The following is a 139710-nucleotide window of genomic DNA, read 5'->3' as shown; positions in this document are numbered from 1 at the left end:
ATGCAGAAGGAAGTCTATCCCGCCGATCGCCATAAGGTGCCTTGCCTTGTCAAGTTTTTCAGGCATGTCTTCAGCTGAATCCAGAGCCTTGTCTATTATTGGCAAAGTTAACTTCACATCAAACCCAGCGCTTTCGGATACCAGATGTTTGCAATGTTCAGATTTCCAGCTATCGATCAAGCGTTTGAGCACACGGTTCGTGTCTGGAACCATCATGCTCGAGAGCTCTTGGCCTGTAACCGGGCACATCCTGAAGCTTCTGTCTAGCCACTGAACTATAGCGTGCCGCTCGAACGTCTGGCCTGTCTCGATCGTCACGGGATTGTTGAAGACCTGGCGCGTCAGTGGACACAGGAAGTCGCTGGGAACCGTGGCGAAAATGGATAGCTCATTGCCATCTGTGTCACTCTGGAGTGGCACTTCACTGAGGAACTTACAAGAAATCACAGCGATCAGTACAGATTGGAGGGTAGTCGAAGGGAAGGGAAGGGAATGGTGCTCGTACCAGAACTCGAGTGTAAGAAGGTGAATAGCAGAGTTGTCCGAAATCGTCGGGTAACTTGCTGATGCATCTGATTCCTTGTTGGGTTCTTCTTCGACCTATGAATATGATTGTGAGATGTAATTTGTCATAAACTTTGGTGTATTTCGTGTGAATAAGCATGCTGGAATATTTCCGGGGAAAATGCTTACATGTGGTTCGAACGTCTCTCTGTCTAAACTGTCAGGCACGGGCACGGGCACGTTTTCTTCTGCCAACAGAGCGGGAATGTAGCTCCTTTCCTCACCTCCAGCTCCATCGCTCCCCTGGTCCGGGAGCATGGTCACCGCGTCTGCGGCGGCGTCGGAGTACACCGCTTCTTCCTCCTCGATTTCCTCGGATGGCCGCATTGTGTCGTCGTACGCGAACTTCGTCGGACTCGAACTCCCGGAGCCGAACATGACTTCCGAGCTGATGTCGTACGACGTCGACGCTGAGCACCTCACCGCGCTGACATGGACCGTGCTCGGAGGAGCAGGAACGTCCGGGAGAGCCATGGCATCTGTCCGCCCCAGCAGCCAGTCCCTGTAGTAGCACGCGAGAGCGCGCGTCCCCTCGTCCAGTACGTCCACGAACACCTTCTCCACCTCCTTCACCCTTTCGTCCGCGCTCGCCGCCGCCGACTCGCGGTCGCGCCACGTCCTGAGGTGCGAGAGGCCCGACCGGAAGAGCCTGTCCCAGAGCGCGGGCAGCAGGACAGTCCGCGCCTCGCGCGGCGCCAGGCAGAAGGTCTCCAGGGCGTGCACCGCGGCGGAGTGGTCCCGCTTCTGCAGCTTGGAGACGGCGGCCATGTAGAGGTGCGCGCACGCGGCGAGGCCCGCGTAGGGAACGCCCGCCGCCGCGGTCACCGCGTCCGCGTCCTTGCCCTGGAGCGACGCCATCTCGTGGAGCTTGAGCGACGCGCGCTTCAGGTCGCGCGGGTCCAGGCCCTCTGTCGCGGCCCGCTCGACGGTCTGCGCGTGCACGCGGAGGTCCAGCACGGCGCGGTGGTTGGAGTCTCCGAGGCACGAGGCGCAGCCGGCGCGCAGCGAGGCGCGGAACGCCTCGTCCTTGGCGAACCGCTTCAGGGGCCCCGCGGCCAGGGAGATGAGCGCGGTGAGCGCGGACTCGTCGAGCGCCGGCACCGCGGAAGGGTCAGACGCAGAGCCTCTCCTGGCACCGGCGCCCGAGCCGCTGTTGTCGCCGTCTCCCTTGTTGCTGTGCCTCCTCGCGCTCGTCAGCGACGCCGACGACCCTCGCGTCTCGGTCGCGGCACGCCGCCGCTCGGCACCGGTGGCCCTGCTGCCATCGTCCGCGTCGGCGTTCATCTGCCTCAGGCGGCTGCGGGTGAGCACATCGGACTGTGACCGCGACGGCGGCTTGCCCGGGCGCCGGTGCTGGAGTGGCATGCTCGCGGCTCTCGAGGCCGCCGGGGCGGAGCTGTCGGGCGGCTTGTGACGGTTCTTGAAGCCGTCAGCTGCGAGGAGCTCTCGGAGCAAGGACGACGGAGGCGGCGCCATTGTCGTGGACGCAGCGGGTGACGTGACCGAATCAACCAGGAGCTGGCTCTGCTACGCGGTACGCCTCGTGGTGGCAGTGGGGTAGCGGCAGAATCCTCGGTTGTTCTCATCATACGTGACAGGGCGACGTGGTGAAATGCGAGAAGGGGGCAGCGGGAAACGGTCTCGCGGGACAGAGTGTGCCAAATGGGGGGTTTTGGCGGGCAGCGCGTCGCCCCGGCTGGCCGGCAGAGTTTTACGATTTTCTGGTTCGGCTGGTGCGTAGGCTATTGGTTGAGTTTTTCTGACCCTGTCAAGGTTGCTGCGTCAAAGTGTGTGTGCGTCAGTGGCCGTCAGTCTGTCACGTCTAGGATCAAATTGTGATGTGATCACCGTCCCTATCCCAATGGCGTTCACAGACAGGAGTATTGTGTAGTTTGCTTATTTTTCAGGCAACGCTAGTGTGGTCTTATGGAAGGTATCTTGTGAAAGATGATGTCGAATATTGGAGACTTCGGTGATTGGATAATGTCCGTCGAATAATCCAAGGGATGGAATGATCCAAGCAAGGGATGATTATATGCATTCAGAATTTATGATGCAGGTTTGGACTATCGAGTTTGACAAACTGCACTCCCTTTCCGTATTTACTGCAACAGCGGTCATGCTGAGCTCCATGCTCACGTATGGGTCTCTGCCGCCCCGGACATTTCGCATTGTGGACCAATTGGCGCGAACCTGTGTTTTTTTCTCTGTTATACAGAATGTCACGGAGTATATAGGGCGTGATTGGTTGCAAGCCTCGAGCCAGGATGGCCAGGCTGTGTAGGACCGAAGAAGTCGGGTTGAGCTCGTGCAGATGGTCGTGTTTGGTTGTCTTTGTTGTTGGTTCAGTACGAGATGGGGTTGTGTTTGGTTGCATGCATGCATCAGTTTTTTTTTTAGTGTCTGACGCATGGGTCCCTACATCCTGGGTGAATCAAGTCATCCTACACCATGAGGGAAGGAGAAATCCAAAAGACGAAGTTGTGCAGGGTGGAGGAGGGCAGATGAATAAAAGGATATAGGCGAAAGGTGCGAGCAGGGCAACAAAACATGCCGCATGAATGAGATCAGACAACTAAACGGTGCGAGGACAACCCAGTTCGGCCTACCAATCACGCCCATACTGACGCCGGTTCACCGGTGTCCAAAGATTTTGATGTTGGCAGGAGTAGCAGCAGTGATATCTGCACTAGTACCATTTACCGAATTAGAATTCGGTAACGAGAACCTGTTTGAATGGGAGTTTTTTAAGACATTATCAGAGTGGCGAGAGCTCCACCTAAACATTTTTCATTGATATCGACAAGTCGGGGGATGAAGGGTGCCTATAAATTGTTCGGGACTAGGTCCCTAAGAAGTAACAAATGTGGAGGGTAGGAAGAGTTAGGCTATTACAAACATGTCGCACCATTTATCGATAATCCATCTATCGTGCACCCTTAGGTAGTGTTTGGTTGGGAGTCAAAGTGGAGCGAAACAGTTCCGTCTCTGATTTCTAGGACGGGACGACTATTTTCTGTTTGACTGACAAGGGACGGGATCGACCCATTTTTATGTTTTAGTTGAAAGGATAAATAAAATAGGATGGACGATGGATAGACACCGCAAAAAACCAGGTAATCGTGGGTCTCACTTTATTTTAGATGGCCCCACCTGTCATCCTCAGTTTTTTCCTTTTTTTTGTCTTCCTTATCTTCTCCTGACGCTGTGGTGCCCTCTCTGGCCACGCCTCTCTTAGCGCTTCTAGCCGGAGATGGCCCGATTCCGCATGCGCACCTGGTTGCCATGCCTGGAGCCATGGCCAAGCTCGCACGAAGGCTGGTCGGCTGGGGCCGCTCACCTGCCCGGCTACCACGCTTAGTTGCCAGCCCGCTCGGCTGTCGCACCTTGCCGCCCGCCCGCCGTTGTAGTAGGTGACCACAGCCAAGCTCGTGGCAGGGGCTGGGGCCGGTCACGCCATGGCCTAGCTCACGACGAGGGTCCTGCGACAGGGCTGCCACCGAGCTCGTGTAGGGGAAGGAGGGCCCTTGCTAGGGTCATGGGGGCGAGGAGGCCGCCGCCGTGAAGGAAGGACCAGGCGACGCATGAAACGAGGAAGTAATGCCGCTCGCGCATCCCTGCTCGTCCCACTCCGTCCCACCGATTTCAGGGGACGGGGGCGTCCCTGCATCTCGAGGAATATTCCTCTCCGGAGTCATCCCTGTCTCTGATATCTCGAAACCAAACACCGGATGAAATGGGATATACCACCTGGTCCTCGTCCTGCCCCTAAACCAAACACTACCTTAATCGATAGCTCCAAAGACGTTAGGGCTCCTTGCAGGTGGCCAAAAGCCTGGCCAGACTTGGGTGCAATTGGTGAAAGAGCACATCTGACATCGTGCATATGGTTCCAGATGTGTCGGTAACATAGCAGGAGCATTGTTGATAGCAGTTTTAAGGGGACCTTCTCAGGTCGGGGCATCTCCTAGAGGCGAGCTAGTGTTAGGCGTTGTCTGCCAGATGCATCTTGACCATAGACATATAAAATCAAACGGAGGTATAGTTCAGATACATTTGGGCTCGTTCGGTTGCTCACAAAACCAGCCGGATTTCACTGTGCGCGGGATGAAAAACATTGTTCACTTTCTCACAAAATTCCTCCAGATTCATCGAGATTCCTCTAAATTCCTCCCAGTGAACGGGGCCTTTGTTTGACTCACAACTAATGACTTATTTGAAATAAAGGAATTTCACAGAAATTGTGTGAATTTTTTGTAAAATCCATTTTATTTTTATAGAAAAATGCAGAAAATAGGAAAAAAATTCCGCATTCCAAAGGGGACTTTGCTTCTGGTAAGTGGGTCCCTGGCCTCTCATACTCTCATCATGTGGGTTGTGAGCTAGGTTAGCATTAAGCCCGATCTGCCGAGGACTTTTTGACTAGATGGCCTGATTGGCCCACTTGTAGAAAGAAGTCCACGTTCCGGCCTTGCAGCGTGTTATAACGGCCCACTCATTCGCATACCGGTCTCTTCGTGTTGGTATGACCGTATCAGTTTCAAGTCATTTGCCATCCCTTTACTCCAATAACCTTTGCCGACCAAAATAATTCTCTCTGTAATTATCAGCTAGGAACTTGATTCATATCTCACCAGAGCAGGCCCAACTCCGGCTATGGATTTCCGAGAGAATGTTCTGAAAACTTGGTTTGTGGGAGGTTTCAATGGGCTGCTTGAGTTGGGTTCATAATCCCACCGAGTTGAGCCTGTTCGCTTGCTCGTAAACGATCGTAAATTTCCAGCTGGGAACAGTGTTTTTCTCTCACACCAAACCAGCCAGCAGTAAATAATCCACGATACGATACGGCCTCCCGAACAGGCGGATATTGTCAAAATTAATGGTACCTTCAGAATGATCAGTTCCCCTCTTAACAACCATACTGACGGATAGACGGGATTATAAAAATTTGTATCTAGTTAAACTTTTTGATTATTTTAAAATTTTATTTACTTTACAAAAAAAATTATTGTTGAAAAATCATAAATAAAAACTATATAATTAATTAATTAATTTTGTAAATATAAATAGAGAAATCTTTGTAGATTACTTTGACAGGGGCCGCGCGAACGCGTACCCCCTCTGCCATAAATTATGACGTCCACTCTCCCAGTTAGGGAGATGGTAAGCTAGTGCTCCTCCAAAGTGCAATAGAGGCCACCAGCCTAGGCCATGACTCTTCATGATCAGCCATAGACCCCGTCCAGGTAAGTATGTTTCAAGGTTGCCGCTCCATCTACCTTTATTGCTTCCCCGCTAAGTTCCTCAGGCTTGATTAGCCGATGTGGCACTATTCAACTGCTAATCAGGTGATTTGCACCTGGCGCAGTGGATGGGCTTGGTTGCGGTTAGGAATCCAATACAGGCTTGCCCCGGCCCACCTAAGCCAGCCGGCAACGCGCGGCCCTTCCAAGGTTCAAAGATCGGAGTGCTCAACCCTTTTCCTTCTTTTTTTATTCTTTTTATTATATTATATAAAAAATAAAATCCTCGCTTTATTATCTTCCTCCTCCACAGATCAACCTCTGCCGATTGGTATTACAGTTACAGGTGCTTCCCTCCTGCGAAACAACGTACGCAACGTGAAAAGCCTACGGGAGGCTGGTGATGTCTGAATCAACTCACCTCCCCTTTTGCAACGTGAAAAGCTCTATCGGACTCGGACATCACTGATCGCACTTACTGTGCGTATTACTTATTACTGAGGTGGAAAAAAAATGGAGTGCCGGTTTCGAGCTCCATCCACACTATTATCAGGATGCAATGTCATTCACATGAGTGGCGGGGCATGCAGCTCTCCGTCGCCAGTCGACACTCGAGAATTTTTTTTTAATTTTAACCATTTTTAAATATAATTTTAAATCTAACATTGTCGGGTTTTTTTAAAACTAACATTTTTTGCCGCGGCCAAATGCCTGTGCCGCGCCATGCATGGTGACACGGCACAGGGCTGACGTGGCGTGGGCCGGCCGCGGGGGGGGGGGGGGGGGCGTTGACGTGGCGGGTCTTGCCGCGCCACCGACCCTGGCGCGGCAGGACCAGATATATACCGCGTGCGAGCCCGCCCGCCCGCACACACCCCTGCCCTGCCCGCCCGCCCGACGCCCAAACGCCACCGCCGCCGCCGCCGCCGCCAGCGCCCTGCCTGCTGCCGCACGCGCCCGTGCCCGCCCGGCCACACCGCGCATGCGCCCGTCCGGCCTCGCCTCCCGGCCTCGGCCGCTCGCCCACGCCGCGCCTGGCCACTCCCGCCGCGCAGCGCCCTAGCCGGCCGCACCACGAACGCCGACGCGTCAAGGCCGTCCGCTCCTAAGGTACCTCCCTCTCAATTTCATATTTGTTTATTATTATCTAGTATAGTTAGTATTTTTGTATCTACTATTAGTGTCTTTGACCAAATTTATATAATAGCGTACTAATATTTATGATACATAATAGGTACTATTACATTAAGCATGGAGTATACTTTCGTAATAAACTTATTAGGAGATAGAAATATTGATACCATTTTTTTAGTTTTGATCAAACTTAAACATATTTGACTACTCGAGAAGCAAGAAGTGTATTCATTTTGAGACGGAGAGATTACTTGTAATTTTAGAACCAAAGTTTTATATGGATTGATTATATATTTATTATCTAGTATAGTTAGGATTTTGGGTGTAGAGATTTTGGCTAGTTAGGTTAATGAATTTATTTGTGAACTTATTAATGTTAACTTGAATTTTGTTAATTTTAATACTCTAACGTTTTGTTTATTAATTTGTAATAGGATGGCCCCTTCCACGCAGCACCCGTTGTACCTCATTCTAGAGGTGGAGTACGACGACCAGCACCAAGCACACATCTTGAGTGACAACGACGTAGGGGTGTCCTTACCTCCTTTGAGGTCCCGCACTTACACTAGGGCGCATCAGTAGGACGAGCGTTATAGGCCGTACATACGGTGTGCCGACTTCCTCGAGCTTGTCCGTGTTGTCAACCACGGTCTTCCACCCCTTGACCCAGCGCTACTTACTGTAGTTGTAGACAGGTGCGAGTGCATTCTTTGTACGTAAACTTTTTTTGTAACAAATTAGAGGTAACTAACAGTCGTTCTATTCTTATAACAGGTGGAGGCCTGAGACCCACACATTTCACTTACCTTGTGGCGAGATGACATTGACGTTGTAGGACGTAAAGGCTATTTTAGGCCTTCAGTTGGAGGGACTTTTAGTGACAGGGATAGTTGACAACGATCACTGGAGAAAGCTGGTGGCTCAGTTTACTGGTTTTCTTCCATCGGACGACGATGCTTCCAAGAAAAATAAGTGAGTAATTCAAGCCTATTTAATACTTGCATTGCTTTACAGCTAACATCGGGTCTTATTTTCTTTGATCAATTATAGAAAAAATTCTGATGTTTCGTCGTCCTAGATCACAGAGTGCTTTGAGTACTTGGACCCACAAGCTGAGGAGGCACGGATTGACAGGTTCGCTCGAGTGTGGCTCTGGCACTTTCTTGGTGCTTTCCTCTTCCTAGACGCCTCGGGCAGCACCATCAGCTGAATCTGCCTTGACATACTTCGCTAGCCGTGGGAGAACATAGCGGGGTATAGCTAGGGCAACGCAGTCCTGACATGGATGTATTGACAGCTATGTGTTGCCTGCCGTCCACCTCAGGACATGCGAACCTTGGGGGTTGCTCCTACCTACTCCAGGTTTGGTGTTGGGAACGATTATCCGTTGGGAGATCCCTTAATAATGGTTTATCGGTAAGTACTTTGGTTCATTATATTCTTTCAGGCAGCTAGATATGATGAGATTATTTGTTGCTAATTTATTATCATGTTCAATGCTGCAATGGAACGGTCATGATACACTCCCTACAGCTCTGTATATCTGGACGGAAGCACAGTTAGTTAGAGGGAATGCGTGGCGCAAGTACACGGAGTATACGAACGGTCTCGACGTCCTGACACAGCACCAGGTTACGCTCTCTATACTATCGTAGCAGCGTGTTCTTCGATGTACACTATATCACAACCTAACATAATTACAAAATTTCAGATGTTTTGGTGTCCTTGGAATTCTCCGGAGCTCCAGGACTATCTGAGTCCTATCACTAGGGACGAGTCACACGAGTATCGCTGCGACGTCCCTCTTATTTTCTTCCATGTGGTCGAGATTCACTTGCCCATCCGGGTCTGCAGACAGTTTGGAAGAATGACAGGCTACCCACCACCGCTTTACTCCACCAATCAAGTATTGCACAGGTGCGTTATCGATTAATAACAATGCTACAATTCAGAGGTGTGTTTGGTACAACTAATATCGTTTTGTTGCTGGTTTAACCGCAGGAAGAGGTACAAGACCAATGATTGGCGCGTGACACACAGCTCCTACATCTATTTGTGGCAGACCCGGGTACCACATGCGGTCCTTGCGGGTCCTCCACACGACCAGCACACCTTCGACGAGTACCTGCGATGGCTTCATAGGTCTACGAGGACACATATCAAGCCTCCGTACATTGACGTGGCGATTGACGAGGACTTGGAGGAAGATATCATCGAAGATGTGTACGACGTTACCACTAGGGAGGACACACAGCTATAGAAAGCTCTGCTTCAAAGATACATGGTAAGATACTTGAATGGTACAATTTGTTATCTTTTTGATATTAAGTATGTGTACTAAAACTGTTCAACCGCGTTTCTGTATCCAGGCGACATAATTGTCAAGGCTGTCCAACGAAGCAACGTTTCGGCTTCACGAGTCTAGAGGGCAGGGGCCAGGCGTTCTCGCGGCTTTTGTGGAGGTAAACATAAACTTGTCCGTTTCGAAAATATTTCTTTATTGTATATGCGTTTGGCTAATGAACTAACTTTAACGTCTATTTATGCAGAAGGTGAAGAAAAGCTGCAGGAAGCTAGCTCAGAAGTTGAGCTGCATGGACACTACTTATGAGGAACCATCACTCCCCGCGCGGTCGGGTGGCATGTCTTCAGTCTCTTTGAGGACACCAGCCGGCTCTTCTCAACCAATGACGTAGGGTGCCACTTTCGTGGTGCGTATACCACCACATCATAGCGCTGGGAAGGATCCTGTAACCGAGGACGAGGAGGACGATGACGACGACGACGAACCACCGGGCTTCCGCGAACAGCATGGCCAGTGGGACGAATGGCCGCAGGACGAGGTCGACATGTCTTAGCTAGGTGGTGCCTCGTTTGGCACCCAAGGAGCCTCGTAGGTACTAACAAAGATAGTTTGTTTCAATACGTAGGCTCCATAAACTAACGATCATAAAGAATTATAAATAATCGTGCGTATCATATACCTACAGGGTATGAGCCGTACACACTATCGACGCGACCATACCGATGTTGGCTACACTTCCAATGCGTTGCCAACAAAACCAAAGAGACAGAGGCGTCCGAGGGATCCTTACACTCCTGGATCTTAGTTTGTTTAGGTCAAACGAATATTGGCATCCGAAACTTGCAGGGTTATTTGGTTATGTTATGTCAAACTTATATCAAAACAATGAAAATGTTATGTGACAGCTTGTCAACTTGCTTCTTATTCGTTTCTTTGAGTCGCGACAGCACTGCCGGCGAGATTAAGTACCCTACATTTGGGAACCGACAGTCCCGACGTATCTGGACACCGGTGGCAATTTTTCGTAATTGATTAGTTAAAATGGTGCATAACCGTATTATGAAAGACAAAAAACTAATCATTGGCTTATCAAATTCTCTATTCGGCCGTGAAAAAACTCAACAAAATACGGGCGCGACGCGTTTCGATTCTACCATCCAGGTAGCCCGGGCCGACGACAGGCGCAGCGGCCAGGTGGTGTGACTGCTCGTGCGGTATGTTTGGTCCAGCCGCGCCACGCAACAGGGCACGTCACTGGCGCGCCAGGGTTGGTGGTGCAGCAAGACCCGCCACGTCAGCGGCCCCCCCCAGCCAGCCCACGCCACGTCAGCCCTGTGCCGCGCCACCATGCATGGCGCGGCACAGGCATTTGGCCGCGCCAGGGCAATAGGCGCGGCCAAAAGTGTTAGTTTAAAAAAAACCGACAGTGTTTGATTTAAAATTATATTCAAAAAGGGGTTAAAATTTAAAAAATATTCACACTCGACAGGGAAAAGGCAGCAATCCTCACCTAAAAAGAGGGCGCGCATGGCTTGTCTGCACGCAGCCATCCACCGATCTCATCTCATCTGGGGACCGGAACAAACGAGTCAAGCTAGGGCGGCTGGCTGGCTGACAGGGTGTGGTGTTGACCTACACAGATGTAATTGACTCGATCGCACGAGCGAGCAAATGGGGGCGGGAAATTGATCGGATCCATGCTCCATGTGGTGGCGTTGCCAGTTGCCACGGCGCGCAAGTCCTCCTCGACGTCGTCCAGGCCTCTGCAGTGCATACAAGTGGCATGCAGCAGGCGTAAGCGCTCATGACTCGTGAGCATGGATGTCGGCCAGCTCAATCCAGATAAAAAATCATTGTACTGCCTCAGGCGACTACTCCGGCCGTCGTCGCTGTGACTCTCTAGCGAGCGGTGGCGGCGGCCCCCGGCGGAGCTCAAAAACGTGCTTCCGTCTACAGTCTCGCCCTCCTTCCTCCCCCTCCCCCTCCCACCCTTTCTCTTCTCCTGCTACTCTAGCGGATGACGTGGCCGACGGGGTGGATCTGGGCCCTCCGTGGCCGGATCTTGCGCCTCCTCCTCCATATCTGAAGTTGCTACCGCGACGGGGGCCTAGAGGCGACCCGCGTGGCTGGCGGCGCGCCCTAGGTCCGTTCCTCTACAGGGCTGCTCCGGCAGCACGGATGGATGGCACGGCAGAATCCCGCGCCTGAGGCAGGGTGGCTGGCATGCGCCCAGGCCCGACCTCATCTCCTCAGCCCCGCGCGGTCCCTCTTCACGCGCGTGCGGGCTATGGACGTCATGCTCCCGGTGTCCGGGACGCCGCAGCCACAGCCGCACCCAGGTCTATGCAGGTGTCGGGCATATCCCCTTCCGTCTGCGATCGAATAGCTTCTGGGTGAAAATCCTGCCTGACTTCTTGCTTTGGGCTGACGGTGATGGCGCAGTCTGCGTCATCTACCTTCTTGAAGGCGTCGCCGAAGTCTCTGTTCCTTGTGTCGATCGATGGGGCAGGTTTTGGACGAAAGTCCAGGTGCGCTTCTCCCAACATCGTTGGCATCTGCGGATGTCTTTCCCTTCTTTCCCTGTCAGAGTGCATCCTTGCTGTGCTGTGCCCGATTGTGCTTCATGCTACTCTTCGCTTTGGTTTGTCCAATAGTTGGTTGGTGTTGCCGTAATCGATTGCTTCTCTGTAGCAGATGCTTTGCCACTATCTCCTCTTGGACAGATGCTTCGCCGTCATGTTGCTTGGGCGGTTGGCTAGCCGCTGGTGTCGCCCCCGTCTCCGCTCTCAGGCAGATGCTTGGCTGATGTGAGCGTGATGGCCCCTCATCCGCGGATGCTTTGCCATGCTAATGGTCGTCGTTTCTGGCGGATGCTTTGCCGCCTTGATCTCTTCTCTAGCGGATGCTTTGCCGTCCGTCAAGGTTGATTGGTCCTTCCCCGGGCGGATCTCTGCCGCCTTGGCTGTTGGAAGCTTGATCCGTCGACGCTGCGGTCTCACTACACTACTAGCTACCAATGTGTTGTATTCTTGTATTAGGCTAAGTCGTTTGGGGTTCTGTGGTGGAGCTCCCCCTCATGTTTTTCTTGCTGTCCGTGTGTACTTGTGGGATTTCATTAGTAATCCAGGGATTACTTGTGAGTCCTTTGTATCGTCTTTGCAACATTTGGTTACCTCCTCTTAATAAAAAAAAAAGGGCTGAACACCCTATCGAGAAAAAAAAGGATCAAAAATCACACTCATCATCTGCTGGCGCGACGACTGAGAAGTTCGTTCATTCGTCAGGTGTTGCTGCTAGCTCCTCTGCTGTCTGCACCACGTATACTGTATACATACCCATCGTCGCAACGGCGTGGTGACTGTAAACATCAGCGAGGCTGGAAGGCACGCATTAAAGGACAAAGGCGATGGGTGGATGGGTGAGCTCCGGCCGGCCATGCAATCGGCGAGGAAAAGCCCGGGAGCGATGGATCGGGCGCACCGCGCACGGCGTGGTGTCACAGGTTCCCAGTGACGCGAACTGTTTGACTCATCTTTCAGAGGTCCCGCTGCCTTTTCTTTTTCTTCTCTCCCAGCGCTTGCTTCTTTTTTTCATCTATAAAGCGGGAGACGCTATCCATCGCCCGACGCTCTTATCGTGATGCATCCGCGCGCGTAGCACCGCGGTGGCGCTGCGTTCTTGGTCTGCAAATCCTCTTGTTTATTTACGAGCTGATTGCCTCAAAGCGTTTTTCTTTTTCTTGATCCAATCCAAGGGTCAGTGTTCCTGTCAGGCCCAAGCTTTTCTCCTGGCCCTAGGCATGTTTTGGAGCTGCAATCGATTGCTTTTACTTTACATCGCCTGCAGCAGCTGTACAGGAGTGGAATCACCTGACCTTCCGTCAAAGGATTTTGCAAAGGAAAGAGACCGGCTCCCATGGTTTTTATTCAAGGCATGCCTTTATTCAAAGAGACGGAGACCCGTGTCTGTGATAAGGCCTTTGGCGTTGCATTTCACAGCGCCTGAAACTGAAAGGCCCGTTTCATCAATCAACCAAGAAAAGAGAGAGAGAGAGAGAGAGAGAGAGAGAGAGAATAACACTACTATTTCATTTCATATAAGTGGGGAAAGAAAGGGGAGGATAAGCGAGGTCAAAGGCTCCTCCCGCGCTTTACCTGCTTTTTCTATCCACTTTTGCGCTTTTCTGCTCGCTTCACAAGCCTGTCTCGTACGCAAATACCTGCAAACCCAGGGCGGTTTCTGCCAAACGCTTGTATAAATTCGGTACAGGCCCCCCGTAATGCATACTCTGCGCCTCTGCGGAGGGTACGAGCGCCGCCTCTCCCACCGCTCCATCAAGAACAACAGCCCGTTCCTTCCCAGTTCCCACCTCCAGCCTCGCGAATCGCGCGATCCGACCACCGGTCGTCCGGTCCTCAAGACGTCTCCGGTGGGTTTGGTATGCCCGGAGAATCCGGCGGTGCTTCCTGCTACCAGCAGGGGCGGCGCCTCTTGGGGCTTCTTGGTGGTGATTGCCCTCCCGTTTCTCCCGTGCAAATTGCGCTTGTTTAGGTGCGCCAAGACTCACAGGACAAGAGGAGGCAATTTTGTTGCGTCTACCGTACGGTTTCTTCCGCATTGCTGTATCTAAGCAAACAAAAGTCAAATATTTTTGGGTGCTTTGCAGGTGGGAATTGGGTGATTCTTGGTGTGCAGTAGTAGGCAAGACAACCACATCCTCGCGCTCGCGCACGGCTCGGGCCATTTTGGAGGGAGTGGGGGGCGGCGAGAGGACGAATCACGGGAGCAAGCCCCGGAGGGAGATGAAGGATGTGGCCGTGGCTGGAGAGGATTGCATCCGCGTGCTGGGACCGGGTCCGGAGGTACACGCCTACGAGGAAGGGTGAGGACGACGGCGACGAGCTGTTGTGGTCGCGGGACCTCGCGCGGCACGCGGCGGGCGAGTTCTCCTTCGCCGTCGTGCAGGCCAACGACGTGCTGGAGGACCACAGCCAGGTGGAGACGGCCGCCGCTGCCACCTTCGTCGGCGTCTACGACGGCCACGGGGGCGCCGAGGCGTCCCGCTTCATCTCTAACCACCTTTCTGCGCATATCGTCCGTACGTGCCCCCCCCCCCCCCCCCCCCCTTCTCCATATGAATCCAACAAATTTTACTCTCTTGGGCTTCGTGAAATGCTGCTCGCTAGCTTTTAGGGGGAGTTTGGTTCCCGTGGACTAAAGCGTTTTGGATTAAAATCTACGCTTTAGTTGGACTAAACAGCCAAACACTTGGACTAAAAGTGGACTAAAATCCTTAGTCCATTAGTCTACAAAACTGAACTAAAATGGATTAAAAGGTGTTGGGGACACCCATGCCTCTCATTTATTGCCCTCTCTCTTTACTTTAGTTTATTTTAGTTCAAGGAACCAAATACCACTTTAGTCCACTTTTATTTCATAAACTAAAGTGGACTAAAACTTTTAGTCCATGAACTAGAGAACCAAACAGGGCCTTAGAATGGTTGTTTGGTTCGATCGTACTGTATTAGCGTTGAATTGCTTGGGTCGGTTATATTGATGCCTTTATTCCTCTTATTTTTTAAGAGCTGCATGTGGAATCTCATTGATAAACTGTATGTTTTTTTTTAAGAATCTTGATTTTTTTTAGAAACCAAAAACAAAAAAAAAAGAATCTTGATGCAGGTATCAAATAGTGGAACGACTATTTCGTCCGCGGGCCACGTCTTTAGTGACTTGCTTTGCCCATCTAATTGGGGGAATGAAATGGGCTCTTAGTATTCTTTTTTCCTTTTTGGGATACCATGACTGCGAAGTGCGAACAGTATTGATTCGGTCGCAGTATAGGAAGTGTTATCGTTCATGTCTCCAGTTCCATGCTTGTGTCATCTCTGTGAACTTATTAGCGTCAATAATTGTTTATCGATGAGATCACCACGTCACACATAAGCCCACTTACAATTGTTATTACGATTTAGGACAGTCCACTTGTTCTGTTTATAGTTGAAAGAAAAATGTTCTGATGCTAACATGTAGTATTAACTTTACAGGTCTTGCACAGGAACATGGAACAATGTCTGAGGATGTTGTTCGGAAGGCCTTTTCTGCTACAGAGGAAGGCTTCCTGTCGCTTGTGCGCAGAACACATTTGATAAAACCTGCTATGGCTACTATTGGATCTTGCTGTCTGGTTGGTATCATATGGAGAGGGACACTCTACCTGGCCAATCTTGGTGATTCTCGGGCGGTGGTTGGTTCTTTGAATGGATCAAACAGGATTGTTGCTGAGCAGTTAACAAGAGACCATAATGCTAGCATGGAAGAAATTAGGCAGGAGCTTAGGACTCTTCATCCTGATGATTCGCAAATCGTTGTTCTTAAAAATGGTGTTTGGCGCATCAAAGGCATCATACAGGTAGGCAGCATTTCTTTTTTGTGACAAGTGCTGTATTTATGATGCTTGTGGGCATGCTTGATAAAATAGTGGAACCGAAGTAAATGGTAATGGTAACTCTGTTATTGTAGTGGCTGCAAAGAACTAATGTCACTCTTTTGGCAACAGAAAAGCAATAAATAAAATTGCTAAATATTACAACAAAAAAGCAATGGTAATCTTCAGAATTATAGCACTGTGTTCGATAGTATGATGCCATCTAACACTTCTTCGAACATTTTCTTTCTTTCTGATCTACTTAGGTTTCAAGGTCTATAGGTGACGCATACTTGAAGAAGCGAGAATTCACTGCTGATCCATCCACAGCCCGTTTCCACCTCTCCGAACCTCTCCGCCGGCCTGTTCTGACGTCAGAGCCATCTGTATGTTCAAGAGTTCTTAGTTCACAAGACCGTTTTTTGATCTTTGCATCGGATGGATTATGGGAGCACCTCTCAAACCAGCAAGCTGTTGAAATTGTCCACAATAATCCACGAGAAGTATGCCTCACTTCTTTCTCACTGCATTTGTCTTGAACTGGCAACTCTTTTCATATTGCTCTTGCTGATGGTAGTACTCCTTTTGTGGTGATGCTGAAATGCGCTTTCCTTGTTTTTGTAGGGTGTTGCAAGGAGATTGGTACAAGCAGCTCTAAAAGAAGCTGCAAGGAAGAGGGAAATGAGGTATGGTGATATTAAGAAGCTCGATAAAGGAGTCCGGCGCTACATCCACGACGACATAACAGTTGTTGTTGTCTTCATCGATCATGAACTGCAGTCGGAGGATTCTGCTTCAACCTCTGTTCCTGAACTCTCAGTTCGTGGGTTTGTTGATGCAGGGGGGCGCTCCAGCTTTTCAGGGTTGAATGACATTACTTGATACAGTAACCTTATGTTGTCTAAATACCTGTCGTTTTGATGTAACATTAGACCAAACTGTCCTTCTGTAGTTTTCTTATTCTGTTGCTGCATAGCACATAGCACTAACTCTGCTTCTATTAACATTTGGCCACATCGGAATCACAATTCGTTTGGGCAATGTCTGGCTACACTATTTCTCTTTTTCTCCTACTCTCTTGAAGAATAAGTTTCAGATCGGTAAAATATATATAGGATATTGCCAACTAATATTTTGGTGAGATGCTGATTAGCTGAAGCTGGGACTCGCAGATGAATTTATATGGGAGGTAAAACACGACTAGCATGTCTGTTTGTTTGCTCGCCCGTCCATTTGTCACTGGGATAAATCCTTATGTCTGTCTAGTCTTCAGACTTCCTCGTACCACCCATCAGCTGGTTGATGGTTACTGCACTTTTATTGTTGCAACGCGTTCTGGTTGCTTTGGTAAGCACTTGCTCATTTTCCTTCCTGTGTAAGTAGCCACATTTGCCACAAACCTAGGTAAGCAGCTCTAAATCCTTTGTTTAGCGAGCTGTTGTCTAAACCAATGGAACAATTCTTGGTTGGTCAGAAATTCACCATATTTTTATAAACTTAATACGAGCCACTGTAAATGGAATATTTTCACGTCAGTGTTCATGTTCTGCTGGTTTCTTACTTTATTGAGCATGAGCGCATGACGAGTATTTTCAGAACAATAGAACACTAAAGTAAGCAGTGAGCTGCACTTCAGTGGCGATTTTACATAACCCTGTCCGTGATTTCCCTGCTTGGATTGGATACAGACTCACAGCTAGCATGTCAATCTTCGGAAGCCTTGGCGAACAACGGCAGAAGCCCGCCCGCACCCATTTCCATCCTCACGAACTCGATCCCCTGCTCGTTGAGAAGTTCCTCCAGCTGCTGGGACTCCGGAACCGGAGCCTCCGGCCACGTAGCCGCGTTTGCCACGGGCCCACGGCGGCCTGCTCCTTGTCGAGGGCGGCGTACTCGTCCCTCAGCGGCATGTCCGGCACGACGCAGCCGACGTGCCCGCCGACGCCGCACTCCCTGCACGGGTAGAACCACCTCACCGTGCTGTAGCCCTTGCGGCACAGCGCGCAGAAATCGAACGAGCCCATGCCCCTCCTCGGGTCCTCGTACGTGAGCGTGAGCCGCTGCCGGTGCCGGTGCGCGGGCGCGGTGGCCGCTGCCGGCAGCGCCGCGCAGGGAAGGTGCAGGTCGAACGCGCACGGGTCGCAGCGGAAGCTGGAAGGACCAGGAGTAGCCGATGTGACGGCACGCCCGGCATAGGTGGCAGCCGTAATCTCCCGCCGGCGTGAGCCGGAGGCTGAGGTCGTGCTCCGGGTGCGACGGGTGGCGGATGGTAAGGACGAACCGGGCGCACGACGGGTGCAGGACGTATCGGCACGGCACGCACTGGTAGATGGAACCAGTGCACGGGAAGCGGCAAGCATGGCAGTACGGCGGCGCCGTGTCGCCGCCGGGGATGTCGGTGAGGTGGAGCGGGTGGCGGTGGCTGATATGGATCAAGGTATCATCCTCTTTATTTAGCTTCTCATTTCTCCCAGTGTTCTCACTTTCACGATTCCTTTGGTTTGCTCGCTCCTTTACCTTGCTTCAACAAAGCTTGGAGATAATATGCACGTCCTTGTGCAAGCTGCCGGCTCAGAGTTGAGTCAAGTCAACTGTTACCAAGTTGCCATGTGAGCATATGCAAACTAACGTGTTAGTCAACTATTACCAAGTTGCCATGTGAGCATATACAAACAGCTCCCTCCGTTCACGATAGAATGCAAATATGGATTACGTGCAGATCAAACTAGTTTAACTTTGATTGAGATTATAGTGAATAGTATTAACATTTATGTCTCTATCTAAGTTTATTATAAAAAATATATTTTATAATCAATTTAATGGTACGCACTTTGTATCATAAATGTTACTATACTTTTATATAATTTTGATCAAACTCTAAATCGTTTGATTTCTCGGAAAGTAAAATTTGGCATTTTGTGCAATGTATTGTGGTAAGTCGTTTAATTGGATTGTACACATAAGTTTATATTCAACTTGTGTATATAGCAATTGAATTGGATTCTTAAAGTCATGAAAACGTAATACTCCCTCCATTACATATTATAAGACCTTTTGGCGTTTTAAAATATACACTGTGTTTAGGTACAGAATAAAACAACGTATCTAGAAAAAAACCAAAATGTCTTATACTTTGGAATGGAGGGAGTAGTTAGTAGTAGTCAATACTAAGAAGAGAAATAGTAATTTTCTCCTACAGCATGGATTTGGCAGTGTTGCAAAGAACTTGCCCAATAACGAATTCCTTTCACCCCAAAGATAATGCAATTGTAGATTTGAGAATAGTCAAATTTTTCCAAGTTTGACCATTTTTTTAGAAAATAATATTAGTATTTATATTTCTAAACAACTTTACTATGAAAAAATATTTACAATTAATTTGATGATACATATTTGCATCATAAATATTGGTACTACTTTGTATAAATTTGGTCAAGTTTAAATTTGTTGGACTTGAGAATTGCATTCATTTTGGACGGAAGCGGTACTATTGAACGAGTATAATCCCATTCACATTATACCATAGTTCACGAAAATAACTCCCCCACCCACCCACCAACGATTTAAATGGTTGGAAGGACCCTATAGACATGGTTTAAATGGCAAGAAGAGAAGTTGAGACCGGCAATGTATAAATAACATTTTATACATATATAGTAAAAACTACAATCCTGTGACAAATTAAGTTAAAGTGTATCAAAATGTACCTATTTTACACTATGTTCACCTATGTTACTAACCATACATTGCTATTTTCCAAACTATGCTAAGCCTCACTCTCCCTAATAAAACTAAATATACTCCGTCCATCTTATAAAAATATAAGGTATCCAACTAATTTTAGAAAGGCATGCATATATGTTATTGATTTTGCCCATCAATTATAAGCCATTTTAGTGTTTCAAAGGCATTAATGGGATTTAAAAGTCAGGCACACATGGATGTGGTTGAGCATTTCAGAATACCTTATAATGAGATAAATTTTGAACCTTCGATACCTTTATTTTCGAGTACAAACCTAAGAATATATGGCCAAGCTTCTTTCAGCGGTTTCACGAGCCTTTTGAAGTCGTTTAGTTGGCCCTTTATGCGTTGTCTCGCTGTAAACATCCTCTGATGTGACGCCTCTTGATTTGTTTTCTTTATTCTACGATGGAAATGGAGAATCGTCGGTTCAAAAAAAAAAAAAAATCAGCCATCTATGGTCCACGCAATCAGCGGCAAACGCTACGCGCACATCAACAGCAAATTCTTTTTTTTTTTAAGAAATCAACAGCAAATTCTACATGCACATGAGGTGTTGTGCACCAGTATACTTATCGGTTCTTGAATTGAGTATTCGAGTCCGCATCAAATAGTCCTACGTGGATGGCATAGTCCTATGTGAGTGCGACACATGGTATACATGGCATGACCTATCGGTCAGGAATACCGATCGGTCCTCGAGGAAGCCGAAATCACGTCGTTTTTGCAATTTTCATATAACAGTACCTACTTTTGCGATTATCTATTAAAATAATACTGTTTTTTTAATGTTCATTAGCGGTGGCCGGTGGGGAAATCGGCTATCAGCCAGTTTTTTTTTAATGGCTGTCAGCCAGTTATTAGAGTTGAATATGAAATAAGGCACAAATTCAAGAGAGAGGAAAACGAGCTTGACACGACAACAAAACTGTGAGACCTGCGCTTATTGCCGTGACAAACAGAGTGTTCCAAAAGATACATTCAGATTTGCTTACTGGAGTGATGACAAACAAAAAAAATAATACAGATCATAGTGCGCAAAAAAAATAATACAGATCATAGTGTGCATTGTGCAATGTTCGGTCAGTAAAATAAGAAGGGACACAGCGGGTAACAAAAAAAAAGTTGATGATGCAAGTCCGCCCAATTTTGTTCTGATAACTACAGTGATTTGATTGCTTGCCGTTGACAGTGATAATTCTTTCCACTTCAGCTGGGACCCCGAGCAGCAGTTCTAGTTTAAAGATATGAATTTTTTTCTCTGTAGAGGAACAAAAAATATTGAAATCATTCATGTGAACAAGAATGTTAAACATACACTCAATAGAATGAGAAGATAAGGACTTATTCTTTGATCATGATCAAAACATAAAAGGTATTTTGCAAAATCTTTTCTAGGCTTGTTACTAACCCTTTTGCCCACAACAGACTTGTTAGTACGTACGAGCAAGATGCGACCATGCCTAATAATCATAAATGAAAACAAACATACTCCGTCTATTCTAAAATATAAAACACAATTTTACTTGATGCAACATCACCCTTTAACCGTTAGCTTTTCTAGATATAATAGTTTTTACTACGTGCTTAGAATATTAAGTACATATTAAAAACCAATGTATCTAAAGAAAAGTCAAAATGTCCTATAATTGAAATAGAGGAAACATATAATTTATGGTAATAAGAATTTGATCATTAGAAAGTAGTATATAAAAATAAAAATTCGATATAATGAATTTTATAGTATGGCTTTTTATATGATTATTAATCTAATTGTTGACTAAAGATAATAAAGTTCAAAATTTTAAAATATGTTCATGTCTTATATTTCGAGACAAAGATGGAGACATGGAGTAGTACTCTGTAAAGATGCAAGAGATGAACTAAGCCGACAAGATCAGTTCTCACTATTGCATAAATGATTTACATTACCTGCCTGTAATATTCCTCCCTCTTCCTGATCTGGTCCCCCGTCCCTGACTTGTTGAAGTTGATTGCCAAGTTATCATCCGACATACGCGCGCCCAGTTTCAGGCCCTCCAGGGTGACGCCCAGCATGGACGCGGCGTTGCTCGCGAACATGCTCGACTGCGCGCTGCTGAGCACCGACATCTGCTGGTACTGCTGCAGCAGCGCCGCCGTCTGGCTCGCCTCCTGTTCCGCTCGCACCCTCTGCATGTCGATCCTCGGGTACACACGCTTTATCTGCGCGTCCGGCACGGCGCAGCCGACGTGGGCGGCGAAGTCGTCGCGCCGGTGGCACCCGTAGAGCCACTGCTCCGGGATGATGCCCTGCCTGCACACGGTGCAGATGACGACCACGCCCTGCCCGCCCCTGTGCAGGTTGTCGTACGCGAGCCTGAGCGGGTGCGCGCGCGACGCGACCACCTCTGCAGGCAGCGCCGCGCACGGGAGGTGCAGGTCGAACTGGCAGTGCTGGCAGTGGAGCACGAACTCGTGGCCACCGGTGCGGCACGCGTCGCAGGTGTAGATGCCGGACTGGTACGGCGTCGCGAGCCGGAGGGAGAGCGGGTGCTCGGGGTGCGCCGGGTGGCGCACCGTGCGGCGCACGCGAGCGCACGCCGGGTGCAGGGCGTACCTGCACGGCGCGCACTGGTAGGCGGACCGCGTGCAGTCGAGGCCGTAGGTAGTCGGGCGCGCACTGGTAGGCTCAGATGGGGCACCAAATTAAATCACCTTGAAATGGCGCAATCATTTATGGGACCATGGAAACCGAATATGGTCCTATGTCCATCTAATATATTAACCACAGATGCCAAGTGATCTTGGTAGTGGAGGGTTGTCGCCCTACAGGTATGAGTCTACCTAGATAGAGTTACAATGAGGCAGGGGAGAGGTTATATTCGGAACACGTTATACCACTCAGTTATCTATTACATACTCCCTCCATACTCATAAAACAAGTCGTTTAGAACAGGATTGTGCATATCAAGGAGAAATTAATTAGGGGTTAATTTTCCATCCTTACCCTTATTAAATAGGCCTGCCCGTGCTGCTTATCCAGCAAACTTTCGTAGCTCAAGTGGCCAAGGCTCTGCGGCCTGAGGACGGACGTCCACCGTTCGAGTGCTGGCAGCCGTGGTATTTTTTTTGTATTCGCCAGATTATTTGCATGCCACTGTGCTTCGTTGCATGGCGCTGTGCTGCTTGAGTTTGGGCGCGTGAGGTCGGGGTTTGGCCGTTCGCGTGCGCGCAGGAGCGTTTTGGCACAGGTGACGCACGCGTGTAGGAGTGTTTTTAGCGTTTGCTCCCGTTTTGCTTTCTCACGCGTGTGTTGGCGCGTTTACAGGTTCGCTTGCTTTCAAATTTTCGGCGTTCAGACGCATTTTCGGCGTTCTCTCGCGCGTGTGTTGGCGCGTCTACACACGCTGCTCCCAGTACTATAAAACGTTCAGATGCTGCTCCCAGTACATGCAGCGTGCGGCGAGCAGCAAGGCTACGCGAAGAGGATGTAAGGCGAGGAGGCGTGCGGTGAGGAACGAAGTGCGAGGCAGTGCGAGCGCTTATTGGATCGGCCAGCGGCAAGCCAAACGGGTGGCGTGAGTAACGAACAGGCGCGATCAATGCGGACGGCGTGCACGCGCACGATTAAGGGAGGGGTAATTGCGTCCAAACTTGCCCTCGGGTGCAGAGAACGACATGATTTGTGAAAACTAGCCAAGTGCCCAGAACGACTTGAAATCTGGGTATGGAGGGAGTATCTCTGTGAGACTAGCAGTTTACACTTCTAAGCTGGTGCCAGATTCGGTTACAAGTTTTTAAGGGCTTGTTTGGCAGGGTTCCTCCTCAAGTGCTCCTTCAGATGAGCCGGAACATTTGAGGAGGAGTCACTTTTTTGAGCTCCGCCTCTTGGCCTAAAAACGGCTCTGGTTCCTCTACCTCTACTGTTCATCAGAAAACGACTCCACCTAAAGTGTTTGGTAGGACTCTTTCAGCTCTTTTGGAGAAGCTGATGCCAAAGCCAGAGTCAGGGCCACAGTGGTTCCAAACACATCCTAAAGATGACCTTGTTGGGGTGCTTTGAGAGCTCCTAGCAGGAGCGGGAAGGTGGACGTTGGCGCAGTGACAATTGACGGCAAGGTTGAAGCCTAGAGCTCATTATTGGTAATTGTATGATTAGAGCGTCCGGATGCCAAGAGTACCTCCAAACGCTATGTGGCTGTCGATGCGGGACCCACAGGATACCCCGCAAGGGAGAGAGAAGATCTAGTCCAACCAGGATTCTTCCCATATAATCGTAGTAGTAGAACTATTAGGTAAATCCTATTAGAAAATCTCATTGTAAACCGACTAGGACTCTGGCCTCCTGACTATATAAAGGAGGGCAGGGCTCCTGAAAGAAGGACAATGGTACAATACAACATATCACAATCAATCCAACGCAAAGGCTAACGCCGACTGGACGTAAGGCTATTACTCGATCTACGATCGAGGGCCTGAACCAGGATAAATCGACTGTCTCTTGCGTTAACCATCGAGTTCAGCATACGCCGAAGCCCGAACATACTGCCCCGGGGACCCCCGTGGCAGGCTATCGGTGGTCAAACATCGACAGCTGGCGCGCCAGGTATGGGCTTTCGGCGACTTTGCTTCCGAGAGCTCGATGGACCTCGACAACATGATTTTCCCGACGGGATCAACTTTTATCTTCGGCTCATGGATCTGCGAGGCAGACAACAACGGCAAGCTTCAAAGCCATCTCCTCGAAGATCCAGATCATCTAAAAGAAGTTCCTATTTCAACAACTACAACGGATCAGCTCACCAGAAGATTCGCGCAGCTAATAGTATCCGAGTCAAATCGGATTTCACGACCACTCGTATCCGATTCAAATTCAAGCTCCAAGGTGAAGTTTTATCCGAGTGCTTTCAAGAAACCAAGTTCTTTTTTGGCAAGATTCCAGAGCACAACCCAAAACAACTCGGATTACCCCCAGAATTCTCTCAAGAAGTCGAGTTCTTTTCCATTTGGGCTCGACAACATGGCAAAATCCTATCAGGGACAGGTCGAAAGATTTTTCAATCCAAGATTCGGGATACCACTGACAGGAGCTCAGGAGGGTCTCGTGCTAACGATAACATCGTAGGACTGTATCATCCACTGGCCGGATTCCGTTCCTGAAGGTAGCGGAACCCAACTAGTCGGCACAACAACAACAGCTATTTTACCTTACCAAGAAGGAGACTCGATCTACGACACCGAGGCATCCACTAAAATTATCAGCGACTCTGACAGCATGAAAACTAACGCCAATAACAGAACGACTCATGCGCGAGAAGTGCTCATGGTTCGACGACCGCGGTCACCATTAAATCCCCCAGAAACACCCGACGTCAGATCATCAGATGAATCAGAATCCAACATATCACCCTTTGCCTAGGGCTACGATGGAGAAACAGATAGTCAGAAACAAGCTAGAGAAAGAAAAAACAAGTTGAAGCAAGGGCGCCAACACCGTGCTAGGCAGCGCAGAGAAGCTTAGATCAGATACGAGTCAGAATTGGCTGAGTACGACAAAAGAAAATTGCAACGAGAAGTTGAAGGAAGACGCACGGCGAATACACCTTACGATAAGATTCGAGAAGCATTAGAAGAACTCGGAGCAACTTCGCATCCTGGTGAGAAGTATGAACAGCTCTAGGACTTGCTCCGATCGACAATCCCGAGAACGCATGAAGAGAAAGCTCGATCAAGACTACCCACCAGATCAACAACCCACCGGCAAGAGGATCAAAATCAAAGGAAATCCGCTTTCGAAAGACTTGGGCCGGGTGGAAGCCACGACGGAGGAAGTAGGAAGGAACATAATCAAGGCCACCGATTTGAACAAAGGAAGACTAGGAGCAGGGTTCCTACCCAGACAACTTTGCAAGATTGTTCCCATCAGAACGACAGTTAGCCAGAGGAAGGCGCCGAATCTGAATTCAAAGAAACCAAGGCACACGACAGGTTCCCCTGCTTTGCGAATAGGCTCACATTGGTGCGATTACCTCACAAATTCAAACCATCTAATCACTCCAAGTATGATGGCAAAACTGAACCAAAGCAATGGCTCAGAATATATTCACAATCGATTGAACTAGCCGGAGGAGACGATGATATCAAAGCCCTTTTCTTCCCCATGGCACTGGAGGCCATGCCCCTCCAATGGTTTGATAAACTAAATCCAGGATCTATCAGAAATTGGGAGGATTTGCAGAGAGTTTTTTGTGAGAATTTCGCAGGAATCATTACACACCTAATCACTCATGCAGAACTAAAAGGACTCAAGCAAAGGGGGGGTGAAAGTCTCAGGAACTACTATCGACGATTCAGCGAACTACGAGCTCAAGTGCATGACATAACCGAACGAGAAGTAATTGAAGCTTTCTCTCACGGAATCATGGCTAGATGGCAATTTCAAGACTTCTGTAAAGAAAATCTGAGAAACAATGAAGAATTCAGACGTTACAGTAGAAAAGATGATTACTGCAGAAGAAAAAACACGAGAGAGGTTCCCGGACAGAAGCAACCAAGACAACCCGGGCAAGCAAAGTCACTGAAATAGCAGACATCAAGAAAGAAAACATAGACCAGACAATACTGTGGCAATGGCCGACAAATCAAAGAAGTTTTCCAAACCCAGAAGATATGATGACATTGAAAACATACGTTGCCCATTGCACCCTAGTGGGAGGCACATCATCGGAAATTGCTACACTTTCAATGATCGATACACAAGAAAAGATAGTAAGGAAAACACCAAAGAGGACAATCAGAAAAGAGAAGAAGACAACCACGAGGACAAAGGATTCCAAAAACCTAGGGGAATAGTAGCAGTGATTTTCTCAGGGGCTCTGGATTGCAGAAGCAAACATCAAGAAAAACTGCGGACCATTATGACTACAGAACCGGCTACACCAAGATATCTCAATTGGTCACAGTATCCTATCCAATTTACCAGAGAAGACCAATGGACTAGCGTGGAAACGCAGGCCATTATCCATTGGTTCTGGATCCGACTATTGCTGGTATGACAGTCACCAAAGTACTAATCGATGGAGGAGCTGGACTTAACATCATCTTTTCAGAAACTCAAAGGAAAATGGGACTACAACTCGCCGGAATGATTACGCCAACAAGCACACCTTTTTACGGAATAGTACCCGGCAAAGCAGCCATGCCACTCGGACAAATTACTTTACCTGTTACCTTTGGAACTCCTTCAAACTACCGAACAGAGTTTATCAAATTTGAAGTCGCCGACTTCGATTCATCATATCATGCAATCCTCGGACGTCCAGCACTGGCCAAATTCATGGCAATACCACATTACCCGTACTTACTACTTAAGATGCCAGGACCCCAACTGGTATCCTTTCCCTTCGAAGCAATTTAAAGCGCGCTTTTGACTGCGACGTTCAGGCGATCCAAATTGCAGCTAAAGCGCAAGCCGACAATGGAAGAAAAGAAATAGCCGCAATCGCTGCAGAAACAAGCCAAGAAGAATTAGAAATACCGGCTAAAAAGCCCAGCATCATCGCACCACCAAAAGAAGCCGACGTCAAGCAAATCGACTTAGGCACAGGCGATACCTTCCAAGACAGCAACTATCAGTGCTCACCTCTTGGCAAAATAGGAACTCGCGCTCACCAACTTTCTTCGGGACAACAAAGATATCTTCGCTTGGAAGCCAGCCGACATGCCAGGAGTCCCAAGGGAGTTGGCTGAGCACAGAATTGATGTTAACAAAAGCTCCAAACCTGTAAAACAACGGCTACGACGATTCTCACCCGACAAGAAGGCAGCAATTAAAAAGGAAATAACAAAACTGATGGCAGCCGGATTCATCAAGGAGATCCTACATCCAGATTGGCTAGCAAACCCGGTCCTTATACAGAAGAAAAACACGGACGAGTGGCGTATGTGCGTCGATTACACAGATCTCAACAAACATTGCCCAAAAGATCCGTTCGGGCTACCACTGCATTGACCAGATAGTTGACTCGACAGCAGGATCTGCGTTATTATCTTTTCTCGATTGCTATTCAGGATATCACCAGATCGCACTAAAAGAAGAAGACCAGAGCAAGACATCTTTCATCACCCCGTTTGGTGCCTACTGCTACAAGACCATGTCGTTTGGACTAAAGAACGCTGGCGCCACGTACCAAAGAGCTATCCAGACTTGCCTTGGGAATCAAATCGGTGAAAATGTGGAGGCATACGTGGACGATGTGGTGGTGAAAACAAAGAACCCAGACACTCTAATTGAAGATTTAAAGCAAACCTTCGAAAACTTGAAGAAATGGAGATGGAAATTGAACCCAAATAAATGTGTATTTGGAGTTCCCTCAGGACAACTACTCGGATTTTTGGTCAGTCAGCGCGGGATCGAAGCCAGCACCAAGCAAATTCGAGCTATAACAGAAATGGGCCCACCTAGAAGTGTCAAAGATGTGCAGAAAACTAACAGGATGTATGGCGGCCCTCAACCGTTTCATATCAAGACTCGGCGAAAAGGGGTTACCTTTCTTTAAACTACTAAAGAAGACAGACAAGTTCGAATGGACAATAGAGGCCGACGAAGCTTTCAAAAAACTTAAAGAATACCTCACTTCATCACCTATCCTGACACCTCCAAAGAAAGATGAAGATATGATGCTATATATCGCGGCAACTCCTACCGTAATCAGCACAGCAATAGTCATAGAAAGAGAAGAACAAGGGCGCGTGTATAAAGTGCAACGTCCAGTATACTACATCAGCGAAGTACTGTCAGAATCCAAAATCCGGTACCCGCATGTACAAAAACTACTCTACGCTCTACTCATTACCTCACGGAAGCTTCGCCACTATTTCGAAAGCCACAAGATTACCGTAGTGACAGATTTTCCACTCGGAGACATCCTACACAATAAAGATGCCACGGGGCGCATATCCAAATGGGCAGTTGAAATTGGAGCTCTTGACATCAATTTCACCCCACGGAAAGCAATCAAATCTCAAGCCCTCGCCGATTTCGTGGCCGAATGGACAGAGATTCAACAGCCTTTATCAGATACAATCCTCGACCACTGGAAGATGTACTTTGACGGATCACTCAAACTAGGCGGGGCCGGTGCAGGCGTTCTCCTCATTTCTCCAGAAGGAAAACAACTCAAGTACGTCCTTCAGATATTATGGCAAGCTACAAATAACGAAGCAGAATATGAAGCCCTCATCCACGGGCTACGAGTGGCGATTACCCTCGGAATAAAAAGATTACTCGTATACGGCGATTCAGCAGTGGTCATCAACCAAGTCAACAAAGATTGGGACTGCACCAAAGAAAACATGGGTGCTTATTGTGCTGAAATACGGAAACTTGAAAAACATTTCCAAGGATTAGAAATTTTACACGTCCTACGCGATTCCAACATTGCAGCAGATGTCCTTGCCAAGCTCGGATCAGACAGAGCAAAGGTTCCACCCGGCGTATTCATAGAAGAGCTATCAGTTCCCTCTATCAAACAACCCGGTGAAACAACACATGAAATGCAGGCTAAAGGCGTTCAGATCTTGATAATCAACACTTCATGGACCCAAGTTTTCATTGACTATATCAAAGAAAATAAACTGCCAGCAGATAAAGCAGAGGCCACACAAGTTGTTCGCAGAAGCAAAAACTACGTTCTAGTAGGGGATAAACTCTACAGAAGAGCAGCATCATCAGGAGTACTACTAAAATGTGTCTCATTTGAAAAAGGCAAAGAAATCCTAGATGAAATACACTCAGGTTGCTGTGGAAATCATGCCGCTTCAAGGACACTGGTTGGCAAAGCATTTCGCACCGGATTCTACTGGCCAACCGCTTTGAAAGACGCAGAAGAGCTTGTCAAAAAATGCAAAGGTTGCCAAATGTTTGCAAGACAAGCCCACGTACCAGCTCACAATCTTATCTGCATCCCACCCGCTTGGCCTTTTTCCTGCTGGGGGCTAGATCAAGTAGGACCCCTGAAAAAAGCGAAAGGCGGCTTCGAGTACATCTTCGTAGCAATCGACAAATTCACCAAGTGGATTGAGTACAAACCACTCGCGAAGTACAGCGCAACCAAAGCAGTCGAGTTCATCCAAGACATTATGCACCGCTTCGGCATGCCCAATCGAATCATCACAGATCTAGGCTCCCCTTTCACAGCTACAGAATTCAAGGGCTGGGCACAAGACTGTGGTTTCAGTATAGACTATGCGTCTGTTGCACATCCAGAAGCCAACGGACAAGTAGAAAGGGCTAATGGACTCATACTAGCCGGATTAAAGCCAAGATTATACGAAGAACTAGTGGACTATGGGTCCAAATGGATCGAAGAATTACCGAAAGTAGTGTGGGGACTACGAACTCAAATAAGCAGAGCAACAGGCTACTCACCTTTCTTCCTAGTTTACTGGGTCAGAGGCCGTACTGCCCGCCGACTTGATCTGGACATCCCCAAAGATAGAGCAATACGATGAAGGAGAAGCGGAACACACAAGAAGATTAGAACTCGACAGCTCAGAAGAAATCAGAGTAAACGCTACCCTCCAATCAGCCAGATACCTACAAGGTTTAAGACGGCATTACAACAAGAGTACCCAACCTCGATCACTACAAGTCGGAGACTTAGTACTAAGAAGGATACAGAAGACTGACGGACGACATAAGCTACTCAGTCCATGGGAAGGTCCCTTCATTATCACAAAAGTCACCGGACCAGGCACATACAAGTTAATAACCGAAGATGGAAAAGAAGTCAGCAATACATGGCACATCAGCCAGCTAAGAAGATTCTACGCGTAGAAACAACTCAAGAAAAAACAGATATGCAAGCCACGAAGGACCAACGTTCACAATCGACGAAAAGCAATACTCTTCAACAACATATGTAGTAGTTTATACTCATGATCAATAAAGATGGCATTCATCCACAGCATGTCTTGTCATGACTTTCAACGAGTTGTTTTCACGAAACAAAATGGCTGAAAACATGCCTGAGCATCCCGGCCGAGAGCAAAATAGCTGAAAAAACGCTTGAGCCCGCCGATGAGGGTAGCTAAAAGCTAACACCCGAAACAAAAAAGCAAAATGGCTGAAAACATGCCTGAGCATCCCGGCCGAGAGCAAAATAGCTGAAAAAACGCTTGAGCCCGCCGATGAGGGTAGCTAAAAGCTAACACCCGAAACAAAAAAGCAAAATGGCTGAAAACACGCCTGAGCATCCCGGCCGAGAGCAAAATAGCTGAAAAAACGCTTGAGCCCGTCGATGAGGGTAGCTAAAAGCTAACACCCGAAACAAAAAAGCAAAATGGCTGAAAACACTGCCTGAGCATCCCGGCCGAGAGCAAAATAGCTGAAAAAAACGCTTGAGCCCGCCGATGAGGGTAGCTAAAAGCTAACACCCGAAACAAAAAAGCAAAATGGCTGAAAACATGCCTGAGCATCCCGGCCGAGAGCAAAATAGCTGAAAAAACGCTTGAGCTCGCCGATGAAGGTAGCTAAAAGCTAACAAAAAGCAAAATGGCTAAGTCGACCGAAATTTAACTTCAAAAGACCCTCCAGCACTTCGTTCCGAAAAGCAAGAGGCTTGGGGGCTACATCCAGATAGAAATACTTTTTCCTCAGAAAAGCACAAGCGCCACTCAAGAAAGCACCCGGATGCCGAAGTTTGTCGAGGCAACATTCTATACCGAGTCGTTTTACATAGCGCAGGCGAAAGGTTGTTAACGCAAAGATCTACATCTAACAAGTCATAGCACGGACAAAGCACTCGACGGATCACAAAGGAGGAAGAAAAGAAAAGTACTCGACAAATCGAGGGGCCTCGTCAGAATAACGCACAGAGTTGTTTTACTGAAGCAGAGACGGGAACAAGACAAGGTACTCAGCAAGTCAAGTAACTTCAACCGCACCCAGGCAAAGAATACATCAACAAAAATAAAGAATCTTCATTTAAAAAGGAGTGTAATATTACAAGGGGATGCTCAATCGAGTCAGGCGTTGTCATCAGAAAGGGAAATGTCAATATTTAGACTATCTACAACCCTACTGGCTAGATCTTCGACCTCAGGCTCCATCCTTTCAACGGCGTCAAGATATTCTTGGCTTTCAGCTTCTTCTGCTATCTTAGAGAGAGGCGCCTCTGGAGCAAGGACCCGGACCTGGGCCAGCACATTCTTGGTACATACTTGGGCACACCTCTTCGCGAACTCTTGGAAACGAGTCGGAATCCGGGGAATGAACTGCGCCCAAGATTGCCCGTCATCCGCTGGAGTCCGGAGGACATCGGCTACTGAACGAAAAGATTTCCACAAAGCATTCCAATTCTCAGTAGCCGTCGCCAGCTTCCCGGACAAGCCTTCAATAGTTTTTTGGGCCTGCACAAGATCTCTATCAGCTCCGCGCCTAATCAGCTTAGCAAGGGCGAGTTCTTCCTCAGCATGAGTAATTACCTCCTCAGCTCTATTATGACTAGAACGGACAAGGGCCCTCATTTCATCAATACTCTCCGAGAGCTTCTGCTTCTCAGCTCGGAGAGCTAGACAGGACACCCAAGAACAAGTCAGCGGAAAAAGAAGTAAAAATACAAGAAAAAACAGGCAGAACCCGCGGCACCTTTGCATTCATTCTTCGCAGAATCCACCGCAGCATCTCTCTGTTTCTCCGTCTCTACTACCCGGGCGCGAAGGGCTTTCTCCTCCTTTTGGTGCATTTGACGCTCCAGTCTCCAACTCAGCCCGGAGGAGGTCAAGATCGGCTTTCAGAGCGTCCACCTCCGAAGACAACTTCCTCTCATTTTCAGATGAGAAAAAGAAGCCAGAATGATCACGAGAAAAAGACTGAGCAAAAAGAGGCAAAGAGAAACAAGGCGTAAGGATAGAAGAAAAACAAGCATGAAAAAGAGGAGTGGCAGTAAAACCTACCTGGAGCTTTTCACCAAAAGAAGTCGCGAGGGTCGACAAGCTCCCCCAGGCTGCGGTCAGCTCCGATAACCGATGAGTGGCATCGAACTGTTGCACCACGTCACCGGAAAAGGAGGGGCCGCCGGAGACAAGAGAAGGGGAAGGAGAGGCCGGCTGGGGCGAAGGAGGAACGACCAAAGCAACCTCCAGGGAAGCCGGAGCCAAACCCTCAGAAGAACCCGGCGCGACGGCCACAGTTACCTCCGGAGCGACCAAGTCCGCAACTCCGCCAGGTAGCTCTGAAGCCCCCGCGGCGACTTCATCAACATAATGTTGTGAGTCTCGAGGCTCGGAACTCGTCGGCACGGCGGGAGGCAGAGAAGAAGTCGATGAAGAAATTAGAGAAGACGAAACACTAAAAAGTGATAAAAGGAAGCACCAATAAGAACCAGAGGAAGGAAGATAAAAGCCAAAAAGATAAAGCTAGAATCTATTCACCCGACTACTTTTTTCTTCGCAAAGCCAAGAGAAGGCCTCGCAGGGGGAACCACGACGGCGAAGACGTCTCCGCCACCCGGCGACGGGAACGGGACAGCCGACAACAGAGCCGCGGAAGAAGCCGGGGCTGGAGCCGTGGAAAAAGCTGGGGCTGGAGCCGTGGAAGAAGCCGGGGCTGGAGCCGTGGAAGAACTCCGCACCGGAGAAGCGGTATAGCTCGGGACAGAGGCAACCAAAGAACTCGACACCAGAGCTTCAGAAGAAGTCGGCGCGGGAGCCTCAGAAGAACTCACACCCGACCTCCGATTACTTCAAAAAGTTCAAGACTAAAATTCAAAACAAAAAGGAGAAATTCAATGCAACAAGAATATGAAAAACAACTCACCGCCGCATGATGAGGGGGACTTCATCATCCTCTTCTCCCTCAGCCAACGAAACCAGAGCACCTGCTGAAAAGGAGATGAAAAGAACTCGGTTCAAGAGAGAAACATGAAAATAAAAGAACAAAGAGTATTAAATGTGCTCACCTAAGAGCATGCTAGCAACAACTGGAGTATCCTGAAGGAGTACTTAGGTTTGCGAGGCTTCTTGGAGACAGGCAAGCCAGATGAAGACCCGTCCATTCGCCCCCTCTTCGGGACACTGCGAGGACCGCGAGGGACTAGACGAGGAACATACTCTTCATATACATCAACAAATCTGAAAGAAACCCTAGGAAGGGCTGTAAAGGTTTGAGACTTACTAATTGCAGAAGTACCAGCTAGATGATCCCCAGTCTCCGCCACTGGTAGGGAGAACATCAAGGGGGATCGGATCGAACAAAGTTCCACCCAAGCTCCTGCGAAAAAAGATAAAACACCGAGACAAGGAAAAGCTAAGCAAGAACGGATGCAGCAAGAGTACATAAAGAACTCAAACAAAAAAAAGAGATAGACAACTCACAGCTGGGGGCGGGTTGATGGCCGAGAACTCAGAGACGGCAGGAGGAATGACGCTCACTCCTTTCAGCATCTTCTGGAGGCGCTCGAGTACCTCCTCACCGATTAGCTCAAGAGCTGGGACCATGCGTGAAGGATCCTTGGCCCCAGAATACTCAAAGCCGAGATGTTCCCGCTCTTTCAAGAGCTGAACCCGGCGACGAAGGAAGCTTGAAACAATACCAAAGCCGGTCAAACCCTGCTGTTTTAGCATGCTAATCCTATCAAGGAGTGGCTGGATCGCTTGAATCTCAGCAGGTGACTCAAGCTTCTTGTCCCATCGGTCATTCACCACAGGACCGGATCCGGAGTGAACGACAAGAGAAGGGATCAAATTGGCAGCGTAAAACCACTCGGCACGCCAATCTTTGACAGAATCGACCAGGTCATAATCAAAAAACTTAATTTTGAGACCCTGGCGAAACTGAATCCCTGCAACCGCCGAGGGCGCTGGTTTCTTCACGGCGGGGTTGAGGTTTCAGACGAAAGAAAAAGCGAAAAAGAGATAGAGAAGGAGGGATCCTAAGGAAGGCTTCACAAAGGTGAACAAAAACAGAAAGATGAAGAACGGCATTGGGGGTTAGATGGTTCAGACTAACCCCGAAATAACCAAGAAATTGATGAAGGAAGGCAGAAGCAGGAAGACAAAGTCCAGCGCGGACAAAGGAAACAAAAAGGACAATCTCACCAGGACCCGGAGCCGGAACCCGATGCTCGCCCGGAACTCTCCATTCAGCGATGACTTTGCTTTGGATCAAGCCGTCACTAACGAGCTCGCGCAGCTGGTCTTCGCTTGTTGTTGGAGCCGACCAAACCTTCTAAGCTGCCCTCATGGCCACGAACTCCTAGGTTTTCAATCAAAGACAGGGATGACTCCTCGTCCACGAAGGTCGCCTGAGACTTGCTTGCAGTTTTCTTCTTTCCCATGAACTGGCGGAAGCAAAAAAGGCGCTAAGGAAGATGAAGCTAGAATGATGGTGCTCGGGTGATGGCGACAATGACGGCGGCGGATTTCTAAGAACTAGGGTTTAAAGGCAAGAGCTGGGCGACAAGGGAAAGGAAGATAAAAGGTCTTTAAATAGATTTCTCAATGATACAAACGGCCCACAAGGCCCGTTAAAGCACAGTGTGAGAACGCAACGGTCCATTTACCGGCGCAGCTAAAACAACGGAGGGCACGAATCCTCACAACGGTACAAACCAACGGGCAGATTTCAGACTTATCCGTCCAATGCCACGGCAGGATTATCAGATTGATACAAGAACAACCCGTCAAACCAAGAAGAAAGAAAGAAGAAAGAAAGGGCTACCTCACGAGGAACAAAAGAACCCGGTTATGTAAGAAAGAACTCGGTAGTCTCATGAACGATAGGGATCACAACAGAAAAGTCAAAGACAACTCAGAAGACAAGATTCGTTACATTACAAGCGACTTCAAAAATAGAAGATTACAAATCTTACAAGACCCAACGAACTCGGTACCATGAAAAGCAAAGTAGCAAAGAGGAACACGGACACGACTAGGCTCTGGAACGACTACGTGTCCCAAGTTGCTACTCGAAAGGACAAACCGCCATCAGTTACACTATTTTCTTCAAAGGACGGACGCAGTGCATCCAAGGCGGAAATCGATAGCACGGCAGGGCAATGTGGAGCATAGAAGGCCGGCAGGCATCTGTCTACCCAAGACCGATGTGATGCTGGATATGGTGTTGATTTGCACCGGACGGTCTCAAGACAGGCGACAAGGATCAATCCAGAACTGCCGGATGAAGGAACGAAGCCCAAATCACAAGACTTCCTCCAACCTACCACCACGTACATCCTGGCACAATGCTATCGCGGGATTAGCCTACCTCTAATCCCTATCACAAGACTTCCTCCAGCTACGACAAGACACACAGAAACTACAAAACATGCCAGGGGGCTGCTCTACTTCACAAACTACCATATTCATGACCACCAAGGTTTCAACAGAATATCCAATGAATGAAAACAAGCACTCTAGGACAGTATTTATAGACCAAAGGATCGGCGCACATGGACTAGGAGTACCAACGAAATAAGCCTAACAAAGGACACAGTGAAAAGACAGGACACAATAATGGACGACTCAGGCGAGAGGAAGCAGTACTCGAAGACGGGCATATTCGGAAGAATATACCAGCACAGTACAACCCGTGAACAAAAGGCATTTACACTCAACCACCACCATACAACTACATCTGACAACAGCAGACTATCAAAGAATACGCCAAAACCACACATCCGAGTTCTTCCTGAACAAATCAACACGGATATACGCTCGGGGGCTCGGCCAACATCATAGCTTAATCAACACTGAGCTAGGGAGCTCGACCTTCATTTTCAACTACTCTCGGAGGCTCGGAACCAAAGACAAAGGATCAAGAATACAAGAAACTCAAGACTACAACGACGACACATCAAGACTCTTCATCCGACTTCTCTAAAGAGAAGAACTCGGAGAAAGCACGGGGCTGCGGGATACATAGCCCCAGAATTTTTGCACCCACCCAAAAAGAACCCAGACATAAGCTCGGAGGCTGCTTGCCGCGAAACTACTCGGAGGATGGTTTAATCCAAGACTAAAGGGCCGCTTCGGAAAGGTGCCGCAAAACTACTCGGATGATGACATAATCCAAGTCTCGGGGACTACTTCAGAACACAAATTTTCAAACAACATAAAGGATCAAGACCCTCCAACTTTTTGTTCTAAATAGCAAGAGGCTCGGGGGCTACACTCCTCAACGCGGACCACTTCAAGACATTACGACAAAAAGAACCCGGAACAAGCCATGTTCGAGTTCTTTTTGATAAAATTTCAACGAACAATTAGAGCAACTTCAAAACAAGATCCTCCAGCTCCTTGTTCCAAATAGCAAGAGGCTCGGGGGCTACAACCAGATGGATGTATTTTTTCTTCAAAAAGCACTCACCACCCAAAGATCCCAAGAAGCGCTACAAGGTTTCACTCCAGAAAACACTCGGATGACATTTTATTCCTACTCAACAAAATTTGAAGGAGCAAAGCGAGATTTTCAGAGCTCAACCATGAAGTGCTCGGGGGCTTGTCGATGCGGGACCCACAGGATACCCCGCAAGGGAGAGAGAAGATCTAGTCCAACCAGGATTCTTCCCTTATAATCGTAGTAGTAGAACTATTAGGTAAATCCTATTAGGAAATCTCATTGTAAACCGACTAGGACTTTGGCCTCCTGACTATATAAAGGAGGGTATGGCTCCTGAAAGAAGGACAATGGTACAATACAACATATCACAATCAATCCAACGCAAAGGCTAACGCCGACTGGACGTAAGGCTATTACTCGATCTACGATCGAGGGCCTGAACCAGGATAAATCGACTGTCTCTTGCGTTAACCATCGAGTTTAGCATACGCCGAAGCCCGAACATACTGCCCCGGGGACCCCCGTGGCAGGCTATCGGTGGTCAAACATCGACAGTGGCCTCACGTTGTCCACGTATTGTATCCACCACATTCGATACCTCCCCCTCAAGTAGCCACTCAGAACTATCTTCTCCCGTTCCATCTCGTATCTCCCGATCCTCCATGTCTCCGAGAAATCACAGTGCGCCATCGCTGCCTCCTTCCTCCATCCAAGTCGACCACGCCGCCTCCTCCCTCAGCTTGCGCAGCGCCTCCACCGCCTCTTCCCCAACCCCAGCGCCGCCGGGATGCCTCACCGTCATGGAGCCGCCGCGCGCTGCCCCTGCTGATGGCCGTTGGGCGCACGTGCCGGGGCGCCTCAGGTCGTCCCCGACCAAGCCAAGGGCAACCACGAGCGCGCTCGGTGCAAGTGTTTTATAATGGTTTTAAGTATTTTTGAGGCGTCTCTGCAAGTGTTTTAGACTCATGTTTCAAGTGTTTCATCTGTCTTTAGACGTATGTTGTAATTGTTGCATCTAGATGTTTTAAAAGTGGATTGAATGTTGCATCTCTTTCTTCGTTTTCTGCTGCCTCGCCTCGGTGTCTCTTTTTGCACCCGGTGCCGGCAGGTGATGTTCAGGGCTGGTGACGTCCGGGGCGTTCGGAGCTGCGCGGGCCCGTGTGAGGGGCGCAAAACTGAGTGTAGCCGTGGATGTCGTCCAGACACTATCAGTACCGTTAACTGAAGGGCCACTCCTCCCAAACATGGTTCCAGAAGGCCGCAGCAAATGGGCAGAGACCAGAGAGCAACCAAACAACCCATATAAATCAGCCCGGAGCGATCTAACTTGTTGGACCATGGCTAAATCTTAGCCGGGCTCGGGAATTAGCGACACAACAATCTATCACTGGCGAAGTGTAGAGGTTGGCGGAAGGACCGGACCGGCGGGTGGACGCGTCACGTGCGGGCTTGGATGTGGATTGGGAAAAAGACCTGCGTGCATGACTAGGCCGGTCCTCTGAACAAGCCGAAAAAGGCCGGATACATGGGCTGGGAGTTTTCGCTTGGCCTACTTCCTGCCCAGCCCAGAACACAGCCAACATATAAGATGGGGGTCAAATGGTCAAACCAGCGACCACTACAAGCTACAGCAGCTACGAATAGATGGGGTAAAATGGTCACGCTGAAGCACGTGCACGTAGGTTGGTTCCAGCTCCATATAAGACCATAATCGATGGCTCTTATGCTATGGTACTGTTGCGGTGTTGCCTCAGCCCTCAGGTAAAGGCAACGCATTGTGTTGACTAGCGACCTCAAACGTTTGGCCAGAAGCAACTCTTTCTTGCCGCCGGTCAGCAGATGCAGCGAGACCCATTAACTGCCAAGAAGAACACTTAAACAAAAATACATACACAATCCAACGCATGCATCGCTGATGATGGGACGACTCGTACTCCTCCGAGTTTTATCAGCAGGCACTACCAAGCTAAAAAAAGCTAGCGCCGTCTCTTCTCGACCACTGGTTTTTGCAGGCCCTAATAAAAGCGAACGGTGAGATCGGTTAGCTTTTTTTTTTGCTAAACTTTGTTCCAAAGCCACAAGCTTCCAGATTAGTGATTGCGCAGAGGCATTTTATTAGGTCTGATCTTCCACTTTGTAGCGGCGCGCGCTGATCTGTCGACTCTGTACTGATATATGGCCAAGAAAGCACAGGATAACCGCCAGAGCAGCTTCATCCAATCACCGGCATGCATATAATCGGGGGCATCATCAGTCTTCTCCGTCTGAAACCTAAAGACGGCAGGATAAGTGACGCGCGCTCCAACTGTTCGGTCGTGTACTTGCAATTACTAAAAGGAGAACGACACGTCACGCAGAAGCAGTCGAACCGCCCGAACTATTGTTTAGCTTATAATTCGTATTTTTTTTATCAACACATAGTATTTTTCTCTCACAATAAATTAGTCAATAGTATTTTCAACCATGACTTATCAGTCAAGCGAATGGGACAGTAGTATTTGCTTCTATACTCTTTCGTGACATCGTTGTGGCTGCTAAACTGGTTATAGTACGTTCATGATGAAATCAAGCAAACGCGTTTGGTAAAGCTAGCGAGCCAGCAGCCTAGCACCCGTTTGAGCATCTGAAGCAGCCTGTCAACTGACGGTGGATCCAGCTGATTCAAATTCTGATGGACTGACTCACGCCCTGTTTGGTTCCATGGGTTAGAGCTAGTTTGGGTTAGTTGGAGCTCAACTAGTCCTAAAGTAGCTAAACAGAAGGACTAAAGTGGGTTATTTACAACTAGCCCACCCTAAAAAAACTATCCCCCAAAGAGGTGATTTATTTGAGCTAGTTGGGGCTATTTGAGGTGAGGTCCACTGTTTTCTCTCTACTTTCACCCGCACCAATAATTTGGAAAACATATTTATTATCATTTTAACCCTTATATCTAAACATCTCTTAGGCTAGAGTTAGTTCAGGGCTAGTCCTGAGCTACAAACTAACTCTAACCTCTAGCTGTGCTAGAGTATCCAAACAGGGCCTCAGTCTAATAAATAAACTAAATAAAAGTTGTACTACTACTACTTGTATCAAGTGGAATATCCATGGCGATTTCTGGAGTGTTCGGCTGAGCTACAAGTCTGTTTATTTGGCTTTTTTTTTTAGCTAAAACAATATTTTTATCTCATAGCATCTCAGCATAAACAGTATTTTCCGACGAAAATTCGTACCAGCATGGACAGTCGTGGATTTTTAGACACAGCACACAGGACACGTACTGCTGGTAGAATAAATTCAAGTCGCGGTCAGTCTCCAAAATCCCAGCCAGATCTTAAAACTTGTGCGCGGCTGGCACGAGCACGTGATGCCGCCAACGACAAGCCACGATGTCAAACGCCTGGACGGGGGCCACGCTGGGCCGCCGTGACCGTACCCATACCTCGCTGGGCTGCAGCGTCGATCGATGCCCCTGCAAGGAACCCAAGCGCCGCGCCGCGCCAGCTACCGGCAGCATGTTCGGCTGGCTTTATACGAAATCAGTAGTAAATAATTCATGATCTTTTACGATGAAATGAACGTGTCTTTGATAGGCGGGGCCCCCACGAAGTCACGAGTCACATCGCCAAAAGCCCAAAACTCTTTTTCTTTTTTGGAAAACCAAAGCCCAAAAACTCTCACAAGCGGAGAAGAAAACAATGCACGAAGGCGTGCCTGCAAAAACATGTGGGCGAGGATTTCCCACTGACTTCTAGTGCAGCCCATGGAGGCACGGAGGCCGGAGCTCGTGGCCAGGGATCAAAGACCCGTTGCTCTCACTCTCCAGAGCAAAGAGAAGAGAGCAATACAAGACGGTTTCCCTGCTGTGTGCTTGTCTAGTAGGGAGTCACGTAGTCCGGCGGTGAGGCGAAAGGACCGGTGTTTCGGCCTGGGGCCTCGGCATCGTGGTGGTGGCTTTGACGTGTCAAAAAGCGAAGTGGCGGCGGGCCAGCCGACAGCGCCAGTCCCCCGCCTCCCTGCGCTTTTCTACTCTTATCCATCCGACCATTCGAGCCGAGCAGGCGCGACGGCGGACGGCCCGGCGCGTCCTGGCGACCCAATTTTAGAAGCCAAGCAAAGTCAAAGCACCAAAGCGGAAGTGGATAGGATAAGATTTCGGAGGAAAATCTAAGGCCCCAGATATTTCTGTCGAGATATTTCTGCCATGGCTGCTCCGGCGAGGCCGCGCTCGGAGAAGCCGCCATGGCCGCCCGCCGCGCCATCCGTGGCCCCGAGCCGAGGAGCACCGGCCGCAGCGCGAGGAGCCCTACGCCGGGGCCACGCCGAGGAGCACCGACCGCCACGCGAGGAGCCCTATGCCGGGGAGTAAAGCACCGCCCCTGCTCGCACGCCCCTCCTCCGTCTTTTCTTCTCCCCTGCGAAGCCTCCACGCGACCGGCGGCGCTCCGCTGCGCCCGCCCGCGGCTCTCCGACGAGCTCTTCGCTGCGGCCACCCCCGCGCGCCCCTCCCCTGCGAGGCCACGCGACCGTCGCCGGCGAGCCGCCTCGGCCACCGCGCGCCCGCCCAACGCCCCGCAGAACCGGCAGGAGGAGGAAGAAGACTGGGAATTTTTTTTTCCGACACTGACAAGTGGACCTATCCCAAGGGCAAAACAGGCAATTCCAACTAAAATGTCGTTGCGTGAATCTGAAGCTAATGTTACCCAAACGGTTTTCTGTTGGATCCGACATCCACGAGTGGAGCTTAGTGAATCCTAATCCAGATCCAGTTTTCGAGAGGTGTTATATACTACTATATATAGTTTGCAAGATATTTTTGCCAATCTAATATCCAAGATATTTGAAGCGTGTGTGCATATAAATAGGGGAAGTTTGGCCTTCGCTTTTGCCGAGCTTTATCGTCGATCAAACAGCCAAACCGCGTCTCTAGTCTCGACACGATGACACATATCCACGAGCCACCGCAGGCGCGGCACACCAAAGGCGACGACGGGAAGGCAAGCCAGCCGACCGGCCGGGCCGGACCGATAGGAACACCGAGCACCCCCACCCCTGTCGTGCGACCCCACGACAGCGCATGGGAGCTGCGGTGGTGGACGAGCAGCTGCAGCTGGAGGCGACGCAACCCGACCGGCGGAGCAGCGACGGCCACAAGAATCGAGCGGCGCCCGGGCGTCCTCCGCTCCGGGCCCCACGAAGCCTGTAAAGGCGGATAGATTATTCATCCGGTCCCATTGGCGGCGTGAGGACGGACGGAAAAGCGCGCACGGAAAAGAGACACCAGCGGAAAAATCCTGTCCGACGTGGCGCCCTGGCCTGTGGCCTCGACCCTTTTTCTCCCCCGTCTCCCCCCTCTCGCTGCACCATCCAGCCTCCATTTCGTTTCTTGCCTCATTGCCTGCCTCCTCTCTTCTCCTCCCCTCCCGCTTCATGACCGGCAGCTCTCGGAAGGGTGTTCAGCAGCCGGTGGCTTGGTCTCGGTGGTACATGCTCTCGCCTTCTTCTGCTTCCTGCTGCTGCTACTTGATTCGTGCTCGTGGTGAAGAGCCGGGGGTTGAGGTGCTGTCAGACTCGGCGATTCAGAAATCTGGAGATGGCTCGTTTTCAGGTAACTAACTACTACTTTCTTCATCTGTCGTCATTCTTCCCGATCGTTTTGGTTTGTTTGGGGTAAAGCATGTTCTTGGAAATCTGTTACTTTCCTGGCATATGTATGCTCCCAAAAGTAAGGCTGCTGAGTTTTTTTGCTGAGAAAATCCTGAATTCCTGTCTGTTCCTGAAGGCGATGAACGATCAAAGGCCTGCTGCAGATCACGTTGGCCATGGAAACTTCATGGATCATCTGAAGAACACTCTGAACTCCGGTGACATGGACTTGCCAGGAGGAGCGCGAGCCCCTAAGGTACACCTAAAACTTCTCTTGCGATCTGCAGAGCAGCTTTAGCACCGAATTCCAAATCTAATGAAGCTGGAGATGTCTTCCTCTCACCAAGGTCACACTTTTGGCACTTGCCGTTTAGGCACGCAAGCCATACACGATATCCAAGCAGAGGGAGAAATGGACCGAGGACGAGCACAAGCTCTTCTTGGAGGCTCTGCAGCAGCACGGCCGTGCCTGGCGCCGTATACAAGGTGAGAAGAGTTCCTCTGCGCCTGTCACCCTTCTTTATTTATGGTCATGTGCTACAAACTTTGTTACCAGAACTGCACAGAACCTGGCTGATGACCTGTACAATCTGCAGAGCACATAGGCAGCAAGACTGCCGTGCAAATCAGGAGCCACGCGCAGAAGTTCTTCTCCAAGGTCTCGTTGCCTCTTGCATAGAAAAAAAAAACCCCCATCAAATCCCCTCTGCCTGAAAATTCCATGGATTGTGTTGCTTGCAAGGTGATGTAAGTCAGCTCAATCATGGACAGCAGATGCTATCCATGCTGTGCCATCCAAGATGTGCTTCTGATTGCTTTTTGCTTTGCACGCTGCAGGTCATCCGAGAATCCTCTGGGGATAGCAACAGCGTAGCTGCTCCACCGCAAATTCAGATTCCGCCGCCACGGCCAAAGAGGAGGCCAACACACCCATACCCGCGCAAGCTGGGTAATTCAGTCGGCAAGGATGCCTCTGCAATCAAACAGCTTCAGAAGCCCCCGTTGCAGACACAGTCCCTGTCTGAGCAGGAGAATTGCTCACCGAAATCTGTGTTATCCACAGCACAGATTGACTCCGAGACCCTGCAAACTGAAGGTAGTGGATCACCAGCTTCCTCGGTTTACATGGAGGACAAATGCCTCACACCAAGCACATCAGTAGCACTTTCCAAGGTACTGAACATTGTTACAGCCATAATATACCTTGCAAAGCATATGTTCTTTCATTCCTAAGAATATTAGGCATCCAACTAAAGTCCATAATTCCTCACCATATATATCAGCACACTAGAGGTTCCCGAATTATAGGTGGTACGGAATTGCAAATTCGTTTCCTTTGAGAACTGCATCTAGTGGCACAGTTGGTAACACCTAAATTCTGAGTTCTAACAAACGCCTTAAATATGCTGCAGGATGCCACCACTTCCAATGATGCGGCATGTGAAATACCTGAAGGTCCAATTCTTAGGCTATTTGGCAAGAGGGTTGTGGTTAATAATTTAGATCAGCAGCCAAGCTCCAATACTGGGAGCCTACAACATGTGGCAGACATGGAACTGGATGCTTCAGATGAGACACCAACTAGTGGAACTGGGAAGTTGTCTTCCCAAGTTACAGAAGAAGCAAAGACATGGTGCCCATGGCTGACCGGTACACAGCAGTTTATGTACTATCTTCCTCAAGGGGAGGTGTTCTCTATGCACTCTGCTTGCCAATTCCTCAACTACGGTAATGGAAGCATATCTTACACAGTGTTGAACGCACAGACAGTTACCTCAAATAAGCAGCAGAACCAACCATCTCAAGCTGTAGACTGCAAGGTCACGAGGGCAGAAGGATCATGGACGGAGTCGAACACAACCTCCAGCAGTGTGGCTGAAACAACTAAGAATTCAGATTCTATAGAATGCACGAAAGTAAACAACGATGAAGGCAAAGTGATACCTGTTCCAGGTTCAAGGAAATGTGCGAGCACAGTTCCACCCTGCCTTCGAGGTTTTGTACCATACAAGAAGTGCACAGCTCAAAGCAAGATGCTGCAGTCAGAGGAAACTGGGGAGGAGGCAGATAGAGACATGACAAGGCTGTGCCTGTAAAATTTTGGGCCCTCGCCACCGCTACTCTGGATATTTTTGCTGATATTCAATACGTATGACTAGTACAGTACATCAGTACTGATGTTTTGTAGGATGACCATTCTGGCGTTCTGCTGTTACTTATGAGAGGCAGATCGAAACTGGTGAAGCAGCCTTCCACAAATGGAGGTGACTGACTGACTGTGGTTCCTGTCTGCCATTGTATAGTTCAAGACTAATGTTTCCATTTTCCTCTCGGAGTGTTTGTAATTTTCCCCCCGGCGGTGGAGGTTATGGTTGTCATGCAGCAAGTAATATAATAGTTGTAGTAGGAGACCATATTTGTATGGCCTGTATATGTAAATTACAAATGTTGTTTTGTGAAACAATGAAATGGCAGCTACACGACCGAATGCTGCTAAGGTTTCTTCAGTTACTCTATTGACATATGAACTTCACGCGAGCTTTGCCTGCATCAGTGTGTCTCATCAGGGACTTTGCCAAAACCTACAATCAAGTTTTTGAACAATGTTCAGTACCTTAAAAGTTGTAACACTGGTGGTGCAGTACAATCTAGTTTTTGAACAATGATCAGTACCTTAAAAATCGTAACACTGGTGATGCAGTACGGCCGTGCTACAGAAATCTGCAATGAATGAATTTAGTTTACACACAGAGTTTAAGTAATATAGAAAGACTTGTCAGGTTCATCGAACAAGCGTCAAGGAAACTGGATGACATTTCGCTTGGCACCTGGCCACGATCCTTCAGGGTCCATGCCTTTGTTTCGCAACCTCAACAAAGATTACTCTGCCATCCAGGAACTGCAGAACATAGAGTGTGAGCTACAAACAAAGCCTACAAGTTATCTGAACATCTGACGATCAACAGATTATCACACAAGCATCTGACGATCTGAACATCTTTCACCTTCCCGTGCATTCCTTCCATGGCGCCCCTGGCTTCCTCCTCCTCGGTGTAAGAAAGCAAAGCGAAACCTCTCGGTCGCTTTGCTACTCTATCCATCACGAGACAAACTGGAGTAGCAAGCATGAAGCAAATCTGAATAATTCTGAATCAAAACGGGTGCAGTTTCTCATCACATTACTCATCTCGGACTGTCACCTTCCGTAAGGTCACCAAACTTCTCGAACGCGTCCCGGAGGCTCTGTTCAGTGGTGCGGAACGAAAGACCTGTTCGAGGAAGGGAACCGTCAGAACGTGTGCTTTAAGATTTCGGCCTTGGAGATTTCGAATTTCGTCAGGAAATCGTTGGCTGAAAGACCTAAAATGCACGGAATAGGATTACCAAATCTAGGAGCCATGTGAGTGCGCTTAGATCGGGGCGCCTAACATAGGATTACCAAATCTAGGAGCGAAGTGAGTGCGCTGAGATCGGGGCGCCTACCGCTGACGTACAGCCTGGTGGCGGCGTCATGGGAGGCACTCGGCTGCTGGAGGCAGGCCGTGGCAGTGGACGCGCGCTGCTGGTTGCGGACCCCAACGGAGGCGGCGGCTGGACGATGCGTGGGCGAGGGCGAGGGGCATGCCACGATAGTGAAGCTGAAGCTTCTGGAAGCAGCGATCGTGAGGGCAAAGCCGGCGTGAGCGCTCGCCATTGTCGGTGGTGTGGAGTCTCGGAAGGATAAGCCTTGCCTTCTATTCGGGCGGAGAGAGTTTGAACTGTTTTCAGTTGGATGCTTTCTCCGTCAGAATATGAACCCTGACAACTATTAGCCTTATGTCTGAAACCATTGTTACAACTTTAGTTGCCCTGAAGAATCAAGGGAAACAACTAACACTGAACAAATTCTACTTTCTACCAGGAAATTACAACTGATACTAGTTCAATTCAGCACTGCATTTTTTTTAGGAAACATTCAGCAATGCATTGTTCATCAGACTAGATCATGGTAACTGAATCAGGAGGAAATGGAGAAGACAGGGGGCATCCAGCCGTCATTCACTGAATCTTATCTGTACAATCGTATCTACAGTAAGTTAAACTGCCTATTTTCATTGGAAAAAAGGATGGTCAGTTATCTGTTCCGCTAATATCATCTTATCTGCTCCATGTCATTTGTCTTCCTGCTCAACAGTAGACACCCCAATCTGACCTTGTGGTTACTCTTGTACACTCTTGATTGTGACCTCTAGCTGATGTTGTATTTTTTCAGTACTGTACTTTGCGTAGACGCTGCCCTTATTCTCTTCCCACCAGTGCTGAGCTTCCTTCTCGCCAAAATGCTTCCGACTACACCAAGAATGCCTGGTTAGGTTATTGCAAATGTGAAAAGTAAAATCAAGCACCAGTAAGTCATCATAGGACCCACCTGAATCGTACACGTTTTATGTCTTTCTTTCCACTAGGTGATACAGCAAATGTGACATACACCCCACGCTCGATTTGCTCAATCACACCATTGGAGGTGACTCGAGCAACAAGGGAATCCGCTTCTGTAATACAGCCATTACCGTCAAATGTTCTTGAACCATTCAAATGACTGCATGATCCTTCTATCTGCACATCAGAATTCGAAGAAGGTGTATAGTCATCTCCTTGGCTGCTGGTCTGGTGATTTTTGGTGATGTTGAGTTGTCCGAATTTGCCTGTGGCGAGCTTTTCGCTGGAATAATGTTGCAAATCTGCTGACAATGTTTGTCCTTGGCTGATATTAGATTTTGTCTCAAGGTTCTCATATTGTTGACCAACCAAAAGTTTCTCTGACAAGGCCTTACACTGCACAGTTCACAACAGGCAAACATGCCAATCAAGGCAAAGTGATGCATGGCACTTTCTTACTGAAAATAAAACTGCAACTGAAACAGTGTACTGACAATACTTTGGAATCAGAGTATGTATCATGCCCATACCTGATCAGTTAGAACCTTAATGATGTCTTTGGCAGCTTTGCATTTTGCAGCCTCATCCCTAACAATTAGCCATGTCTCATCAAGTTTTTGTTTATACAGTTCAACCTGAAGAGTTTTTTGATGGTATTGCTCCACGAGAAGTGTCACCTATTGAAACACCAGAAATAGTATCATCTCGTATTTCTGGAAAGGGAAACAAAATTATTTGCTTATCAGTGACATAACAGCATAAAGTTACCTGTGAACGAAGCTGCTTTACTTCTTCTGTGAGCAAGGTTTCTGTGCTGTTCAGATCTTTCCTCTGGTCATCATTAGGCTGTTGCAAAGATCTGCCAGACTTCAGCACTATGGGGTCATGCATTCTCTCGGAAACAGAGGCACTACACATATGATTCTTCGATATAGATTGATACCGAAAACTGTCTTCTCCAGGTAGAAATTGAGCTGGGCACTCAACTTGCCCCCATCTCTGAGATTTTGCTTGGACTGGAGTGGCCGGGACCTCATTTCTCTGATTGGGGCATTGTACTAAAGCCACCTTTTCTACAGGTAAGTTTGCATCCCTGAATATACGGGACAACTTTGGTGTGTATGACCTTATAATTTCAGCTCCTTTGCTGGTCTTTAGTTCAGACTTTACCTTAGCAGAATCCACAACTTTCAGTAGCTGACTGAAACACCCATCACATACACGATACCTTCTGCTCTTGTCTGGTGCAAGTGCTGCCTTGGCAACCTTGTTACTACTACAGGAATTGCAGAACATGGAACCACAATGGTAACAGTTGTGCTTCTTTCTAGTGAGACCAAAAGCCATCTTGCAACCACTACATACAGAGAGGTCCTTCCTTGAGATTATCTTATGCAAACATACTGCTGCAGTATAATTGTAACCACAAGATATGCTTTCCACTTGCCTACCTTCCAATGCATCTACTAAAGTTGGAGTGCTCCTATGAAGGTAGTCACCTAAACCAAGCTGCCCTTCCTTGCCTTTACCCCATGTAAACACTTTCCCATTTGTAGTCAGTACTGCTACATGGGAAGAACCTGATGATATATGTCTGACAAACTCGGTCTTAAGTAGTCCTTCAACAGCACAAACAGTTTTACCATCTGCATGGGGGTTCCCCAATTGCCCATGCATGGAACTGCCAATAGTAAAGACCACACCAGTAATAGAAAGAACGACAGTGAGTGCCATCCCGCAGGACACCTGAATAAAATCATAGTCTGTGAGTGAATCAACGCATGTTGGTATAAGCTTCATCTTTTTGTCAGCATGACCCAGCTTCCCCCGATCCGCATCGCCCCATGTGAACAGCTTGCTTCTTGGTGAATTGCTCTTAAAATCACTGATTACTTCCACAATGGCAGCTGTGTGCCATGGCCCACATGCCACACATTTCACTCTTGAGCCTTTCAAATACTCTACTTCTTTTGGTCGAGTAGTTCCTTGTGTATCTCCATGACCAAGAACACCAAATGTTCCATCCCCATATGTGTATAACTGACCAGACGATGTTATTATTGCTGTATGCCAAGGACCACAAGCAATCTTCACAACCGATATGCCATCCAGTGGACTAAACAATTTATGAGGAAACCATTGATTCTTTGCATAGCAGTCCAACTGACCCATATGGGTTCCTTCGCCCCATTCAAAAAGTTCACCAGAAACAGTTACTGCACAAGCGTGCTTTGATCCATATGCCACAGCCTTCACATGTAAAGAGGCAAGAGACTCAACAAGCTTGGGTCGGGAGACTTTGATATTTACTTGATTTCCAATTCTACCACTGCTCTCATTGCCCCAGGAGTAGACCTCCCCTTGCTTAGTGATTATAGCTGCATGAGTCTCTCCGCAAGCAATGCTTTGTACATCAAGCATGTTGGTTGAGTCCACTAACATTGGAAGGGATTTTGGGGTATCATCATAGTCTAAAATACTTCCAAAAGCATCACCCCAGAAAAAAACATCCTTCAGAGAATCTAATCTACATGCTGCACGGGGTCCTTCAAAGGTTTTCAGTTTAGGTGTTTGGGTAATTTCCTGCTCCTTTTCTTTGTTACCAACCATAATATCCTTCAAACCATGTATTTCTGGATTTGAAATCTTGCGTGTAAGCTTTTCCAGGTAAGTCTCTATGTCAGAGAATGTTCGCTGCCTTGGGTAAAATAATGCTTCTGAACAATCAGCACTACCACCCAAAAATGTTCCGTGTGTCTTCTTGGGGTTCCTGTGTGATGAATATACCTAAACATGAAACGCGTTAGATGAATCGTTAGACCCAAACAGAAGACTGTAATTTAACCAAGAGCACTAGGTGTGTAGAAACAAAAAAAGCGTATCAGTAAGGCATGTCTACTTACATATGGTGATATGGACAAGATTAAAACAATACGAATTTTTGGGTTCATAAAGTCAAAATCATTTCAATGCGGATTTCATTTAATACCCTCGCAGTCATAACTCATAGGTGTGTGGTTTGTTGAGATTGATATAAGTTGGTACAACCTAAGAATATTGTGTTTGTCAATTGGCCTCCTGAATTTCAAATTCAGACAGTCCATTGCCCTGTAGTTGCCACGTGAAAGCCCCTTTCCCAACAAAAACAAACATTGGAGTACCAGAGAAAAATGTCAAAGCAAGCGATATAAGTGTTACCATTCAGATGCTACAATGTAACTTCTTGAACTAACCTGTATGTGCCTTGGTGTGCCATGCGCACTTGGCAACCTACTCTTAAGCTGAATATAGCTGCTGGGAGTATTTGTACAACTGTCCATCTGTCTACTACTCCTTGATCCAATCGATGAACATGGGCTACAAGGAATTGGTAATAAGGCCCTCAAGCCCAGATACCAGTATTCAGCTTGATCTCTGTCGCTGCAGATCTGGTCATTGTTTTTGAAAGACATGGTGCTGGTGAGAAAAAAAAATGGACACTACAGACTTACAAACCAAAATGACTTGGACATTGCAATGCACATACCAAGTCAAGTGAGCGCTCTCCGTTTTTGTATATAAGTGAAAAGGAATGGGATTCCTTCTCTGGACAACGCTGTCGCAGAAATTTTATCTGCAAAATTCTGAAATCTTTAGAAATAGTTGTATCATAATATGAATAACGAATACCATGACTTTTCTGCGGCACAAAATGAATTGTGTACCGTCTTCTGGCCAAGAACCACAGCTGACACGGAGCTTAAGCTCAAGTGTTTTTCCCTCCCTTTTGAGTACCATATTAATGTTGTCTCATCCTGAAAATAGAAGAAAAATTATTTCCCCATGACTGGAAGGTGGATTTTGATACAACTAGTTAACTACATATACATAACATAACAAGCTGCAATTCAACTATAATACAATAGTGGACAGAAAACTGGCCAAGACCTCATAGTTCAATTGGACAAAACTTTATGACTTTCCCCTCCAAAATGGTGCTGTTTTGGATATATTCATGTCCAAATATAAACATTTGACTTCTACTTCTTCTGTCGCCCTGTTCGCTCGAACTGCTTATCAGCCATGGTACAGTGTTTTCCTCTCACAACAAAACAGCATCAGCCAGCTTATCTACGTAGAAATTATGAAATAAAAACTGGAGGCACTTCTAAATTTCTGATCACCAATATACTAGTATCATTTGTCATGTGACAAACCTAAATACTTGTATGACTATTAGTGGTCACGTTTCAAAAATTGGGCTGCTCTAGAACGAAAGCTTGGAATGGTGGCCCTAGCTTCAAAAGTTTGAACTCTATTATAGAATCGTACGATATCGACAGGGGTATTTGCAGTTCTGTGACATTTCAGAAAATGGAACTGTATAAAGTCAGTCAAAGGAATCTGCTTTAATTTATTGGCTGAGACTAATAATATTGCTTACTATCCAATCTATTCAAACCTCATGCCAGTCTCTCTTTGGCAGGGATTATAAGCAGTTTCAGAAGGGCACGAACAATAAACATCTAGTTCAACACTTCTAGCAGAATGAACTGGGGTAGGAAAAAAGTATTGAAATAGGTAGGTAGAAATCCAGTGTACACAATATTTTTTTGGTTACCATTAGGTCTCTATAAATTCAGAATTACCACCCCAGGTATTAAAGCTCCCCTTAATAATCTAGGAGTCGTGTGTAAATAAAAAGGAAATAAATGAGAAGAAACTGAAATCATGGACAACAAGGGAGTGCCCCTATCAAAGGAGACAGGTTCTAGGATTTGTTGAAGGGAAATCGCAGGCACTAGATTACTCACAGATGATAGCCTGAAGGCACAGAATTTGGGCTTCCCCCTCTTGCCACATTTCAGGAGATGTGCGCCTTTCTTCAGAGCAACGATGGCCTGAACAAAGCAACAAGTTGAAGCAATCAGATGGCTCAGTCGGTGCATTCCAACCCTCTGCATTTCATTTCCCCCAAAAATGCAGGTATAGGATCCCCCAAAAATGGTTAGGAAAAGAGAAAGCATCAAGTCCTCCCGCTCCAGCCTACTAAAAGCGACCGTGAAATCCTCCAAGAAATGGACTGGAGATGGGTAGGGGGGTGGCTATTTTGACTCGCCTGCTCAACGCCTCTGGTTGGCGTCCTCCCGTCGAAGCTCCCCGCCATTGTAGGCCAATTGGAGAAACAAGCAGGTGGCCGAAACTACCTGGATCAGCTCTCTCCCTCTCTTTCCACCCTCCTCCAGTCCTTTGTTCACAGAATCACAGGTGCCACAAAGCCAAAGCTCGATGCTGTGGAGTGAAGCGACTGAAAGAAAAGGAAGCAAAAGGAGCAAGAAAAGGAGAGAGGTGTCCGTGTCTTGCAAATGAGCTGCAGCTGCAAGCCTGCCGGCTGCGGGCAGTTCAGGGCTTCAGGCAGGCCGCAGGGGTCAGGTCAGGGCGCTGCAAAAGGTGAACAGGTGGCCGTGTCACCTGTGCCTGGTTGAAGACGGAACAGTGGCGCCGTGGCGGAGAGCAGAGCAGGCCTCGCTCCTGCGCTCGCTCGCGCGTATGTTTTCGGTGAACCAACGGAACAACTCGCTGCGCTGGGTGCTCCGGGCTTTGCGCCTTCGTGGCATCTGGCCATCCTCTAGCTACCAAACAACCATACTCCTAGGCCAGTCCTGCGCTCTTCGGTGAGCGTGTGTGAACAGTAGCAGTAGCGGTACGTGTGCCAGCGAGGAGAGGTTTGAAAATGTTTGTGGGTGCTCGTGTCCAGTGTCCTCTCCTCTAAAAATCTTGGATTTCATCCGTGTCACGGTGTCAGCCTCTAGGTGTGGCAAGTAGAGGCTACGGCAATAATGGTGTCCAAGAACCCGATATGGAGCTCAACATTGTTTTAGGTCTCCAATGTCTCACGAGTTGGGGTAGGGGTACGGCGAGCGCATCGGACACCGAAGCACGCATGTGTCCGCCGTTGTTTTTGTGGCGAAAACGAGCGTCGAGGAACGAAGATGTTGGCTTATTTAACGGTTACTTGCTTGCCTTTTTCTATTTTAAATAAGCGAGGAAGGTTACATGCTTACCACTCTAGGCTCTACAGGATCGTTTTTAGGTGTGTTCGTTTCTGTGTGTTGGGCACCAAGATTCTTAAGGCCATCTTTCGTTGCTTGCCTTTGTGTTTCTCGCTTGAGCCCTTGAGGTGGAATACTGTACAGAGGCAGAGCGAACGGATCGCAGATCCGGCACGGAAAAGCGCTTTTCGTGAGGATCTCACGTACGATTCGCGAGCAGCAATTGAAGGCCGCCGTAGGTGGATGGATAGGCCGGCGCGCGGCGGTGGCGCGTCGTGTCATGTGTCGAGCGTAAAGCCGTCTGGTTGGCGGCGGCGGCGGGCGGCGGGGCACGCAGACGCAGCAATCTCTCACACGCACTTGTTGCTGACTTCGCGAGGTGCAGTTGCTCAAAGCCGGGGCGCAGCATGATGCCCATGGGCCATGCTAAGCATCGGAAAAGGTCCGGGTCGCCGGAGCACTGACCAAGCTTCTCCGTGTGAGAGCCAGCCATCACCGTCGCTGCTAGCTTTGCGTAAGTTGCCTGCGCTGGCTGCCGCGAGCAATTAACGTATTCATGCTCTCGGGCACGTATCGGTGTACGCATGCTGTCTGCCTGCCTCAAATCGGGCCTGTTCGCTTGAACTTATCGGCCGGCTTATCAGTTAGAATCTACAGTATTTTTCTTTCCCAATAAAACAACTTCAACCGGCTTATCAGCCGACTTTAATACTAGCCGAACACGCCCGAAGCAACGGGTGAGAGTTGAGTGTTGGAGTCAGACGACAAACGCAAGGATGAAGCAAGCGCGACGCGTCCATGTGAGGCCGGCCGAATCCAGAGCTGGTGAAGAGACGAGCACAATATATTCCCATTTGCGTCTGATGTGGAAAGGCCCGGATTATCTATCACTAATTCATTTAAATAACGGAGGAGGCCATGCATCCGGCGCACGTAGTAGACGTATAGGGGCCGAAGGCTCGGGTCTGAGTCTGACCATGCCGGTTTGGTTAGGCATGTTCTGTAACCTGCTAGCCATGTGCACCGAGTCTAGCCTGAAACTGTACGTACACATAATCCACCGCGTTCTGGCCTTCTACCAGGCGTGTTGTACTGTGTTCTGTGTACATACTCGATCAGAGATTCAGAGCACTTCGTTTCTCAGTCACTTGAGCAGTTGAGCTTGGTGTCGTCTGGGTTGCACTGACTTTGGTTCTGCCGCCAGTCCTGGACGGACAGTGTGCTAAGAAGTCAGCGCTCTCCGTGTCCGTGGTAGAGTGCGTACATAGTCCAACCATTCTTCGCCGGCCCGGGGCGCGGCTGGCGCCCATCCATCTGCTGCCGCGGCTGCTGATTATCCGCCGCACAGGCAATCAGGCGCACATCCGTGGTGGAATGGAGGTGGAGCGGACTAGAAGCAATATGACGCAAGTGCGCGTCTCAGCTGAGCCGAACACGGAACACCGAACACCACCGGATTACTCACACACAGTCACACACTCCCGCCGCCAGCTGCGGCGAGTGCTGCAGGGTGTAGACCACACCAGCCGCGCGCACCTTTCACGCGCACGGAGCAGGTTTTTTGCTCCCCCCTACGCCCTAGCCCACCATACGCCAGTGACTCCACTAGTCCGCTACTGTACTGCATAGTAGGTGCTTCCTACTCCTCGAGCGCGGATTCGTGGGTGCCAATGCAAGCGCGGCCACTCGTGCACGCGGTTGGTTACAATGTAATGTAATACAGGTTTGGTGGCCACATGGGACGTGATCGTGGGACGGAGTTTTTTGGGCGCTTTCTCATGTGTCCTGTAGACCTGTACATACTTTGCACCGCTGTTGGTGCGTGCGCGCACGCACAGCCACGGCTCCAAGTTCATGCACTCATGTTGTGCAGGGGGGGTGGACGACGGGTGGTTCCCAAGTTCGAGCATTCCCACCCTGTATGGTATAGGAGGCCACTAGGCCAATGTGCTAGACCGCACCCGCTTACATGATGGAAATGGGAGGCCAAGTTCCCATTTGGACGTGCCGCTCGGTCTTAGACAGCGAGGGTTGCCCGTATCTCACATCCGGATGGCACCGAAATAATATACTCCGTGTTCAGGATCAATTGCATTTTTTTAGACGGAGGGACTAGCCTTCAATAAATGGGCCCAACCTGCTGACATATCTCAACCCAAACATGTTTGTCAAATCAAATACCCTATGATCCAAAAACTAAGTCCGTTAAAGTATCGATGTAGTCTGTATACTGTACTTTGACAAACACTTCCCACCATTTTCCAAAAAAAAAACCCTTCCTAGTTACTTCAGCTTTATCATATGGTATGATTTGATCATTGGTGTGACACATTTTGAACTATATCTAAAAATCATTTATGGAAAAAATTTATCGGGTATCAGTATTAGGGATACCTGGAAGAAGGAAGCTGATGACCGCGAACGCTAACTCGCCCGGATGGTCAAGAGCGTATTTTGGTCTCGCCCGAACCCGCGGGCGCGGGCTCCGTCACGTCTGACCCCGAGGGTGCGGGCTCCATCTCGTCCGACCCCTCGGGCGCAGACTTCGCCTCGCCAGACCCCTCGAAGGGGGATTCCGCCTCGCCCGACGGGGGTTCGTACGGCCTCCAACCACTACGGGTCTAAGAGTATGAACCCAGGGTCAAACTTCTGACACCAGAAAGGGAGTAGGCGCGTCTTGACGTGACCCGCGGCCATGACGGGCCATGCCTGAAGACTCACGTCACCAACAGTGTTGGGCGTGCCAGCGCTATGCTACCTAATCCCCGTACGACTTCCGACGGGGGTATCTACTAACCATGCCGACCGCCGGGACGGAATGGAGCGCCACGACCGGCTGACGACGCCCACGTATAGCGCCAGTGATGAACAGGGTCGCAACGTGGAGCCATCCTCGTCATCATCTACAAGACCAACGGAACCCGCATAAAGGAGATGAAGGGCGTTGCGACCGCGAAGGCCTTCTTCTCTCCCTCACTCTCTTTCTCTCGTGTAACCTACGCCTTCCACTTCAACTATAAAAGGGGAAGCAGACACCCCACAAATGGCACGGCTCAACTAAAAGTGCATCTAGCCCTTTAGTGGGTTTTGGATGATTGAATGACAACGTGATTAAAGGACTAACCCGTTTGCTAAGTGTGGATAGGTAATAGGTTATCTCACAGGTACTTAATGAAAGCCAAAATGATGTGTTGTTGTATAAACAATCTAGTTCAAGCACAAGACAACAATGCAAATGGAATTCATGCAAATGCTTATTTATTGTGGGATTTCTGTGTACTATGTGAAAGCAAGCTTGTAAGAATTAATTAATGAGACATAAGGGATTGCATATGGAATGGTCTCATATTTGAAGCTTGCTAAATTGAAATGAAGAAGATAACGATACATGAATGGATGATTCAACACAAGATGTGACTTGATGGCTTGAGATGGTGAAGATAGCAACGAAAGGCTTCGAGGTACTAAGCAAGGGTGAAGGGCAAGCGATGGCTTGGCGGCCGAAGAACCTAGCTAGGGTGAAGAAGAAAGTACTTGCATTTAGTTGAGGTACTAATCAAGCTAAGATGGTCATATTGATGTGAAGGGTCAAATCTATAATGAAGTATTTGATGGAAGTGACTTGATACATTTGGGATTATTCAAATTTGATGAATGGAATCAAGTCACGTGCTCAAGATGGCTATGCTCAAGTGAAAAATATCAATATCAATATGTTGGCACCCTCACTTGGTGAAGATTGGAATACACGGCCTCGGATTGAAAAAGATCAACTCAAAAGGTTTAATTTCGTTATAGTTTTAAATTTGAGTTAATAGGAATGACATACTATTAAGAGGGATGCATCATGTTGATAGATAATGTTTCATAAGTGCTTAAACCAACTCATGTGAGTTTTGAGTATTTGAGAGACAAAAGAGCTAACTGATTTCTTGCTGGTCTGGCAATACCGGACGTGTCCGGTATTCATACCGGACGTGTCCGGTATTTGTCCAGCAGCTGTAAAATTATTGTTCTCGGGTTGGTTCGTCGGGAGTCCCGGCAAGAGTCGGGAGTTTCGACGTCTCACACTTTAACTGACTTGGGGGGTTCACTGTCCTGGTCATACCGGACGTGTCCGGTATGCCTGACCAGAAGCCAACGGCTAGTTTTCAAAAGCCTTGAGGGTCGGGAGTTTCGATGTGAGTCGGGAGTTCCGACGGTCGGGAGTTCCGACATGCGTCGAGAGTTCTGACACCTCACTAACTTTAACTCAGTTATATGTTTTCCAAATTTGCTGAGGGTCGGGAGTTTCGACGTGAGTCGGGAGTTTCGACGGTCGGGAGTCCCGGCATTCATCGGGAGTTCCGACGCCTCACAACTTTACTATAACTTAGTTACCGTTGGGGCAGTGTAAGTTGGCAACGGCTATAAAATGGCTAGTTTTTCAAGGAGGCTATAAATACCCCCAAGCCTCCACCTTTGGAGGCTGCTGATTCTGCTGACATACACACACGTTTTTTAGCCTTGCCAACTCTCCTAAACCCTCTCTTAGTGAGTGTGTGATACAAATTGCAAAATCCATTTGTGGGTTAAGAGAGAATTTGAAAAAGAGAGCAAGCCACCACTTGAGCACTTGTGCATATTGTCAATCTTGTGATTCACATTTGTTACTCTTGGACTCTTCGGTCCTAGACGGTTAGGCGTCGCCGGAGAGCACCCGAGAGATTATGGTGTGCCTCGGAAAGTTTGTAACGGTCGATTCCGCCGCCTTGGAATCATCTAGTGGAAGGAGGAAAAGGAGTTGGAAAAGACTCCGGCTAGAGTGACCTTCGTGGTACCCTCTAGGGCTGACCTTCGCTGGGTCGCCCGCAGCCCCCTCAACGGAGAGTCGGACTCGAACGAGTCCGAACTTCGGTAAAACAAATATCGTGTCTCAATTTGCATTTCATTCGATATTTGTGTTGCTCTAGCTCTTGTGCAGGTTCTCTATGTATATTGATATCTCTAGTAGGTACCTGCAGTTTGGTTTGAAGATAGAAATCGAAATGAGCAAGTTCGGGGCTGTTCTGCAGAAACCGTGCATACCGGACACGTCCGGTATTAGAGCTCTGTGCTGAAAATATTTATTTTCAGTTCTAACTTTGTGTTGTAGGGTTATAGCTTATAGATACATTATTTATACCTTGTATACTCTGTGGCTAACTTGTGAGGGGTGGTACTACTCTTTATTTGGAGTTTCCATTTTGGAAACTTCCTTTTCTAATCATTTCCGCATTTAAAAGTGTTAATTTTCAGAAATGCCTATTCACCCCCCCTGTAGGTGGCATCCTAGGTCCTTTCAATTGGTATCAGAGTGAGGTTCTCACCTAAAGCTTCACCGCTGTGAGAAAAGGATGTCGACGCCTATCGAGTTGGAGCCGGTGCTTCTCCAAAATGATGGTTCAAACTTTCTAACTTGGTCAATACATGTACTCAATGCTTTTAGAGATATTAGCCCTCTTGTTGAGTATATTGTGGATGCAAGCATACCTCTTTCTATAGTTGATTGAAGCAACTACAAAAATTTGTCAAAAGAGGAAGAGATATGCGTGCAACTCAATGCTCAAGCTATGAATATTATTTTGAGTACATTGAGTGTAGAGGTTCAAGATGAGGCAATCTTCAATGGACAACCACCTTCGGAGAGTGCTTATCTCATTTGGACTAGACTTTTTTATTTATATGGAAAATCCAAATGTGATAATGCACTTGAGATCGAGTCAATGGAAAGTATGTCCATTGTGTCTTCATACAGCAAAGAAGCCTCACAAGACCTCAAGAGCACTGAGCCAGAGCAAGAAGTGCAAGCAGCGCATGACCTGATGTCTGGCTGCACATATCGGACGTGTCCGGTATGCCTACCGAACATGTCCGGTATGGCCGAGGCAGCAGACCAGCAAGCAGCTGTTTGCAACGATGCTCAAGCCCAGTGGCGACCAAGTGATGAGTCAACCTCAGTATCTCATGATACTCATCACTTGTGTCTCATGGCGCCAAGAAAAGCAAGAAAAAGAGTAACAAGAAAGATCAAGAAAAGGAGAAAGCACAAGTAGATGATCAAGATGAGAGTGATGTTGAAGTTGAAGACAACTACAACCTTGATCATCTCAACCGTAAAGACAAGTTCATCATCATGAAGATAGTTGAAAAGAATGATGAGCTTGAAGAAAAGATTGAGAAGCAAGAGCAATCACTTCAAAAGCAAGAATTGTTTCTCATCTCCAAGATGGAAGAACTAAAGGCTCTAAGTAAAAGGTATGAAAAATTATCAATTGAGCATGCTTTAGTTACTAAATCCTCTTCTAGTGTTTCACAACTAGAGAAGGAAAACTTAGAGCTCAAAGCAAGGCTAGATGAACTATCAAGCAAGTATAATGTGCTACAAGCAAACTATGTTCATCTAAAGTGCTCTCATGATGAAGTAGTAGAATCAAGCATCATGCTTGAGGTAGCTCATGAGGTTGTGATCACATCGGTAAAATTCTCTCAACCTCTCACACATTCACTCACTAGTACACCATCTCAATTAAATATTTCTTATAATAATGAGTGTGCTCCTCGAGCAAGCCAATCTTCAATTGAGCTAAATCTCATAGAAAACATAGAGCTCAAAGAAGAGGTGAAAAGATTAAAGAAAGATGTGATTCGGTTGAAGAGTAAGGAGAAAGCACAACCTTCTCAAGATAACCATGATAACATGGTGAAGAAGCTTGAGAAGGGTTCAAACTTTGCTTCCTCCAAAGCCCAACAAAAGAATCACATCTCAAGCAAGGCCAACCCAACCAAGAGCAAGAAACATGGAAAAAAGATGTGCTAGGGTTGTGGATTGTATGGACATGAGTGGGCTATGTGTCCACACAAGAGTTGGGCTGACAAGGTTGAAGCCGCAAATCAAAAGGCTTCTACCAAGAAATGCCCAATATACAAAGAGGCAAGAAAGGAAGCCCAAGTTGCAACAAGAAGATGCTATGGATGCAATGAGATGGGCCATAAGGTTGATAGATGTCCATACAAGCAAAACAAGCATAGAGCAAACAAAGACCGCATATGCTATGCTTGTAGAACAAAGGGGCATCTAAGCTATGAATGCCCAAATGGTAACACTCCTAAGCCAAACACATATGTTTATAATGATAAGCTTAGGAAGACCACAAATGGGGTTAGCACTAGCAAGGTGATGTGTTCACCACAAACTAGTGCTAAAGCCATTTGGGTGTCTAAGCACTTGTTGACTAACTCAAAAGGACCCAACAAGAGTTGGGTACCAAAGTGTGCTTAGGTTAATGATGTAGGTACTTGGTGATGAGATGAAGGCTTTGGGGTGGTTGAACAAGCAATTTGACAATATTCACTCAATCTATCAACCAATTTTTATCATAATCCCTTATATGGTTGACCCAAAGATAATTCAATGAACATATCATATATTTTATCCTCACCATTGGTAACAAGTACCTAAACCTTTTAGGATAGTCACTTTGTTCGTTTTGTGTTCTATAGTTCACAAATAGGTACATTTGTGAAATAATGAAAGTGACTAATTAGATTCAATTAAAAAGAATTTTACTTTGCCATATGATGCTTTTAATGGCTCTCTAGTAAACCAATTCATTTGTTGAGATGCAAGTTTATAATAAATACTAGAGCTAAACGAAGAATCACAAGCAGTGAATTAATTGGTTCTGTCCTGCACCTATCGGACGTGTTCGGTATTACTATCGGACGTGTTCGGTATGACCAGGGACAGAAAGAAAGTGTTTCTGTTATGTGTATTCCGGACGTGTCTGGTATAACTACCGGACGTGTCCGGTATTGTAGGAACCAGAACACTAATTGAATAAGCAACTGAGTTTCTGATCGATATATTTTCATATATCCTCAATTTACTCAGAAGCTTGTGGTTTACCAAATCTAAGTGGATTATGAGCATCTCTTATACTCAAATTTACTTATGGCAAATTATTTGGTTGTGGTTCAAAATAGAAAATTGACTCCCAAATTCTTTATAGAATAAAAGTGCTTGTGGAAGGTCATTTAAGTTACTTGAAGCACTTATTTAGGGGGAGCTAAATTTCTGTTTTGCATCTTGTGGACTAACAAATTTATCTAGCATTCTCTGTAGTCCTTTGGATGAAAAGTTGAATTCGTAACTAGCATGATTATTTGATAATTAAGGTCAACATAAAGACTATCATACTATATATCTTCTTAGTGGAATTCTTGTGGGCTCAAGGCAAAGGTATGTGTTTACATACATGCATTGTAAGTGCATCTAAGGCCCTTTATATGTTAGAATATGCATTTGTGTGACATAGGAGAGATGTTTTTCAAAACCCATAACTAGCATGTGTAGGTGGTGTGAATTTGAAAAACTATTTGAATCTTAGTCTTTGTGACCTAGCCTTGCCATGTGATGATTATAGCTCTCCTTGATTGTTTGATTGGCTAATCACACATGACATGGCTTTCTTAAGTCCACAATCTACTATGTCTCACTCTATCTCTCTCAAGTAAGTGAAATCTTGTATATGCCAAATATTTGGAAAAGAGAAAATCAATTTATGGCATTGGATAAGGAAAGTGATGATACTCGGTTTGGATCAAGATTATATATACCCTTTTGGACTGAGAAATAACTGAAAAGGGGTTTGGAAGACAGAAAACACATTTTGGAATAACTTGGGCCAGCCCGCGTATACCGGACGTGTCCGGTATGCTACCGAACGTGTCCGGTATGAGCGGGGCTATAAAACCAAGCGTACCCCATTGGCCCAGACAGGCTTGTCTCCTTCCAACCAACCCAGCCGACGCCCTTCTTCCTCATCTAGGGTGACCGAGGATTTCACCAAGGAAAGGGAGAGAAGGAGATCGCATTGGAGAAGGCTTGCATCAAGATTGAAGGCCCAGGGATTTGGATTTCTCGCATTCTCATCTCTCCTCTCAAGGTATCCTAATCACGGACCTTGTCCGATCTACATGGTCAATGCATGATTTTGAAATTCCTTCAGTCAATATGCTACATTGGTGATATAGAAGTAATGCCCAAAGTTTGGAATTGATCCGTGATGGTTTGAATTAAGGAGAGGGTTGCTGGGCGCCCATATCGGACGTGTCTGGTATGCTACTGGACGTGTTCGGTATGCTACTGAACGTGTCCAGTATGGCCTAGCAGAGCAGCTCCTCTGCTTCCTTTTGATTCAATCCAATATTAGAATTGTATGTTAGGCTTAGCTTCTTTTGTATCTTTGTTTTGCAAACATATTGATAGTTGTGTGTCAAAGATGGATGTAAAACCATGGATCAAAGATTCTATGTCTAAATTGCAATTTGAGATTAAAATTTTGAGCATGTATCTGAAATTACTTGAAAATCTTTAGATACAGGACAACAGCCATGAGTGGACGATAGGAGCCGAGGTCCAAGCACAGGCATGATCCTGCACTTGAAAAGTACAAGAAGGCGAGACAAGAAATGCATCCTAGTTTCAAGCCAACCAACAGGAGGTCTACTAGGGCTGCCTCTAGTGCAGCAACTCAGTATGCAGAGGGGTCAGGGAGCTCTTCTTCTAATACTGACACTGATGAGTTTAGAGTGGAGTCTAGAGAAGAAAGAAAGAGGAAGAGCACTGATAGAGGATCAGATGGTGATAGCTCAGATGAGGAGCAGGAGATTGAGGAGGAGCCAGTTCCTCTAGTTCAGCACCAGCCTGGTCAGGGTATGCATTATGGTCTCCTTGAGACACGTTTGCCCAATGTGCCCTCTTATGTTCCCAGAGTTGACTACAGGGGAAAGGGTATGACCAGGAGAGCTAGAGACAAGTGAAGGGTTGATCCAAGGGGTTTACCTAAGGTTCAGTATGATCACCGCTTCCAGATAGCCTTTCATCTGGACTACTACTCCAGTGTGATTCTCACTAGGAACCCAGTGATTGCCAGGTCTCAGTGGATTGACTGGCAGTACATTAGAGAGTTGTAGAAGGCCTTAGTTGATCATGCCATTGCTATTTGCCAGCGCACTAGGGTTTATGAGATCATGGAGTTCCATCATGACTAGAACATAGAGGTAGTAGCTCAGTTTTATGCTACTCTATTCGTTGAGGAGGATGAGAGGCGGATGCACTGGATGCTTGAGGGCCAGTGGTACAGTGTTGACTATGATATATTTGCCGCCCAACTTGGCTTCTCAGAGGATGATCTCTAGAGGGATAGGATCCACACCGAGCAGGTGTTACCTCCTGAGTAGCTCGCCTACATGTACCCTCTAGGTGGTGAGAGAGGAGTAGTGGGCAAGGTTCTAGGTCTTCACCCTACTTACAGATACCTGGATAGGATGTTCAGGAAGACTATTGACTGCAAGGGTAGAGACAAGGGCAACATTGCAGATTACTCTAGGAACCTACTCCATAGGATGGCACCTGATGCACGGCCTTTCAGCGTATTTGACTTCATTTGTTCAGAGATTAGGAGTGTGGGAGAGAGGCCACTTAAGGGATGTGGATTTGCTCCCTATATCATGTATATGAGTGAGTAGGTGACAGGGCACACATTCGAGTTTGACAAGATTCACAAGGCCCTGAAGATTGTTGTAGATCTGCCTGAGACAGGGTTACCTCCAGTAGGACTAGGAGGAGGAGCAGCAGCACCAGAGGTAGATGCACCTAAGAGTGGTGCACCAGCAGGAGCTTCACCTCCACCACGTGCTCCTTCATGTTCTACTTCACGCCGTGGCAGTCCTCCCTCGTATATCCGTAGGCTTTTTAGCTCCATATTTGGGATGTGTCGGGACATCCACACCCGCCAGCAGAAGGTGAGGGAGGCTAGGAGGAAGGATACTTGAACTTTGAAGCAAATTGCTTCTAGGCTTGAGCTTGAGCCTCCTAGGTCTCCAGTATTAGATGAGACAGCTAGTGAGCCTGAGACTGAGGAGCAGTAGCAGGCCAGATACGACAGAGAGTATGCTGAGTTCCTTCAGAGACAGCAACAGTAGGCACCTGAGCACCCTAACACTCTACCACTTCAGGCTCATGTGCCTACTCACTCTCAGCCATGTCCCAGCACTGCAGACGACTATGCTTCAGACTGGTGGAGTGACCTCACTGGTGGTGGTGGCTACTACGACTCTGGTGGCTATGACCCATCTGGTGCGGGTGGTTCTCGTCCAGCCGGTGTTTCATGCTCAGATGATGAGGATGCTGGTAGAGATGATGATGATGATGATGATGAGTGATCTCAGGTTTCAGTGACAGCTTGTAGCCCCTTTGTCCTTAGTATGTCATTGTTGGACCTTTGTGGTGATAGATGACAAAGGGGGAGAGAGAGACTAATTAAAGCTTCAGGATAGTTTCATTTACTTATCTTTGTACCTGAAGATATGTACTGCAGGCTGTAGTTTCTTGTTTTTGAGCTTCATTGATGTATCTTGGATTTGAGATAGATTGTATCATATGAGAGATGAGACTCACTTATGCTTTTATCTATGTATCTCTTGAGACATGATCTTTATTTATATATCAGTGGTTTCTGGACTTGAGAAATTGTGTAATGAGTGCTATGTGTGAATTATATGTGTTATATTTATTTTCATAAGAACTATGCATGCTAGAATGAAAATATTTGATGTGATGCCTTTCTATTTATTCTTGTGTGATATATCTTGTCATATGCATCATGGTTTCACTTTGTCACAAACACATGCACCCCACGGATGCAATGATTTAGGGGGAGTCTCCTATATGTTTTAGTATGTGCAATTGACATTTGAGGTCATTTTGTGAAGTCTAATCATAAGCACATATTAAGGGGGAGCCTCTCATAAATCATTGAACCCAAAAGTTTAAATGTTTATATCCTTGTGCAAGCTTTAATCAAGTTGTCATCAATCACCAAAAAGGGGGAGATTGAAAGTGCATCTAGCCCTTTAGTGGGTTTTGGATGATTGAATGACAACGTGATTAAAGGACTAACCCGTTTGTTAAGTGTGGACAGGTAATAGGTTATCTCATAGGTACTTAATGAAAGCCAAAATGATGTATTGTTGTATAAACAATCTAGTTCAAGCACAAGACAACAATGCAAATGGAATTCATGCAAAGGCTTATTTATTGTGGGATTTCCGTGTATTATATGAAAGCAAGCTTGTAAGAATTAATTAATGAGACATAAGGGATTGCATATGGAATGGTCTCATATTTGAAGCTTGCTAAATTGAAATGAAGAAGATAACGATACATGAATGGATGATTCAACACAAGATGTGACTTGATGGCTTGAGATGGTGAAGATAGCAGCGAAAGGCTTCGAGGTACTAAGCAAGGGTGAAGGGCAAGCGATGGCTTGGCGGCCGAAGAACCTAGCTAGGGTGAAGAAGAAAGTATTTGCATTTAGTTGAGGTACTAATCAAGCTAAGATGGTCATATTGATGTGAAGGATCAAATCTATAATGAAGTATTTGATGGAAGTGACTTGATACATTTGGGATTATTCAAATTTGATGAATGGAATCAAGTCACGTGCTCAAGATGGCTATGCTCAAGTGAAAATATCAATATCAATATGTTGGCACCCTCACTTGGTGAAGATTGGAATACACGGCCTCAGATTGAAAGAGATCAACTCAAAAGGTTTAATTTCGTTATACTTTTAAATTTGAGTTAATAGGAATGCCGTACTATTAAGAGGGATGCATCATGTTGATAGATAATGTTTCATAAGTGCTTAAGCCAACCCATGTGAGTTTTGAGTATTTGAGAGATAAAAGAGCTAACTGATTTTTTGCTGGTCTGGCAATACCAGACGTGTCCGGTATTCATACCGGACATGTCCGGTATTTGTCCAGCAGCTGTAAAATTATTGTTCTCGGGTTGGTTCATCGGGAGTTCCGATGGTCGGGAGTCCCGACAAGGGTCAGGAGTTCCGACGTCTCGCACTTTAACTGACTTGGGGGGTTCACTGTCCTGGTCATACCGAACGTGTTCGGTATGCCTGACTAGAAGCCAACGGCTAGTTTTCAAAAGCCTTGAGGGTCGAGAGTTCCGACATGCGTCAGGAGTTCCGATGGTCGGGAGTTCCGACACCTCACTAACTTTAACTCAGTTACATGTTTTTCAAATTTGCTGAGGGTCGGGAGTTCTGACGGTCGGGAGTCCCAGCATTCATCGGGAGTTCCGACGCCTCACAACTTCACTGTAACTTAGTTACCGTTGGGGCAGTGTAAGTCATACTGGACGTGTCCGGTATGGCAACGGCTATAAAACGGCTAGTTTTTCAAGGGGGCTATAAATACCCTCAAGCCTCCACCTTTGAAGGCTGCTGATTCTACTGATATACACACACGTTTTTGAGCCTTGCCAACTCTCCTAAACCCTCTCTTAGTGAGTGTGTGATACAAATTGCAAAATCCATTTGTGGGTTAAGAGAGAATTTGAAAAAGAGAGCAAGCCACCACTTGAGCACTTGTGCATATTGTCAATCTTGTGATTCACATTTGTTACTCTTGGACTCTTCGGTCCTAGACGGTTAGGCGTCGCCGGAGAGCACCCGAGAGATTATGGTGTGCCTCGGAAAGTTTGTAACGGTCGATTCCGCCGCCTCGGAATCATCTAGTGGAAGGAGGAAAAGGAGTTGGAAAAGACTCCGGCTAGAGTGACCTTCGTGGTACCCTCTAGGGCTGACCTTCGCTGGGTCGCCCGCAGCCCCCTCAACGTGAGTCGGGAGTTTCGACGGTCGGGAGTCCCGGCATTCATCGGGAGTTCCGATGCCTCACAACTTTACTATAACTTAGTTACCGTTGGGGCAGTGTAAGTTGGCAACGGCTATAAAATGGCTAGTTTTTCAAGGAGGCTATAAATACCCCCAAGCCTCCACCTTTGGAGGCTGCTGATTCTGCTGACATACACACACGTTTTTTAGCCTTGCCAACTCTCCTAAACCCTCTCTTAGTGAGTGTGTGATACAAATTGCAAAATCCATTTGTGGGTTAAGAGAGAATTTGAAAAAGAGAGCAAGCCACCACTTGAGCACTTGTGCATATTATCAATCTTATGATTCGTATTTGTTACTCTTGGACTCTTCGGTCCTAGACGGTTAGGCGTCGCCGAAGAGCACCCGAGAGATTGTGGTGTGCCTCGGAAAGTTTGTAACGATCGATTCCGCCGCCTCGGAATCATCTAGTGGAAGGAGGAAAAGGAGTTGGAAAAGACTCCTGCAGTTTGGTTTGAAGATAGAAATCAAAAGGAGCAAGTTCGGGGCTGTTCTGCAGAAACCGTGCATACCGGACACGTCCGGTATTCATACCGGACACGTCCGGTATTAGAGCTCTGTGCTGAAAATATTTATTTTTAGTTCTAACTTTGTGTTGCAGGGTTATAGCTTCTAGATACATTATTTATACCTTGTATACTCTGTGGCTAACTTATGAGGGGTGATACTACTCTTTATTTGAAGTTCTTTTCTAATTATTTTTGCATTTAAAGGTGTTAATTTTTAGAAATGCCTATTCACCCCCCCTCTAGGCGGCATCCTAGGTCCTTTCATCAACGCTGAACGGTTCAACGAGTTCAACTAGACTCAACCCCATTCGACCCTTCTATTAGAGACTTGGGACCTTCTTCCTCTCTCGCCCGTTTGTAACCCCTACTACAAACAAGTGTTGGTAACACGAGCAACCTCAAACTGGACGTAGGGATATTTCACCCGAACCAGTATAAACCCTTGTGTCCTCCGAGCACACTATCTGGGCCAGACACGCAAACACAAATTTACTAGTCAGCGGTTCGAAACACCGACAAAAATTGTCATAGTTGCTATAGTAAAATGTTGGGCCCTATTTGTTTCGTTGAAATTTGACTTATGCTAATTTATTGTGAGAGAAAAACATTGCTCGCTCGCTGAAAAGTACTGCTGAAGTAGTTCAACAGAATAGGGCCTTGGTGACAACTGACGAGTAAATGAAAACATAGGGAAGTAAGAGTAACTCCACGGATCTCTTTCCCCTTTTCTTTTAAATTTAGTATAGGGATTGAGAAGACTTAATTGTATAGTATAAGGTGGTGTTTGAGAAATGGAAAATGGAGGTTGGGATAGGAAAAGGGGAATGGATTGGGATAAAAGGAAGGTTTGTGGGATGGGAATGCTAGTCTTTATTTCCCCATGCCTATCTTTATTTCCCATTATCCAAACATGGGATCAAATCTTTCGCTGTCTAAATGTGTCATAAGGGATGTGTGCTAGAGAAGTTCCATCTCGTTTATATGCAGGACCCATACGTTAGTGGGTAAGGAAATCTCCTTTATGCTCTCTTCTTGTTATTCTCTATGTTAGCTCAACACATAGTGCAACAAGCTTGCTCACCCGCCTCCTTTCTTCTCATTTCTCTCCCTCTCTTTTGGTAAGAGGGACAACAAGCCTGCTTGGCCGGTTGTAAGGATGAAAATGCATCGGATCATAATGGGTAATGTCTCTTCCATATCCTAATATGTTTTTCTTTGTCGAATTTGGATCGGAGTGGATAATACACTAATGCATATGCGAAAGCGGATTTTTCTGAATGTCGGAATTGGTATGCACATGGAGCGGAAACAAACCGGGTTCAGATTTAAATAGTTGAGTAATACGTGCACAAGTAGAGAATTATATGATTTTAAGAATTAATTTTGTAGTTAGCCAATAACAAGTAGTAGTACACAATAATCCTGTATTGCTTTCCATGTTGTGGCAATCACACGGGCACAATTAACACTTATGAGTTATCTTCACTCACAAATAATAAGTTATTAGACAATATGTGATAACACCAAGCAAGATCTCATTTCAAAAATTACAACGTCAAACAACAGCATCACAAAATAAGAGTTCTCAACTAACAATTTTTTTTTAAAATTCTCTTTCTGAAGGTGATTGAGAAATAATTTTCTCAAATGATGCAAAAAGTTTAGGGTAATGGGATCGTTTTTCTCAATATGGTAGAGATTGGCTTTTACCCATATATCTCCTACTCCGTATATGGCACATTTGAGGGAAAATGGGTTTTCAATCTGGTGATAGTTACCCTAATATCTTTAAGAATATACTATGTTGCACCAAAATAATCGCATATTTTGTAATTATGTTTCATGTTGAATCTAGTAACATCAAGTTTAGGCTATCAATTTTTTATATAGTTTCTGATGGTCAATGGTAAAATATTTTGCCTCAGGGCAAAACTTAATTGACATATATTCATTCTATTTCAAATTATAAGACATTTTACCCTTTCTATATACATAGTTTTTTTTGTATGCGTTTAGCTAGATACATAGTAAAAAGTTTGTACCTAAAAAAATCAAAATGTCTCGTAATTTGAAACGGAGGGAATATTTGAAATCTGAGTACCAATTAGAAGTATAGTTCACCCCTTTCAACTTTAGCTATAACTATCCGAAAGTGTTGAGCTTTGCTATAGTACTCACAAATAACCGTGGACCGTCGATCTAGGAGACTAAATAACATATTACCTCTATTAGATCTCTATTAGCCAAATTATCGAATCACCTGATCCTTGCGTGATGACCACATACATACATTGTCGTAGCGTTCAGGTCAGTGGCAGATCTAGGATGAAAGTTCAAGGGGGGGGGGGGGTGTTGAAGTTGCGAGTTCATCGTCATCTCCTCTCCAAAGCAGACACGACAACACTACAAGAAACTTGTTAATACATGACGATTCAATTCCGTCACAAATCACTAAAAAACCATCAGTAAATAGAATCTATGATGGTTTTGGATGTCTTCATGGATTGAGCATCATGGATTGACTTGCGTGACGGTTGTTTGAAAACCGTCACGGATTAATGCAATCCATGACTATTTAAGATCATCGTAGATCAGCCCGAAGCCCACTTAGTCCAACCCAAACCCAATGTTCATGACAAAAAATAACCGTCATGGATTGAATAACCATATCATCATTGATGCTTACATGGATGCCAACGAGGATGGTTACATGGATGCCAACAAGGATGATGGTGTGGTTGTTTTTCCTTATTGGCAGCTCATTTGCATGTTATATCACATACTGCTTTTTTTTATAAATCAATTTTGTAACTCGGGTAGTGGGCAAACCCACTTGCATGTTATATCACACAGCCAGGTCATCAATAGCCAAGCCCATTTAAACACCAAAATCCCTACTATTATTATAGAGTGGCATAGCCAATCCAAACGATTATACATGCATACACAGTACATGTCATAAAAAATAACAGTATATTTATGGATTGTAGCATTTCACTAACACCCATACATCAAGAGACTTCCCACCGGTCACCAACAAGTCCTCTTGCCCTCCAAATCTTCAGCCAATCACGGGTGAGACATCATCTTACAAGGTTTCTTGTAGTGCAAAAAAATCTTAGAGAGGCCCTAGGGGCTCCATGGGATTAGCGATGATAGGGGGGCTTGAGCCCCCTCCCCCTCCGTCCCACCGCTAGATCCACCCTAGTTCAGGTCAACAACTTTGAACAAAGGCATTTATGTGACATTGTATATGTGACAATCTTTTCTATGATCTAACTACTATAAGTAATTTAACTTCCGTACCTAACGTAAAATGACACTAGTGTAACATTATTTTTGTAACTAATAAAAACATAAAATGTGACCCAACAAGATTTTGTAATATTTTTTATTTATTGGAACGTGACGAATGAATGGGAAATAGAAACTTGTTTCATTTTTCAGCATGAAGAAAATAAAGCTGATTCAATTGATAGTGTGATTGTATTGTAACTTTTTTTTGTTGTAACGTGATCGTGCCCAGTTAAGAAACATAAGAGCAACTCCAAGAGATTGTGTAAAATAAGAGCCTAAAATCCATGATTTAGCCATTCTCTAAAATAGAACATCCTCCAAAAGAGTAGAGTAATGCAAGAGTCTTTCTAAATTTCTCATTATCTATTTTATAAAGCTGACATGTCCAGCTAAGATTGGTTCGCTTCCCCATTTTCTGTACTCCTGCCATTTGCTTGAACACCACTAGGCAGATGGCGAGCCTTCACGGCATGCTATTTTTACCCATTGAGAAGTGCGGGATGGATGACTTTTATTTTGGAAAACATGATAGAAAGGCTGTTGGAGCCATGATTCTTCAAAAAATACCTAAAATAGCATTTCACAACACAAATGGCTAACATAGCATGTCTAAAATTATCTCTTGCCCTGATGGCCTTCTAGTAGCCGTTGGTTGCAACCAAAAGGAAACAAATTGCATGTACACATGCAGATAAATGGATGCAATTGGTTATTTATTTTCTTGTTATTAATTATTTTGTCTCTCCTAATATTCAAGGGCTTGGATTTATTTGAACTCTTACCTCTTGCTAGGTAAAAAGATCTCCAAGAGTCTTTAAAAAATTCACTCTCTAAATCTTCATTTGAAGAATCATTTGCATAAAATCGCTTTTTTTTACGTCTTTCCACTCTCCAACGGATTTTCTATATCTCGTGCATACTCTTGAGAGCCATTTTCGCTATCTCTCTTTTGCCACCAAGAAATCCGAAATAGAGAATGACAATATTTGGATAACCACTTAAAGAAACCATTGGAGGGTATTTTTCATCAAAATCTCTATTCATAACAATTAAAATAACAATTAAAAAGGATATAGAGTATTTTGGAGTTGTTTTGCTCTAACAGGAGTACCAGTAGCAAAGCCCAAAGCGTTTAGTAGTCAGCCAACCCTAAGTTCATGATAATTTCGTGATTTCTTTATGCTTTCTCAATAAACTCATATTTGTTTGGTCATATCCGGAACCGAATCAAATAAACTGAAAAAAAAATCGATTTTCGATATAATTTAGGAACCGTTTTGTCTCTAGCAATGCACCGGACATGTTGCCCACTTCGCCGAATTCTACTCCTCCAGTCGGCTGGCCCAGTTCTGTCGGTCCACGAGCTTGTCTTGTTTACATTCATTTGGTCCAGTCCAGCCCAAGTTGCAGTAGAACCAGCTCAAAATCCTCGGCTCTCTTCTGCGATCCCCAACCTCCCAACATGTCCCCGCGGCCCGCGCTCTCCGCCACGTCACCGATCCGTGCCAACACCCCCTGCCGCATCCCTCCCCTCCGTTTCCGATCCAACGCGCCAGCCCCACAGTCCCACGGATCGACCCGAAACCACCCACCTCCCGCTCCTCACTCCTCAAAACTTTCGCGTTCCCTCCCAAACCCCACCGATAAATACCCCTCCCACCCCAAATCCGCTACCAATCACACAAATCCTCTCCCTCGCTTCCTCCTGATCCGCACTCCAAGTTCCAGCAGCGAAGCTCTCCGTTTCGGCGATGTCGGGGCGCGGCAAGGGCGGCAAGGGGCTGGGCAAGGGCGGCGCCAAGCGCCACCGCAAGGTGCTGCGCGACAACATCCAGGGCATCACGAAGCCGGCGATCCGGAGGCTGGCGAGGAGGGGCGGCGTCAAGCGCATCTCCGGGCTCATCTACGAGGAGACCCGCGGCGTGCTCAAGATCTTCCTCGAGAACGTCATCCGCGACGCCGTCACCTACACCGAGCACGCCCGCCGCAAGACCGTCACAGCCATGGATGTCGTCTACGCGCTCAAGCGCCAGGGCCGCACCCTCTACGGCTTTGGCGGCTAGGTCGGTTCCTTCCGGTGGCGAACTCTATGCGGTGGGCGGTGGCGGCTGTGGTCGTGTTGTGTGCCTAGTCTAGTGTAGTCTGCTCTCCGTATCGGTGTTGTGTTTTGTTGTTGTTGTGTTCTATCTACGCTTTGTGTGTTTGCTGTAATATCTAGGTGCCATTATCAATGGAAAACCGTCGGTTCGTGTTTCCTAGTTCTTGCGTTTTGTTCTGGTTCAAGATTCTTCCACTGAGATGGATGCAGTTCTGCACATGCTTCTATTATTCTATTATGTGTTGAATTGCCATTTTTATTTTGTTGAGAAAGCTGCAAGGGTTCAGCTTCATTGGTTGGATCTCTTTGCTTGCGTTTGTTGATGATTGATGAATGTTTGCTTCAAATCTCTGCTTGTGGTCTCACTGTCTCAGGCTCAGCTTCAGTTTGGGGCTTTGGGCCATTTGCTTCTTTGCTTTACAATTTGCCTGTTTCAGGCTTTTGTTTTTAACTTTACATTCTCAGTTAATTGATAATGGGTGCATCCCTGTAATGGAACCATGAAGTCAATCTGAAAAAAAAATGGGTATGGTGGTCGGCGGCAAACTGAGAACTCATAATGGAAGAATGGATCATTTTTTTTCAGATCTCTGCTTGTTTGAGGCTCGGATTTTCAGTTTGGGCCAGTTGTCACGTATTTTCCCCTTGATCATTTCAGACTTTTGAATTGAACATATCACCTCAACACAATGTTCTGCTCTCAAGTAGTAATACACTAATACTTCTCTCTTCATGATTCCATCTGCAAGGTCGTTAACTCCTGAATAAAATGAGTGCCTGGATTTGGTAATATGTTTCATCTTCATGTATTTCTACTACATTCTGCAACTGCAGACCAGCGTCAGAGTTTGGCATAAGCTGACATTGTGACTGCCTGACTGCTAAATAAACAAAAAGAAACAGAGAAACAAGAGTTGCAGTTGCTGCCCTTGTTGCAAGCACAGAAATGCAGAGACACTTTATCATTGCTTGCCAGGTAAAATATTGTAATACTCCGGAGACATCCTTCTATTTTGAATGATACATCAAGCCTCTTTAGAACAACTATGAGGGGTACATGAAAAAGCATTTATGAGCCAGAGTAACTATCTGAGGCCTTGCACTGAGTAATTTTCTCCTAATAATGATATTGCTTGTTCTGCAGAGGAATATACACCACATCCCAACTCGTAGGATCAGAACAAAAATGAGAAACTGTAAGCTGATCTTGTGGCACTCATTCTCTACAGAAGAAACTGCTTCCCCGTGTATGTCTTGCCATACTCCCAATCCTTGGGCACGACGTTGAAACTGGTTAGCGTCTTGCCATCGCTTGAGCTGAGCTCAAACGACAGAGGTTGTCCCCTCATGTCACAGTTGATGTGCCACACCTGGCCCCAATTGCGGCCCATTGAGAGCCATCCTAACTCTGTTCCTTTGATCTTCACAGATGTAACATCACCCGCACCACCAACATTGCTGATTAGGACTGTAAAGAAGAAGTGTCGACCATTGACAGAGAATCTGACACCACCTTCACGGAGGCACTTAACACTGCAAACAAGCAAGGAAACATGGTCAATGTAAGCTCAGTCTGACATCGGTCGCTATTGCTTTGTTTTTAACATGTTATTATACAGCTCTGGTTAGCTGTATCGTATAGTAACATATGTTTCAGGGTAACATATGTTTCAGGGTAAAAGAACAGTTGTCTATAAGTGTATATTCGTATGGAAACACTGATAGTGATAAATGAGCTAGTATGTAACAAGTTCTGGGAATAAAAGTCTGAAACAGCGTAAAGACTAAAGACACGACAGTGTGGATGATTTCAGCCAAATATCCTCAGGCCTATTGTCCTCTGAAATATTGATCAATCAGGAAATAAATTCGATAGAAGCACATTTTATCAACCAGCCGTGTAGGAAATTATAGCAACATGTACCTTACACTGCAGAGTGTCAACTTATATTCACATAATGATGATTGAACATTAGTAGAATATTTGTACAGGTATTGGACAGCCCTTATTTGTTTGCTTTAGTGATGGATGAGGTCACAAGGGACATACAAGGGGACATCCCTTGGTGTATGCTTTTCGCGGACGATGTAGTGCTAGTTGATGAAAGCCGGACAGGAGTGAATCAGAAACTGGAGTTATGGCGGGAGACTTTGGAGTCCAAAGGTTTTAGACTTAGTAGAACTAAAACTGAGTATATGAGATGTGACTTCGGCACTACTACTCGGGAGGAGGAAGATGTTAGTTTGGAAGGTCAAGTAGTGCCTAGGAAGGATACCTTTCGATATTTAGGATCAATGCTACAGAGGGACGGGGATATTGATGAAGATGTTAGCCATAGAATCAAAGCAGGGTGGATGAAGTGGCGGCAAGCGTCTGGTGTCCTATGTGACAAAAGGGTACCACAGAAGCTAAAAGGTAAGTTTTATAGGACGGCGATTAGACCTGCTATGTTGTATGGTGCAGAATGTTGGCCTACGAAAAGACGACATATTCAACAGCTAAGTGTCGCAGAAATGCGTATGTTGCGTTGGATTTGCGGTCATACAAGAAGGGATCGAGTTCGGAACGATGATATACGTGAGAGATTAGGGGTAGCGCCAATTGAAGAAAAGCTTGTCCAACACCGGTTGAGATGGTTTGGACATGTGCAACGGAGACCTCCAGATGCACCGGTGCGTAGTGGAATCCTAAGTCAGGATAGTAACGTGAAGAGAGGCAGAGGAAGACCGAAGTTGACTTGGGTAGAGGCAATAAAAGGAGACTTGAAAGGATGGAATATACCCAAAGACTTAGCCTTAGATAGGAGTGCTTGGAAGACAGCTATTCACGTGCCTGAACCTTGATTGCTTCTGTTGGGTTTCAACTCTAGCCTACCCCAACTTGTTTGGGACTTAAAGGCTTTGTTGTTGTTGTTGTTGTTGTTGTTGTATTGGACAGCACATATAAGTAAATTCATTTTTTTTTGAAACAATATAAAATTATCTTTCCAATGGCACTGAAAATGTCAGATTAGTACTTGACTAATTTATGAATGCATGCAAGTACATTTGTAATCTGTTTGGCTCTGGCACTGGAAATGTCAGATTAGTCACTACCTGAAGTTGTCTAATACGAACAGTCATATTTTAGATAGATTGTGTTTGTTGGACTGAATTACTGAAACAGACGTACCAAGTACCAATCATCATAAAATGTTACCAGAAAACACAGAAAGCAAGGTTAAGATCAACTACAAGTAACATAACAGTATAATTTACATTGTGGCTTTGGAATTACTTAGCACTAAAGGACATCTCATGTAGCCATGTTCCCCAGGAAGTAAATGAACTGTGCGTTGTTAAATGCCTGTGCAAAGGTGCAGATGTTCTTGACACATTTCTTTCTGGCTACCATGATAGTTATGCCACTCCTCAGAGGCAACCAATGGAAAATAACACATAATGCTGCCCGGAATTATCAGAACTCTGAAGTTTTGATTTAGACTTGGCAAAATCCATAGACTAGCTCAGCTATGAGCATTTTTTTTTTACGTTTTTGAATTCGGTGTGTTGGTGCAATTCATCCTACTGATTCTTGGTTCTAATGATCACTCAGCTGGTCAAGAAACATAGCATGAAAAAGTGAATTAGTATTTAGGATGGCAACCACCATTTACAACAAATGTTATCACCGGTGACATATAAGTCAGCTCTATTTTAACCTAACCCAAAAATTTTACAGAAGTAGAGCAATTAAATAGATCTCTAATTCTCATGCACACTACCATGCATTTTTTGTTTTGTTTTGAGGGACCATGTAATTTTGTTGATAGCCAAAACCCAGAGTCGTGACTACTGATGAAACTAGTATCTGGTTGAAACGCTCACACAAGTTGACAACACAAAGAGGGTCCACTTCCTCCTCCTCTACACTTTCTTCACCAACGGACACTTGCAATTCAGCTTTTCTTGGGTTCCACATTGCGCTAACCAACACAATTCTAGGTCAGCAAGCGCTTTCACAATTTCACACAAAAGTGGATTACGGGGTGGGGTGGGGAATCTCAGATCTAGCAGCAGCAAAAGAAGCAGTGGCACGTACCGGCGGTACTGGATGGGCATGATGCCGGCCTTCCAGAGCGCAATCTTCTCAAACGACTGGATGGGGAGGAGGAAATGGTGGTTGGGCGGGTTGCAGTGGCCGCCGGCGTCGGCGGGAAGGCCGTAGTTTGGGGCGCAGAAGTTGGTGGCCGTGACGACGATGGAGGTGCCGGGGAGGCAGTACTTGAGATCCTCGACGCACTTGACCTCATAGCAGCCGCCGCACGCCGCGCCGCGCTCGAACAGCGCCGTGCTCAGCCCCACCGTCGCCATCCCGTACCCGTGCTTCCCCAGATCCCCGAACCCGCACGCCCCACCTGCACGCCGCATAGCAGAGCAAGAGTTAGGAACAAAGCTTCTACGGGTAGCACCATGCGGCCGGAATCAATCAAGAACCGTACGGACGCACAATTCCGGTAACCGAACGTGCGGTTCGGGGGAAAATTTCGTTACAGGGGCACCCTTAAAAGAGAAATCATTATGCGTGCTTGCAACATTGATACGACGAATTAAAGATGCCCAAGGTCGGCTGGCAGAATTGCGGTTGATGGGATGAGCAATGAATGAGGCAGGCAAGTCTGGAAGCGTACCGATGGCGTCTTCGGGGTCGGCGGCGTAGTAGGATGCCTTGGCGGGGCGCCACTCGGAGAGCGCGGAGGAGCCGTAGGAGGACGGGTGCTGGTGTCCGGCGGCGAGGGCCGGGAGGAGGAGGAGGAAGAGCAGGAGCGGCGGAGCCATGGCTCCCGACTGCTCGCTGCCGGTGCCGGTATGGTACTCTGCAAGTGTGGACAGAGGAGGAAGCTGGGGAGTGGGGTGGACTGAGGAGGAACTCTGCAAGTGTGGTGCTTTCAGCTTGGGTACTTTTGCAGGTTTCTGGGTCCTTCCAGCTTTTTATAGATGTTTTTAAAGGGTATTTTAAGTGTGGAGTGTTTTTTTGAAGTGGCCTTTGCATGTTTGTTTTCTGTGGATAATAATAGACTGAGAATAGTGAGTGGAAAGGAGTTGACGTAGAAAGGAATCAAAAGGCTGGATGGGAGGGAAGAATGCAATGCAGCAATGGTGTTTAACTAATAAACCTAGATTGTACTATGCTTTTTGATGGGAGTGAAACATCAATTGTCCGTAGACACGTATAGATGTACTACAAGTGCTCTTGTTGAGTTCCACAGATTAGCTCTTGTCGAGTTCTTAATTTCAGATGGTTGATGCTATGTACAAGTAAAATTCAAAAGATTTCATAACACCAGCATTTGTTTGTATCCTTTTATTCATTTATTCACCTTTTGTTGTCAACTTTGCTGTGCGGCGCAACTCCGTTTCAATTTTTATTTTTTATATTTGCTTTTTTCTTTTTGAACGTATGTCCTTAAGACAGTGGCATTCGCATTTGAGCATAAAGTACAGAGGTAAGTAGCATCGTAGATTGGACACAATACAAGTCATGAACTTATTACAGCTTTACGGAGCGTACTACAGTTGTCGAATTTATTTGCTCTTAATGTCATCATCTAATATCTGAGAAAAAAACACTGTTCGTTCGCTGAAAAAATACGGCTCATAAGACAAACGAACAGAGCCAGAAAAGTCTGAGTTTATGTCAACGGGAATTATATAGCTAGTAGACAAATATAGTTTCTCTTGCGTGACTGCACGGCGTGGGAGTGTGACGCTGTAAATGACAGGTGGACCTCATGCCTAGCGTGTTTCCCCCCCTTTTTGTACTCCGTATGTCGGTGACAAGTCACGGTGAAATTACGGCAGAGGATCTTGTTCCACACGAGACAAATCACACAACCTTCAACTTCCCCAATGCTCACCGGTACTGGTAGGAACCAGAGGAGGTAGTACGTATCAACCAGGCGCTCACCGGGGAAGGAAGGCCCGGAACTGGAACAAGGGTGCGCTAGCGCTTCCCTGTCCCAGCGACCCACCGGGAACATTTTGATTCCACGGGCCTGCCGCCTGCCTTCTTTCAGGTAGCTTCTGGCTGGACCACCGATCGATAATGGCGGGGACACACACAGAGGTTGGACTTCCACGGACGGGCGCCAGGGCGCCACGGACGCCACGGCACTCGTACGCATGTGAGGTGGTGTGAGCCCTCTCGTTTCTGTCCCCTTGCGACCCTGGGGATTCTCCGTGACACGCGCATCCAGGCCCTGATTAGGCCCAGGCACGCGGCCATTGGATGGTGCTGCTAAATCTCATGGAGATGGAGCCGCCCGGCGCGAGCCACTTCGATCTCGATCTCGATCGACGGATCCGAGTCGCCTGCTGCGGTCCACTACGGCCATGGCGGTGGCGCGGCAGCAAGATCCGCTTCTGTAGGCGAGCAGCAGTGGGTCGTGGTATTATCGACGTATCGTGGACAAGATGCGCCTGTAGATCGGTCAACGTGCCCGCTCGCTCGCTCCCCGTATATATTTCTGCATGTGGATATGGGGGCGTCGAATGACAGAGTGGACTGGGATTTTTATCCCATGTTTAGCCACCGCGCGCGAGGACTAGCTCGGTGTTACATGTGCATGTGTTGGCGTCGGGCGTCGTACAGGCGCGCGGTGGCTACGGCATGTCGATCAGTCATGGAACAGTTGGACATGAAGGAGCAAGGAACAGTCATGGAACGAAGGAAACCTGTGCCGTGATCTCATCATCACGTGTCCTACGCCACTCATGGCCCTAGAGAGGCACCAGCGTGAATCGAGCGGCGCGCGCGGGGAGAGATCAGCAAGCAAATGCAGGAGGTGGTGAGCTGAGCTCCACGGATCGAGACGTGCCCGGCGGTGCTCCCGTGCCTGCCGGCGACGCGTACGTACGTGCATGCTCCGCCGCGATCTGGCATTCACCGGCTCGGCCGGCGTGCGCTATGCCGGCAGAGCGTTGTCATGGCATGGCAGCAGCCAAAGCGAAACGAACGATACAGTGGAGAAGGAGCGAGAGCGAGCCGTGCCCGTGCGTCGGAGGGCTCCTCAGGCCGGGACCAGCCCGTTTGTTTTCGGAATTTCTAAATATCTGCCAGCATATTTTTTGTGCGCTTTTTCCCCACTTTTGTATGGTCTAGATGAATGTTAAGATTCGTGCTTTTCTACTTGTACAGACTCACTGTTTTCTCTTTCGTGGGCCCATCTAATTCGTTGTTCTGGGAGGCGTTGTCCGCTAGTTTCGTTGGCCGCGGCGTTGTCTGCAGCGGCGGCCCGCCGCGTTGTCAACTGTGTCCGCGGCGGTGTTGTCCGAGGCTATTTGCGCTAGTATGAAATCACTGTGCTCTGTACTGCTGCTTCTTACTTCCAAATGCCTATAATTTACTGCAGCTATTTGTCCCACGTTTCAGATTAGAAACAAGCGGTATCTCTTTGCAGGGGTGGATCTACAGAGTATGCTAGGTATGTACCGGTATACCTGCAGTTTCAGACAGTAGAGGACGTATACATGTATTTTTAAAAAAAGAAAACAAGAAAAACATACCGGAGAAGATGATAACGTAGTGGCCGCTGCTACGGCCTTGCCGAGACGACCTTTTCAGGCCTGCACAGCCACACGACGGGAGGTCCAGTAGTCACGCCTTGGAGGATCTTGATACGTACATCTTTGATTCTAGGCTCCACCGCTCCAGGCTCCATCCATCATTCATTATCCACCCAAACTGCTCTTTTGCTACTTTTTTTTTGAGGGGATGCTGTTTTGCTACCTGCTGGCTCTACGTGCACGCAAAACCTAACTGTCTGCAAATTACAATGATTAAAGGGTATTTTCTACTATGCTTTCTGTTTAGTAAAAATAAATTTAAAAAATAAGATGTGTAATCTTTTAAATGATTGTCTAGTCGATAAGCGACACATTTTCTTTGTAGTGGATTAAAATGATATAATCGAGACATTTATTGTAAGATAAATAGTATTGTAAGCCTCTTACTCTCTTTTTATACCTATTTTACATTTTGAATTATTAGTTTGGCATTTGAACTATTTATATTATAATTTGTAAATGTTTTCAATTTACTCTTCACATTTAAGATTTATCGTGTTATGTAGTTGACAATGTTTTCATTTGAATTCGTTTAGGAACCTAAATATTTATTTTGAATCAAAGTGATATAAAATGAGGAGGACAAATATCCCAAATGTACACAAGTGTCTTACAGGTCGAGTGGTTAGGTGATGAGCATGCGAAGCAGTAGGTTTGGGGTTCTAGCGCCCCGCGTGTGTTTTTCGTGCGAAAAATTGCATGACTGTGTGGCTGCCAGGTGGGGTCTCTCTTGGTATTTTTAAAAAATAATTCCCTATTTTCAGCCCATTTTTTCAGGTTTTCTGGAAACCACATCACTGTCGGTTTTTTTAGAACCGGCACCGATGAGCGCCATCATCACTGCCGCTTTAGTTGTGCCGGTTTAAAAACCGACACTGATGGCCTTTTTGAACCGACAATGATTTCGAAATATGTACTAGTGTTCTAGCTTAATCGCTGAATTTAAGGCTAATCATGTTATTAATGCATGTCGTTTTACCGAACTGGAATATGGCTTACCGATGTGAAAATGGTTTTACCAAATTGCATAAGAATTTTTTTGGTGCGGCATACCCTGTACTAAAATCCTAGATCCGCCACTGTCTCTTTGTGCTGATGCTTGATAAGAGAAGCCTACAAATTATTTTGGATTGCAGGCTTCATTGGTTCAGGTCTTTGGAGAAGGCAGAGAGTTTTAGGTGAACTGTTCTGGCTGTATGTTGGTTTGGATAGAAGATGCTTGAAGTGAAATAGTAGATGAGGATACAAGTAAATCAAAATTCTCTTTGCTGCTACTAGTTCCCAAATTACCTTTTTGCAGACTTGCAGATAACACAAGGAGGTGCATGTTTGCATAGATTGATTGGATCGTTATGCAGACTACGTTCCAGTCTTCTTCTAGTTGTATGGCATGTAAATTGGGATGTTTTTTTTTTGGTTGATATAGGGCTGAGCTAGGATTTTGATTTACCTTCTTATCATGATGCAGGGTGTTCTTTTGAGCTACAACTCACACCCTGTTCGCTTGATCGCTTCTGTGGTATATAAGCCGGCTGATGCTGTTTTGTTGTGAGAGAAAAACACTGTATCATGACTGATACGATCAAGCGAACATGGTGTGTGGCCGGAGCTGCAGCCCATGAACTGACATCTACCATAGCGATAACTACTGCAGCCACAGCGGCCGTTAAGCAGAAGCGAAAGAGAAATGGATGCACATGGCACACACAACTAATGAGCATGTCCTTGTAGTTTGCTCTAGCCACGCTAAGGACTATAGACCTACTCTTATCAATAGCAATTTGCTCTGCTCGGCTATGATTTTTTACAGCTGTCTAGGCTGCAGCTGCTGGACTGGCTGTAGTAGTTTTGGTACCCTTGCAGCAGCAGCACAACTACATTCCTGTTTTTGGTGTGTTTCTTTTAGTAATTCGTAGCAAAAGGCAGGTGCAAATTTATGGAGATTTTTTTCTGAGATGAAGGTCCTTGGGGGTTGATTGGGTTACCTCTGATGCATTGGTCATTTTCTTCTTCTGATGTTGGTGTTGCTTTGATGTTTGGTCTTGCTCTTCCTTTGGTATTCATCGTTTTCCTCCGTGTTCTACGCCGCCGTCGCTGCCATCTCAGGTGCCGCGAGATGTGTTGCTGTAATTTCTGTGAATTAAATATGTGCTGTAATTTCTGAGCTCTTTCTATTCGTTGGATATGTGTGCTGTAGCTGTGTTGTCATTTTTTTTATTTCTTGACGTGGCACATTTTGATTTCTGAAAGGGGAAGATAACAAGCATCAAAATCTTCCAGAAGCTGTCATGTGACGTATATCTGGTGTATTTTCGTTGTTTTGTTTGTCTTGTGTGACATGTTACGTGGCAACTTTTGATTTGCTGAAAAAGTGAAAGACAACAACAGAAAAAATCTTCCATAAGATTTGGAGTCAGTCAGCACACAGTACGCGTAATCAGGCGGGCCGCACCGCGCAACGGCAAACCCAGCTTAGTTTTCAGGTGGGCTTGAAGCCTACTAGACGGGAACGAACGTTGGGTAACATTTCGTGGGCTTCCCTGATAGAGCCCCGCTAGCCTGCTCCGTCGTTGCGAGCCATGGCCGTTAATATAGGAATGTTAGCCTATACAACCGCTGTTGGCCGTGACTTGTCGTAAACGATCGTAAATTTTTAGCCGGAATAATATTTCTCTCATACAAACTAGCCAGCAGTACTTCTTCATGAACCAACGACAATACGAATCAGCCAACCGAACAGGCTGAAGCATGAGCCGACCCAACGAGAAAACGCTTTTCCTATATTTTCCAAATTCTCTATTTTTTATATCCCGAGCCAAGTCTGACTAATAAATGCCGCTTCAACCGTCGTACTTGAACCAGAATTAGTACAAAGCGCACCATTATAGTAGCATTTGACGCCCGCTCGCGATCCTGCGGTGAAGGCGAAAACGACGTGCGGTTAGCTGTCCATGAGTCACGTTTGGAGCCACATCAGCAGCCTGCCGCTTGACGTGGACAAGCGGGCAGCTCTGAGCCACGGGGAGCCACGCATCTGCTCCTCGTTGCGATTACTCATGGCTCCCCGCAGGCCAGGCCGTATTTTTAGCTGCCGCTCGCGCCTTGATGCCGCGCTGATCTGGCACGCACGGCGGGGGCTCGTTCCTCGGCCGACCGACCATCCGTGTGTGGCGCGGATCCGAAGCGGGCTGCCGGGGCTACACACCTCCGGTGAGCCTGATTTTTTTATTAGATCATAGTTACTTAGTTTTAAATTACTATTAATCTTTAGCTTTAGTCCTAAATATTTATTATTTAGCCTCCCTTTGTTTGTATCCTGCATCCGCCACTGCCTCCCTGAGACACTGATGGTAACTCACAAGCAACCCTTAAACTTTTTTTTTTGTTTTGAAAGATCACCCTCAAATCTTTTGAACGATTTGATGCTCTGATCCCTTTCATACAAAAAGAAGACCGACGTTATCACGTTACATGCAAGCCTTTTCGTCTCCATATGGTACAACGTTTTAAATAAAACAACAAAAAAACAGCGTGACAATCCGAGCATTCGCAGCTGACACGAACTTTTTTTTTTAATTTTTTTTAGCAAGCAAGAGATCTGACGGCAAAAGATTGCCAAGGCCAGTTGCTGCAGCGTGCAGGAGTGCAGAGGCGACCCACCCCGGCACCGCTGGACGAGCCGGGTCTGGTCGGCACGCCAGGGCCCAGAGTGAGGAGGACCGAGGAGGAAACCAACCCGTGCGGGCACAGCAGCAGCAGCAGAGCCGCGCATCTCCTCGCGAAACCGTGCAAGCAAACAGGTGGAGGCCTTATCCTCTCCGTCCTCCTCTTCCTTCCCAGGACGCAGCCCCCCGTTAACCCACTCCCACTCCTCCGACACGAAAAGAAAAGGGAGGACGACAGGCAGGGTCGCTCGCCGTAGAACGGAACGGATGAGAACGAGACGGGCTGCTGTAGATAATACCCCACCTGCACCCCTTTTTTGTTGGTCCCGCGAGCTGACTGACGGCTGGTTTATCTTCTCCCGCGCGCATGCGCATCCCCCGCTACTCGTCGTCATTCTTATCCGCCTGCCTCCGCCCTCCGCCACCGCTACCTTTATAGCTCTGGCTTCCTTCCTCCATTCCCTCCCCATGCCTTCTTCGTCTTCGTCTTCGTCGTGTCGTGCAGCCCCGCAATAGTCGTAAGCTTAGAGCATCGTATCGTACCACCTCATCGTTCCACCGCTCGCTCGTTCGTTCGTTCGTTCTTTCGCGTGATCTGCTTTGGTGGAGTTGGGGAATGGAGGCCTACGTCCTGTTCGCGCGCGGCAAGGAGGAGGTGATCAGCAGATTCGAGGAGGAGGAGGAGGACATCGGCTGCCCGTCCGAGTCCTCCGCGGCGCGTTCCACGTCGTCGTCCTCCGACGGGGTCGACCTCGCCGACGACGCCAGCTCGTCCGGGTCCACCTGCCACTTCGAGATGGCCTCCCTCATGACGCACCTCCCGATCAAGTACGTAGTCGTGGCCGCGCGCCGGCCGGCCTGGCATTGCTGCCGCGTCGCTTCCGGCTTACAAAGATTTCGTCTTGGCGGGTGTGCTGCTGTGATCTGACAACGCCGCGCTGCTTTGTTTGCGGTGTGCAGGAGGGGCCTGTCCAAGTTCTTCGACGGCAAGTCGCAGTCGTTCGCGTCGCTGGCGGCGGTGGGCGGCCTCAAGGACCTGCCCAAGCCGCCGGCGAAGCGCCTCAAGACGTCGCGGAGCTGCGGCGTCGGCCTCAAGGATGCGCACCGCGGTCCTCCCTCCGCGGCCGGCAAGAAGCAGGCGTCCAGGGCGCGGCTGACGCCGCCGCCGGCGCTCCGCTCGGCGCCGAGAAGACTGGTGCGAGCGCGGCCGCTTGTAACGGCGAGACCAGCGGCGGACGGGAACCCCCTGTTATTTGCATAGGGGGTTCGCAGGCCTACCAGTAAAATCACTGCCACATAATACGGTTGTTGGTTTGCGTGGAACTTGAAAATGAAATGGCCAAAAGAGATTTGGGGACTAGGCGCGTGTGGAGTTGTGGATACCTTGCATCTGTAAATATTTTGCAAGAGAGCTAACATGTTACAAAGGTGGTTTTTTTCTGGATTTGATCCGGCTTGCATCAAATTGGTTTGTCCTTTCCATAACTCCGTTCGTGTGATCTCCTATAGTCCTATTTGTCCTTTCCACATCTCTGCATTTCGTTGGAGCCTGTAGATGTTACAATCAGAACACGCCTGATCAATGTGCTGCTGATAGTTTTAGTGGTTTTAGTGACGGTGCACTAACTATTGACAAGTATACAAAAGGTGAGCAGTGAGCTTAGCCCATTTTGCTCCCCAACAAGGGCCAGAAGACCTTTGCTTGAACTTTTGGAAGGAAGGGCAAAAAAAGCTAAACATTTACGTGGTTCAGAGCATCTCCTAGATCCTAGAGACTCTATCTTAAACCCACACTCTAATTCATCATGAGTCATTTGAATAAAATCGTTTTTAATATCTTTCTACCGTCCAACAGTTTCTGTATATCTCGTGTGGACTCTAGAGATCTAGCCACGTTTTCTATCTTTGTCAAGCGAGAAATTCAGAATAAAAGATTTAGAGATCTAATTAAAAAAGTTGTTGGAGGGTATTTTCTTTTACTAAAATCTCATTCCTATCAATTAGAAATGATATAAAAATACTCTTGAAGATCTCTTAAGTAGGAAAACACAAAGACCACAACTAAAGAAATGCCATACCAATTAAAATATAATTGCAAAACCCACAACTAAAGAAACACCACATACATATAATTACCATGTGCCCTTAGATCTTAGAGGGAGAGACCGTTGCTTCCAAGGATTGGCGATACCATGTAGACCGTTAAGCGCAACCGCCACTGCCGCGTCATGTTACATCCAGTTTTAAGAACAAAGATGTGTACACCATAAGAATACCAATATTAATATCATAAAATAAATAAATTCAGAGTATTACAAAGTTACTTAAAGTCTTCTAGAGATAATAAAACATAAATGTCTCATTTACTAATCAGTGGAAGTCCATTATGCACAGATCGCTACTAATCAATTGAGGAACAAGTAGGCCAAACACTCTTAGAAGTCCTTTAGGAACTCCACAACAACCTCCATCTTCAATCGCACAAAAAAAACACTCCATTTTCTGAGCAACATTAAATTATATGGAACCAAATTGTAGATGGAAATAAAAAGTGTGAGCACGTGTTGTAGTCTGCAAGTTTGGGAAAAATATGAGTAACACCATAAACAAGGATAAGTTGTCTGCTGGCCGTGTGGAAGCAATTTTAGTCATCAAATTTCTTTAGCACATTATATTATTAAATGTGTATGTAATTCCTAACTATAAGGATCAGATGACTTTAAGAGGAGGATTTAAATTGCGTCTCTAAAAAATTTAAACAACAAACCTCAGCCTATTAAAACTACTACACTACCCCTAGGCACGAACTAGCCCTAGAACAACTACTAGAGCAAGCTAAAGAAGATCCCTAGGGCCACCGCACTAAGTTGTGTCCAGTTAGAACACACTAGCAAAGAGTCCTTATTGGGAATTTGCAAGAAAGAAACCTAGCTAGTGCATCACTAAGACAAAATCGAGTCTAGCAAAAGACTCACACAATGTCTTAAGCACATAAAAAAGATAAGCAATGGAAGTAAAACTCGTCAAATAAAGAGGCGGACAAGCGATAATCAGATTTTCCCGTTGGTATTAAGTAGTTGCCATTACCCTCTAGTCCATACTGGAGCACCCGGTCTCTTGAGTCAGAGAGGCTCAAGTGGAGTACTCATTCTCCACTTCAGATTGGCGGGTCTCAAACTAAGGATCCTTTCAACAAGCAACTCACCTGATAAGGTCACCTAGTCCTCCACCAGGCCGTCTAGGAGCTGGCAAACTCTAAGAGTAACTAGCATTCACTCTTTGGTTGATCAAGCTTTAAGGCAAGAGGACAAAGATGCACATAAGTCACTCACAAGCATTCTTCTTGACTTGAACTGTCATCAAATCCTTCACTATGTCTTCAAATATGTGTATAACTGTCTGGCACGCGTACTCATTGGAAATCAGAAAGAAATATAGCCTAAGGGCTTTCCTATCCCTCTCCCCTCTCCTCTTCCCCAAGCGCCTCTCTCTCTCTTCCTGCCGCACCTCCACCAAACCCTAGCCGCCACCCTCATCCTCCATAGCCGCCCACAGCCAGCCCCCTCCACCATAGCCGCACCCCCAAACCAGCCCTAGCCAACAGACGTGTTACACATCACCTTCTCTTTCGCCAAAAATTGTTGGAATTTGGTTCATATAACTCTTGAAGAAGACATACCTTTTCCAGAAGCTTTGCAAGCTATCAGAAATCAGTCCCACCCAAAGTTCTTTATGATGGTGGCAATCCTGTTGTCTTGGGCCATTTAGAATGCGAGGAATGATCTAATTTTCAGCAACATTCAAACCAAGTTGCATTCTGTGAAAGAGACCTTCAGAAAAGAGATGAAGTTGCTCACTCTGAGGGCAAAGGCTAAACACTCAGCTCTCTTTGACCTATGGATCCAGAATATGTTATAGTCCTCTTTTGTACTTGTATTTTCTTCCTCTCTTTTTGGGTCTCTTGAAGTGTTGTTGTTGTTTTTGTAATTTAGTAAACTTGTAACTTGTAAGTTTGGTTTTCAATAAATCCCTGTAGGGGCTTTGGCCCCTCCAGTTTCATCAAAACATTCATCATCGCTAGACAGAGAGAACAGAGAAGCGATGCTTCTTATTCTTGGTAGTGAAATCTGCTGGCAAGTAGCAGCAGGAAGAGGAGCTAGCAGAGTAGTAGATATGACATTCATGAGATAAAACATGTGAATGTTTTATAGAGTATCGACACTTATATAGGAGCAGTACCAAAGTATTATGATTTTTTTCATTATAGATACAAAGTTACATTTGCCCAAAGTGGCTATGGTACAACAGTTTCAGTAAATCTGACATGCAGAGCTACTGAACTAGGCAATCTGTTCAAGAATTTCGGAATCAGATCATTACTGGTACAAAGTTGGCATCCCTTAAAATACATTTACATCGCTATTCGCCTGAGCCACTGAATGTCGGAATTGTGCAGCAATAGCATACAAGCTTCGGAAGAGAGCACTGAGGCAAGCAAATATTTACCTTTTGTTTTTTATGTTTCCATTTACAGAGCAATACTTTTTCAGGCGCCCGATATTACTTGGGTGATGAATATGCACAGCAAGAACTCCTGGCACCCGGCATCAAGTTTTCTCTTCCATGAAGGTGAAGTTTCTCTGGAGCCACTTGACATGAACCTCCAGCCCGGCATCCCGGAGGCTTCTCAGGACGCTCATGTACAGCCTCCGGTCCAGCTTTGTCCCGTTCATGTCCTTGAGCAGCTCGATGAGCACGTTGAACCTGCTGCTCTTGGAGAGCACCCCAACCATGAGGCCAGCCATGACCTTGTCCACCTTCCCTCCGGTCTCCCTGTACTCCTGGTACAGCTCCATGCACCGGTTCAGCTCCCCCGCCCGGTTGTTCGCCAGGATGATGGCCGTGTAGCTGATCCGGTCAGGCCGGACCTTGCGCCGCATCATCTCCTTCCAGATCTTCTCGGCCTGCTTCGAGTTCCCTAGCCTGCCGTGCATGTCGAGCAGGGCGTTGTACACGAAGACGTTGGGCTCGCACCCGTTCTGCTTCATCAGGGCCAGCAGCCTCATGGCCTCCGAGGCTCTCCTGATCTTGCCATACATGGAGATCATGTTGCCATAGGCGACCACACACTTGTCGAAGCCTCGCTCGATCATCTCTGAGAAGACGGCCTCTGCTCTGTCGCTGCGCCCAAGCCGGCAGTACACGTTGATGACTGATGCGTAGGTGACCTGGCCAGGCTCACACCCTATGGAGACCAGCTTGTCATATGCTCTGATGGCTGGTTTCAGGCCTCTCCTCTTCACGAAGCCACTGATGATGGTACAGAGGATGCAGTCCGTGACCCTCAGGCCGATCTGCCTCATGTCCTTGGCGACCTCTATTGTTGACTCAACCAGACCAGCCTCGGCGTGCATGATGGTCAGCTTCAAGAACATGTCGGGGTCTCCGAGCATCTTGCTGTGCCACGCTTCGTGGTACAGGTCCTCCGCCGCCGCCTTTTCTCGAGCGTCTGCCAGCGCGCCGATGACGGAGGAGTAGATGGCGGCGTCGGGCGAGAGCCCATCCGCTTCCATCTCGCGCAGGCACCGCAGAGAATCCAGGGCTCTGCCGGCCTTTCCCAGCGCGTCGCAGACGATGGCATACGTCTCCACGCAGGTGTCAGAGGGGTACCACTTGTGGGACCTGTACAGCTTGAACAGCGAGGCCACCATGTCCGGCTCGCCCAGCGCGCCGCACGCCGCCATCACGGCGCGGTAGGCGTCGGCGTTCAGCTGCAGGCGAGCCACCCTCGCCCGCCCGTACAGCAGCACCGTGCTCGAGTACATGTGCAGCCTGTTGTACGCCTGCATGGCCGCGCTGAAGGCCATGGCAGCGGCGGCTCCCTTCTTGGCTTCGACGGCTCCGAGCACGGCGTCGGCGAGGCCGAACCTCCTCGCCCTGACGCAGCAGGCGACGAGGCGCGCGCACGTCCGCTTCTCCGGAAGCACGCCGTAGGACCTGAAGTCCTCGACCAGCAGCTCCAGCGAGCCCCACTGCTTGTCCCTGAGCAGCTGCAGGGTCAGCGCGTTGGCCGTCTTCTTCTCCAGCCGGAACTCCGGCTGCAGCAGCGCCCTCCTGTAGCCCTCAAAGGCCAGCTGCTCGGTCTGCGGGTCGCCGCAGAGGCCTCGGATGAACTTGTTGGATATCCCCAGCTTTGGGGCGGCGTCCGGCAGCGGCGACACCGGCGTCGCCGGCACGGCCTCGAACTCATCGGCGGGCAGGTTCTTGGGCTCGAGGAGAGGAGCACAGGACCTGGAGCAGTGGAGCACAAAGGACCGCCTGATCGTCCACGGGGAGGCGTGGGATTGCGGCGGCGTTCTTCGCGACGGATGGAGAGGCGGAATCGGGGGCCAATCTGAGTAGCATTTGGCCATCACTCTGGAGGAGGAAGAAGAACTAGAGGCTGGAAGGGAGCTTGCTGTTTACGCCTGGGGCACCTTATGTCTGCTGGTCCCTCTTGGTTGAAACGTTCTGTTATGCTTATGCATGGGTAGGGTGTGGCCACGTGGGTTCAGACAGAAAGCTTCAGGAGAGCCATTGGAAATTCAAAAACCATTGTTACGTGGAGTCGCAGTTACCCTGCAAGTGTAAGGAGCACGGTTTTTGGGCGAAATACGGTGAAAAATCGCCTGCCTCATTTGGATTCTGGAGACGCTCGCTCGATCCGCGTAGCTCGAGCACGGAGGACAGCCACCAGTAAACAAACTTTTTTCTTTTAGAGTACCAGTAAACAAACTTGTGACGCCACAGAGCAAGCAGGGGAAGAGATCTAAACTGTTAGGAGGCGAAATTGGACTGAAAGACATTCGAAAGCAACCAACAGCTTTGTCTTCGTACCAAACTATCACCCGTGGGCCGTGTGGTACTGGCTGCTGCATTTTTGCTCAAGGAAACCAACTTCTTTTGAGAGCCATAGGTCGGTAGGGCCGACAATGTTGTGGTTACCTACCAACCAAAAGAAAAGGTGGAAACATAATATCCAGAAGCACGGAATTCAGCTTGTTTTGAGTTTTGACCACATAATATCCAAAAAATTCAGGTCACATGATATCTTTGCAGTTTTCAGGCCTGCCTTTTGTGTACTGCCCATTGAACTCGCGCACAGCAATGCACACATTTGTGCGGTAGAGGTTGCTCTGCAGGACAGTCAGTCCAAGACACGATGCAGCTTGTTGATAGTTCTTATGCCCACGTGGAGTACATTCAGCAGTGTCACATTTTTATCCTCGAGAATACTATGGTCAAGACTTTAATGAATATGATTCTTAATTGTATCTCAATTAACAAGCAAAGGTCTAACAGAGGTTAATGGTAAAAAGGGAAGTACGACACAGAGGGATACAAACTAAATAAAATATATCAAGTAGTGGCGTAGCACAGCTGGATGACAACGAGTGAGTATAATTTTTTTATTTATCTTCTCCATTAAAATGGGACAACTCCAGGATAAAACTTAGGAGGGGGGAGAGGGCCAAAGTCTTTAGCAATCTAGTTAAACTTACATCTATCAGTTCACGTCATTAGACTTTGTAATAGCAGAGATTGATGACAAGGGTGTTAGACTAGTTTAACGGAAACGTGGTGGAATACGTCAACCGGCAGGATTGCCACCACCCGCCGGCTGCCAATACGATTCAGGGGCACGGTGCAATCTCGGGTAAACAACAATATAAACACCATGCTTACACTATTGAATACTAACCCCATGCTAGAACTAGAGCATTCGACGCAAACATATATCCATGCTAGAACACAAGAGTGAATAAGTTAAACTAATACTTGGTTACACTACTAAGGTCTAAAATAGAAGGTGATGCAACTAGGATGAAGTAGATTTCAAAAGATAAAATTGACTCAAAGGCAAATAGTGAAGATAAATATATTGAAGCTCAAAGTCTTACAAAGAAAAAAGATACAATTGTTATACTAGACTCCAAATACTCTTTGGGAACCTGAGGCAAGTTCAACTCACTTTAACTTCCAGCTAAACTCACTTTAACGTCCAACTAAAGTAGCCTAACTACTACTAAGTAAAGTGGATAGCTTGTAGCTAAATTCTCCTTGGTGTGTCTTGAGAAATGGCTCCACACTCCTATTTACAGTGATATAGGAGTAGGAGCGTACTTGTAGGAGTGAGTGGCGAGTCCGCTGTCAAACAGATGGGGGGGGGGGGGGGGGGGGGGGGCGCTTTTCCATGTCAGCCGACCATGGGATACGCCATAGGTCGCCTTAGTTGCCCAACGCTCTAGATTGCCTCCCGATGGAGGTTGACAACTAAGGAGCTCGATGACGGTGGATTGGGCACTAAGGTAGGGTCGGTTTACCCTATGCATGGTCGAACAACCTCCCCGGTGCTTCCCTGGCCATCCATCTTTTTGTGTGCATAGTTGGGACGCCTTGGATGATCTCGTGGGTGTTGGTTGGACAAATATGTGTGTAGCAGAACCGCCTAATCTAATGTCTCCCAGGAGTACTTGTCTTCCATTAGACACTAAGTATTCAAGGGAGGACACTAAATTACGCAGTTCCGTCGGACACACCCCAAGGGAGAACCCAAAAATTCACATTTTTCCATCAGGATCACAAATGAGAGAATAAAGCTTACAACGTTCTTAAGTCATTTCTTACATCACTTTCCATGCAACATCAGAGTATAATATTTATGGTTTATGACAGCGGAATATAACCATGTTATCAGAGTTTCAGCGAAAATAAAATCATTTACTAACAAGTTAAACATTAAAATGATGGTCCGTTATATACATCGTAACAAGTTATAAGTTTTTTCATTGTAAAATATTTTGGGTGGAAGTTTCAAATAAACTCTATGTCCGCAACGTAAAGGAAATTCTCGCTGAGCCCAACAGGAGGTTTCCACACACAAGGGTCAGCTCCACATGTTCCTATCACCTGCAACAGGGTAGAACAAACCCTGAGTACTCAATTATACTCCGCAAGACTTACCCGTCAGGAGTAAAGAAAAGACTCCAATGGTATGCAAGGCTATCTGGCTTGTGGGTTTATTGCATATGCAGGAGCATTACTAAACGTGCGTCCTTATATTCAATTTTATTAGTAGTCATCATTAGTTCATTAACTAACCATTCTATGTAAAAACCTGTGTTACTTTCAAACAGGCGGTAAGCAATCAGGACCATTTTATCATCTTTTATCTTCCAATTCTTACTACGGTGCTAGATTATAGATAAGTCATACCGGATTACCCGACGATTCATGAATCAATGTGCCCAGCTGGGTACCCCGAAACACACGCCCTGCTTGTACCCCAGGCACAACCAGGACCAACCCATCACTCTCCTGTCAAGGGGTCCAGGTCCCCGTCCAAACTTGGACTCCAAGCTCCCACACCTGAGTCCTAGACTCAGTGTGGTGCTTAGACCTCCACCATCCCCACCTCCAATCAGCCGGTCCGGAAAGAGCCAGAACCCATGACAAGAGAGCAACGAGCCTTCCCTGCTCCCATAAACAAGTATGTGCTCAGGATAATAAGTCTGTGACCTGACTAGAATCCAATGCAACGACCGATCCTTAACCGACACAGGCGAGACAAGTGCAATCCGAGCCTCGCTCGAATGCCTGACCAAGTCCAGATCCAAAATACCATTCCGCCCGATCTCTAATTATCATTTGTATATATTCCATGTGATAGTAATATAATAACAACAATAATGTCTTTCCTATCTCTCGCGAGTGATAGACAATCACTCGACTTCTACCGGAGTCCTGTAGCATAGCAATCTATATGATCCTGTCATACTAGTAAGACTCATAGGATAAGGATATATATATATATATATATATATATATATATATGCAAGTGGGTTTCATTCAACTCCTTAAACTTAATGCACAAGCATAAAATAAAATGCAGAATAATAGGGGTTATGCACCTGGGCTTGCCTGGGTAAGATATAACTAAAAGTTAGCATTCCATCATGGTGACACGATCATCAAGGCACCATCTACTTCCGTTACTCCCGATGACTCCGCGATCCAACATCACTCCTATCATGAAATACGTGGATGCAACGCAGGGACGTAAATAATCAACGACATCCGTAACTCTAAAATACGATTACGTCTCGCAAGCTAACGAGCTAGCTCTAATGACTAACATACTAAGCCATGTATCCACGTGGTCAAGTGAGGCTCGTTTTCGGAAAATGTTTTTGTTCTACAAACCCCCAACTAATTTTTGACATTTAATTGATTAAATATATATTTTTGTACTAGGGCTCCTTTAGTTACCTTAACGAACTAATTCCTATAGAGCTACAAAATTACAGTGAGCACCTAATAATGTTAGGAATCTAATGTAAAAATTTCAGGGCTAGTACTACTACCAATTCATCACAATAATTCCTACAAATTTACGTTTTACCCATTTTAAGTGCTTCAAATTAATTAGTCTACTCTTGAAAATTCTATGAAACTAAGTGAACAAAATACATTAGCAGATAGGTCATGATTTTAGGAACCTAACAAAATTGGTTTCACTATTTTTGGACATCTACACAAATTTATCTTGAATTTACAAATTTACCTTATAAACTAATTTGGAAAACGCTTTAGAAAAAGAAAAGGCCGGTGGCCAACTATTCGGCCCAGCAACCTAAATGGCCCACGACGGGGAGCCTGTGCGTGTAGCAGGCGGGCCCAACAAGCCCGCAACGCGAGCGCTCTTGCGCATTTTGCGAAAGAGCCCCTGACCTAGCGAGTTATTACGCGGAGCACTTGTGCACTATTCTGCAAGAGACGCGCTTAGCAGCTAAGCCCTCGAACTATCCTGTCTTCACCATGAGACGGTCCCTGATGCCATCGCGTTCGCTGGCACGACGACCTATGGCAAACCGCGGTCGTGCCAAGCAATAGGGGCCCGCTCTAGACAAACTAAAGGGCCGACCACCATCAATGATCCAGACGATGACGGTTGGAAGCGGTGGAGCATTGGGAGGCGCCCTAGGGTATGCTACTACGGTGGGCGGTGGATCACGGTGATGATGCAGCCATCCGATGAACCTACACGCTCTTTGGAAGGGTAGAGGTAGCGGGGAAGCATCAGTAGCTCACCGGGATTCACGCTGTGGTGCTGGTTAAGGCGGACGAGTGCCGAGGTGGCCTAGCCTCACGCGAGCTGGCGGGGCAGTGGTGCTCAGGGAAGACACCGGCACGTCAGCTCACCACCGGCTGCATCCCAGATGGAGCTAAGGTGAGCACCGACATAAGAGTATCAAGATGAGCCTATATCCGGATTGAATCGAACTAAAACCAAGCGTAACGCCTTACCCCCAACGTGCCATCCCACGGCGGCGGGATGATCGGCGGCGAGGAAAACACGAAATTGGCCACCAAAAGACCATGGCTAACCTCAATGAGAATGGGACGTCCAGCTAACTTCCTATTCTACTCACCGACACGAGGAATTGGACTAGAAAGCTTTGAGCTACAGATTATGAAGGGAATGGCGCACCACCGCTGCTACGTCGTGGCCCACGGCCTCGATTTAGCGTGGACCGACCAAGACATGACAAGGACACAGCCGTGCGGGCACTTGGCCGTGCGAGCAGTAGCAGAGACGTGTCAGCTAATGAGGGGATAAGGGCAGGAACAGGACAAGAAAAGGCATCGGCACCGCGCCCAGGTGACAAAGGCGCGTGGACGGCCAGACAGCGGTGGCGAGATGGCAACACTAGGAGACAGCCGAGACAAAAGGTGACTCGGCAGGTTGGTAAAATGAGTGGCACAACGGAAGCCACGACGGCTAGGCGACGACTGTCATGGTGCCGACATGGTCCTGCTCATGGCTTGGTTGGTAGCGCCCTCGCGGGAGCAGCACCGCAGAAATGCCCGAGCCCACGGGAGACGACTGGGCCAACACAACCTGACGTGTGGCCAGTAGCCAGCAAGAACGGCCCATGAGGCAGCGACCAGGCAGCGCCGGCATGCTTGCGCGGTGACCGCGGGCTCAGGCCAAAGCAGAGTGAGTGGTGACGTGCACGAGTTTTAAAGCGAATAAAAAACTATTAACTAACTCGACTAAAGTTTAACCAATTACTCTAACCCGAAGCCGGCGCTATCGACTAGTTAGCGAAGCAAGTCCCACGTTCCGAGAGTGACTATAGAGGAAGATCAACGAGTGCCAAGATCAGTTCGTCACTGAAACTTTGGTTCGCGAACAGAGCACCAACCACATGCTCACAGCGCGTTCTTACGAAATTCGGCAATTTTTTTGCATGAGCATCGTAACTCTAACGTAACCACGACCTGCACCACGTTCTAGTATACACCTAAATGCAACCAATCGTGCAATAACATAGATATATTGCTTAATCATTTTTGTTGAGTTTTAAATGCAAAAATGACATTGTCTACGATTCTTTTCTGACTTAGACAGAGTAAGGGCTTAGTTAGAACTAACAACCTTTAGTGTCTAAACCTTGCTGGATTCAACTAACAATTGTACCACGACCTAGCCCATACTACATGCTAACTCTTAGAAACATAATATCCAAGCACTTCCTAATTAGTTTGTCCAATATAATTTGTCAAAGAAGGATACTTTTAAGCATAAGCTCAAGTGCTTGTTGTCAAAGAAAATGACCCTTCCAAATTCCAAGTTTGATTTTTGTTGAACTTCCCAAATTACTAACTAATCGTATTTGTTCTCCAAAAATTAATGTTGCATTTCCATCTACCACACTTACACTCTAAACTTTATTCAAGTGCTACATACAAATTATATTTAATTTTTGCTTATAAAAATGGCGTCCGTGACAATGTTTAGAATTACTTATTCTACTTTCGCGTTATGATTTTTCATTAACACATATAGGCATTTACGTAACTAACTCACTATATTTATAGATCTATCCCTCAGACCATAATCTTAGTGCTTAGTGAGCTCGTAACACCAGAGGTGTTACAATGTGTTTCTTTGACATGTGGATGTAGGTCCATGGATCCAAGTGACAATCATCTCAGTCTTCGGAAATGAATTGAAGTTGATCGAACACATATGATAGCTTATGAGTGTGTTTTCTAGTGCTGGACTAAGATTGAGCCTGGTTGGGCTCGGGGCAGTCACCTGATCCATCGTTGGGTTGGCCGACCCCCTATGTGCTCATTTCTGCTCATTTTCATTGTGTATATCGCTGCATACAAATACTCTCCATATACACGTGGAACCTTATTGGTTGAAATAAAATTGCACATAAGTTTTGGTGTAATCCCCATTTATTCAAGAATTCAATGGTGGAATCTATGCTATAGTGACCATCAACACACTCAATTGTAGAGAAGTCTCGATGCACTTATATAGCAGACGCATAAAACAGTTTAACCAAAAACTCCAATATAACATTTCAAGAATTCTCAGAATTATAAATGATGTGATATCAAATACAAGCAAAATATAATGTGCTTGGTTTCTAGCATCTATCTAAAATTTACAAAAAATAGAAATCCCTAGATTCTTCATTTTGGATAACAAAATCTATACCAAATAAAATTAAATAGCTAAAATTTCAGTCCGTTTGTTTTCGTCCACCTCCCCTTAACTAACTTTGTGAATGTGAAAATTGTCCTTGTTTGTCTTTCTATAGCTCTACTATTTTATATGATAGCTTCTTAAAATAACCTTTATAACTCTAATCCCCAATAGAACACTCCGATCATGAGTAAGCTAAATAGGAATTCTAATCCAAATGTTAATTCAAATAAAAGAATAAAAGTACCCTAATAATATACTACGAAGAGCTTTTTTTGGTTAGCTCCTTTTTTTTTACCTTTTTCTGTCTATTTTTTGTTTCCTTTTGGTTTTCGGTAATGCTACTTACCAGACGTCCGACACGTTGAACACAACTCCTCCACTCATCCGCTCTCTATTAAAAAAACCTCCACTGTGCTTATCCTCCACTCATCCACTGGCTCGCTCGCCTCTCGCCCCCTCCATCGCGTGCGTCGCCCACTCCCTCCATGACCCACAGCGGCGCCCTCACCCACCCCGGAGCGCCCCCTATCCCGCTGCGTGGCCATGGCTGCCTCCGTGGCCTGCGGCGCCGCACGCCCTTACCCACCCCGGCAAGTCCTTCCACCACCCCAGCGGCGCCCCTCGCCCCACCCCAACGTCCTCCCTCACCCCTACATCCTCCCCACCGGGAGCCCCCAACGCCAGTAGATTCGACGGCCCTCTCCCCTACACCGGCGAGATTCATGGAGCACGAGCAAGATCCTTTAGAGGTGGCGCGGCGGTGTTGCAGGGAGTCGGTGGCTCTCCCCCACTCGGGCGCGACGCCCTCCCCACCCCGACGACACCTTCTCTCACAGCGACGATCATGCTTCCCCCACCCTAGCGGCCATGGCGCTCCCAGCGCCAGGCTATCTATCTCTCTCTCCTCCTATGTTGCATATGTATGTTTCAAGTGTTTCAGGCGTTTCAGATGTATATTGCATTTGTTTCATATGGATGTTGCAAAAGTAGATCGGGGGATGTTGCATATATTGCAATTATTCGAGTATTTCAGATGTTTAAGAGGTATGTTTCATCTGTGTTTTCTGGACGCATGTTGCAAGTGTGTCTATCTGGATGTTGCATATGTTTCACACATAGGTTGCATGTGTTTTATTTGGATATTGTGTATGGTTGCAGTGGTTTTCAAGTGTGTTTTAGTTGTTTTTTCCATGTGTTTTAGAAGCATGTTTCAAGTATTTCAATTGCCTTCAGACGTATGTTGCAACTGTTGTATATGAGATGTTTCAAAAGTAGATCGGGTGTTGCATCTCTCCTCCCCACCTTCTGTTGCATCGTCTCTCTCGGAGTCGACAGGGTATCCATACGACACCGCGGTCGGGTCCTTTCGAATAGGAGGCGCCACTCACCCTTTGTAACACCCTCGGTGTTATGCCCTAAACAAACTACTAAATCATGTCATGAGCATCATGTTTATGTAATAATGTCATGACCATGCGCTATTGCAAACCCTAGCCAATGGTGTCCATTAGAGGCATCAAACCAAGCCAAGAGTAGGCCTTAGATGGTGTGCCAACACTATTCACATGCAGCGAAGGCATCATACCATGCGCTATTGCAAACCCTAGCCAATGGTGTTCATCATAGGCATCAAACCAAGCCAAGAGTAGGCCTTAGATGGTGTGCCAACACTATTCACATGCAGCGAAGGCATTAGACCAAGGGAGTAGCAGCGTCGAAACATCAAGAGTAGCATCTGATGGCTTCCACTAAGGTCCAGAAAGGATTTTTGGGCATCAGACCGATCCGAGGACCAGCGTTGGACCATACTCTATGGGGCTAAAATGTCAGTGACTCAATGATTAGCAACAGCTAGTTAATGGCTAGTGGCCTAGCGCAAGACAGGGCGTCGGACCCTGATAGAATTGGTTGGATGACCATCATTGGACGGTCCGACGGTGTGTAGAAAATTGTGCCAAGTTCCAAACGGATATATAGTTCTCTCTTAGGGGCTATAAATATGACCCCAACCGACCATTTGGTAAAAGTTGGAGTGTGCTAAAGATATAGGAGTGTTGAGACACCCCACCAAGTGCTCTGACCACCACCAGTGATTAAGAGAAGATTTGATGATTAGTGTAGGTGCTTTGCGAAGTGCTTAGGATAGTTAGACCCGCTTAATCACGCTTGCTCTAGGTTTATGCCTAGTATTTAGTGAGGTTTGCATACCTCAGAAAGCTCATTGCTTGTGTACGCACCATTGTTGTACACCGAAGGGGCTTGTAGTCTTGTGAGACCACACAAACTGTGTTTTATGGTGTGTCCGCCATCGTGTACCAGAGCAAAAAAGGCCCACAATGGTTTGGCCGAAAGCTCGATAGTGAAGATGGCTGGGAGCGGTCCGGGAGAGGCTTGTCGGAGACCCACTTGCACGTGGTGAAGGCCCAGAGCTATCCATAGAATTACCCAACCGGGATCTTGGCCCTTGTGAGAGGCTCCAACAAGGACTATGGGGAAGCTTGCTCGCTTATTGATATCTCGGTAAAAATACTAGAGTCGTCGAACGGGAGTTCGTGTAGTTATTAGGTTGTGTGCTTTATCTTCCTAGCTTAGTTGATAGGCTAGTTGATAGGATTGGAACATAAGTTGCATAACTCTTTTATGGTAGAGATAGCAACACACATAGCAAAACATTAGTTGCACATAAGATAGCTTATCTTTGCATAGGTTTTGCTTAGGTTCAAATTATAGGCCATAGTTAGAAATAGTTTTTAAGTTGCCTAAATCACCCTCCTCTTTGGCGTCACATTCCCTACAAGTGGTATTAAAGTCGGTTGGCTCAATTTGGACCTTTGGCTTCACCGTTGTTGAGCCGATGCTATTTAGAGTGGGAAGGATGGATACCCATAGGCCTCCACACCTTGATGGCACTAATTTACCCTATTGGAGTGCTAGAATGGCTTGCTACCTTGAGACGGTAGATTTAGGTGTTTGTAGAGTCACTCGTGATGGGAGAAAACCCCTAAAGAATCCCCAAAAACCCACGACGAGAGATGAAAAAGAAATTCATCTAAATTCAAGAGCTAAAAATTGCTTGTGAATCTTTGATCATGGAAATTTTTAACCAAGTGTTCACTCTATCTAAAGCAAATGAAATATGATTAAAATTACATGAGCTCTATGATAGTATAAGTAATGTTCGTGAGCAGAAACATAGCCTAGCTAAACAAAGCTATGATTATTTCAAAATGAATGAAAATAAGCTTGTTAGAGATATGTATTCACGTTTGAATCTAATTATCAATGGGCTCAATTCTATAGGATTAACAAAGCTAGGTGATACGGACATTGTGAGGAAGATCATCTTGGTGCAACCACATAGCAAATATACAAGCATCATAACCATCCTTCACAACATGGAGGACTTGAGTAACCTGACCCTATCACTTGTCATTGGCAAGCTAGTGGCATTTGAGATATCACGGAAGATGGGTCCAAAAGAGGCCACTTCATCCAATAGTAATGAACCTAGAGAAGTTTAAAACGCATTGGTCCTCATTGTCACATTCATATATTTATTTGTCTATTTTTTTTTTGTTCCCCCGATAGTGCCTGAAGCTGAAGCTGGAATCCTGTTCTTTGTAGCCTATTGCATGTTGACCTTTAGTGCCACAACTTGATGTTTGGTACCTTCAACGATACTATCAAGGAGCACATGAAAGCTAAAAAAAAATCTTCACTATTTTAAGTACCATTTTTTTCTTCCTTCTAATTTCCACTAGAGCCAATACAATTTGTTCCTTGGCATCATCTAATTGCATGCAATCGAGTTGCCATCTAGAGAAGATTTGATCTCCAGGTTGGCTTGCGCAAATAGCGTGGGTAGCTAGCTTTTGTCATTATAACATCCGTATTTTATTTATATTGATTATTAGATACTTGAGTTGCTTTTTAAATAACTTTTTATTTATTTAATTGTATTTTCTCTCTCTCTACTATCCTTCAACATGATCACCATATAGCTAATTCTTTGGATTGAAGATAGTATCGTAGCATATGGCAATTGTTGACCAATTTCTTGGATTAAAGATATTGTTTTGTTTTTCTCATTTTCCCCCTCTCTGCTCCTATCTCGTGGTTGTAAATTTGTATAGAAGGTGGCCTTTGGTTCTCTTTTGGTGAGATCCATTCCTTGATAAAGCCACTGTTCAAGTTTCTTACAAATTATTTATATTCTTAGCCCTTTTATAAATTTATATTATGGGTTGTCTTTTAACTTTGATCCATGCTTGTCTCTTTTCCCTAAAACAGATGTGCTATATTCATCATTGCATTGTTCATGTCAGTTGTAGTCCACTGCTAGTTTAAATAGCCAATATTCTGCCTATCATCGCGCCAACATGCACCAGTGGACCAACCCTTCCAAACAACACTTTGGACATCAATGACGCCATCTTGCTACCTATGCTTTTCTGCCATATTGTTTACTACAATGTTGTGACTCTATTTGTTTTCACTTGTGACCAACTTATCACAAAGAAAAAGGCTAAACAATGTACATTGTGTTGCTCGTGAGCTTGCTCGCATGCACATTAGGGAATTGATGGGCCGATTGTATGTGAGATATCAAGAACCGATATATATATTTATTGTGATTTTATCATAATCTTAGGTGCCATAGCCTATTCCCCCGAGGTCACAATTATATGTCATCAGAATTGAGTCACAATCGTTAGATTTGATACGTTACGGTTGGATGTTTCCACTTTGTTGACATATGTGGCGATACCAAATCTCTTCGGTCAGAGAAAAAAAGACTCGTCAAGCTTAGAGCTATGGTGAGAATACATGATAAGATGGCGAGATGTAGAGCATGGTGAAGAAAGTTATTGGCTTGGGGATCAAAGTACTTTGATGATTTTTATGGTTACAAAAAAACTTTATTAGTGTCCACGTTAGATAGCACTTGTAGATATGTGCCTTTTTCGCGAACATTCACCGTGGCACGTGTTTTTCGTTAAGAGGAAAGGAGTGAAATAATACATAGTCAAGACCTAGGAGTAGCCCAACAGTGCAAGATGCAGACCGACGTAGCCCTAGACCAAGCCCTCCGCATAGTTACAAGGTGGATTAGACAACAAAGGATTTGCGACGCACAAACTCCAAGCAGATCTGGGGCGGGATGGCAGCATCCCCCATTAAACAGTTCATCCATGGCCTTGTGTTTTGCCGAGGATAGCGGTTCCTTGAAGGTCTGCTGGAATTCTTCAAAGGACATCGTGTCAATGAAGCCACGAACTGCTCCAAGCCCAACTTCTTAAGCAACACCCTCCTTGCTTGCAAGGAGGCTTTGAGGCTCCAGCGAGGGATTAGATCAACATTAACCGGATTACTCACCCTTCTCCTAGGCGACGTCTTAAGGATTCCCCGCTAAATAGGGGTCTTCAAGGACAAATAAATAAACTCATCAAGATCAGCATTTGCGCCAACAACTGGAGCATGCCCTAGCGCAACGAAATCCTTAGTTGGTACGACACCATCCCCCGGCTCGGGGGGTCCTACAAGACTACGACACCATCCCCGGGCTCGGGGGTACTACAAGGCTACAACACCACCTATTCAAATGGTGGACCAGCATTGCAACAAAATCCTTAGTTGGTACGACACCATCCCTGCCGAGAAGGAACCATGCAGCAATGCTGGTCCACCATCAGAATAGGTGGACCGCCCCAGCCTCGTCCGTCTGGCCCAGCCCAAGTAATGATGACGGCCCAGCATAGAGAGAACGGGGCAGAAACGACCTGGAAGGCGTAAGCCAAATCATGCGCGTCGGTGGTGCACACGAGCCCTGCACCAGTTAGGACGTCTCGTGGAATTGAGCGACCCTGCTCGCGCGCCAGGAATCCTACGACGCAACGCATGGGGCCGGGTCAGCAACGGGGGTTAGCGGCAACCCGGCGGCATGGCACGACTCGAGCTCAATGGACATGGGATCCCAGTAATCCAACGGATCCATGGGACGCGTGACTTGTGATAACTCGAACTCATGTCTGGAAGAAGCTGGCAACTCACCCAACGCCATGCTCATCGAGTTTTTTGCCCGAGGTCTCAGAAACGGGCTTGCCAACGGCCTGCAGCTTTCCGGAAGGCAACGGGCAAGCGAGGGAACCAATCAAGACCGAGCAAGAGCGTCCTGTGACGGAAGTATGGGCCCACACCCAGGAGCAAGCAATGGGCAGGCGCCATCGACGAACCAAACCTTCATTATATTGGCCATGGAGTGGGGGCGGCGAGCATGACCTAGAACCTCTCCCTATGCCTGAAACGAGCGAGGAAGTCCTTGGGAGCATCCGTACTCACGGAGAACCGACCGACATCAAAGTTGTAAACGCAGATGATATGATCGACAGCATGCTCCCAGGAGATCTCCGGCAGGTTGCCACCGAGGCACCGACCAAAGCTACCAGAGTGAGAGACAACAACGTGCCCTCCGCAGCATTCCCCCGTTCGCTCGATCGTATCAGCTATGCTTATCAGTTATGATATAGTGTTTTTCTCTCACAATAAAATAATATCAGCCGGCTTATAAGCCACAAAAACGATCGAGCGCTGCGGAGCGCGGTATGACCGTATGATGACCACCTCCGTTTGCGGGCGGCATGCGGGGGTCGCGAGCAGGCTTTAACCGAAGAGACTGCTGGTCAGTTAAGGCTCCCTTTGGTTTTAATGCTGATTTGAAACTATTGGATTGTTATTTTCTTATTGTAATTTTGAAGATCTAAAACGCTACAAACGTGATCTATCTATAGGATCAATGTGGTATAGTTTTTTTTTATCCTTTTGATTTAAATAGATTTCTAATTAAATTTATTTACTTATAGTAATACACTAATTTCTTATCTCTATCTTTTCCTACGACTAAAAAGACCCGGAGGTCATCGTCTGATTAGCACTAATCGCTTCACCGCTCTATGTAATCGCCTCGCTAATAATAATCAGGCGTTTCGCCCCGCCTGCGCTCTCTACCGCGGAACCGCCCACGCGCGCACGACGCCTACCTCCACCGGCGGAGCCTCTATGATTTCGTGAAGCCCACACCCCCACAGATCTCCTCTGTTCGTGAGTCACTGACCGCGGCCAGGGTCATCACTGTAGCCAGCGGCCAGGGCAGGCATGCAATCATGTACTAGTGCTAGCACCGCTCAGCAGTTAGCCTGTTTTCGTTGCTTCTTTTACCTTCCTGAATTTTCAGTCTAAAATCTACATAGTGTGCGTATTAGAAGTGATTGTTTGAGTAACATTTTATTAGTAATCAAGATTTCATGTTGCGGTTTGGAGAATTTTTTATGCTCGGCTATTTTGTCGTCAATTGTACTGTGACTTAACTATGACTACTAAAATTAATTTCTCCACTATTTATATACATATGGATTCAATTGATAAATTGGCCCCCTCTGTATTTCACTTCAGGCTCCGCCACTGCCTACCTCCGCAGCTCCCAGCGCGAATCCTAGGCCACCGCCGGTTCCTCCACGACGTCCGCCTGCTCCTCTTGCCCCATCGCACCGCGGGTTCCAACCACCTCCACCGGAACCCTAGGGTAACCAGGAGACGACAGCATCGCCTGCTCAGCCTTGGGCCTTGTCCGCCTCGTGCATCGTCGGCGGCCAGTATCGCCCCCTTTGCCCTTTGCCCGACGGCCTCCAGCATCCATCCAGCTGACCAGCTCGAGCTCGTCCTCGCCACTAATTTCAGAGCTAATCACCCCCCTGCCCGACTGTACACTAATTATGAACAATTAGCCTATTTTTAGTTAATGTGTATTCCAATTGCGTTTTCAGAAAAGAACATTGCACATAACCTGCCAGTCCGAACAAAACTGAGTTGTTGCATAGTGGATTGGTTCTACTTATATCCCACAAAAAAATCAATGTACCTACTACTGCAAGTTTTCATGAACCGAGAGCAAAAGGCCACAATAGAGGGACCAATCCAAGCACTATTTCCTTTCAGCGTTGGATGGTAAACTAACATGGAGATTGTATTCGCGGGACCAAATCATGAGCATTTATAGAGTGATGCTCTGACATTCCATGGTCAGGAAGATTCAGTACATTCGTTTTGGAATTAATGTTTGTTGTCTTCATGTTCAATTTTTGTCAACTGATATTCGATCGGACTGTGACATTAATATTGGCAGGAACTGGACTGCATGACGAGTAGAGCAGAACAGCAATACTGATTAGCACGCAGTTGGAAATTGCTACCAAAATTGAGTCATATCTACATTGGTTACGGTGGCGATCCTCCTTCTGGCTGCTATTACGGTGACATATACCACCTCAACAGTAGGTGTTGGGTAAACCCCTCTCCCCCCTTAGTGTCTCCCCTTCAGTTGCGCCCAGCCCTCCGTTTGCCTTTTGCATGCTCTGGATGTACAATTCACTGTCCTGTGAATGCAATAGCACAGAAATGCGGACTAGATTATGATGATAACTAAAAAATTGCCAATTGTTTACAGGAGAGCTCCTTGAGTGCATGTTAATCTTTTCACTTGTCAATCAACAACACAATTTCTGAGGCTAACTGAGGCTACACAAGGGGTAAGTTTGTTTCAATGGATGCCCATTTGCTTGTTTAGCATTATATATAGCCAAAGGTTGAGTTGTTCCATTTCCCCTGATGTATCCTGACTCTTAAGAATAAGAAGTCATATTTTTCCAAATTTATCTGCATTTGAGACATGAAAACTAATACATTTTTTCAGTTGGACTTTCAAGCATTGAATTGCATGATATAGGCAGTAATACACTATGCTGATGTCTAGAGTAGTTCTAAATGTTTGATTTGTTGATTAGTTTGGTATGGACAAAAGACTGAATTTGGACGCCCTGGGTACATTTTCAGTTGCTGATTAGTATTTAAATAATATCACAAATATCTTCATGTTTATCATTCTGTTTCTAGGGAATTTGTACATAGCTTCTTTGTCACTTATGTATCAGGTGTTTTTTCTTTTCCTTTCCTTTTTTTAATTTCAATTATGTTTCCTTTGTGCCTCTGCAGTTGCTTGTGACACTAATCTGACAATGGGATCTTTTAGGTAATGCATATCATGTTGAGATGGGGAAGCTCCTGGAGTAGGACCAGCTGTCAATGCGTGGCATCCAATGCATCTGGGGCACGCCATCAGCTTGGTGCTGCAGTAGTACAGTGCACGACCAAGCAAAGCATTTGTGATGAAGGTTGAGTTCTACTACGAATTTGACATGCTCCAACCATTCCCTCGCGTTACTCCTTTTCTCTCTTATCCTTTTTCTTTCTTCTCTTTTGCTCAGATCTGACTTACTTCTTCCTTCCAACTAATCTGGTCTTCCTTCCAACTAATTTGGTCTTCCATTGATTTTCGATGCGAACTGATGATACATAATCATATCTACCATGCGTTCGTGTCAATGCTTCTATCATTAATCGATCTGTAATTTAGTTTAATTTGTTGCTTGATTAAGCTCCAGTAATAATCATACATGGTTCAAATAATCTGAATGAAAGTACAGACTATTTAGTTCCTGCCTGTAGAGTGTAGACTGTTGACACCAATAGTTAATCATGTATGACCCAACATTGTTTGTGATGCCTACTTTACATGATCGTCAGTGCCTAATTCCAGTCAGATAGTGCCCAGTTCGTAAACCTGGGGTCCCCAATGGACCCGCTTCCCTGCAATACTTGGTCCAACAGGCAGCGCACGTTTGGGCCGACCCAGATACACAATGACAGGTCGAGACCACGATCCGGTCCCTGACCGCTCCGGCCAGGAGACCTGGTCGGAGCCCCAACCAGAAGGCCTAGCCATGGTGGGACTGCAGTCCGACTCCGACCCGTTCCTCCGACTGAGGATATGCCGGACCTTTGCTCGCCTATCTTTCCCGACCGACACGGTCAGGGCTGACTGGGAACGACCGACCAGGGCGCCTGCTCGGTGTGGGCCCGGGGAGCAGGAGGAGCAGATAAGGTAAGGCGCTCAAGTCAACCGCAATACCGAGGACCGTACCCTGTCATGCCCTGCGCACCTGCAGGACGATGCCGACAGGCCATGTCAGACGGACACTATACAGCCTGCCAGATGCGTCAGAGCAAATACAGTATTGTAGCCACCGTCATTTGCCGTCCCAGGCGAACACTGTGCAGCCTGCCAGGTCATGAACAGTAAGGTGGGCGAACACTGTGCAGCCTGCCAGGTACAGCAGGCCATGAACAATAAGGTGGGCGATGGCTTGCCGTACCCGACAGTGTGGGCAACAAGACTAGGTAGCACCCGTACACACTCTCTCCCTTTCCATCTTTGACTTGTAAGACCATCTCCTTCATCTATAAAATGGGATGTGCTCTCTCCTAAAAGGACGAGGGCTCAACGGCTCAACGACTCTAAAACTCGATAGCTGCACAGTCTACACGGTCTCAATAGTGGATAAGCTTGGACACATAGAGCATACGCTCCAATATTTAGCGCATGTTTGAGCATCCGTCACTCTCTTCCACTCGGATCAGAGTCCGACCTGGCCTCTAACATCCCCTTTCTCATTCCTTACTCGTTTGCAACCTCACAGCAAACTTTGAGCACCTGGGCTCAGGACTAAAGTCATCGACCAACTAAAACTGGATGTAGGGCATGTTGCCTGGACCAGTATAAATCCTGTGTCATCACGTGCTAGGCCACATCTGATCACAGCGCATGATAAAACTATAAATATTTACTTGGCGGTCACATTTTGCACCGACAGTTGGCGCTGTCCGTGGGGAGGACGCCGTGCGTTCACGCTTTTGGTCATCGGATGGCCCAACTTTCCACCATCTTTGGCATGGCGGGCTCGAGCGATATGATTCGCTTCGGCTCGCTGGAGTTTCCCATGCTCCCACTTGCTGGGATGTGGGTTCCTCCCGTCTTCGTGCCACTCCAGACCTTCCTGTTTGGGAGTCTGGACTTCATCGCCGACCAGCTCGGCGTACTCCGCCTCCATGAGGAGGAGCGCCCTCCACCGACTAGCTCGGCGTACTCCGCCTCCGCGAGGAGGAGGGCCCTCCACTGGAGGAGGAGCACCCTCCACCGACCCCGGGCCACTCGACGACCTCAACGTCGAGACACCCGCGCTTCGCCTCGAGCCCATGCTAGGCTCAAACCCCACGGTGAGTGATGTACATATTGTTCTTTACTCACTATTTAACACCTTCCGCTAGCTCTCCGGAGGGACCCCATTGTCCCCACCGCGACTGCCATGCAACCGGTTCCCCTACGGCTTCGCGTCCCCCGTGGATGCGTGCGCACGGGGGCTTCGAAGGATGCTGGCGTCATCCCCTCTCACGTTCGAGTTCATGGGGATGGTGGGCTACGCCCCCGCCTCCTTCCACGACCTCGTCGATGATGAGGTCGAAAGCGACGACTCCAGCATCAGCGACGTCATGGCACTTGGCCACCCTCTGTCCCGGTAGTGCGCTATGGCGGATGCCCCGGGACAGCTACCAGAGGTAGTGGAGTCTCTACAGGCTCACACCCCTCCAGACCCCCGTGTGCAGGCCCTGGCGCGTGCGCAGGAGCACGACGAGGAGTTATGATGAAGGCGGCAGCACCAGACGCAACATGCACTAGCGTGCCTGGCGCATCGCGCTGCGCCACATGCGCGTAACCCGACGAGTGGCGCTCGGGGTCGTGCCCTTTAGGTCCAGCGTAACATATTGGACGGAGGGGATGACCCCCCTCAGTTTGCTCGGGCTGGCCAGAACGTTGCTGCTACAACGATGCTTCTGCACGGCCTCCTCGAGCTTGCCGACCCCCAGGAGCAGGTGATCCATCAGAACCTTCAGGCGCTGGTGGAGACCGCCGCCATTCAGCAGGCGGAGAGCTCCTCATCGCGACACCAGCTCACGGCCTCTTGCCCAACCGGGGCACTGGGACCGCACCAGTCGAATCGCTCCATCCACTCACCGTAGCTATTGCCGGGCTTGGAGCAGAAAGTCGCGACTACACCGTAGCCTGACCCGGCGCCTGCTCCACACCGACTACCTGTGCGCGAGTGGCTCAGGCTGAACCATGACGCTCACAGCGTCATCAACAATCAGCGCCATACTCAGCACGATGATGACGTCCATCGAATGGCAGCAAGAGCAGGCGGCGCAGGCCCTGGCTGGACCACCGAGGAGTATGAGGACACGCACCCCAGGCATGGCGGCTGACCGAATGACCGAAGCCCCAACCCTGATGGCCCGGGGCCACAGGCCTTTGGTTGCCGCATCTAGAAAGCGTCGTTCCCACAGCGTTTTGATCGCCCATCAACATCGCCAAGTACACCGGGGAGACAAACCCCGGTGTATGGCTCGAGGACTTCCGGCTCACCTGCCGAGCCGGTGAAGTGGATGATGACTACTTCATCGTCTAGTACCTCCCCATCTGCGTGGGGGAGCATGTTCGGGCATGGCTCAAATTCCTTTTGCCCAACAGCATCCGTGACTGGGCGGACCTCAATAGGGTCTTCATTAGGAACTTCCAGGGGATGTATGTCCATCCTAGGAATTTTTGGGACCTCAAGAGTTGCCAACAGGAGCCCAACGAGTCCCTATGAGATTACATCCGCAGCTTCTCAAAATAGTGCAACTCGCGCAAATTGGGATGTCTTCGCATGGAAGCCTTCTAACATACTGGGCATACCAAGGGAGGTCGTCGAGCACGCACTACACGTCATCCCTAGCTCAAAGCCCGCCAAGCAACGCCTGCGTCGCTTTGATGATGAGAGGCGTAGGGCCATAGGCGAAGAGATCGCCAAACTTCTAGCAGCTAGATTCATCAAAGAGGTATACCACTCTTACTGGCTAGCCAACCCTGTTCTTGTGAAAAATAAGAATGGAAAATGGAGAATGTGTGTTGATTATACTGGCCTCAACAAGGCATGCCCAAAGGACCATTTTCCTTTGCCACACATAGATCAGATGGTCGACTCTACCTTAGGATGCGAAATCCTCTCCTTTCTGGATGCCTACTCAGGCTACCACCAGATCGCGATGAAAGAGTCTGACCAGGTTGTGACCTCATTCATCACCCTATATGGTTCGTACTATTATGTAACCATGCCTTTCGGTCTGAAGAACATGGGTGCCACCTACCAATGGTGCATGTAGCGATGCTTCACCGACCAAATTGACCCGCCCGACCAACCTGACCAAGTCGAGCAGCCAAAACTGATAATCGCCATCTATGTAGATGACATAGTGGTGAAAATAGCTCAAGCTAGCGACCTAATCGCAAACTTGGCCACCACATTCGCTAACCTCCGAAGGTTTAGCGTTAAATTGAATCCCGAAAAATGTGTTTTTGGGATTTTGAAGGGGAAGCTGCTCGGATACATCGTGTCCGAGCGTGGCATCGCATCCAACCCCAAAAAGATCATGGCCATCTTCAACATGGGTCCTATACACAACATCAAGGGTGTGTAGAGGCTCATCGGCTGCTTGGCGCCCTGAGCCGGTTCATGTCCTGACTAGGCGAACGAGGGATACCTCTCTACAAACTTCTCAAGAAGATAGACGCATTCGTCTGGACAAAGGAGGCACAACAGGCTTGGGAAAGCCTCAAAGTGTCACTGACGTCGGCTCAAATCCCCATCGCTCGCGAACGGGTAGAACCTCTCCTCCTCTACATCGCGGCAAGCAACCACGTGGTAAGCGCCGCCCTCGTCGTCGAGAGGGAGGAGTCGGGATACCCCCTGAAGGCCAATGACTAGTATACTTCATCGGTGAGGTACTCGTCGATGCCAAGGTTTGCTACCCCTAGGTCCAGAAGCTTCTATACGCCGTGTTGATGGCGACCCAAAAGTTCCTACACTACCTCACCGATCACGAGGTCATCGTCGTCACTTTGTACTCGCTGGGAGACATCGTCCACAACCGTGATGCCGTGGGACGAATCTCCAAATGGGCACTCAAGCTCATGGGCCACGACATCAGATATGTCCCCTGCACCGCTATTAAGTCTTAGGCTCTTGCCGACTTCATCGCCAAATGGACGGAAGTCCAACTCCCGACCCCAGACGTCACCCACGAGTACTAGACAATGTACTTCGATGGGTCGGTCATGGCGCCTAGCTCAGGGGCTAGAGTGGTTCTGATCTCCCTGGATGGGAGCAGGCTCCACTACACAATCCATCTCCATTTTTGTAACACCCTCGGTGTTACACTGTATAATCTTTTGCTAAAACACTGCATGAGCATCATACTTATGTGTAAATGTGTGTAATATAGGGTGTAAAGCAATATACGTAACTTGAAACGTTCATCGAACACACAAAACAAACGTTATATTTCATGTCACGATGTATCACTTAGTGTTCTAAACGAATTTTTATTGAGTGAGAATGCTATAGAACGCATAGACGAAACTTTAATAGAGTTTGTAGTACAAACTTCGTAGGTGGCAGTGAAATACTTACGATCGAGAATGGGGTTCGCTAGCTAGCATAGTTGGTAGCTTGAAAATCGAAGTTGACGCGAATCTGAACAAAACCTTAGTCAATTTTTGTAAGTCGGAAAATGGTTCGACGAAGCTAGGTTCGACAATTTTTATAGGAGGATCCAGTTAAGTAGTGGCATGGTTTTAGGGTTTGTTTTAGTAGCTTGATATACCATCTCGAGCGTAAAATAGGTAGTGTAGCTACTGAATCATCGGGTTGGAATTTTAAGCAGCTTCAAAAAGTGTGCAAGTCACATTCTTGATCGGTGCCAGCGCCTAGGTGCGGTCACCCTGCTCGGCTCTCGGCGTCGCTGTGCCGGTCGCCCGTCGTGCATGCACACGTACACCCGCACGCATGGCTCCACACTGCTGGCCATGGCAACCTGCTACCGTGCTCAAGAACGTACATGCGCACGTGGGGGGTGCAGCGAGCCTGGCCACTCTACCATCGTTGTGTTCGCTCGAGTCACTCTGCTTGCCATTGCCATCGCCATCGTGTCGAACTACGTCCATGGCCGTGCTGTGCTTCGATCGTCGTTGGCACGGTCACTGCTGTCATTGACCCCTTCGCGGCTGCACGCGCATAGGCATGCCGATCTGCCTTCGCATCACGTCCACATTTGTGTGTCGTCACGCTACTTCCTCCTGGACCGGCGTTAGCCTCTATGGCGCGCAGCACCGGGCCGCCGTCATCTTGTGGGTCGTGGCGCTGCGGTCACACATCGTCGTGTTGGACTCGTACATGCACGTGGAGCCTTCACCATCATGTTGCCGTACTTCCCCATTTAGAAATTGCGGCACGCCAAGCCCACCATCACATCATCTTTAGGGGCGTCGCGCTGGCCGAGCCGTGCCAAGGCAAACCCGCAGCGCTGGTCCCATCTTCGTAATTGCACATGTCTGGAGGTCTAGTTGGAGTCTAGCTTCGTGCCAAGCATGCTACTATCACAGCCATATGGTGTCGGGGCTTCAATTGGAATTTCACCCCGCTGTCGACCCCCTTAAGTCCAAACGCCGTCGTTCGTCCAATTAGCCTTGCATAGTCCACCTCCTTTCGATTACCCATGCACCCAACTGGCCTTGTTAGTTAGCCAGCGATTGGAGTCGTCCTGGCGAGCTTCCATCCTATAGTGAGGTAATGCGGGGCATTCTCCTCGCGGCGGTCCGCCATGGCCATCGAGGCGGGTGCTTGGCTAACGCCATGCTTCGTGCTTCGTTATTTAAATTGAGCAGTGCCTTTGCGTCGTGTTGACTTTGTTGCCTCACCCATGTAATAGTTTTGTCGGCGGAGCAGTAGGTCACTGGGGACGCCGTCGTCGTGCTTGCCGTGAACCCAAACGACCTCACGCTCGTGGCCAACCACCCTATCGAGCCCCATGACTTCGCCCAGTCCATCCTTCACGTATCTGGTGAGGCACCTTCGCTCCTAGAGTAGTGGTAGAGGCGTTAGGCTAGGTTGATTCACCGGCATCGGCGTCACCACGGCCAAACCCTACCGTGGTGCGTGGCTAGGCCTTTGTGCGGCACTAATCGGGGTGTTTATTACCTCTATCGAATGCGCTCGTGATAAGTAGTGTCATGGTGGTAAGAATTGAGGCCGTGGAGGTGCGTGCTCGCCGGTGTTAGGCTAGAGGGGCCGTGGCCTCTATAAGTTCTGGCCGCACACACTGTGCCGGAGTGGGCTGAGCCGCTCACGGTTTGGGCCGCGCGGTAGATTAGGTTTTCTATTTTCCAGTGAAATTATAAATGTTTATTCAATTTAGTTTTGAACTGAACTTTCATAATTTGTAGTAAATGTTATAGATGTCCAAAAAATAGTGAAACAAAATTTGTTAGGTTCACAAAAATGGTATCTATCTACTGTGCTTTTGGGGTACCCAGCTGGGGGCATTGATTCGTGAATCGCTGGCGTTCCGGTATGGCTTGTCTACGGTCTATTATCGTAGTAAGAACTGAAAGATGGAAGGTGATGAAATGGAACTGATTGCTCAACTCTTGCTTGAAAGTAGAACAGGTGCTTACATAGAATGACTAGATAAGAAATTAATACGGCTATAATAATAACATAAATAAGGACTCACTATTAGTATTGCTTTCTGCAAAAAGAAAACCACCAAACCATAAAGCTTAACATATTCCTTGGAGTCGGGAAGTTATTCCCACTAGTTGGATAAGTCTTGCGAGTACATTGTGTACTCAGGGTTTATTTACCCCTGTTGTAGGTCATGCTTGAAGAGTACCATTGTGTGAAGGATTCTTCTGGTGGGCACAAACGGATCCTTGTTCTTTATCCCTAGATGTTTATTTGTATTCTGCTGTTTAATATTTCGCACTCTGACTTTGGAAATATAATAATGTACTTTTTACGAACTCTAGATGTATGAAATGGATTTAGTATTGTAACACGTTCTCATTATTAGATCTTTGGGAAAAATGTGGATCTTTTGGGCTCTACCTTGGGGTGTGCCTAATGGAACCCGCCTGCTGTAGCTTACTTTCGGGGTGCTTAGTGTCTGGTGGAAGACGAGCGCCTCCGTAAGTATGTTATTTCAGGCGGTTCTACCATAGTTGGTACCAGAGCCAATAATGAGTTTACGAGTTCATCACTCTTTCCAAAACTTAAAAATTTGACCAAGAAAAGTTGTGCGAAAAGTAGGATGCGCCAAAGTTATGTAAATAAGTATAAGCCCTAGCAATATGGTCTATCTAGGATAGCGGCACTGGTTTTATCTAATCAGTTTTCTATAGGTACACTGACTTACGTTGTATAAGAAATCGATTAGCATATGGAAAGTGAGTGTGCGATGTGCCAAAATTTTGTGAATGCTGCTATATTCCATCTTGAGTGAGCGTACAGGCCGATACATGCATCATGATAGTAGCATCTTGCTTAAACTAAAGTTCCCCTACACGTATAATTGGATTAGTAAATTGATAGGACAACTAAAAGAATGCTTTAATAAATGTCTCATCGTTTCTCTAATCCCTTGTTTGGATCTAGAAGGTTGTCCTAAGTGGTTGGTTCCTATCTCTTACAGATGAATTTGAGGTCCGGACGCAGGAGCACTAGTGTCGGTGTAGGCCACGGTCTTGGTGAGGGCCAAGGTGAAAGTGGTCGGGCCAATGAGCACGGCAATGGGGAGAGCCATGAGGCTCCACTTCTGGCTCCTCCTCCTTTGCCACCACCACCGCTACCTCCGTTGACTCACGCAGAGATGATGACAGAAATGATGGCTGCTCGTCGTGAGTCAGCCCGTGCCATAGAGCTACTGGCACAGGCTATCGCTGGCTTCGCCCACGGAGGCCATGGGGGCAATGATGGGAATGGGGGTGGTGCCCGTGGTCCTAAGGGACCCTGCTCTTACCTGGATTTCCTCAAGACCCACCCGCCCACTTTCACACCGATAGTTGAGCCACTAGATGCGGAGCACTGGCTTCGTATTCTAGAGCAGAAGTTTCTGTTGCTCAATGTGACTGATGAGCAGAAAGTGTGCTTTGCAACACAACAGTTGTTGGGGTCCACAAGTGCATGGTGGGATACCTTCAATGCCATGTAGCAGCCAGATCACTGGGTGACCTGACAGGAGTTCACCGTAGCATTCAAGGAATTTTATATTCCTGTTGGTGTCCTCAATAGGAAGCTGATTGAGTTTCTAGACCTTTGGCAAGGGAGTATGACAGTGATCGACTATGTCAATAAGTTCAATCACTTGTCCTAGTATGCTAGAACTCATGTGGACACAGACAAGAAGAAGAGGGACCGCTTCTATCACGACCTCTCTTATGGCCTTCAGGAAAAATTATATACTAGGAACTATCAGACCTTTGGGACAATGATGAATGCTGCCATCACCATGGAGGGCTTGTAGCGGGATTCCTAGGCAGAGTGGAAGAGAAAGCAGGTGGCTATGGGGTCTTCTAGCCACCCTCATACTCAGAAGGTACAGGTTGTCCAACAGGTGCCCTATCAATCATCAGGCAGGCATTCATTTTGGTAGCCCTAGCATACTTCTCAGACTTCTTCCATGTAGTACTATGCACCCACTCAGTATGTGCAACCCTAGCAGCCTCAGGGATAGTAGGTCCCACCTCATCTGGGATAGGGAAACAAGCCTGGTGCTTGCTTCAAATACAACAAGGATGGCCACTATGCTTGAGAGTGTCCTAAGAACTAGCCAACCCTGTCTGCTCAACCATCGGCTAACTCCAGGCTAGTCAAGCTGACAGTGATCAAGAGGAAAGTGCTAGCCAGCCATTTCGGACAGGTGAATTTTACGGATGCTGAGCGGATATTGTAGCAGGAACCGGTGATGGCTGGTATGTTTACCATTGATTCCCATCCAACTTATGTGTTGTTCGATTCTGGCGCATCACATTCATTCATGAGCATAGGATTTGTAGACCGGCACAACATGCCTCTTATGGCTATATCGTATGCCTATAGAATCTGTACTCTAGGTGCGCAGATGTGCATCAATACTCAGATGGACATAGTGAGCTTGATATTAGCCACTCACACTTACCATCTCCAGTTCATGTGCTGCCTGGGCAAGGCATTGATGCTATTCTTGGGATGAACTGGTTGTGGGTATATGGGGTAGTCTTGAATTTGAAGTAGAGAATTGTGGAGTTACAGCTTCCTTCCTCTGAGGATAGGATGTCTCTTTTGGAACCCTCAGATCTAGTCTTACCTATTGTTGCTCATGCTGAAGCCTCTCCTAATCCTACCTCTATTTCGGTAGTATGTGAGTTCCTTAATGTATTTCCTGAAGATCTACCTGGGTTGCCACCAGACAGAGAGGTGGAATTCTCCATTGAGCTAGAGCCCGGTACTGCTCCTATCTCTCGACGCCCGTACCGCATGGCTCCGAAGGAGTTGGCTGAAATGAAGAAGCAACTGGAAGAATTGATGGAAAAGGGCTTCATTCATCCTAGCTCTTCACCTTGGGGTTGTCCAGCCATTTTTGTGAAGAAGAAGGATGTCACTCTTTGGATGTGTATGGATTACCACCCTCTTAACGTGGTAACCATTAAGAACAAGTATCCTTTGCCATGCATAGATACCTTATTCGATCAATTAGCTGGTGCCAAGGTGTTCTCCAAGATTGACCTTCGTTTAGGTTATCATCAAATCAAGATTAGACCACAAGATATACCAAAGATAGCTTGGTATGGGCAGTATGAGTACCTAGTAATGTATTTTGGTCTCATCAATGCTCCTGTATTCTTCATGTACCTGATGAATTCAGTCTTTATGCCAGAGCTGGATAAGTTTGTTGTGGTATTCATTGATGATATCCTGATATATTCTAAGAATGATGAAGAGCATGTCCAACACCTTCGGATAGTACTGGCTCGATTGAGGGAACACAAGCTGTATGCTAAATTCAGCAAGTGTGAATTCTAGTTAGATCGAGTGTAGTTTTTGAGGCATGTGTTGACATATAATGGCATTTCTGTAGACCCCAGCAAGGTGCAAGATGTGTTGAATTGGAAGTCTCCCAAGTCTGTGCACCAGATTCATTAGTTCCTTGGTCTAGCTGGGTATTATCAGCGTTTCATCCTAGATTTCTCCAAGATAGCTTAGCCGATGACCAAGCTGCTCAAAAAAGAAGCCAAGTTTGATTGGAGCCCAGCCTGTGAAGAAGCCTTCCAAGCTTTGAAGACATTTTTTTACCACTGCTCCTATGTTGACCCAACCAGATATTGATAGACCGTTTGATGTATACTGTGATGCCTCAAAGACGGGGTTAGGATGTGTGCTTATGCAGGATGGGTGTGTGATAGCTTATGCTTTGTGCCAACTGAAAAAGCATGAAGTAAATTACCCCACTCATGATTTAGAGCTGGGTGCTGTGGTCCACGCTCTAAAGATTTGGAGGCACTATCTGTTGGGCAACAAAGTGCATATTTTTACCGATCATAAGAGCCTGAAATATATCTTCACTCAATCTGAGTTGAATATGAGGCAAAGGAGATGGTTGAAATTGATTAAGGATTATAACTTGGAGGTACATTACCACCCAAGAAAGGCCAATGTAGTGGCTGATGCTATGAGCTGAAAGTCACATCAGGTTGAGGAAACACCTTTGTCTCTCAACCATGCAGAGGTGCTAGCTCACATTGCTTTGACCTCAAAGTTGCTTGAGCAGATTATTCAGGAGCAAAGGCAAGGCACTGAAGAAATTCCTCACATCAGAAAATTGATTGCTAAAGGGCGTGGCCCTCACTTTAGTATTGATGAGCAAGATGTAGTGAGGTACAAGGATAGATTGGTGGTTCCATCAAATGAGGAGCTGAAAAGGAAAATTTTGAATGAAGCTCATCATTCAAAGTTGTCTATCCATCCTGGCTGCAACAAGATGTATCATGATTTGCACCACTTGTACTGGTGGTCCAACATGAAGCAGGATATCACTCGGTACGTCGCGGAGTGAGACACTTGTGGGAGAGTTAAAACCGATCATATGCGTACCCCAAGATATTTGCAGCCCTTGCCCATTCCTATTTGGAAATGGGAAGATATCTCCATGGACTTTGTGGTGGGTTTGCCCCACACATCCAAGGGCTATGATTCTATTTGGGTCATTGTGGACGGTCTAAGTTCGCTCATTTTATTTCGGTGGACACCAGATATGCAGCCAGGAAGTATGCTCAGATATATTTTGACCGGATTGTGACCCTACACGGAGTTCCCCTTACTATCATCTCTGATAGAGGGTTAGTCTTTGTCTCTCATTTCTGGGACCAGCCATAACAATGTCTTGGTACTCGTCTCCTCAGAAGCTCAGCATATCATCCACAAACTGATGGCCAAACAGAAAGGGTGAACCAGGGTGCTCGAGGACATGTTGAGAGCTTGTGCCATTTCTTTCCCTGAAAGGTGGGATGAATGCCTAAAGTTCGTTGAGTTTTCTTACAACAACAACAACTATCAGGAGAGCATTCGTATGGCACCATTTGAAGCTCTATATGGAAAGAAATGTATGATGCCACTTAACTGGGTTGAAGTGGGAGACCATGGATATTTTGGGCCTAATTTCATCAAAGAGGCTCAAGAGCAAGTCATCATTATTCAGAGTCACTTAAAGGCAGCTCAGAGCCGACAGAAAGCTTATACAGACAAGCGAAGAAGGCCCTTGCAGTTTGTAGTTGGGGATTATGTGTATCTCAAGGTGTCTCCTATGAGAGGGGTGCATCCATTTGGTGTCCGTGGCAAGCTAGCCCCTCGATATGTGGGTCCTTATAAGGTGTTGGAGTAGTGTGGCCCAGTTGCTTATCGTCTCTAGCTTCCCGATATTTTATCTATGGTACACAATGTGTTTCATGTATCATAATTGAAGAGATGTTTGTGGGTTCCTGATGAAGCTATGGAAATTGAAGGGCTTCCCCTCCAGCCGGATTTGACTTATATTGAGCACCCTGTCAAAATCCTGACGAGAAAGAAAGAGTGACAAAAAATAATGTGGTGAAATTCTATAAAGTGCAGTGGCAAAACCATTCAGAGGATGAAGCCACGTGGGAACAAGAGAGCTACATATTGAAGCATTACCCCCACCTTCTCTCTGGTTTTGATAGGTAGTTGCTACGTTGAAATGTATTTCCTATCTCCTTCCCACACTAGGCATATGAAATCTCAGGTCTTGATTTTGTTTGAGGGGGATAGATTTGTAACACCCTCGGTGTTACACTATACAGTCGTTTGCTAAGACACTGCATGAGCATCATACTTATGTGTAAATGTGTGCAATATAGGGTATAAAGCAATATACGTAACTTGAAACGTTCGTCGGAAACACGAAACAAATGTTATATTTCATGTCGCGATGTATCACTTAGTGTTCTAAACGAATTTTTATTGAACGAGAATGCTATAGAACGTATAGACAAAACTTTAATAGAGTTTGTAGTACAAACATCATAGGTGGCGGTGAAATACTTGTGGTCGAGAATGGGGTTCGCTAGCTAGCATAGTTGGCAGCTTGGAAATCGAAGTTGACGCGAATCCAAACAACTTAGTCAATCTTCATAAGTCGAAAAATGGTTTGACGAAGATAGGTTCGACAATTTTTATAGGAGGATCGGGTTAAGTAGTGCCATGGTTTTAGGGTTTGTTTTAGTAGCTTGATATACCATCTTGAGTGTAAAATAGGCAGTGTAGCTACTGGATCATTGGGTTGGAATTTTAAGTAGCTTTAAAAAGCGTGCAAGTCACGTTCTTGATCGGTGCTAGTGCCTGGGCATGGTCACCCTGCTCGGCTCTCAGCGTTGCCACACCGGCTGCCCATCGCGCATGTGCACGCACGCCCGTGCATGTGTCTCCATGCTGCTGGCCACGGCAAACTACTACTGCGCTCTGGCACACACACACACACACACGGGGGTCCAGCGAGCCTGGCCACTCTGCCGCCATCATGTTCGCCCGAGTCACTCTGCTCGCCATCGCCATCGCCGTCACATCGAGCTGCGTCCACAGCCGTGCTGCGCTCCGACTGTCGCTGGCACGGTCACTGTTGTCGTTGTCCCCTTCACGGCTACACGCACGTAGGCCTGCCCGTCTGCCTTTGCCATCACGTCCGCGTTCATGCGTCGTCATGCTACTGCCTCTCGGACTGGCGTCAGCCTCTGTGGCACGTAGCACCGAGCTGCTGTCATCTTGCAGGTCGCACGTTGTCGTGCCAGACTCATGTGTGCATGTGGAGCCTTCACCGTTGCATTGCCATCCTTCCCTAATTAGAATTGCACCATGCCAAGCCCGCCATCACATCATCTTAAGGGGCGTCGCGCCGGCCGATGCGCGCCAAGGCAAACCCGTAGCGCTGATCCCATATTCGTAATTGTGCACGTCTAGAGGTCTAGTTGGAGTCCAGCTTCATGCCAAGCATGCTACTGTCGCAGTCATATGGTGTTAGGGCTTCAATTGGAATTTTCCCCCGCCGTTGACCCCCTTAAGTCCGAACGCCGTCGTTCATCCAATTAGCCTTGCGTAGTCCACCTCCTTCCAATTACCCGTGCACCCAACTAGCCTTGTTAGTTAGCCAGCGATTGGAGTTGTCCCGATGAGCTTCCATCCTATAGTGAGGTAATGTAGGGCATTCTCCTCGTGGTGGTCTGCCATGGCCGTCGAGGTGGGTGCTCGGCTAACACGGTGCTCCATGCTCTGTTATTTAAATTGAGTGGTGCCTTTTGCGTCGTGTTGACTCGGTTGCCTCGCCCGTGTAATAGTTTTGTCGGTAGAGCAGTAGGTCACCAAGGACACCATCATCGTGCTTGCCGTGAACCCAAATGACCTCATGCTCATGGCCAACCACTCTATCGAGCCCTGTGACTTCGCCCAATCCGTCCTTCACGTATCCGGTGAGGCACCTTCGCTCCTAGAGTAGTGGTAGAGGCGTTAGGCTAGGTTGATTCACCAGCATTGGCATCACCGTGGCCAAACCCTATCGTGGTGCATGGCCACGCCTCTGTGCGGCACCAATCGGGATGTTTATTACCTCTATCGAATGCGCTCATGATGAGTAGTGTCATGGTGGTAAGAATCGAGGCCATGAGGTGCGTGCTCGCCGGCGTTAGGCCGGAGGGGCCACGACCTCTGTAAGTTCTAGCCAAGGATTTCATAACGTGAATTTGAAGCAAGTCAGGGGGTTAGTGAGAACGTTAGTGAGATAGGGAAATAGTTGAAAGGGCTACGGGTCCATTTGATTAGAAACCGAGGGCTCTTTTGCATAACGCGGCGCGCGCGTGGGTCTTCCCTTCGTGGACCGAGCCGTGTTGGGCCACGCCAGCGCGTCACGTGCATGCGCGTGCTGTGCTGGAGTGGGCCGAGCCGCTCGCGGTCTAGGCCACGCGGTAGATTAGGTTTTCTATTTTCCAGTGAAATTATAAATGTTTATTCAATTTAGTTTTGAGCAGAACTTTCATAATTTAAAGTAAATCTTATAGATGTCCAAAAATAGTGAAACAAAATTTGTTAGATTCACAAAAATGCTATCTATATGTTGGTATAGTTAGTTTACAGTTGTCGGTGTTTCGGACCGGGGGGTCCTCAACCGACTAGTGAATTTGTTCTGCGTGCTCCCGATTCCGGATGGTGATGCAAAGAGACACAAGATTTATACTGGTTTGGGCAATCGGTGCCCTACGTCCAGTCTGAGAGATCGAACTTGTATTCCTTGCACCGAAGTGCTCGTAGTAGGGGGTTACAAGCTAAGGGAGAGAGGGAACTAGTCTCGGGTCTCGGCAAGGTGTCGTGTGGGCCGTCTGAGATGTTGCTCTCAAGTGGCTGGGATGTGTGCGTGTGTGTGTTACCAGGTGTTCTCCCCCCCTAAGTGGCCCAAGTCTTCTCCTTTTATAGTTGAAGGGAGGACAAGGACAGTACATGTATTACTATGCGGCGTCATGCCAACAGGGGCAGCATGTTCGAATCCTGTGGCCTGTCCCTGTGGCGGTGTGGTCGTCGGAGTGGTCTGTCCTTGGAGTACTGGGGCGGCGTGGTCGTCCCATCATATCCTGTGCATCGTGGGAGCCCCGGGAATGCCTTGGAGTGGACGTAGCGGCGAACGTGCAAGCCACTATGGACGGACTGTGCATGAGGCCGAGACTTGGTCGGTGCCGAGGCTTGCACTGCGGTGGGGGGGTCTCGGCAGGCACGAACCCCAAGATCGCCGAGGCCCTGGTGTACAGTGCCGAGGCCTTGAGCGGGCGGCTGATCATGGGTACAGCGTTGGGACACAGTGGCCGGTAATCCCCGTCGTATCCTGTCCCAGCCGGTATGGCGCTGATCGTGGACACAGTGGTAGGACACAGTGGCCGGTAATCCCCGCCATGCCCTGTCTCAGCCAGTATGGCGCTGATGCGACCTCGGGTCGCATCGGCCATCCTGTGGCATTGAGCCACCGTCCGGCTGAGATTGCGGGAGTGGTTGAGGCATTAATGAGACATGACACGCTGTCGGGAGGGTCAACCGAGGCGGGGGGCGATGGACCGCGGATGAGCCGGCCTCGAGCGACACGAAGAATGAGGCCTCGCACGAGATGGAGATCAGGCTCCTTGCCGAGGCCTCGGGCGAGAGGCCTCGCGCGAGACGGAGAACGCGCCTCCTGCCGAGGCCTTCCATGGAGAGCCTCGGGCGAGACGGAGACGGCGTTCCCTGCCGAGGCCTTCCTGGGGAGCCTCGCACGAAGCGGAGTTTGCGTTAGGATGCCGAGACCTCCTGCTCGAGGCTCGAGGCAAGGAGGAGGAGGACCCAGTGGGCTCGGTCGCGGTGGGTGAGGGGCCCATGACTTACCTTCTAGCTTTTATTATTATTTTATTATTTTTTAGATGGGACTTTAGCGACCCATTTGATGTTTTGCTTGGGATACCCCATTCTAAGGTACCCGACAGTAGCCCCCGAGCCTCGGGGGGAGTGCGTGCACTCCCCCTAAGGGTTTGCCGAGGCTTGGTTTATACCTGCCCCATAGGAATTGGGGTTTGTTTTTTGAGGTTTCGGTGGGTGCGCGCGAGCGCACCCGCCAGGTGTAGCCCCCGAGCCCCCGGAGGAGTGGAGTTACTCCTCCAGGGGCTTTCTTTATTTTCACGTCTGAACGAGTAGTTCTTATTGCATTTGCTGAGCCCCCAAGCGCAAGTTCGGGTTGCGGGGGTCTCGGCGAGGCTGTAGGAAGAAGCCCTCTAGCCTCCGCACGGAGCGAGAGGTTCGTCAGGGGTCCCCTGACTTTGGGTATGATCCTCACGCTTCCTTTCACTCAGAAGGAGGGGTGGAATGTGCCAGGCTACCCTCGATGGGCACGAGCGTGGACACTTCCGGTGAGCTGATAGTGGGTAGTCCGAGTGGAGGCCCAAGCCCCGTTCATTAGGGGACGGCTAGCGGTCCAGAGACGCACTCCAAGAGTACCAGGGGGTTTCTCTAGTGGGTGCCGAGGCCGTTCGCAGGCCTCGGTGGCTCGGTGCCTCCCTACGGTGGGATCCCATTCGGATACTTCCCCGCCGGTCTTGGACACGACTTAGGACGCCCCGAGCGACCGTTCGCTCAGGCCTGGGCCATTCGTAGGCTCGCCCCGATGTTGTCCCTGACTCTATTGCCCTGGGGCGGCTGTCAAAACCTTTTGGAGGCCCAGCCTTCAAACCCCTGGACCGTAACGGGCTCGGTGCCCTTTTATCGTGTTTGTAGCGAAACCTCTAGCGCGGTTTTGGACTGTTTGTCTTTGTCTTGGGTGTTCTGGCCCTTTCATCTGATCTTCACATGTCCTTTTCATTTGGACGGAGGGTTAGTTTGCCAAGCCCATTCTGGTCTCGGCAAGGTTGCAGGAAGAGCCCCTAGCCTCTGCGTGGGAGGGCCGTCGGGAGTTCTCCTGACTTTTTATACGCCCCTCGCGCATGAGGGTTTGTTTGCCGAGGCCCCTTTGGGCGTGAGCCTGGGTCGTGGGGTCTCAGCATATTTGCAGGAGGAGCCCCCTAGCCTCTGCATAGGGCGAGAAGGCCGTCAGGGGTTCCCCTAACTTTTTATGCGACCCTCACGCTTCCTTTTCGCTCGGAAGGAGGGGTGGAATGTGCCTCGCTACCCTCGATGGGCACGAGCGGTGGCACTTCCGGTGAGCTGTTATCGGATAGTCCGAGTGGAGGCTCGAACCCCGTTTGTTAGGGGATGGCTAGCGGTCCAGAGACACACTCCAAGAGTACCAGAGGATTTCTCTAGTGGGTGCCGAGGCCGTTCGTTGGGCCTTAGTGGCTCGGTGCCTCCCGACGGTGGGATCCCATTCGGATACTTTCCTACCGGTCTTGGACACGACCTTGAGCGTCCCAAGCATTTCGCTCGCTTGGGTCTCGGCCCCGTATAGGCTCGCCCACAGTCGCCCCTAACTCTGTTATCCTGGGGCAGCTGTCGAAACCCTTTGGGGTCCAGCCTTCGAACCCCTAGATCGTAATAGGCTCAGAGCCCGGTTCCTTCCTATGAAAGGAACAGGCCGCGGGAAATATCTTCCCTATCGGCTCGGCCATGGGTGACGCGCCTTTTGAGGCGGTTTCATGGGGAGGCGAAACGACGCCTGCTGCCATAGTGGCCGAGCGTGACATGATGGACGGGATGTAACTATCCTCGCATTTAATGTGGGAGACATGGGCGCGTGGGCCGCCAAAATCGGCTCATGGTTAACCGCGCCGGACGGGGGAAAACCTCCCCGATTTCATCGCCCGTTTGTTTCGCCTCCTCCCTGCATAAATACCTAAGGAATCTCGCCCCTCCTCGTCTTACCTTGCCTGCATTAGCACCGTCTCTGTTGAGCCGTCGCCAGAGCAGCGGGTGCCGGGAAGAAGAGGAGAGAAGAGCGAGCCTAGGGAGAAAGTGAGGAAAAGGCGAGAGCGTGGGAGGGAGAGAGAAAAAACTCACTGCCACGCCCGATTCCTCCATCGCACCCATGGCCGGCAACATCATCGTTGTCGAGGCGGACCCTTGGGATCCGTTAGACATCACCGAGGAGATGCTCCAGTCGCTTGTCGACGGTGGACTCCTCCGCCCGGTGACAGACCCTAGTAGGCCGGAGTGGATTGCTCCGTACGGCGAGCTAGAGCCGAGGCCCCGCGACGGCTACGTCGTGAGCTTCGTCTCCTTCCACGAGCGTGGCCTCGGCGTCCCGGCGGACCGGTTCATGCGGGCGCTCCCGCACTACTACAGCGTGGAGCTCTACAATTTTAATCCTAACTCCATCGCTCAGGCGGCTATCTTTGTTGCCGTCTGCGAGGGGTATTTGGGGATCGCTCCCCATTGGGATTTGTGGCTCCACCTATTCCAGGCGGGGCATACTACCAAGCCGACGGGCACGTCGGGTAAGAGGAAGGCATCGAGGGCCGGAGGCTGCACTCTCCAAGTGCGTCAGGACCGCCTGCACCTCTACATCCCGGCCCAACTCGCGTCCTCCAACCACCGGTGGTACACGAGTTGGTTTTACCTCCGCAACGACGACGGAGGACTTCCCCCTTATACTGGGCGGATTGTGGGGAACTGCCTGGAGAAATGGAAGTGGGGCATCCCGAAGGTCGACCAACCCAAGCTGGAGCCGCTCCTGGAGGGGCTGGCGAGGCTGCAGAGCCATGGCCTCACAGTCGCTGTGGTTGTGGCCGCCTTCCACCGCCGGAGGGTGTTGCCGCTGATGGCTCGGCGGCGGCGGTTGTTCGAGATGAGGCCGGGTGAGCCCGTTGAAGGCACCCGGATGTCTTCCTCCGCCCTCTCCGACAAGGAAATTCACCATCGGGTGGGGAAGATGGTAGATGCGAAGTTGAGGGGTGGCAACCTGACCCCCTTCGTGATGCGACCGTCACAGGGGTTCCTTTCGCTGGTAAGTCGAGTGCCGCTGTGGCCTCTGAGCCTCCTCAATCTCCCTTTATCCCTTGTTTCCTTATGTGCGTTTGTCGTTCCTTCAGGGGATGAGGGACATGCGCTCCTCCCCACCGCCCGTTCCCAAGGACGCGGGGCAGCAGGCGATCAACCGCGCTCACACCGATGCATAGAAGAAGCGAAAGGACGCTAAGGTGGCGAAGCGCACGAAGCACATCCTTGCGTGCAAGGCATTGGATAAGCGCCGCCGTCAGCAACGGAAGGATGGTCTCCCATTGGAGGAATCCCTGTCGACGTCGTTGTCGACGGAGGCCTCGGATGGGAACGACAAGGGCGAGGGAGGGCGAGGTCCCCTGGACCACCTTTCCGCCTGCGAGGCCTTGGAGGTCAAGGGGGTTCAGTCAGGCAGCTCCCATGGGAGTCGCTTGATTGCGCTGAGCAGCCAGGTGCACGAGCGACTCCAAGGGGCGCTGCACACGGGTGTCAAGCGGGCGATGGCCGTCATCTCCTCTCACTACCTTGGCGTCTACCTCCCGGCCATCAGTGATGGCTACGTTCTGCCTGATGATGACGAGGAGGCCGACGCGGCGGTCACGAAGCTGATGGAGGCGGCCGAAGGCCCTGGCGCGGCGCTGGCGATGCTCTTTGAAGAGGAGGTGGTGCCCCCCTACCATCTGCCGGTGCTGAAGGCCCTGAACCTTGATCTGGGCCCCGGGGGCTATGTAAAGATAGGATAGGGGTTATTTTCCATCGAGGCCTTTATTTCTGAAGTATTTGTGTTTCTTAGTTGTTTTTCTCATGTTTCCGAGCCTTTACCCTCTGTTGCTTCTGATCAGATTTCATTTGCGAAACACCCCTTTGGGGCCTAAGCCGTTCCTTGAGCGAGAGGTAGTGAGGGAGTGCCATAGCCCGGGGGCATAGGCCATCTCACGACTCTACCGGCCTCTTGCTTAGGAAGCAGACCTTGGTCCGAGGAGTCTTCACAAATGATTCGTCAGAGCCTGCTAGAGTCTTGGCGTAGGAATTTTTGCGAAAAACAACTTAATGAATGGTGCGTGGGACCTAGGGGGAGTCCCCCATCTAGCCCCCGAGGGAGGCTTGGTTCTGCTGAGGTAGAGCCGAGTCTCCCTTGTCGTGTTTATTGTACTGCCGAGACCTACGGTGGGCTCGGGGGGTTTCTCAAAAAATAAGACCAACTAAAGAACGCTTTTTAATTGTACTTCGAGAAACGACATATACAATGCTTGGAAATTTAGGGATAAAAGCAACGTAGCTATTCTATGTTCCAAGCGTTGGTGAAGATTTCACCCTTCTCGTTGGCCAGCTTGTAGGTCCCGGGCTTCAGTACTTGGGCGATGATGTACGGTCCTTCCCATGGCGGGGTCAGCTTGTGGCGACCCTTGTTGCTCTGTGCTAGCCTCAACACCAGGTCGCCTACCTTCAGGTCTTGGCCTCGGACGTGTCGGGCCTGATAGCGCCGCAGGCTCTGCTGATACTTGGCTAAGTGTAGTAGCGCGACATCTCGGGCTTCCTCTAGCTGATCGAGGGCGTCCTCTCGGGTGGTGCGGTTGCTTTGTTCGTTATAGGCTTGTAGCCTCGGGGAACCATATTCCAGGTCGGTGGGGAGGATGGCCTTGGCCCCATAGACTAGGAAGAAAGGCATGAATCCTGTGGCTCGGCTTGGAGTGTTCCTCAGGCTCTAGATGACCGACGGGAGTTCGGCGAGCCATTTCTTGCCAAACTTTTTCAACCGGTTGTGAATCCTTGGCTTGAGGCCTTGTAGAATCATGCCGTTGGCACGCTCTACTTGGCCGTTGGTCCTTGGGTGTCCTACGGCCGACCAGGCCACACGGATGTGGTGGTCATCGCAAAACGTTAGGAACTTTTTGCCAATGAACTGCGTCCCGTTGTCGGTGATGATGGTGTTGGGGACCCCAAACCTGTGGATAATGTAAGTGAAGAACAGCACCGCCTGCTCGGATTTGATTCGATTGATCGGACGAGCCTCGATCCATTTGGAGAACTTATCGATTGATACCAGTAGATGGGTGTAGCCCCCGGGGGCCTTTTGCAGAGGCCCGACCATGTCGAGCCCCCACACGGCGAATGGCCATGTGATGGGGATGGTTTGCAGGGCCAGGGCCGGGAGATGTGTCTACCGAGCGTAGTACTGGCATCCTTCGCAGGAACGTACTAGCTTGGTAGCATCGGCGACCGCCGTTGGCCAGTAGAATCCTTGGCGGAAAGCGTTCCCTATGAGCGTCCGAGGCGCCGCATGGTGCCCGCAAGCGCCTGCGTGTAAGTCCCAAAGTAGGGCTTGGCCCGCCTTGGTACTGATACACTGTTGGAGGATACCTGAGGGACTTCGTCTATACAATTTGTCATTGTAGAGGGCATAGGTCTTGGCTCAGCGCGCAAGCCGTCGCGCCTCGGTTCTGTCATCAGGAAGCTCCCCTCGATCAAGCCAATCGAGGAACGGGACTCGCCAATCCACATTCTGATCAGTCTGTGGAGGCTCGGCGTTGACTTCCATGACCTCGGGCTCGGTCGAGGGGGTCTCGGCAGTAGAGGGGGCATCGGGCTTCGCCATGGGCTCCACAGGTGGGCCCTCCTCTGTTGTCGAGGTGCAGCCGATGGAAGGTTTGTGGAGGTCTCTAGCGAAGACGTTCGGGGGGACCGGGGCTTGCGCCGAGGCCATCTTTGCCAGCTTGTCGGTGGCTGTCGATGTTTTACCACCGATAGCCTGCCATGGGGGTACCCGGGGCAGTATGTTCGGGCTTCGACATGTGCCGAACTCGATGGTTAACGCAAGACACAGTCGATTTATCCTAGTTCAGGCCCTCGATCGTAGATCGAGTAATAACCTTACATCCAGTCGGCCTTAGCCTTTGCGTTGGATTGATTGTCAAGAGTTGTGTTGTACAATGGTCGTCCTATCTTAGGAGCCCTGCCCTCCTTTATATAGTTAGGAGGCCAGAGTCCTAGTCGGTTTATAATGAGGCTTCCTAGTAGGATTACTTAATAGTTATACTACTAAGATTACATGGGAAGAATCCTAGTTGGACTAGATCTTCTCTCTCTCTTGCGGGGTATCCTATGGGTCCCGCATCGACAAGCCCCCGAGCACTTCATGGTTGAGCTCTAAAAGTCTCGCTCTGCTCCTTCAAGTCTTGTTGGGTAGGAACAAAATGTCATCCGAGTGCTTTCTGGAGTGAAACCTTGTAGCGCTTCTTGGGATCTTTGAGTCGCGAGTGCTTTTTTGAAGAAAAAATACATCTATCTGGTTGTAGCCCCCGAGCCTCTTGCTATTTGGAACAAGGAGCTGGAGGATCTTGTCTTGAAGTTGCTCTGATTGTTCGTTGAAGTTTTATTAAAAAGAACTCGGATATGGATCGTTCCGGGTTCTTTTGTCGTAATGTCTTGAAGTGGTTGAGTGTAGCCCCCGAGCCTCTTGCTATTTGGAACAAAAAGTTGGAGGGTCTTGATCCTTTATGTTGTTTGAAAAATTTGTGTTCTGAAGTAGTCCCCGAGACTTGGATTATTTTGTTATCCGAGTAGTTTCGCGGCATGCAGCTTCCGAGCTTATGTCCAGGTTCTTTTGTTTCAGGAAGAACTCAGATGCGAGGTCTTGGCGTATTCTTTGATAGTCTGCTGTTGCTAGATGTAGTTGTATGGTGGTGGTTGAGCGTAAATGCCTTTTGTTCACGGGTTGTACTGTGCTAGTATATTCTTCCAAATATGCCCGTCTTCGAGTACTTTTTCTTCTCGCCTGAGTCATCTATTATTGAGTCCTGTCTTTTCACTGTGTCCTTTGTTGGGCGTATTTTGTTGGTACTCCTGGTCCATGTGCGCCGATCCTTTGGCCTATAAATACTGTCCCGGAGTGCTTGCTTTCATCCATTGGACATTCTGTTGAAACCTTCTTGGCTGTGAACATGGTAGTTTGTGAAGTAGAGCAGCCCCCGGGCGTATTTTGTAGTTCCTGTATGTCTTGTCATAGCTGGAGGAAGTCTTGTGATAGGGATTAGAGGTAGGCTAATCCCGCGATAGCATTGTGCCAGGATGTACGTGGTGGTAGTTGGAGGAAGTCTTGTGATGTGGGCATCGTTCCTTCATCCGGCAGTTCTGGGTTGATCCTCGTCGCCTGTCTTGAGACTGTCCGGTGCAGATCAACACCATATCCAGCATCATATCGGTCTTGGGTAGACAGATGCCCACCGGCCTTCTCTGCTCCATGTTGCCCTGCCGTGCTGCCGATTTCCGCCTTGGATGCACTGCGTTCGTCCTTTGAAGAAAACAGTGTAGCTGATGGCGGTCTGTCCTTCCGAGTAGCAATTTGGGACACGTAGTCGTTCCAGAGCCTAGTCGTGTCCGTGTTCCTCTTTGCTACTTTGCTTTTCGTGATGCCGAGTTCGTTGGGTCTTGTAGGGTTTGTAATCTTCTATTTTTGAAGTCGATTGTAATGTCACGAATCTTGTCTTCTGAGTTGTCTTTGACTCTTCTGTTGTGATCCCTGTCATTCATGAGACTACCGAGTTCTTTCTTATATAACCGGGTTCTTTTGTTACTTGTGAGGTAGCCCTTTCTTTCTTCTTGGTTCAACGAGTTGTTCCTGTGGTCATCTGATAACCCTGCTGTGTTGCTGCGGATAAGTCTGAGATCTGCCCGTTGGTTCGTACCGTTGTGTGGATTCGTGCCCTCCGTCGTTTTAGCTGCGTCGGTAAATGGACCGTTGCTTTCCCACGATGTGCTTTAACGGGCCTTATGGGCCGTTTGTATCACTGAGAAATCTATTTAAAGACCTTTTATCTTCTTTCCCTTGTCACCCAGCTCTTTCCTTTAAACCCTAGTTCTCAGAAAACCGCCGCCGTCATTGTCGTTATCGCCCGAGCACCTTCATTCTAGCTTCATCCTCCTTAGCGCCTTTGTTGCTTCCGCCAATTCATGGGAAAGAAGAAGACCGCAAGCAAATCTCAGGCGACCTTTGTGGACGAGGAGTCGTCGCTGTCTTTGATTGAAAACCAGGAGTTCGTGGCCATGAGGGCAGCTCAGAAGGTTTGGCCGGCTCCAACAACCAGCGAAGACCAGCTGCGCGAGCTTGTTAGTGATGGCTTGATCCAGGACAAAGTCATCGCTGAATGGAGAGTTCCGGGCGAGCATCGGGTTCCGGCCCTGGGTCCTGGTGAGATTGTCCTTTTTGTCTCTTTTGTCCGCGCTGGTCTCTGTCTTCCTGCTTCCGTCTTCCTTCATCAGTTTCTTGGGTATTTCGGGGTTAGTTTGAACCATCTAACCCCCAATGCCGTTCTCCATCTTTCTGTTTTTGTCCATCTTTGTGAAGCCTTCCTTGGGATTTCTCCTTCTCTATCTCTTTTTCGTTTTTTCTTTCGCCTGAAACCTCAACCCCGCCACGAGGAAACCAGTGTTCTTGGCGGTTGCGGGATTCAGTTTCACCAGGGTCTCAAAATCAAGTTTTTTGATTATGACCTGGTCGATTTTGTCAAGGATTGGCGCGCCGAGTGGTTTTACGCTGCCAATTTGATCCCTTCTCTTGTTGTCCACTCTGGATCCGGTCCTGTGGCAAACGACCGGTGGGACAAAAAGCTTGAGTCTCCTGCTGAGATTCAAGCGATCCAACCTCTCCTTGATAGGATTAGTACGCTGAAACAGCAAGGATTGACCGGCTTTGGTATTGTCTCAAGTTTTCTTCGTCGTCGGGTTCAGCCCTTGAAAGAGCGGGGACATCTTGGCTTTGAGTATTCTGGGGCCGAGGATTCTTCGCGCATGGTCCCAGCTCTTGAGCTGACCGGTGAGGAGGTACTCGAGCGTCTCCAGAAAATGCTGAAAGGAGTGAGCGTCATTCCTCCTGCCGTCCCTGAGTACTCGGCCAACAACCCGCCCCCAGCTGTGAGTTGTCTATCCTCCTTTTTCTTTTTACTTGAGTTCTTTATGTACTCTTTCTGCGTCTGTTCTTGCTTAGTTTTTCCTTGTCTTGGTGTTTTGTCTTTTTTCGTAGGTGCTTGGGCGGAACTTTGTTGATCCGATCCGCCTTGATGTTCTCCCTGCTGTGGCGGAGGCTGGGGATCATCTAGCCGGTACTTCTGTAATTAGTAAGTCTCAAACTTTTACAGCCCTTCCTGGGGTATCTTTCAGATTTGATGATGTATATGAAGAGTATGTTCCTCGTCTAGTCCCTCGCGGTCGTCGCAGCGTCCCGAAGAGGGGGCGAATGGACGGGTCTTCATCTGGCTTGCCTGTCTCCAAGAAGCCTCGCAAACCAAGTACTCCTTCAGGTACTCCAGTTGTTGCTAGCATGCTCTTAGGTGAGCACATTTAGTACTCTTTGTTCTTTTATTTTCATGTTTTTCTCTTGACCCGAGTACTTTTCATCTCTTTTTCAGCGGGTGCTCTGGTTTCGCTGGCTGAGGAAGAAGAGGATGATGAAGTTCCCCTTATCATGCGGCAGTGAGTTGTTTTTCATATTCTTGTCGCATTGAATTTTTCCTCTTTGTTTTTAATCTTAGTCTTGAACTTTTTTGAAGTAATCGGAGGTCGGGTGTGAGTTCTTCCGATGCTCTCGCGCCGACTTCTTCCGAAGCTCCGGGGTCGAGTTCTTTGGTTTCCTCTGCCCCGAGCTGTACTGCTCCTCTGGTGCGGAGTTCTTCCACGGCTCCAGCTCTGGCTTCTTCCGTGGCTCCGTTGTCGGCTGTCCCGCTCCCGTCGCTAGGTGACAGGGACGTCTTCGCCATCGTGGTTCCCCCTGCGAGGCCTTCTCTTGGCTTCGCAAAGAAAAAAGTAGTCGGGTGAGTAGATTCTTGCTTCATCTTTTTGGCTTTTATCTTTCTTCCTCTGGCTCTTATTGGTGCTTCCTTTTATCACTTTTCAGTGCTTCGTCTTCTCTAATTTCTCCATCGACTTCTTCTCTGCTTCCCGCCGCACCAACGAGTTCTGAGCCTCGAGACTCACAACATTCTGTTGATGAAGTTGCGGCGGGGGCTTCAGAGCTACCTGGCGGAGTTGCGGGCTTGGTTGCTCCGGAGGTAACTGTGGCCGTCGCGCCGGGTACTTCTGGGGATTTGGCTCCGGCTTCCCTGGAGGTTGCTCTGGTCGCTCCTGCTTCGCCCCAGCCGGCTTCTCTTTCCCCTTCTTTTGCCTCCGGCGGCCCTTCCCTGTCCGATGACGTGGTGCAACAGTTCGATGCCACTCATCGGTTATCAGAGCTGACCGCAGCCTGGGGAAGCTTGTCGACCCTCGCGACTTCTTTTGGTGAAAAGCTCCAGGTAAATTTTACTGCCACTTTTCTTTTGCATGCTTGTTTTTCTTCTATCCTTACGCCCTGTTTCTCTTTGCCTCTTCCTGCTCAGTCTTTTTCTCGTGATCATTCTGGCTTCTTTTTCTCATCTGAAAATGAGAGGAAGTTGTCTTCGGAGGTGGACGCTCTGAAAGCCGATCTTGACCTTCTCCGGGCCGAGTTGGAGACGGAGCGTCAATTGCACCAAAAGGAGGAGAAAGCCCTTCGCGCCCAGGTAGTGGAAACGGAGAAACAGAGAGATGCTGCGGTGGAGTCTGCGAAGAATGAAAGCAAAGGTGTCGCGGGTTCTGCCTGTTTCTTCTTGTACTTTGACTTCTTTTTCCACTGACTTGTTCTTTGGTGTTCTGTTCTAGCTCTCCGAGTTGAGAAACAAAAGCTCTCGGAGAGTATTGATGAAATGAAAGCCCTTGTCCGTTCTAGTCATAATAGAGCTGAGGAGGTAAATACTCACACTGAGGAAGAACTCGCCCTTACTAGGCTGATTAGGCGTGGAGCTGACAGAGATCTTGTGCAGGCCCAAAAAACCATTGAAGGCCTGTCTAGGAAGCTAGCGACGGCTACCGAGAATTGGAATGCCTTGTGGAAATCTTTTCGTTCGGTAGCCGACGTCCTCCAGACTTCGACGGATGATGGGCAATCTTGGGCGCAGTTCATTCCCCGAATTCCGACTCGTTTCCAAGAGTTCGCGAAGAGGTGTGCCCAAGTATGTACCAAAAATGTGCTGGCCCAGGTTCGGGTCCTTGCTCCGGAGGCGCCTCTCTTCAAGATAGCGGAAGAAGCTGAAAGCCAAGAATATCTTGACGCCGTTGAAAAGATGGAGCCTGAGGTCGAAGATCTAGCCAGTAGGATTGTAGATGGTCTAAATATTGACATTTCCCCTTCTGATGACAACGCCTGACTCGATTGAGCATCTCCTTGTAATATTACACTCCTTTTTAAATGAAGATTCTTTATTCTTGTTGATGTACTCTTTGCTTGGGTGCGGTTGAAGTTATTTGACTTGTTGAGTACCTTGTTCTGTTCCCGTCTCTGCTCCGCAAAACAACTCTGTGTGTCATTCTTACGAGGCCCCTCGATTTGTCGAATACTTTTCTTTTATTCTTCCTTTGTGATTCATCGAGTGCTTTGTCCGTGTTATGACTTTGTTAGATGTAGATCTTTGCGTTAGCAACCTTTCGCCCGCACTATGTAAAACGACTCGGCATAGAATGTAGCTTCGATAAACTTCGGCATCCGAGTGCTTTCTTGAGTGGTGCTTGTGCTTTTTTGAAGAAAAAGTACATCCATCCGGCTGTAGCCCCTGAGCCTCTTGCTTTTCGGAACGAAGTGCTGGAGGGTCTTTTGAAGTTAGACTTCGGTCGACTTGGCCAATTTGCTTTTTGTTTCGGGTGTTTAGCTTTTAGCTACCCTCATCGGCGAGCTCAAGCTTCTTTTCAGCTATTTTGCTTTCGGCCGGGATGCTCAGGCATGTTTTCAGCCATTTTGCTTTTTTGTTTCGGGTGTTAGCTTTTAGCTACCCTCATCGGCGAGCTCAAGCGTCTTTTCAGCTATTTTGCTCTCGGCTGGGATGCTCAGGCATGTTTTCAGCCATTTTGCTTTTTTTGTTTCGGGTGTTAGCTTTTAGCTACCCTCATCGGCGGGCTCAAGCGTCTTTTCAGCTATTTTGCTCTCGGCCGGGATGCTCAGGCATGTTTTCAGCCATTTTGCTTTTTTGTTTCGGGTGTTAGCTTTTAGCTACCCTCATCGGCGGGCTCAAGCGTCTTTTCAGCTATTTTGCTCTCGGCCGGGATGCTCAGGCATGTTTTCAGCCATTTTGCTTTTTTGTTTCGGGTGTTAGCTTTTAGCTACCCTCATCGGCGGGCTCAAGCGTCTTTTCAGCTATTTTGCTCTCGGCCGGGATGCTCAGGCATGTTTTCAGCCATTTTGTTTTTTTGTTTCGGGTGTTAGCTTTTAGCTACCCTCATCGGCGAGCTCAAGCGTCTTTTCAGCTATTTTGCTCTCGGCTGGGATGCTCAGGCATGTTTTCAGCCATTTTGCTTTTTTGTTTCGGGTGTTAGCTTTTAGCTACCCTCATCGGCGGGCTCAAGCGTCTTTTCAGCTATTTTGCTCTCGGCCGGGATGCTCAGGCATGTTTTCAGCCATTTTGCTTTTTTGTTTCGGGTGTTAGCTTTTAGCTACCCTCATCGGCGAGCTCAAGCGTCTTTTCAGCTATTTTGCTCTCGGCCGGGATGCTCAGGCATGTTTTCAGCCATTTTGCTTTTTTGTTTCAGGTGTTAGCTTTTAGCTACCCTCATCGGCGGGCTCAAGCGTCTTTTCAGCTATTTTGCTCTCGGTCGGGATGCTCAGGCATGTTTTCAGCCATTTTGCTTTTTTGTTTCGGGTGTTAGCTTTTAGCTACCCTCATCGGCGGGCTCAAGCGTCTTTTCAGCTATTTTGCTCTCGGCCGGGATGCTCAGGCATGTTTTCAGCCATTTTGCTTTTTTGTTTCGGGTGTTAGCTTTTAGCTACCCTCATCGGCGAGCTCAAGCGTCTTTTCAGCTATTTTGCTCTCGGCCGGGATGCTCAGGCATGTTTTCAGCCATTTTGCTTTTTTGTTTCGGGTGTTAGCTTTTAGCTACCCTCATCGGCGGGCTCAAGCGTCTTTTCAGCTATTTTGCTCTCGGCCGGGATGCTCAGGCATGTTTTCAGCCATTTTGCTTTTTTGTTTCGGGTGTTAGCTTTTAGCTACCCTCATCGGCGAGCTCAAGCGTCTTTTCAGCTATTTTGCTCTCGGCCGGGATGCTCAGGCATGTTTTCAGCCATTTTGCTTTTTTGTTTCGGGTGTTAGCTTTTAGCTACCCTCATCGGCGGGCTCAAGCGTCTTTTCAGCTATTTTGCTCTCGGCCGGGATGCTCAGGCATGTTTTCAGCCATTTTGCTTTTTTGTTTCGTGAAAACAACTCGTTGGAAGTCATGACAAGACATGCTGTGGATGAATATCATCTTTATTGATCATGAGTATAAACTAATACATATGTTTTTAAAGAGTATTGTCTTTCGTTGATTGTGAACGTAGGTCCCTTGTGGCTTACATGTCTGTTTTTTCCTGAGTTGTTTTTACGCATGGAATCTTCTTAGCTGGCTGATGTGCCATGTATTGCTGACTTCTTTTCCATCTTCGGTCATTAACTTGTATGTGCCGGGTCCGGTGACTTTTGTGACAATGAACGGGCCTTCCCAAGGACTGAGTAGCTTATGTCGTCCATCAGTCTTTTGTATCCTTCTTAGCACTAAGTCTCCAACTTGTAGTGATCGAGGTTGGGTACTCTTGTTGTAGTGCCGTCTTAAACCTTGTAGGTATCTAGCTGATTGGAGGGTAGCGTTTATTCTGACTTCTTCTGAGCTGTCGAGTTCTAATCTTCTTGTGTGTTCTGCTTCTCCTTCATCATATTGTTCTATTTTTGGGGATGTCCAGATCAAGTCAGCGGGTAGTACGGCTTCTGACCCGTAAACTAGGAAGAAAGGTGAGTGGCCTGTTGCTCTGCTTATTTGAGTTCGTAGCCCCCACACTACTTTCGGTAGTTCTTCAATCCATTTGGACCCATAGTCCATTAGTTCTTCGTATAACCTTGGTTTTAATCCGGCTAGTATGAGTCCATTAGCTCTTTCTACTTGTCCGTTGGCTTCTAGATGTGCAACAGACGCATAGTCTATACTGAAACCACAGTCTTGTGCCCAGCTTTTGAATTCTGTAGCTGTGAAGGGTGAGCCTAGATCTGTGATGATTCGATTTGGCATGCCGAAGCGGTGCATAATGTCTTGGATGAACTCGACTGCTTTGGTTGCGCTGTATTTCGCGAGTGGTTTGTATTCAATCCACTTGGTAAACTTGTCGATTGCCACAAAGATGTACTCGAAGCCGCCTTTTGCTTTTTTCAGAGGTCCTACTTGATCTAGCCCCCAGCAGGAAAAAGGCCAAGCGGGTGGGATGCAGATAAGATTGTGAGCTGGTACATGGGCTTGTCTTGCAAACATTTGGCAACCTTTGCATTTTCTGACAAGCTCTTCTGCGTCTTTCAAAGCGGTTGGCCAGTAGAACCCGGTGCGAAATGCTTTGCCAACCAGTGTCCTTGAAGCGGCATGATTTCCACAGCAACCTGAGTGTATTTCGTCTAGGATCTCTTTACCTTCTTGAAACGAGACACATTTTAGGAGTACTCCTGATGATGCTGCTCTTCTGTAAAGTTTATCTCCTACTAGAACGTAGTTTTTGCTTCTGCGAACAACTTGGGTGGCTTCTGCCTTATCTGGTGGTAATTTGTTTTCTTTGATATAGTCGATGAAAACTTGAGTCCATGAAGTGTTGATTATCAATATCTGAACGCCTTTAGCCTGAATTTCATGTGTTGTTTCACCGGGTTGTTTGATAGAGGGAACTGATAGCTCTTCTATGAATACGCCGGGTGGAACCTTTGCTCTGTCTGATCCGAGCTTGGTAAGGACATCTGCTGCATTGTTGGAATCGCGTAGAACGTGTAAAATTTCTAATCCTTGGAAGTGTTTTTCAAGTTTCTGTATTTCAGCACAATAAGCACCCATGTTTTCTTTGGTGCAGTCCTAATCTTTGTTGACTTGGTTGATGACCACTGCTGAGTCGCCGTATACGAGTAATCTTTTTATTCCGAGGGTAATCGCGACTCGTAGCCCATGGATGAGGGCTTCATATTCTGCTTCGTTATTTGTAGCTTGCCATAATATCTGAAGGACGTACTTGAGTTGTTTTCCTTCTGGAGAAATGAGGAGAACGCCTGCACCAGCCCCGCCTAGTTTGAGTGATCCATCAAAGTACATCTTCCAATGGTCGAGGATTGTATCTGATAAGGGCTGTTGAATCTCTGTCCATTTGGCCACGAAATCGGCGAGGGCTTGAGATTTGATTGCTTTCCGTGGGGTGAAATTGATGTCCAGAGCTCCAATTTCAACTGCCCATTTGGATATGCGCCCTGTGGTGTCTTTATTGTGTAGGATGTCTCCGAGTGGAAAATCTGTCGCTACGGTAATCTTGTGGCTTTCGAAATAGTGGCGAAGCTTCCGAGAGGTAATGAGTAAAGCGTAGAGTAGTTTTTGTACATGTGGGTACCGGATTTTGGATTCTGACAGTACTTCGCTGATGTAGTATACTGGACGTTGCACTTTATACGCGCGCCCTTGTTCTTCTCTTTCTATGACTATTGCTGTGCTGATTACGGTGGGAGTTGCCGCGATATATAGTATCATATCTTCATCTTTCTTTGGAGGTGTCAGGATAGGCGATGAAGTGAGGTATTCTTTAAGTTTTTTGAAAGCTTCATCGGCTTCTATTGTCCACTCAAACTTGTCTGTCTTCTTTAGTAGTTTAAAGAAAGGTAACCCCTTTTCGCCGAGTCTTGATATGAAACGGTTGAGGGCCGCCATGCATCCTGTTAGTTTCTGCACATCTTTGACACTTCTAGGTGGGCCCATTTCTGTTATGGCTCGAATTTGCTTGGTGCTGGCTTCAATCCCGCGCTGACTGACCAAAAATCCGAGTAGTTGTCCTGAGGGAACTCCAAATACACATTTATTTGGATTCAATTTCCATCTCTATTTCTTCAAGTTTTCGAAAGTTTGCTTTAAATCTTCAATTAGAGTGTCTGGGCTTTTTGTTTTCACCACCACATCGTCCACGTATGCCTCCACATTTTCACCGATTTGATTCCCAAGGCAAGTCTGGATAGCTCTTTGGTACGTGGCGCCAGCGTTTTTTAGTCCAAACGACATGGTCTTGTAGCAGTAGGCACCAAACGGGGTGATGAAAGATGTCTTGCTCTGGTCTTCTTCTTTTAGTACGATCTGGTGATACCCTGAATAGCAATCGAGAAAAGATAATAACGCAGATCCTGCTGTTGAGTCAACTATCTGGTCAATGTGTGGTAGCCCGAACGGATCTTTTGGGCAATGTTTGTTGAGATCTGTGTAATCGACGCACATACGCCACTCGTCCGTGTTTTTCTTCTATACAAGGACCGGGTTTGCTAGCCAGTCTGGATGTAGGATCTCCTTGATGAATCCGGCTGCCATCAGTTTTGTTATTTCCTTTTTAATTGCTGCCTTCTTGTCGGGTGAGAATCGTCGTAGCCGTTGTTTTACCGGTTTGGAGCTTTTGTTAACATCAATTCTGTGCTCAGCCAACTCTCTTGGGACTCCTGGCATGTCGGCTGGCTTCCAAGCGAAGATATCTTTGTTGTCCCGAAGAAAGTTGGTGAGCGCGAGTTCCTAT

At 47.7% G+C, this 139710-nt stretch overlaps 10 protein-coding genes and 1 non-coding gene across 16 annotated transcripts in view; 4 read left to right on the top strand and 7 right to left on the bottom strand.

Moving 5' to 3' along the window:
* The window catches only part of LOC136493546 (putative E3 ubiquitin-protein ligase LIN-2), a 4231-nt gene extending 1896 nt beyond the window's left edge, over positions 1 to 2335 (bottom strand). The window contains exons 1-3 of the mRNA XM_066489643.1: positions 694 to 2335; positions 506 to 600; positions 1 to 424 (exon numbers count right to left, since the gene is read on the bottom strand). The exon at positions 1 to 424 is cut by the window's left edge and continues 200 nt beyond it. Coding sequence (XP_066345740.1) covers positions 1 to 424; positions 506 to 600; positions 694 to 2040 — 1866 coding nt within the window. The 5' untranslated portion in view covers positions 2041 to 2335. The remainder of the gene's footprint in view (positions 425 to 505; positions 601 to 693) is intronic.
* A 3323-nt stretch (positions 2336 to 5658) lies between these two features.
* On the bottom strand, positions 5659 to 5818 carry LOC136495085 (U1 spliceosomal RNA). The gene has a single exon (XR_010768869.1). It is a non-coding gene; the product is annotated as a U1 spliceosomal RNA (small nuclear RNA).
* Positions 5819 to 13533: 7715 nt separating this feature from the next.
* LOC136493545 (probable protein phosphatase 2C 43) lies at positions 13534 to 16886 on the top strand. Of its 3 annotated transcripts, none has more exons than XM_066489641.1 (5): positions 13534 to 13753; positions 13913 to 14344; positions 15294 to 15658; positions 15940 to 16176; positions 16298 to 16886. In XM_066489641.1, exons 2-5 carry the CDS (start codon positions 14056 to 14058, stop codon positions 16553 to 16555), a joined length of 1149 nt encoding a protein of 382 aa, XP_066345738.1. In that variant the 5' UTR covers positions 13534 to 13753; positions 13913 to 14055; the 3' UTR covers positions 16556 to 16886. The 3 variants fall into 3 exon arrangements, with proteins under 3 accessions (XP_066345738.1, XP_066345736.1, XP_066345737.1); XM_066489639.1 differs by having other exon boundaries at positions 13534 to 13797; XM_066489640.1 differs by having other exon boundaries at positions 13534 to 13846.
* A 550-nt stretch (positions 16887 to 17436) lies between these two features.
* Positions 17437 to 22764, bottom strand: LOC136492274 (uncharacterized). The gene is made up of 4 exons (XM_066488349.1): positions 22706 to 22764; positions 21350 to 22079; positions 17955 to 18190; positions 17437 to 17824 (listed from the first exon to the last, which is right to left on the bottom strand). Exons 1-4 carry the CDS (start codon positions 22762 to 22764, stop codon positions 17437 to 17439), a joined length of 1413 nt encoding a protein of 470 aa, XP_066344446.1.
* Positions 22765 to 40620: 17856 nt separating this feature from the next.
* On the top strand, positions 40621 to 44879 carry LOC136491335 (protein REVEILLE 2-like). The gene is made up of 6 exons (XM_066487604.1): positions 40621 to 42330; positions 42505 to 42624; positions 42743 to 42854; positions 42965 to 43026; positions 43206 to 43541; positions 43781 to 44879. The coding sequence occupies exons 1-6, from the start codon at positions 42316 to 42318 to the stop codon at positions 44462 to 44464; spliced, it is 1329 nt and encodes a 442-aa protein (XP_066343701.1). The 5' UTR covers positions 40621 to 42315; the 3' UTR covers positions 44465 to 44879.
* Positions 44839 to 46084, bottom strand: LOC136491336 (organelle RRM domain-containing protein 6, chloroplastic-like). Of its 4 annotated transcripts, XR_010768025.1 has the most exons (6): positions 45852 to 46084; positions 45569 to 45637; positions 45374 to 45480; positions 45197 to 45267; positions 45042 to 45089; positions 44867 to 44950 (listed from the first exon to the last, which is right to left on the bottom strand). XR_010768025.1 is itself a non-coding variant. In XM_066487606.1 (4 exons), exons 1-4 carry the CDS (start codon positions 46060 to 46062, stop codon positions 45211 to 45213), a joined length of 444 nt encoding a protein of 147 aa, XP_066343703.1. In that variant the 5' UTR covers positions 46063 to 46084; the 3' UTR covers positions 45020 to 45210. The 4 variants fall into 4 exon arrangements, 2 of the variants coding, with proteins under 2 accessions (XP_066343703.1, XP_066343702.1); XR_010768024.1 differs by having other exon boundaries at positions 44839 to 44950; positions 45042 to 45480; XM_066487606.1 differs by lacking the exon at positions 44867 to 44950 and having other exon boundaries at positions 45020 to 45267.
* Positions 46085 to 46562: 478 nt separating this feature from the next.
* On the bottom strand, positions 46563 to 53355 carry LOC136491334 (PH, RCC1 and FYVE domains-containing protein 1-like). Its single transcript, XM_066487603.1, has 9 exons — positions 51886 to 53355; positions 51581 to 51667; positions 50492 to 50581; positions 50314 to 50400; positions 50021 to 50215; positions 47556 to 49574; positions 47318 to 47464; positions 46777 to 47183; positions 46563 to 46697 (listed from the first exon to the last, which is right to left on the bottom strand). The coding sequence occupies exons 1-9, from the start codon at positions 51931 to 51933 to the stop codon at positions 46568 to 46570; spliced, it is 3210 nt and encodes a 1069-aa protein (XP_066343700.1). The 5' UTR covers positions 51934 to 53355; the 3' UTR covers positions 46563 to 46567.
* Positions 53356 to 72083: 18728 nt separating this feature from the next.
* LOC136493592 (histone H4) lies at positions 72084 to 72661 on the top strand. Its single transcript, XM_066489691.1, has one exon. It carries the CDS (start codon positions 72155 to 72157, stop codon positions 72464 to 72466), a length of 312 nt encoding a protein of 103 aa, XP_066345788.1. The 5' UTR covers positions 72084 to 72154; the 3' UTR covers positions 72467 to 72661.
* A 760-nt stretch (positions 72662 to 73421) lies between these two features.
* On the bottom strand, positions 73422 to 77453 carry LOC136491332 (expansin-A10). Its single transcript, XM_066487600.1, has 3 exons — positions 77172 to 77453; positions 76583 to 76898; positions 73422 to 74034 (listed from the first exon to the last, which is right to left on the bottom strand). The coding sequence occupies exons 1-3, from the start codon at positions 77317 to 77319 to the stop codon at positions 73725 to 73727; spliced, it is 774 nt and encodes a 257-aa protein (XP_066343697.1). The 5' UTR covers positions 77320 to 77453; the 3' UTR covers positions 73422 to 73724.
* Positions 77454 to 83736: 6283 nt separating this feature from the next.
* On the top strand, positions 83737 to 85192 carry LOC136491333 (protein OXIDATIVE STRESS 3-like). The gene is made up of 2 exons (XM_066487602.1): positions 83737 to 84599; positions 84732 to 85192. The coding sequence occupies exons 1-2, from the start codon at positions 84388 to 84390 to the stop codon at positions 85030 to 85032; spliced, it is 513 nt and encodes a 170-aa protein (XP_066343699.1). The 5' UTR covers positions 83737 to 84387; the 3' UTR covers positions 85033 to 85192.
* A 2810-nt stretch (positions 85193 to 88002) lies between these two features.
* LOC136491331 (pentatricopeptide repeat-containing protein At5g13770, chloroplastic-like) lies at positions 88003 to 90263 on the bottom strand. Its single transcript, XM_066487599.1, has one exon. It carries the CDS (start codon positions 90182 to 90184, stop codon positions 88379 to 88381), a length of 1806 nt encoding a protein of 601 aa, XP_066343696.1. The 5' UTR covers positions 90185 to 90263; the 3' UTR covers positions 88003 to 88378.
* Positions 90264 to 139710: the final 49447 nt, after the last annotated feature.

This window comes from Miscanthus floridulus, chromosome 11 (assembly GCF_019320115.1).
Source record: "Miscanthus floridulus cultivar M001 chromosome 11, ASM1932011v1, whole genome shotgun sequence".
In the NCBI taxonomy this organism is placed as follows: domain Eukaryota; kingdom Viridiplantae; phylum Streptophyta; class Magnoliopsida; order Poales; family Poaceae; genus Miscanthus; species Miscanthus floridulus.
The sequence above is the reverse complement of the archived record's forward strand: the minus strand, read 5'-3'. Positions and strand labels throughout refer to the sequence as shown.

What these genes read in the sequence shown, in the direction of transcription:
- LOC136493545 (XM_066489641.1), top strand. Translation starts at nt 14,056, where the DNA reads ATGTGGCCGTGGCTGGAGAGGATTGCATCCGCGTGCTGGGACCGGGTC. An exon ending in CCTTTCTGCGCATATCGTCC is followed by an intron (nt 14,345 to 15,293) that starts GTACGTGCCCCC and finishes TTAACTTTACAG; the next exon opens with GTCTTGCACAGGAACATGGA. An exon ending in TCCACAATAATCCACGAGAA is followed by an intron (nt 16,177 to 16,297) that starts GTATGCCTCACT and finishes TTGTTTTTGTAG; the next exon opens with GGTGTTGCAAGGAGATTGGT.
- LOC136492274 (XM_066488349.1), bottom strand. Translation starts at nt 22,764, where the DNA reads ATGCGTCTGAACGCCGAAAATTTGAAAGCAAGCGAACCTGTAAACGCG. An exon ending in GGGAGGAATATTACAGGCAG is followed by an intron (nt 18,191 to 21,349) that starts GTAATGTAAATC and finishes TGTTGAAGCAAG; the next exon opens with GTAAAGGAGCGAGCAAACCA. An exon ending in CTGCACCCGTCGTGCGCCCG is followed by an intron (nt 17,825 to 17,954) that starts GTTCGTCCTTAC and finishes TGGTCCTTCCAG; the next exon opens with CTTCCGCTGCGACCCGTGCG.
- LOC136491335 (XM_066487604.1), top strand. An exon ending in GAGGAGCGCGAGCCCCTAAG is followed by an intron (nt 42,625 to 42,742) that starts GTACACCTAAAA and finishes CTTGCCGTTTAG; the next exon opens with GCACGCAAGCCATACACGAT. An exon ending in TGCCTGGCGCCGTATACAAG is followed by an intron (nt 42,855 to 42,964) that starts GTGAGAAGAGTT and finishes TACAATCTGCAG; the next exon opens with AGCACATAGGCAGCAAGACT.
- LOC136491336 (XM_066487605.1), bottom strand. Translation starts at nt 46,062, where the DNA reads ATGGCGAGCGCTCACGCCGGCTTTGCCCTCACGATCGCTGCTTCCAGA. An exon ending in CACCAGGCTGTACGTCAGCG is followed by an intron (nt 45,638 to 45,851) that starts GTAGGCGCCCCG and finishes TTCCTCGAACAG; the next exon opens with GTCTTTCGTTCCGCACCACT. An exon ending in GTTTGGTGACCTTACGGAAG is followed by an intron (nt 45,481 to 45,568) that starts GTGACAGTCCGA and finishes TTGCTACTCCAG; the next exon opens with TTTGTCTCGTGATGGATAGA.
- LOC136491334 (XM_066487603.1), bottom strand. Translation starts at nt 51,933, where the DNA reads ATGGCGGGGAGCTTCGACGGGAGGACGCCAACCAGAGGCGTTGAGCAG. An exon ending in GAGAGCGCTCACTTGACTTG is followed by an intron (nt 50,216 to 50,313) that starts GTATGTGCATTG and finishes AACAATGACCAG; the next exon opens with ATCTGCAGCGACAGAGATCA. An exon ending in TAAAGCAGCTTCGTTCACAG is followed by an intron (nt 47,465 to 47,555) that starts GTAACTTTATGC and finishes GTGTTTCAATAG; the next exon opens with GTGACACTTCTCGTGGAGCA.
- LOC136493592 (XM_066489691.1), top strand. Translation starts at nt 72,155, where the DNA reads ATGTCGGGGCGCGGCAAGGGCGGCAAGGGGCTGGGCAAGGGCGGCGCC.
- LOC136491332 (XM_066487600.1), bottom strand. Translation starts at nt 77,319, where the DNA reads ATGGCTCCGCCGCTCCTGCTCTTCCTCCTCCTCCTCCCGGCCCTCGCC. An exon ending in CGACCCCGAAGACGCCATCG is followed by an intron (nt 76,899 to 77,171) that starts GTACGCTTCCAG and finishes TGCGGCGTGCAG; the next exon opens with GTGGGGCGTGCGGGTTCGGG. An exon ending in ATGCCCATCCAGTACCGCCG is followed by an intron (nt 74,035 to 76,582) that starts GTACGTGCCACT and finishes GCTTGTTTGCAG; the next exon opens with TGTTAAGTGCCTCCGTGAAG.
- LOC136491333 (XM_066487602.1), top strand. Translation starts at nt 84,388, where the DNA reads ATGGAGGCCTACGTCCTGTTCGCGCGCGGCAAGGAGGAGGTGATCAGC. An exon ending in ATGACGCACCTCCCGATCAA is followed by an intron (nt 84,600 to 84,731) that starts GTACGTAGTCGT and finishes TGCGGTGTGCAG; the next exon opens with GAGGGGCCTGTCCAAGTTCT.
- LOC136491331 (XM_066487599.1), bottom strand. Translation starts at nt 90,184, where the DNA reads ATGGCCAAATGCTACTCAGATTGGCCCCCGATTCCGCCTCTCCATCCG.